At 51.2% G+C, this 144,179-nt stretch overlaps 2 protein-coding genes across 2 annotated transcripts; both read right to left on the reverse strand.

Annotated features, from left to right (window-relative positions):
- Positions 1–2,068: 2,068 nt before the first annotated feature.
- On the reverse strand, positions 2,069–79,825 carry LOC133343620 (histone-lysine N-methyltransferase ASH1L-like). Its single transcript, XM_061553311.1, has 26 exons — positions 79,791–79,825; positions 73,261–77,801; positions 59,504–60,065; positions 53,068–53,352; positions 45,467–45,552; positions 43,756–43,829; positions 40,230–40,275; positions 39,052–39,160; positions 38,156–38,362; positions 37,359–37,505; positions 35,875–35,983; positions 34,348–34,479; positions 32,411–32,508; positions 30,427–30,563; positions 19,880–20,002; positions 14,209–14,263; positions 12,842–12,992; positions 11,223–11,564; positions 9,120–9,206; positions 7,752–7,842; positions 7,173–7,320; positions 6,771–6,943; positions 4,793–4,959; positions 4,504–4,544; positions 3,734–4,047; positions 2,069–2,236 (listed from the first exon to the last, which is right to left on the reverse strand). The coding sequence occupies exons 1-26, from the start codon at positions 79,823–79,825 to the stop codon at positions 2,145–2,147; spliced, it is 8,352 nt and encodes a 2,783-aa protein (XP_061409295.1). The 3' UTR covers positions 2,069–2,144.
- A 20,175-nt stretch (positions 79,826–100,000) lies between these two features.
- Positions 100,001–108,562, reverse strand: LOC133343708 (uncharacterized). Its single transcript, XM_061553458.1, has 2 exons — positions 108,398–108,562; positions 100,001–105,165 (listed from the first exon to the last, which is right to left on the reverse strand). The coding sequence occupies exon 2, from the start codon at positions 105,061–105,063 to the stop codon at positions 104,308–104,310; it is 756 nt and encodes a 251-aa protein (XP_061409442.1). The 5' UTR covers positions 105,064–105,165; positions 108,398–108,562; the 3' UTR covers positions 100,001–104,307.
- Between the last annotated feature and the right edge of the window lie 35,617 nt (positions 108,563–144,179).

Genomic DNA, 144,179 nt, shown 5'->3' on the forward strand with positions numbered 1-144,179 from the left:
TTGTGACCAAGACGAACCTTGTTAGCAAACGGATTATGGTGGCTGTCAGCGGTGCACAAGGTAAAATATATACACTCCACCATGCTTGAATTTGATACTGATTTATAACGAAAATTTATAGAAGACACAAACGTTTCGGGCAGTGGTCATTATCTCAACAATAAATGTGCCCTGTTAGGAGGCAGTGTTAATAATATCAGTATATTATGGCTGAGACCTGAGATTATTTTATGTCAAGTAAAGACACCAAACTTAATTATCCAGAAAAGCCTCACGGAGTCTCAAGGACTCTCTTTAATATCATTAATGCTTGTCTGTCATGTGGCAGAAAACGTGAGCATCTGGAGAAAGCCACGCATACAAGGGGAGTAACACTAAACACTGCCATCTCCGAGCCACCTTGCGGCCAACACAGGCTGGCATTTCCCCTCTAATATTCAGACGGCCTAAATAAACCATCGAGACTCCCTAACATTCAACACTTACGATGACAAACAAACTGCAATCACACATGGTACATTTTATTTGTTTTTATTATTGGCGATGAACATTTTGTAATATTGCTAATGTTTTTTTTTACTCTAACCCTAAATATAAAATTGCCTTCCTTTAATTATTTTATGCGTTTGCTGGACAAGACAATGCTACACTCCAGGAGTGATTGTCTAACATTTATTTGCTCTGCAACAAAAAATATAACTTTTGTTTTAGTTTTTTTTTCCAAACAGGACCGGCTAGTGTTTGACACTGTCGCCCAGACGAGACTAATTACAAAAGAAAAAGGCACAAAATGAAACGTCAAAAAATAAAAAGCAAAGAAAACACAATTAGTGAGTATCTGATACTCTACACACAGCTGTACAGTAAACAGTTTTGCTTCAAGATAGGAAAATAGACAAGAAAACAATCTCTTCTTCGATAATAAAATACGATGTAAAAGAAGCCTTTCTTTAGTTCTGGTACAAAACTGCAAAGTGGGATGAAAAGAGACCCACTGCCTACGTGCGGTCCCACTACCTATGTACAACCATGCACAAACATCATCGGTGGGGGGCAGGGGTGGGGGGCAGGGTGGGGGGCAGGGGGGGGGGTGCCGAGAGGCGGCCGTTCCGTCGCCTGCGACTGAGCTGGCGAGAGGCCGCGAGCCTCGAAGCGAATTTCGAACGAGAGCGCGCGGCTCTAGAAGCCGGCTGCGTCTGCGCTCTTCCCCCCCAAGTTCATCGTTAGTCTTCGCCTGGCGCGCGAACTCCGAATACAATAAATACTGTACTGCTGCGAATACTGCTAAGGAAACACGACGTCGCCGCCACTGGTGCGGAGACGGGGGGTCGGGGGGTGGGCGCACACACGCACGGACGGAAACACGTGACATGACACGCTCTCGATCGGCAGTGCCTGCGATGACGACGACGACGATGGCGACGATAATAACACTTCTCTCTCCGTGCACATCGCGGAGCGACATTCCTCCTCTGGACCGCATCTCTTCGTTCGCATCTTTTTCACTCGTCACGAGAAAAGGTGTAAAGTTTTTTTGTTGAAAGCGACCTTCTAGGAGATCTGCGCAAACCCAGACCGCTCCACGACGACACATCGTCAAGCTGGGATGACCTTCACCATTTCCTGCAGACATCTCGAAGCGCCCGCACATCGATCCGTAGCACGCGTGGCGGGTGCCTTTGGGCGAGTGCCGTTCACCAACGCTGGACGGGGCGCGCGAACCAAGGCATGTTTTGTGAACGCACCACGCACGAACTTTGACCCAACAGTGTGATACGGGCGCAGGCCAGCGCGCGCGTCCCTGAACACTCCGAGGGCCCTCGGCCTTTCTGCTCGAACCAAAGGGTGAGAGCCGCCAACTGCGACCGAGGTGGGACGTCCCTGTCCGTGAGAGCCACGCGTGAGGATGTCCACAGCTGGGCCCATCCCTCCATCGCGAAAGACCATCGGAAGCCGCTTTGCATTTTTCTCCTGCTTCGCCCTCCTCTTTGTTCCGCTGGTTCTGAGCGCGTTGTTGGTGACAATGTTTTCGGCGTGGCACGCCTCGTCCGTGACAAGGCACTGTCTTGGCCGTCTGACCCCCCCCAAACTCCCACCCCCCCCCACTAACCGCTGGGGTGGGGGGGGCCTCTACAAAAAAAATGTCACTTTAGTGCAAATAGCCCGGTGGTGGCCTGGGCGTGCCTTCGGAGCCTCTTCCCCGCGCCCTCTTCCAGCAGGTAGGACACATCCACAGCTGCATCAGACACGAAAGGACATTATTGTTCGTCAGGAATTTGTGCTTCAAACAATACAGTGGTAGTTAACAATAATAATACCGCATGGGTGAATTTTACTCGTAGGCTTTCACGATACATTTTACACTCCGTAATTGGTTAATTTTGGCGTAGATCCAGTGTAATGTACAATGCCAATTTTCGGATTTACCCTCCGGTATACAGCCGAGCCTCCGTTTACGCCTGATGATGCTGGTTGTAATCTCCAGCAAAACGTCGGACAAAATCGTAAACAACTTTGCTCGCTTGTCAAAGCAAAATCAGTTGGCACATTTGCCCACCATGTGGCAACTTGATTTGAGTGGCACTGTAGGGTGACGGGTAGGGTAAAGCTGAAAAATGTCATTGGACTGACACGATTTGACCCAAAAGTAACTAATTATGAATCATAAGGAGGCCAAATGTGAAAGTGCTAATGCAGACTTTGAGGTAATGGTGGTGGTGCTGTTCGTAAACGACGTCCCCCCAGGCTAGCGATGGGAGCTGCACATTCTCAATTGTCATGGCAAGGGGCAAGTTGTCGATTTCCCACAAAGTTGAAATTCAACCGATTATCCTGGCCCCAGACAGGATAATAGGTTGAGGTGGAGTAACAACGATTTAATACATCAAATTATTTTTTGTATATGAAGAAGAATTTCGAATTTGCATGATTAATATCGGTGCTGATTTTTTATTACTTTGGTTTTGTAACACATTTCAAAACTCTTGCCTTCTTTGGGATCCATGCAATGACCCTCGGTCTCCCTGGCAGAGTTTTTGTCTCTGTGGACTCCTAACTGGGCAAAATAGAGCCCGACTAACTTAATGCAACTAATTTATACGTTCATGGCTGCCAATCAATAAATACAATATTCACAATCGTAAAAACGTGTTTTTTACATGGCCCTCGCCACAAAATTCCCCGTGCCAAATGTGGATTGGAAACCCGATGAAATATAGTCATTATGTAATCGCTATAGGCAGCCATCTTTACAGACACTGCACACACATGCGTGCGCACAGACATGTACACGCATGTACACGCATGTCAAAACAAAGACAAAGATCCCCCGTATAGCCTTAACCGACTGTTGGGGGAAGTGCTGTTAGCGAGCACCTATGAAGGCCATCACGGTGCACGAGGTGTGGGTGGCCAGCACCACGCCCGGCCACCTTTGCCTCCCCAGTGGCGATGTTTACACACCGCACCAGGTACTCATTTGAGGCTCAGTCGACCTAGGGGAGGCCCAGGGCTGGTTCAGATAATCGTCACTTTTGTTAGTCGCGAGCGGGAATTGAACTCGGGTCGCCAGGTTCGCAGCGCAGCACGCGAACCGCTACACTACCCCTCCCCACGCGCATGTACACACGCACAGTACCACCCCCACCCCCCCGCTATCCGGCGTTCCCCCGGTGGGCTCGTGAAAATCCGCGAGTCATTATCGATGACGGCCAAACGGTCGCCAGCAATTTACCCGTTTTCCCCGGCAGCTTGGCCAGGAGGTGCAGGAGAACTTCGTCCAGCCTTTGCCTCTGCTCCCTTCGCTTGTCGTCGTCCGGTGGCTGCGCGCCGGGCGTTCGGGTCGCTGTGCTCTCCTCCCTACGTTCCGCTGCGCGCACTGGTGGGGCACGTGGCGGCAGCGGCGGCGGCGGCGGCGTTGCAGCGGCGCCGTCGCTCGCTGGGCTCTCGGGGACAGAGGGCGGCCGCGCCTTGGCCGGGAGGCCTTTGCTCTTCGCGCTCACATCCTGCTTGGCCTTGAGCTTGAGTTTGCCGCTCTTCCAGGAAGATCTTCGTGGGGGTGGGGGGAGGAAGAAATAAAAGTGTCACAAATGCAATGTAATCGGTAGGGGGGGGGAGGGGATTTGTGCAAATAGGTGGCGACCAGGCTGAGACAATCAGCTCGCCCACGCTTGGTTTCATTGGAGATAGCTGCGATCCACATTCGAACCCAGGATCTCAGTGTGGTAGTGGCTCAGTGGTACATGACACATGGAGGTAAACTCAATTTGAAAATGTGTCTTTTGATTGCTGTTGCTAATTAATGCCTGTAGCAATAAACATGTGACAGCTGAAAAGCACTTTTACATTCATCTGCAATGCCTACGAAAATCGTAAATGCTCTGCACGAGTGTTTTTATTCATGCGCGTTGTCAAAAGTGTCAGCACATTCGACGCTCATTCTTGGTTAATCGTGTTAAAGTAGCAAATCTGTGAGCGCAAGAAATATAATTGGCATTATCTCACCTTCCCCCATTCCTCTTGTAGTTTTCTGGAATGTAATGAGGCTGTGTTAGAACAGACAGAGAAGACGGGTGTCATCACTACATTTCCAAACCGTCCGCGCACATTCACCGTGACACGCAAGCGACAGAGCTCAGCGAACAAAATCCGGCGATCGTCTCCACACCCCGACAACCCCCCCCCCAATCGCCACCTCCACCCCCACCCCCTTTCGTTTTTTTTTAGTCGAGCCGTCCGGCGGTTTGGCCACCACCGTCGCGTTAAATCCGCTCGCGCTGCGCTCCGGCCGTACCGAGAAGTCGCGCTTGGGCGTCAGCCTCTTGGCGAAGTGATCAAAGGCGTAGGGCTTGGTGCATGTGGCATAGCGGTTGCGGTGGATCTTGTAGAAGAGATGCGCCGACTTGTCCAGGCGGTAGTCGCAGATGTACACATCCTGCTCCTCGGCGCCTTTTGGCCTCCCTGTACATGCGATTTCCGCGGGACGCATACAAGCACGCGGATGCACACACACACGCACACAGGGACACGGGCACGCATGAGTTAATGCACGCGTGCATGGACAGATGCGTGCATGCACGCACACGGGCACAATGTATGTATGCACGCACACATTCTTCTGTATGCATGCACGCACGCACTCACGCTTCAGCGCAAACTCTCACACGTTCGCACGCACACGCACGCTCGAATACACACGCACGCATGCTCTAAAACACGCACGCACGCATGCCCGTTTAAGGCATGTTTGCACGAACGCGCACGCACGCACATGCACACACACATCATTAATCCCACGCCCGCACGAAACATATTAGTAGACAGATGCATACGTGACCCCGGCAAGCGTGTGCAGTCGACACGGAACAGTGAGGTTACAGCCGTGCCTTCCCTGCAGTTGGGTAGTGGTGGCGGCTGTGCTGCTGCTGCACGTGACTGCCTCTAAGCCAGCACTGGTGGAGGCAGCAGCGAGGGTTGGTGGATCACCGTACGGATCGTGTGAAACTCCCTTCTCGTGAGCTATGTACCCTGTCTCGCCAGGAGAAGGCAGTAGTGCAAGTGGACTAATCGCCATCTGTTTCCATCTGTACATGGATAGAGTGCTGCCTCGCATGCACGGGTTTTCTCCGGGTGCTCCTCCCACTTGTATAATAAACACAACTCATCAATAATTGTCTGGAAACATTTTAAAATAATAGCCCGATGCAGGATCCTCCAAAAAAAAAGAGTCATACGACTCAGTCTTGTTCTCCTGGATAAATAAGATAATTATTTGATTATTATAATTATATTTCTGCAGCACTGATCATGCGGCAGTGCTGCAGCAGGGAAGCGTTTAGTTGGCGACAGCGAGCATGGGCCCGAGTCGGGAGGCAGTGAGAGGGGGGGGCGGCGGTGGGTAGCGTCAGCCATGCCTAAGTGTTTTCACGTTGTCCTGAAGTTGGAGATTCACAATTACCATCGTATTTGCGCTCTGTGTGCGCGCGTGAGCGGGAGAGAACGCTCACGCTGTTTTTGCCACAGAGGACAAAGGAAAAGTAATTTCTTTGGTTGGCAAACTTCCCGGGGCATATATCAGTGTTTTTTGTCACGTCTCATTTCTTGTCATGTACGCCGTGGATCGAACAAAACAACAACCGCTCCAGTTCTCTGCGCGGGTTTCCGCCTCTGGCCTTTTGATAAGTGACTGCACTGCGCTGCCGTGCCAGTCAAGTTTTGAGCTCACAACAGACGCGTCTAATAAGAAATGCCATTTTGAGCATTTTCCCCAGGTACTGATGACATATCGATCTTGATCCTCGGTACTGTGAGCTCTTGGGTCACCTCGCGGCCCAGCAAGTTTCGGGAGGTTCCGCAGATCTCTTTACACGATCCACCGACTAGCCCGAATGCCTCCATTACCAATGGACCGCAGGCACGGAGATGGGCGAACGTTGAACTTTTGGCTGTTCTGAGGCGTCGTTTGAGGTGAGGAGGAGCAAGGGCCTTGAGTTGTTCTGCTCCCTACCTTTGGAACTCTGTCCCAAGTCACGTCGAGAATGCAGCTACCACAGTCGAATATTTTTACTTGAATATAATCAAACGGATTTGTTTGATTATCCTTCAGCCGGATAATAATTTACGTGGCCATTATTGTTCACTAGCGTCAAGCGTCTTCATTGTAAAGCGCGTTCGGATGAATCGCGTCAACAGCGCCACGTAAAAAGCAACGTCCGACGCGCTGGCTTGTACGCGCGTGCGTGCGTATGTGTGTGCGTCACTGCACTGCTCACCCTTGCAGTACGTGTAGAGGTCCATGACCCAGCAGAGCTCCACGACGGCGCGCAGTGGCACCACCTCGTACATGGGCACGCGGAAGAGCTCGTTGCGGTAGAAGCGGCGCGAGGGCGCGTGGTGCGTCTGCTGCGGCCGCAGGTAGTGGTGTCCGAAGGCAAAACGCTCGCCCCTGCGAAATGTTCGCGAGGAAGCCGGGCAAGAAGGTGGGAGGTGGGGGAGGGGTTGGGAAGAGAGAGCGTAAGGGACGTCGCCCTGTTAAGCGTCGTTCTCTCGTGCGTGCGTCCTGGGCAACCCGTGCCACACCCACGCCTGCGATCCTTCACGCAGTCCTCCTCCTGCATCGCCCCACCGCCCCCCACCGCCCCCCACCGCCCCCGCCAGGGGTCCCCCCGACTCACTTGTCGTTCTTCCATAGCTTCTCGATGCGGAAGATGTCGAGCTGGGTGGGCCCCGTGGCAGCCGTGCGGAGGTGGTAGGCCTGGCGGAGCGGCTGCCCCCGTGCGCCCCTCCGCTGCGGCAGCTCCGGCATGAGGTACACGCAGTCACCTGGTGGTGCCGGGGTGGGGGGGGGAATGGTGGGGGGGCATGGGGAGGAGGATGTGAGCACGGGTGAGGGGGGGGCAGCATGTGGGGCGTGGAGGGAGAAGAGGGAATATCTCAAGGGGCAAGACATTAGCGTGGGGAACGCAGAGGTCATGGGTAGGTGCAGGAGGAGTCGAGGAAAAACATTGTAAAATGGGACAAGTCACAAACAAATCCTAAACGCACTCTATTTGTCGAGGAACACCTCCGCTGGCTTCCAACCTCCATTTTACCAGGAGGGTGCAGAGATGAGGCGATGCAATCAGTACAAGTGCATGAGCCAGATGAATCGCAGCATCGTGTGACCGTGGAAGACGGTGACGGCTTGGGGAGGCCTTCATCCAACAGCAGACAGATCATGACCGACGATGGACGGGCAAACGCAGTGCACTCACCCTGCTTCAGGAGCAGGCCGTCACGCAGCAGGCAGATGTAGTACGTGCAGCCGGGCTGCGCCAATTCTGGCTGCGGCATCATGAGCACCTCCTGTAACAACCGCACCTCCGATGAGCACAGTTGGCTACGTACGGTGGTAAAGAAGTCCAGCACATGTACATAAATTCAACAGCGAGGACCAACGCAGCTGCTCCACCAACACTTTCCTCCCACATCGCCCGACGCGTTCGCTACTCCACCTCCGTGCCAGCTACCCACGCAAAAGGGCCACGGCTTCCCCGCATGCGCCAGCATAGGCGGCGAGGTGGCACAGCGGGCGCAGGGAGGCGGTTGACCCCCCACCCCCAACCCCCACATGGCAGACTGGGAGGGGGGAGCCACCCCGAGAGCTTTTGCTCCACATAAAAATGCTGGTGGAGAGGGGGCAGAAGCCAATTGACTTCAATTTAAGAGTAAAATACATGTACTATATTAGTAATGTTTAGTCAAGTAAAATGTAATGTGCCGTAGATGATTTTAATGAAAAACAGTGCCATTGAGTGGAGAGATGCTGCAGCCGAGGGGATGGGTTAAAAAATATAAGATAACAATTTTCCGTAATCCGAGGCCAGGATTCAAACTTACGTCCATGGTGTGTTAAACTAAGCTGCCTTGGTATCCTATCCCCTTGGCTACAGCTCCTCCACACAACGGCCGTTACATTTCCCCTAAGTCCCTGCTACACCACCCCCACCCCATCCACCCGACTGACGGCCCCCCGCCCCCTCCTCGTCACGGAGTCAGTTAACCCCACGTTTGCTGTGTTACCCAACACTCCTGCCCCCGTGGGTCCATCATCTGCATTGCGTAGCATGTTATGCATTATCCATAGGTTATGGGTCACCACATGTTGCCGTGAAATGCTCGGAAACAAAATGAATTGCTCCCTCGTTTTTAATATTTTATGTTAAAGCCGTTAACAATACATCCTTTCCTAGTCCTAGTCGCAGCCGCCGATGGCCGAAGGCGCTGCCTCTGCTCTTGGGCAGTAATGCGACCCCCCCCCAATATCCGAAATGCAACAGAGAAGTTGGGTGCGGATGCTGAAACGACAATGCAGTAAAGTTAAACATTTAATTAAAAAAATAGGACTTGGGGGCCTGGCAAAAATGTTCGACGGCTCTGGATGATAATAAGGAGGTAAACACAGCAACGCGCGATTCCTAGAGCTGAACACGTGCGCACGGCGAGATAGAGCCCAGCCCAAGGCAGCGGCAGTGTATGCGTTAACGTACGTGTGTGTACGTACACAGAATTTATTTCGCGCCGACACGTAGCCAACCGTGCCGGAGGCAACGTGACGGGCAGGGCGACGTCAGGGAACTCACCCTCTCGACGGCGCGCGGGTTGCACTCCTCGCACAGGTAACGTTCGACGTCGGCCGTGATCTGCATGCAGTCGCAGTGCTGCCACACCTGCCGCCACAGACGACACGCGCGGTTACATTTTTACCGAACAACAATAACAACAACGAACAAAAAATAGAGGGATACATGCTGAAAGGAAAGCAGGAAGACTTTAAATAACTCGTTCAATTCCCACCCGCCCCCCCCTCACGTCCAAGACCCCCTCTGTGCCAAGTGTGACCAGGGCGTACACCTCGGTAACTGTGGGACATTTCCCCGAGGTCAACGCGTGGCGCAGCTCCTAGATTCTTCTTCTTCTTTACACCTCGGGTGTTTATTAAAAGAAGCGTTGAGCCAACCCTTGAAAAAAAATCCCCAACAATGAGCTCGGTTAACAAGGACGGGCACGACCTGTAACGTCGGGCAGTATGTTGACTGTTGGAATGTAAGATTCGTCGGAAATGTAACTGAATGAATTCTTTAATTAATAAAATGAAAGATAGGAAATGTATAGGAGGCCGCTTGGCTCCACCGAGTTCCTGCGTTCGAGTCTGGCTATCAGCCACCCGTGGTTAAACGTGGCTCTGAAGCGTCTGTGGTCTCATACCTGTCACCAATTATAGCAACAACAAAAATGGTGTATCACTTAATTTGGCTTATTCCAGCTCTGAGAATGAACAAAAAATTCACTGCCATGCGATGAACAATCTTTGCAGGGCACAAAAAATATGGAATGCCACGAGTGTGGATAATGAGGCCTATTGATGTGTGACCTCGGAGGTCATTCTGTGACTTCATTTTCCAAGGCCATTCTCTGACACAGGGTGATCCACTGCTTGCTTGAAGTGAGAGTTCCAAATAAATATTTCTCATTTCCTATTGTGATACCGAATGTACAATTGCAATATAATTGGGAAATGTGAAAAAAAGTTCCGTTACAAATAAGACCTTGTAAGGGTGGAGAGAATCTTAATACGTGCGTGCACGTGCACGTGTGCTGGACGGTCTAGGAGTAGGGGTGCCACGGTGGTGAGATGTTAACTACCTTGCCTGGTATACAGGAGGTCGTGGGTTCCCGACCCTGACACCTGTATATTTGGAGTTTGCATGTTATCCCCATGGTCGCGTGGATATTTCTCCGGGTCCTCCGGTTTCTCCCCTCCACATTTAGAATCAACATGTGTTTAGAGTATTTGGCTGCTGTAAATTTCCACATGATAAGCGACTTCGTTGAACTATCATTTGTGGCCAGGTCGCTTCTGAAAAAGAGCTATATAGCTCAGTCAGCCTTACCTGGTAAAATAACAAAAAGATTTATAGTTTAAATAGTTTTATAGTTTCTAGTTGAGTTTAAACAGTTTATATATTTGGTGCTTGGCCAGTGAATGAGCCATCGTGTGGAGGCTTCTGGGTGGTGAATGTGGTGGACAGCAGCGATGGTTTGTACAACACGCAATGTGCTTTTCTTTAACAGCGATATTCCAGTTAACATTGTACAGTACTTTCGAAAGTGCTCTCCACGTTATTGAGATGCAAGGACCGTGTCAGTTGTTCATTTAATCACTATTGGTGGCACAACTCACAAAGTGGCAGGCGACTGAGAGCAGACCAAGAAGATTGCACGTTGTAATTAGAATTGATGAGAGAGCAGTAGGGTGATGAGTTCCAGAGTTTAGCCTTACGAGACGTGAAGGAAGAAGAGACAAAGTGCCGTACGCAAATTTACCAAAAATGCAACCCTCTGTTTCCCATCACGCTGGCATTTACGGATCCCGCATAGGGTTGTCGCGGTTGAGCCGCTGTGTGGCTCTCCCCACGCGTTTTTGGGCCGTGCCACTCCACGACGAACAAAACATCAAACACGTTTGCCGAACAATGAGCGGTACGACCCGAGTGCTTCACAGTTGCACGGACGGTAGCGCACAACGCGCGGGGAAAGGCAAGGCGGGGCGACCGACACGGCCGATCGTGACCGTGTTCGAACCGTGTTCACGACCGGGGCCCACTCGCGTGCGCCAGCACCCGTGCAGTTTGGGTTCGTGGGGGTACGGGGGGGGGGGGGGGGGGGCTGGGGGTGTGACGCACCTGGCACTTGTCACACTGGATCATGAGGCCCTCGTCACGCAGAAGGCCGCAGATGCAGCGGATGATGTCGTCGTCCCTGTCGTCGTCCTGTCGCTCACGTCCTGGCGACTCGGCCGCCCCGGGCCCGGCCGTCGACGTCACGTCGGGCGCGCGGGCATCGGCGCGCGTCCTCCTGCCGTCCGCTCGCGGCGGCGGCGGCGTCGGCGTCGGCGGCGGCTCCTGCTCCTCCTCGGCGTCTCCGGCAGACAGGCAAGGCGGCGCCACCGAGTCGCGCGCCCGCTGGTACGCCTTACGCAGGCGGCACAGCTCCCGGCCCAGCGGGGACCGCCGCCCGTGCCACCTCTGCGGTGACGGTGGCGGTGGTTGTGGTAGAGGCAGCGGGTGTGGGGAGAAAAGTGGAGGAGCGGTAGCATAGCGGTTAGCGCTAAGCTGCTCTACGAACCCGGCGACCCGAGTTCAATTCCTGCTCATGGCCAACATCAGTTACGATTATCTGAACCGGTCCTGGGCCTCCCCTTAGTCGATTCAGCCTCAAATAAGTATCTGGTAAGGTGTATCAACATCGCCACTGGGGAGATAAAGGCGCTACACGCTGTGTTGGCCACCCACCCCCTCATAGGTGCTCGCCAACAGCACTTGCCCAAACAGTCTGTTGCAGGCTATACGGGGGATCTTTGTCTTTGGGTAGAAAAAGTTAAGGCTGAATGTCCGGAGAGGATGACCGGGTTGCGCAGGGGTCATCGAACCTGAGTCAGTGAGCTCACATCCTGGGTTTGAATCTGAGTTCAAAGCTGCCCGTGATTACGACTGGGTTCCCAGCTGTGGCTTGGGTTCCAACGACTGCGCATGAAGCACGTGAATGTTAAATACGGCGTTCCCGTTCATTTGGCGATCAAAAATCCATTCATCTGTAGCAGTGCGTGTGGGAGAGCGCATTTCCTCGCATGTAGATACAAATGGGCACTTGAAGCGGAGTCATCACACGGGAGATACCCCAGGTGGTTTTGTGATAACTCCTTCTGTGCGCCGTGCTCAAGCACAGGGTGATTCACTGCTTGGTGAGAGTTCCAAATGGTTTTCTTAGTCTCATGACGATGCCAATAGCTCAAATGTAATACAATTGGGGAGAAAACAAAAAAAACGACTAATTGGAAAGGGAAAAAAAGGCGAGGTCATGTGTCAGGGTCCATGATGGCAATTCTTGGGGTGGCCTGGGTGCTGGGCGGGGTGCCTGTGTCATTTCTATTTGTTTCTCCACGGTCGGCACCTGGCGCTGAGAGATAATGACATGGATATGGATTGACGCGGGTGCTAACTAATCAAGTGGGAATCGATCCCGTGCGAGTCAACCCATCGATCTCTCCCTCTCTTTCAGACAACGTTCAAGGCGAGGTGAAAGCCGGAGGTGGCTGGGTGGCTCAGAGGTCAGAGCGATCTGCCGGCAACCGCTGATAGCCTGCGATCGGAATTCAGGTATCGGCCGCTCGGGTTTTAAACCGGGTTCTCCAGCGCAGCGAGTCGGTGGCCTCAGCCCTCCGGTTCCCCGCTCCCCCCCCTTGTGCCGGCGCTCGCGTCATGTGCGGAAACCGAAGGACGACGGCAACGGCCGAGGCCTCTACCTCGGCGGTCCTGAAGACGAGCGAGATGTCCGAGTCGAAGTCGTCCACGCTACGGTAGCGGCCGGCCTTCACCTTCCGTTCCACGGCCGTCAGCTCCAGCGCGTCCACCGGTGCCGAACCGCCGCACTCGGAGCGCCGGAGGTTCTGGGCCCTGCGGCAGCGGGAGCGAGACGGCGCGTGTTATTCTCTCCGTTTTGTACAAGAAATTGCAAACCAAATAATACTACACCAGTTTAACGCGGAGGGTTTCGTGACCAATATCATCCATAATATGGGTTTTTTGGGTTAGATCGGGTAAATATATCAATGTCTTGTTAAACCCGCCACCATCCGACACAGCCAATTAGTACAGTTTGTCACGCAAACAGAACACGCCAATTCGTTTCAAACGAATTGGCAATAAGAGCACACAAGCGTTGTCATGACATCTACCCCTCTATTTAAGGAATGAAACAGGCGGACTTCTCCACAAATATGGCTGATGAAGCTAGTTGTAATTACTGGCGAAAGTCGTACTCAGATTGTAAATGCTGTGGCTTGGCTCTCCAACACACCGGTGTGCTGTACTAGTCACGAATTGGCATGTTCTCTTTACGTGACAAACCTTACTAATTAGCTGTGTCGAGTAGTGGCAGGTTTAACAGGACATTGATATATTTACCCGATCTAACCCAAAAAACCTGTATTATGGATACTACACCCCCTGCTGTCCGCATTCATCAGGAGGGACTTGCAATGAGATGTTTGGGCCGATTCAATTGGTAAGTGTGTAACATTGTTAAGTTCCATTGTTAAGTGTGCTACCGGGAGAAAGCAGAGGCATAATAAGCACTCCTATCAGGTTTTGTAGTGTTTGTTGTTTTAACTTTCTGACCCGCCCCTCATCGGATTTCTCCAGGAAATATATTCAGATTCCGATTCTAACAAAGCTCCACCACCTCTTAGCCGCCTCGGAAACACATGGGGTTTCGGGAGTCTCACGAATCGGCGTGATCTAGAAAGCCTGTCCTCCAAAGTGCTGGGTCCCAGCCGTGCACCACTACGCCCACCTCTGCTTGGAAGCAGAATACCGGAGGCAGGCGTGCCGCTGAAAGGGCCGACTGCTGAACGAGAGGGGCCGCTCATTGGCGTGGAAGTCCGCGTGGATATTACGTAGCGTAACGAATGCGACATCTCCAGACGGTGGGCATATTTACTTTACGGAAAAAAGAGGCAATCGTCCGCAGCGATGGGAGTCAACAGCATGGACGGCTGGGGGAAGTTAATTCCAGTTGATGGAGGGACAGCAGGGAGAGAAGCCACATCCCACTTAGCAAAATTATCGAGTTATATTGTAATGGAGAGTGGCGTAAGATGGGTTGCCTTACCCTTGTCTGGGCGGGATTGTGAACACGCGGGAGGCTTGTGTTCGACCCTCCGCATCTGTAAACGGTAAAGGCGGAAAGATCAAAACCACGTAGCATACCTCCACCGTACAACACGCCGAATGCTGCCGACAGTACGCTCGCGAGTAAGCCGTGTTAAAGACGCAAGGATTCGTATCCATCGTTAAGCTCGCGGTGCGCGCATCGCTCGCATGTGTAAGGAACAAAGTTTTTTCATTTGTGTACGTTGTAGATAATGGGTTCACGTGACCCTGCCAGCCACGAGAGGCTGCTCAATTTATAGGAAGGTAAATTTTGTGTTTTTTATATTAATACATGAAATCACCACCACAAATCTCAACAATTCGTCAAATCACACCCTGCATTGGCGACCTCTTCACGTCATGGGATATACCAAAGTGCCAAAATGTAAACTCTGCGCCAATGCGGCAAATCAACGACACCGAGTCGATTCTGGAGGGGCCGTGGTGATGAGGGAGCGTGGAGCGATGCTGCGCAGAAACCCCCGACGCTGACGAGGGGTCAAGGAGGCCGGCAGACGGCTGCGATGCGGAGTTGCAAAGCGCGAGGCCGCCAGACATCTGGGCGGTCTGTCACGACTCTCCGTCACATTTCTACATTTTTGTTCTTTTCTGTCTCTTGTCGCGGTGGTGGGTTTTTTTGGAGGGTGGTTGAGGGGGGGGGGGGGGTTTAATCACCACCCTCTGTGTAGCCTTAACAAACTGTTGGGGCAAGTGCTGTTCGTGAGCACCTATGAAGGCCGACACAGCACACGAGAGGGTGGGTGGCCAGCACCACGCACGGCCGCCTTTGCCTCCGCAGTGGCGACATTTACACACTGCACCAGGTACTTGTTTGAGGCTGAATGGACGTGGGGAGGCCCATGACCGGTTCAGATAATCATCGCTGGTGCTGGCCGTGAACGGGAATTCGAACCCGGGTTGTCGGGTTCGTAGCGCGGCGCGCTAACCGCTACACCACCACTCCCCACCTAACCACCACCACCCTGCATCCCCGACCCACTTTTGATTTTTTTGTCTCTCTCTCTCTCGGCCAACAACCGCAGCCGAAACAATGCGCGAACCGATGCTGTTTAGCGCAACTCCCGATCAATGCTGCACACGCACGCACCCCGTGCGGCCCGCAACAGCCCCCCCACCCACCCACCCACCCCTCATCTGCTTCCCATTTGACATTTCCATTAGGGGCAAAGCCGCTCGGCAAATACGTCTCGGTCCCTTGCCAAGGCCTTTCATGGGGCCTGGAAAGAAGGGGAGGGAATACAGGGGGGGGGTGAAATCGAAAAAAACGGGGAGCGAGTTTGGCGGTAGCATGGCGGGGGGGGAGAGGAGAGCGAGGGAGCGACATCGTCTGTGAGGCGAGGTTGCAGCCAAAAAACAGGGTTGCGTTTCTCTTCCCACGTCCCTTATTCTAAAGCGCTACCATGGCAACCTTTTCATTACTCGCTGTCAGCGGATAATGGTCCTGGCAGGGAGGCACCGGGCCGCCAGAATTCGGGATTCCTTTTTGGTTATTTATTTAAAGTATTTATCTCCATACAGTGTAACGCGTGCACGTCTGTCCGTCTGTCTGCCCTCCCTGTGTGGGTGAATTATAATAATAACGGTATTCATGATAATACAATTCACTTGTCAATCCGCTGCTGGATGAAGGCCTTCCAATGCTGTTTCAGTCATCAGGGCTCCAGGACTGGATTTCATGTTAAATCCAGGTCACCCGGTTCAGATTGCAGTGTGCTAACCACTGTGCCACTGCCTCCCCCCCGCCTCCCGTGTTGTATGTGTGTATTTATATAAATAAGAAAACAACATTAATATAATTTATTCATACAGGACATGTTCACTGAGTTTCTCGACTATTTTGTCAGCAGAGTTCTCCGTTGGAAGGTTTGGCAAATTCCTTATTGCTCACGCACGTTTCACATGTGGGAAGAAACCACAGCACCCAGAGGAAACCGAAGCACACGATGGGACAACGTGAAAAGGATCCCCACAGACAGGTTCAACAAACCCTCTTGCTGTACTGCCATCTCCTGGCCAACTCAACAGCCGAGCGGATTTTGGGAATCACATATACACGCGCTCTACCAACTCCTCGTCGCGAAAAGTGCCGGACGCCCAATGCGTGTTGCCGCCACGACCGGCATATCTCGAGCGCATGTGTGCGTGTGTGCCCGGACGCGCAGCTGTTCATGAGCACCACTCTCGGCTCAAAACAATGAGCGGGGCATTGGGCGGATAAAACACGGCGACGGGCTGGCACGGCGGGGAGAGCAGGTCGTGCTCCTGTCAGTCACTCCGGTCTGTTGAGCCACGGCAGCTCGGTCCGTCCCTGTGACCTCGTGCCAGCGAGCCTTCGGTACTCCGCACAGAATCGAAGTGCACTTACTTTGGCACGAGCACTTTGTGACGTCGCTGACATTTAAAGCGGTGAGCAGCAGCTGTCGTGTTGCTCTTGTTGTAGACACTCTGACACACGCGCGCGCGCGTGGTGCCACAGTGGTAGGAGCCCACATCGACTAGGCAAGTAACGATTAAATTCATCGATTGAAAATAAATTCTCATGCCGAACGATACGTGCTCAAAATCGTGCGTTGCGTGGATTGATTTGGATTCTTCCCTACTGCTACCCTTGGTCTAACAGAACAGATGAGACAGAAAAAAGACAAACCCCCCCCACCCAAGACAAAAACAAAACAAATAATAAAGATGGTACCAACGTGGCAAACCAAAAAAACAGAGAGGCTCTTGAATCGAATCGCGACACCAAATCGCGATACTAAACCATCAGGTGCAGGGTGGGCCGAGGGTTAGGAAACCTTACCACAGGCTTAGTATCAAGCGCTGCCTCCGAAAGCCGGGCACCGAGTCCAGCTCGCAATACGTTTACCCACGCGGCGTTGCACCATCCCACGAGTGCCGCCGCTTTGCACGGTGGTTTGCGGTCGCGTTGGTGGGAGAGCGTTTATAAAAGAAAATGTAATTCTCCGTTTGCGGTGGTGTTTCTTCTTCTTCTTGCCTTTGCTCTAATATCCCCGGCTCGGTCACACGCATCAACATCCCACGCAAGCCCTTCGCTGATCCCTCTATCAAATTTCCACGCAATCTCTCACACCCGCGAGAGACAATTTACCAGCAAAGCCACGGCAATTACGGCCTTGATACTTGATGAAATCCCTGGATGATCTGGCCACGAGAGGAATCCAATAAAAGAGGGCTGCCTAAGCCTAATGAACTTACTTAATCCTATTTGCCTATTGTGGGTTGGCGTCGTTAATGAATAGGCACAACCCGCGCGGTGTGGTAACCTGGCCGCGGCTGGGTCACACTTTCCCCGCCCCTGTGCTATTATGTCGCCCTGATCGACATTTCTTTGGTTTCTAACAAAGATTAAAAAGCATTTATGAATTGCCTCTCTCTAACTCTCTGTCCGTCCGTCTGTCTGCCTCACCATCTGTAAATTGGGGTCATCATAGCTCTTGTAAAGATCATCCGATACGAACGAAACGTTGCTATGAAGTCGTGCTGCCACTTCGAGATGAATCCAGCCAAATTGATCCATGAGGGTTAACCCAAAGCGTGGACAAAAAAAATATAGACGAGCGTTAAAATGACCGGGCACGGCATCCCGCTCCTGTGGCCAAGGCGCTGAGCCCTGCTGTCTCATCGCAGCGTGCGGCCATACTGCTCACCGTGCGGCCGATGCGAGCGCTACCGTTATTATTACTACTACTACCACCTCTAATTAAATACTTCCGTGAACAAACACGCTGAGGAAGCGTTATGGAATGCAGGCACGTGCGTGACTCTTTCTTCCCTTTCCCTCGATTTTGTCGGCCCCTGCGTTGGGAGTTCCTTCAAATAAGAAGACCCTTCGGCCGTGAGGCCCCACTGAGAGAGAGAGAGAGCTGTGCTGAACATTGCAGGAAGGAACGACGCACACATTGCCAGGGGAGTCGCTTGAAGCAGTCGCTCTTTCGCCACCGTCATCCGGAGCAACATTAGAGGAGATTTTTCCCAAAAAATGTAATTGGAGGAATAACGACACGAGACGAACATTGACCGTCTCAGATCTGCTGACGGCAACAGCCATTTTAACAACAACAAAATGGTAATAAAACCTACAGGAGTTGACGGGAGGACTTAATATAAAACAGGTCGCAAGAGGGTTACATTGTCAGCAGAGGGCGGTGGAGCAAAAGCCACTGTTATCCTGTACTTAACGCTCCGACGTCCGTGCCTCCCAGCCTTGGCCAACCCGCGGGATGGAGAGGGCCTCCCGTCGCAATGGAAATTCAACGCCGTGCGATCGAGTTCAGAGCCCTGAGCGGCGAGCGCCATGTCGCTCGGTGACCAAACGCACGGGGTGCTCACGTTCCCCGGCGGCGTTGGGGGCGACCGAACACCGCCACCGACCCCGCGGAGGGAGCGGAGAAGGAGGGGAGCGAGATCTTAACTACCTCGCCTGGTATACGGGAAGTCATGGTTTCGATCCCGACCCTGACGCCTGCTGTGTATTTGGAGTTTGCGGTGTCTCTCTCTCTCCCTGTGGCCGCGTGGATTTTTCTCCAGGTCTTCCCGGTTTTTCCCTCCACATTTAGAATCAACATCATGTGTTTAGAGTCATTTGGCAGCGATACAATTTCCACGTGATAAGCCACTTCATTGTCATAGCCAGGTCGCCTCTGACAAAGAGCTCTATAAGCTCGGTGGGCCTTACCTGGTAAAAGAAAAAGAATGATTCTCCTTGCCTCGCCACTCCGCTTGCCGTTTACCCAGGCGATCGATGCCCTTTATTTGACCGAGCGAGAGTTCGCTGACCCACCAGAGACCTTCACAATCTGAGTAGAGTGGAGGCAGCTGTTGTACTGGGTTTTTATTCTCTTTTTGTTGTTGTCATTTTTATTTCTGGGCAATTTTCAGATTTGGGACGTTGGAAAAGTCACCGTCACCACCGCAGTCAGCGGTGTCTCATATTGTTACACACAGTCAGTGTTAAAAGAAAACAAATAAATTAAATCAGGACGTTTCGGAGGCAACACAAGCTTCCGTCTTTTACTTGATACAGCAATTTTGCTGTGACGGTTTCACCTGAAGACGGAAGCTTTTGTTGCCTCCGAAACGTCGTGATTTAATTTATTTGTTTTCTTTTAACCTACGCGACTTTACCGAAAAAACCAAAGAGTATGAATCCTTGCAGTCACAAAAGCTTCAAATCTAGAAACAGTCAGTGACGTCACACATTGTCACACAGTCAGTGACGTCACACATTGTCACACACAGTCAGTGACGTCATACATTGTCACACACAGTCAGTGACGTCACACATTGTCACACACACATTCATGTACTTTTAAATTATAATAATGCTGTGCAGTAGAAGGATGCAATAACGATGATCTCATCACTGTCTCGCATCACATTCTCTCTCATCACTTTATCTCATCACTTGATTTCTCTCTCTCTCGATGCAGTCGCGGAAGAGTTCCAGATGCGATTCGCGGACAGCCAAAATCGTGGAGGGCAAGCTCGTGAAAGAACGAGGGAAAACTGCACCCTGCCGCGAGCATGACGAGGTGGAGCCGTGCACCTGGCTCCCACAGACCGCGTGGCACTGCTGCCGCTCCGCTCACCTGATCGAGACGTCAGGGTGGAGAACATCGCGTTGATCGCTCGCACCACGTCAGGCGCCGGCGTTTCGACTCTGCTGTCCGCCGCTCCCTGCTGGCGCTTCTGTTGGGCGACGGACGCCCGTTCTGCAGACACAAAGACAACGACCCCCCGTTTTAGCCTTCACAGACTGGCCGCTTTTGTCTCACTCATGCTGATGTTTACACACCACAGCAGATACTCAAGCAATCAATAAATAAATAAATTACATTTGATCAGGTAAAGCCCACTGAGCTATGCAGCTCTTTTTTAAAAGTGATCTGGCTACAACTGATAGCTCAACGAAGTCGCTTATCATGTGAAAATTGACAGCAGCCAAATACTCGAAAAGCACGTTTCTAAATGTCGAGGGACAAAACCGGAGGACCCGGACAAAAATCCACATGACCACGGGGAGAACACGCCAACTCTTTATATACAGGCGTCAGGCATCAAACCCATGACCTCGTGCATACGAGGCAAGGGAGATAACATCTAGGGGAGGCCCAGGGCGGGATCAAATTATTGCCACTGATATTGGTCGTGAGTGTGAATTGAACTCGGCTGGCCAGGTTCGTAGTGCAGTGCGCTATCCACTAGACCACCGCTCCCCATACACGCACGCACACGTGCACGCACGCGGGCTGCCAAGACGAAAGTCTGCGGACGAGCGCATGGAGGCCCATGCAAATGCGCGCGCATGCACGCACGTGTGCATCGACTCGCTTCCAACGAGGATGTTGGACTACATCAAGAGATACGATCTGCCTCCGTTTGACTTTATCTAATCACGTGCCACACGTGAACATTGCCATAACTCTGTGCGTGGCATTGCCAAGAACGGACGCCAAGAAGATGTGAAATATGTTTTTGGCAACGCTCTGGCACAGTTCGTTGAATAAGACCGAAAAAAATATGCTCGGAAAAGTTGGCACGCGCGCGCATAATTTCCAAGAACTTAATTCACGGCAATATGCGCTCACAAACAAAGCAACGTCCATTTCTTTGCCCTGCTAAGATTGTTTGGCAAGGCTCGACTTTTTCCACTTGGTGCTGTGTTCGTGGATAGGGGTTTTTTTTTTGGAGTGGGGGGCCGGAATTTGTGTTTGCTCCAATTCTTTTCAAAGTTATATTACGGCACTACAAAGTACATAAAGTATGTATATTGCTTCATAAAATGTTCTAAAATAACAAAAGTTTATTTTTGCAGAGTTGAACAGGGAAGAAATAATTTCACATTTTCTTTAGACGAGTTGAGTTCAATACCGAACGCTCTCTTCGATGTTATGAACACACACACACAGCACTGTAATATACCGTGCGGTCATAACCGTAGTACAAACACACTTATGACCACATGTCAAACTGTGGCTTGACAGCGTTGAACTTGTTAGTTCTGAGCAAGCCACAACACACGCCTCCCTTTGTGCCGGCATTCAGCGCAATTCCAGAGATTTGCGTGGGATGAAAAAGTAAAAAAAAAACTTCTAAACCGCTAGAACACACCACACTAACCGCTCGCACCTAGGGAATGTAAATAAAATCAGGCAACCTCCTCGCGGCTCGCGATCGCCTAGGGGCGGACGCAGGTGGCGAGAGCCCCGCATGCTCGGCGTGGGGGAACGTCACGTACGACATGCGGCGCCGACCGGGCCGCCTTTGATCACCCGGGAGAGAGAGAGAGAGAGGATTCGCGGCGTTTTATCGCAAGCCCTGACATCGGCAACCGAGCCGTCTTGACGTCAAGTTGCCGCGCGAGCGCGTGCGCGCGTGCGTGCGTGTGTGAGAGCGCGGGAACATTTCCCGTAAGTTTTTTTAGATTTAGTTTAAAATATATATATATATTTCGGTTTGACAGTTTTCGACGCGATGACAAGGCGCACAGGGAGCCCGCACGCCGCGATGATGAAACGCTCTCCTCCGAGGACAGCGGGACCACGAGGGGAGTGCAGGCCATGTCACCTGCCCCAGATAAAAATCGGCTCCCCTTATTGTCACGACAACAACAAAAGGCACGACATCTCGACGTGGCACCATGCTGGCCCCGTCTTGTTTAATGTCACCCTCGATGCCGCACATTTTTATACGTTTATTTTCTTTCCTCTGATTCCTCCCCTTCTTCTCGTCCATTTCATTCTTGCAATTACTGTGACGCGCGTGCGCTATTCTCACACGTCAGCACTCTTTTAAAAAAGTAGAGAAAACATCGTCGTCCATCAAGCAAAATACCATCGCCATTCATCACCTCATGTTAGAGAACGGCCTCTGGAAGATGACATCGCAGAACTAATTCCGAGGAGGGCAAGTTACCGGGCCATGATGACCCCTTGACCTTGACTTTTGAAGTCAATTACTTCCTATCCATAATAGGGGTGGGTAGCAGATTTTCACATGACCTGCTGAAGGTGTCCATTGCATAGCAATAAAACTATTTAGTTCTCAAAGCTGGAATATTGAAACTCTAGTGAAAACTTAATGCGCATGAAGGTTATTTTGTGCGTGTGTGTGTGTAGTCATTGGTGATTGTGCTTAGAACCTGATTTTATGCATGGGCAGTTAAAACCTGGAATTTAACCCAAAATCTCAGTAATGATCAGTTCAGTATTTCCCCTCTCTATGAGCCACGTGAGCCACCCGGCGACACTGTGACACGCATTCTTTTGTGACCCCCACTGGTGACAAGCCAAGCCTGGCAAATGTGTTCCCCCTTCACAAAGTCTCTTTGTACTGTCACGCTCCTCTCTCGGCAAGGTATATTTTAAGCCCGGTGCAAAAGCGTACGCCGTTTTTCACTCGGCTCTCTGCGGCCTGGGCCGCATTCTTCAAGTCGTGTTTTTTTAGCTGCCGTAGTTTTTTTTTTTGGGTGGGCCCAAGCAGATCGGCGCACACTTTGACATTTCCCGTGCGTGCATGCGAAGGAGCGGTGGCACAGTGGTTGGCGCCCCTGCGCCACGAACACCAGCGACCCGAGTCCGATTCCCGCTCAGGGCCCAACACCAGTGACGATTATCCGAAGCGGTCCTGGACCACCCCTAGATTGACTCAGCCATAAATGAGTACCTGGTGTGATATATAAACATCAGCACTAGGGAGACGAGTACAGCTGGGCATGGTGCTGGCCACTCACTTTTTTGTGTTCCGTGTAGGCCCTCAGGTGCTCGCAAACAACACTTGCCCTAACAGTATCTTAGACTATATGGGGGAGATTTGCCATTGTATTCCAGTATGTGCACACATTTTCTTTGGGATGAACAAAATACAAAGCAGAGCGGGAGAGATACACAACTGGGAAGGCAAATGTATCCAAGAATGAAAATTCCAATGATAATAAATCTGCCCTCGATTTTTATGTAACGAGCATGTGGCCAAAACATACAAAGGGCTGAAATTTATATCTGCAAGAAAAAGAAAAATGAAGAAACTGCCCGCACAATGCACGCAACAATAAATAACATGAACGCAAAGTTGCACGGGTATTGGACGCATTTCAAGCCGGTGGCTTTAACAGGGATCCGTTGGGAGGAATGAGGGGAGGTGCTCACTTGCTGGATCGGCCTTCTCAGCTTGTCTGGTTTCCTGACCCCTGGCAGACAGCGATGGTAAAGGATGTGCTCGTCTGTGGTGCGTGAACTCCTCAAGTGAACGTTGCCCCGGGAGGTGTTAAGAGAGACGTTAATCCCTGTCACTCGACACTCTGTGGGCAGCTAAGAGCCATCAATGAGCCTCAGCAGTTTAATACAACCTCTGTCCTGTCTGTTGCCGATCACGGGGCATTGATGCTCAACGTTTACATCAACCACCCTAATACAGGGGCTCGCTAACAGCACTTGCCCCAACAGTCTGTTAAGGCTATATGGGGGGGGGGGTTATTTTGTCTGTATACAGGGTGTCCATGAAGTCCTTATCTATTTAATTGAATCAAAGTAATTTAGGGACAAATTATGCAATGATATAATCAGAGGTATATGTATTAATAGGACTTAAGCATTTGGATTTTATATGAGCACCATCAATATCTCTGCACAGTCCAAATCCGTCAGCTGCATTGCGGAACACATTTTGCAGAATTTGTGGAGTTATTTTTGCAAATGCCGCCCTTATACGCTCTCGTAAATCTTGCAGATCTGTAAGTCTCGTTTGATATACCTCTGACTTGATGAGGCCCCATGCGAAGAAATCCCAAGGCGTTAAATCCGGAGATGGAGCCGTCCACGGCCTGTTGCCGCTGCGTCCAATCCAGCGATTTGTAAAACGTTCGTTAAGGTGCTCCCGAGTGATGTTTGCGTATCTCGATTTAAAGCTTTCGTGACTGCAGGGATCCATCTTCTTGGTTCTTTCGGTAAAGTCACGTAGAAGGGAAGCAATAAAATAATAAAAATAAAACATAATAAAATAATTATTATTTTATTTTATTATGTTTTATTTTTATTATTTTATTGCTTCCCTTCTACGTGACTTTACCGAAAGAACCAAGAAGATGTTTGCGTAATGACAAGGAGCCCCGTCTTATTGCAAGTCTCGCTACCATCACGCGTTCTTGCACATTCCTATTCATAGGGTTCTGCAAAGAAATACACAAAGGTACCATTAGTTCAATAAAATAGATCGGGACTTCATGGACACCCTGTGTTTGGGAGACTCCCAAACCTCGCCAGGCTTGCGAGATGGCCAGAAGAGTAGTAAGGACAGCAAGTGGGTGCTTGAATCTGTTTTGTTGACCTTGGAGGGTTATCCTCGTGTGTGTGGGTTTTTCCCTGGGTACTCCGATTTCCTTATACACGCGCAAAACACTCCTTAAAACGCGACTGAGCGAACATCCCAATGACATGACCCTCGCCGGCGCTTGAAAATTGGCAAGGTTTCTGTGGACGAATAAATTACATTCCCATTACGTCTGCATCGATATGCCGAGAAAAGCAATATCCGTGTGAAAATGCCACTAAATTGGAACAGCCACACGTCTCACTAAAAAACACTTTTCAAAGCGGGTGTTTTTTTTTTTATCAACATAACAAAGTTATCCTCCTGAAGGCTGCGAGCGAGGGAAGGAGGTTAATTTTTAAGCCAAGACCGGCCCCGGCCACAAGAGTCGCGGCGCGGGAAAGTGATGGATGACAGACGACAGGATCTGGTGGTGTAAACTTCTCTCCTTTTGACCTAGGCAGTAGCAGTATTTATGACGCATCCAAGCTGGGGACACATTAGCAGGCTGACACTAAATCCTTTAAAGGGGGCCTAGCTGTGGCCTCCGTGACCTGCAAACGGTAGGTTAAGCGCTCCCCGCAAGTTGGACGACGTGGCTTTACATCCGAGATTAACTCGAACAAAAGTTAAGGGCAGAAGCCCACAGAAAAGCCGGACGGGTCTCAAAGGTCCTTCCTTTGCGAGGCCACGTATTTAGTTGGCATCTATCACAGCGTCGTGCAATCGAACAAAGGTGAGAAGTATCCCCTTGTTCGCCGCGGGGAGCGCTCCACGGATGACGTGCACGGTGGCGGCCGCGACACGGTCAATATTGGCCGAGTCAAAACAGTCGTTTGTCAAAGCGGCGTGAGAGGTGACGGCTCAAGCTGCCGCTATCGTGGCGACGCGGGGGGTGCCGCTGGTGGAGTGTGCGCTTGTCGGCTCGCGCCATTCGTCATTTCCCGCCATTAATGGGACGGCACGCTCGCATCGCGCGAGTTTCCCCGTCGCGTGCGCGTTCCCCCGTCGCGTGCGCGTACGGCAAAAGTTGTCCCTGTTGTTCTGCTGTTACCTTGACCAAGCTTGGCAATTGGTGTATTTATGCAATTTGAACGTCTATATTTGATCTATTTCACGTTTTTTTTTTTTAGTGATTTGCTTGCCTTTTCTATACTTTGCACTCCTATCGGTTTTTTGTACCGTTTGTTGTTGCAACTTTCTGACCCGCCATTAATGGATATCTGTGAAAAAGAGCTTCATAGCTCATCGGATTTCTCCAGGATAAATAAAGATCCTGATTCTGTTCCGTGCCAAAAAATCCAAGTGGTGGAGAAGCGATGGTGGTTAATATCGATTGCAAAACAACAAATGCAACTTTTTTAGAATGTTTACCTGAAGGAGAAAATAGATACGAAACTTTAAAAGACGAAGAAATAATCGTTTGTTTATTTCTTCGGCTGTGGTGGTGTACAGGAACAAACTAAAGGACGATAACTCATCACTTTGTCTATAACTTACGACAGAAAACAACATATAGTAGGCTGACATTTCAGGCAAACGCCCTTCTTCAGAGCAGAAAGAAAAAGTGCAGACAGAGTGAGTGACTTGTTAGTTGGATTACTGAGAGCAACTGTAGAGATTTGTTTTGTTTAAATAAGACATGAACAGTTTTCCATGAGCAGCCATTGATACATATATCATTTTAACATTTTAAATCAGCCTACGACTCAATATTACGAGAGGAGAAAAGAATAGCATGTGGATTCAAAACTTTTCACATGTAAATTTCAAATTTCCAATTGCTTCCCGCAGTGAACTTCACGTCAGGGATCGGTAAAGCATCTGGAAAGATGGCGAGTCAAGGCCCAGTGCAAAGCACGATATATATAATGGTAATGAAAATAATTCCCTTCATTAACCCAGGAGAATCTCGCTGAACGTCAAAACGTTTTTTTTCAAGAGCGACCTACTGCATTCGCAGTTTTAGCCGAGAAGATTGATGAGAGTTTGGGATGAGACTGGAGAAGCCAGAGAAACCCAACACAAACGAGGGGATAACATTGAAATCTCTCCACTGCTGTACTGCCATCTCCTTGTCAATTCGTAACCTAAGCCTACAACACCGAGTACTCGGGGTAATTTGGTCTCAGGAAAAGTGGCATGCGTTCCGGAATCAGAATCTTTATTTATACTGGAGGAATCTGATGAGCGATCAAGCTCTTTTTTCAGAGCGGTTACCCGAGCTCAGGCCGTGGGGGGGGGGGGTAGGCAATGAGACCCGTCGGCTGTCCTTGGCACACGACCCACAAACCTCTACCCTCGCGCTCGTAAAGCCGATCGCGCTCCGCTGACCGAGACGCCACCCCCATTGCTCGCCGGAGTTTCGGTAACGACCATCCGGCAACGTCACTCGGCGCGATCATAGGGTGGGGGGGGTGGGGGGCGGCCATGCGGTGCGTTATCGCAACCACCATCGAGTCGTCGTTGAGGCTTGCGATTCCGGTCCCCCAGACCATCGCGCGCCACGTGCGTGCGTGCGTGGCGTGCGCGAGGGCAAGCGAGTGTGTGGGTGCGCGCGCACGTCCGTGTGAAGCGTTATTACGCTACCTCCCGCTGCAGCGTTGGGAATTTAAATGGACGTGTTTGTTCCAGTTTATCTAAAATACAACAGCTGTAACCGATTAAACCCCCCAATACTTTTTTTACAGCAAACAATTCCGTCGTCCCTGTACGACACGATCAGACTTCAGTAAAGCACTTCGGGCAAATGTAATTTAAGCGAATTTACATTTTAATGGGTTTCATGCAATATTCTTGAACCAGGATGACCCTAACATGGCTCATAAGGGCTAAATTATTAAAGGGCGTCGTGCTTCCGGAGAAAGGTCTCGGGAAGTGCAAAGGCAGGGCAACCGCGTGTTGTGTTTTTATGTTAATTCGCCCGCGTGGCTCCTCGCGATTGATTGTCAGGAGGCACTGGCGGCGTCTGCAATGCAAGCGCAACTGGAAACGCGCCGTGTTGCATTATCAATAGCCGCTGGAACGCCGTGAGACCCGAAATTGAATAACAGATAAGTTTTATCCCGGCCGGGTGGCTCCGGGGCTGGAGTGTGCGTCACGTACGTGCTCGGAAGGTCACGTTTTGAAATCCTCGTGGGGAGAAGACTCTACGGTTGCAATGCGACTTAAAAAACTAAATTATTTGTATATTATTATTATTATATTTGTGAGGAGGCCAACAGTGGTCATCCTATGAATGTATTTAGAACGTCTTGCCCACCGTACGTAGCCAACGGTGCTCAACACAGAAAGCAGTTCTCTACGGAGAAGCTTGACCCCATCAAAGGAATGTGGAATCGCAGCAATGGCTGAGCGTCATCATTCACGACGGAGATGTTTCCACTGATGGGCTGCATGAGGGGGAGACGCAGTGAGTTGGGGGCCTGCAGCGACTCACCGATACGCACTTCGAATCCCTGCGCATGAGAATCGATTAACTCCAATTTGTGCAAATTACACACGAATGGTTATTCTCAAAGTTGAACTTAGGCTATAGCTTGGAACAAAACTGGACAATGAGAAAAAAGTGACACGCGCTATAGAGGAGTTGGTACAAATGAGATAAAAATGAGATAAAAAAAGAAAACCGTTACGTCGAAATCATGAAGATTCATCAAATTCATCGCCTACCCTTTTTTGGCCCCTCTCTCCCGATACTTTCCATTCATTGGCTACCACATTCTGATGAGCCCCCCCCCTCTCCTCCCCCCTCAACTCGCTTTTAAGGGATTACATCTTGAATCATTGCCTCACTTGATGCAGCTGATCTGGCTGTGACTGTCCCACCTGATGACGGAGACTTGTGTTGCCTCCGAAACGTCGTGATCTTTATTTTATTTTATTATTTTTATTAATTTTGATGTTTTACCTACGTGACTTTACCGAAAACACCTAAGAATATGATTCCTTGCAGTCACGAAAGCTTCAAGTCTAGAATTAAGATTCATCAAACCGCTGGGGGAGGGGGGGTGAAGCGTAGTGCACACGGTGAGCTTTCCGGCTGTGCATGGGTGTAGCGGGTGTGAGAGACGTGGGTGGGTGTAGTGGGTGTGAGAGGCGTGGGTGGGTGTGGTGGGTGTGAGAGACGTGGGCGGGTGTGGTGGGTGTGAGAGACGTGGGTGGGTGTGGTGGGTGTGAGAGACGTGGGTGGGTGTAGCGGGTGTGAGAGACGTGGGTGGGTGTAGTGGGTGTGAGAGGCGTGGGTGGGTGTGGTGGGTGTGAGAGACGTGGGTGGGTGTGGTGGGTGTGAGAGACGTGGGTGGGTGTGGTGGGTGTGAGAGACGTGGGTGGGTGTGGTGGGGGTGAGAGGTGTGGGTGGGTGTGGTGGGTGTGAGAGGCGTGGGTGGGTGTGGTGGGTGTGAGAGATGTGGGTAGGTGTGTTCAGTGTGAGAGACGTGGGTGGGTGTAGTGGGTGTGAGAAATGTGGGTGGGTGTGGTGGGTGTGAGAGGCGTGGGTGGGTGTGGTGGGTGTGAGAGACGTGGGTGGGTGTGGTGGGTGTGAGAGACGTGGGTGGGTGTGGTGGGTGTGAGAGACGTGGGTGGGTGTGGTGGGTGTGAGTGACGTGGGTGGGTGTGGTGGGTGTGAGAGACGTGGGTGGGTGTGGTGGGTGTGAGTGACGTGGGTGGGTGTGGTGGGTGTGAGAGGCGTGGGTGGGTGTGGTGGGTGTGAGAGGCGTGGGTGGGTGTGGTGGGTGTGAGAGGCGTGGGTGGGTGTGGTGGGTGTGAGAGACGTGGGTGGGTGTGGTGGGTGTGAGAGATGTGGGTGGGTGTGGTGGGTGTGAGAGATGTGGGTAGGTGTGGTCGGTGTGAGAGACGTGGGTGGGTGTGGTGGGTGTGAGAGACGTGGGTGGGTGTGGTGGGTGTGAGAGGCGTGGGTGGGTGTGGTGGGTGTGAGAGACGTGGGTGGGTGTGGTCAGTGTGAGTGACGTGGGTGGGTGTGGTGGGTGTGAGAGGCGTGGGTGGGTGTGGTGGGTGTGAGAGGCGTGGGTGGGTGTGGTGGGTGTGAGAGGCGTGGGTGGGTGTGGTGGGTGTGAGATACGTGGGTGGGTGTGGTGGGTGTGAGAGGCGTGGGTGGGTGTGGTGGGTGTGAGAGACGTGGGTGTAGTGGGTGTGAGAGACGTGGGTGGGTGTGGTGGGTGTGAGAGACGTGGGTGGGTGTAGTGGGTGTGAGAGGCGTGGGTGGGTGTGGTGGGTGTGAGAGACGTGGGTGTAGTGGGTGTGAGAGGCGTGGGTGTGGTGGGTGTGAGAGACGTGGGTGGGTGTGGTGGGTGTGAGAGACGTGGGTGGGTGTAGCGGGTGTGAGAGGCGTGGGTGGGTGTGGTGGGTGTGAGAGACGTGGGTGGGTGTGGTGGGTGTGAGAGGCGTGGGTGGGTGTGGTGGGTGTGAGAGACGTGGGTGTAGTGGGTGTGAGAGACGTGGGTGGGTGTGGTGGGTGTGAGAGACGTGGGTGGGTGTAGTGGGTGTGAGAGGCGTGGGTGGGTGTGGTGGGTGTGAGAGACGTGGGTGTAGTGGGTGTGAGAGACGTGGGTGGGTGTGGTGGGTGTGAGAGACGTGGGTGGGTGTGGTGGGTGTGAGAGACGTGGGTGTAGTGGGTGTGAGAGACGTGGGTGGGTGTGGTGGGTGTGAGAGACGTGGGTGGGTGTGGTGGGTGTGAGAGACGTGGGTGGGTGTGGTGGGTGTGAGAGACGTGGGTGGGTGTGGTGGGTGTGAGAGACGTGGGTGGGTGTGGTCGGTGTGAGTGACCTGGGTGGGTGGAGCAAGGCGGTGTGGGTGAGTGGTCTGCCCTGACCTGTGGCTGCCGGGACGACGTTGCATGTCTTGCCGGAGAGAGCAGTCGCCCGTTTCCTGTTCACCGCCGCCTCCCGCTGCCGCCGCGTTCTCCACCAGCTCCGCAAAAGGAAGAGGCCACGCTTCTGCACGAAGCTCCTGGCACAGCACCAGGGATAGAGACAAACTGCAACCACCACAGCCTTCACCGCTGCCACCAAAGACAAAGATCCCCCGTATAGCCTTCACAGACTTTGTGGAAAGTGCTGTTAGCGAGCACCTACGGAAGCCGCTAAAGTAAATGAGGGGGTGACGACGTTTACACGCTGCACCAGGTACTCATTTTAGGCTGAGTCGACCTAGGGGAGGCCCAGGACCGGTTCAGATATTCGTCACTGGTGTTGGTCGTGAATGGTAATCGAACTCCGGTCGCCGGGTTCATAGCTCAGCGTGCTAAAAGGTACACTACCGCTCTCCACAACCACTATCACTGCCACCACCACTACTATCACCACCACCGCCAACACCACCGCCACAACTGCCACCACCACTGCCACCATCCCCAGCGCAACCAATACCATCACCACCATCATCATTATCACCACCATCACTGCGCTATCTCCACTACCACCTCCATCACTATCACTACAAATAATGCAGTGATCGGTGATAGAGCTCAGACCACCAACTCACGACACCTGAGAACCTGGTTTCAATCATCAGTGGCTGAAATCTGGATTTGAACGCTGGATCTCAGCAATTCCTGTTCATTGCTTCGACCTGGTGTTAGCCCCTGAAGCACCTGGCCACCTCACTGCTGGAGAGCAATAAGATCCTCATCCTGATCCGCGCGACACGGGGAGGCCCTCATCTGGCAGTGGATCAACAAAAGGGCCGCCCGCACAAGTTTACGAACAGCGAAAAAGATAGGGGGCGAGTGAGGGCGTTCATCGGCACAATTATCATCGCCTTCATTCATCCACCACTACCACCACCTTTGTCACCCTCATCTTCACTGGTGTCATTATCTCACTGCATATAGATTTATTTAACAGAGTTGCGTGCTTTTACAACCTCACGATAAGCCACTCGGAATGCGGGCCTCAGTCAGGATGTAGATGTGTGTGAACTAGCGAACTCGCAAACTAGCGAGCGTTTATCTTCTTCAGCGTCTCTGGCGGGTTTATTTATTTAATACATTATGCCACGTATCGGCGTGAGCGCCAAGGACACAGCCCCTGGCGAGCGTGTGGGCTGCTTGTTTTTATATTTGAATTGAGCGTAATAACGTGATCCTGCACGGGTTGGGAGGACGACTCCAGATTAGGCACGAAAAGGCTCGCCTGGTTTTCACTTCGACTTTGACAAATTATCTTAACTTTTTCCGCGGCGTTCGGCTGACAGCCAGAGACGATCTGGCTCTGCGGCTCGAGGCCACAGCGGCCACGGCAACTCTTTGTTTATTTTCTCGTTTCGTTTTGTTGGTCGCCCGACTAACAAAACCCTTCCCCTAGTTACACACTCGGGAATTTTGGCGCCTCGCATTCTTTGTTGTTGTTGAACTTGTAGGCCTCCCCTTGGCTGACGGCCGGTCGAACGGATCTCGATCGTTGGGTGGCGACGGACGTTGCCGTCGAGGCAAATGGCGCGCGCGTGGCCCAAGGTCCCCCTCAGGTCGTGACGCGACGGACGCGTTTAATTGCGAGGAGGCAGACGTTCAAGGAGGTTGGACAAAGCAGGGCAAAGGAGGGAATGATGGGCGATCGTGACAGAAGGAGGGGCCCCCTTTGCCGGCTGGATGCTGTGCGCTCCAATAAAATTGACACGCAATACAATCCCATTACCGATCCCCGGAGGAATGTTACGGAGGGCGTTAATTAAACATGCGCCTGCCATTACACAAAGTGGTAAATTAAATTAGGGAGCTTGAATGACACACCAAGAGGCAGCGGTGAGTGGGCGTGTAACGACGTAGCATCAATGCATCGATCAGACTCGAGCCTTACTTCTCTTTGTCCGAGAGAGGCTTCGCTTGCATCGGCCAAAGATCGGCCACCTGGCTGGAGGCATCTTCGGACGCCTGCCTCTCGGGGCTTGATCGCAGCTGCCCCGGGCATAGATGGTGACAGAACAATTATTCAATTGTTAAACATTACGTAAAAAATCCCCCCCCCAAGTTTAATCTAATTGTGACATTGGCATTATGTACTGACATGTCAGAAATATCAGTTCGGAACTCAGAGTAGTGCATCGCACAATGCTATAGAATGACCAGTGGAAGGCGACATCACGGAACTATTTCTGAAATCTCTTCAAGTGAACAAAAAATATTGGTGACCAAGCTGAGACCAAAAATTCACTACACCTGAGAACCCAGTTCAACCACAGGAGTCTAGAACAGGGTCTTAGCAGTGCCAGCTTGGTTGTATGACTCCAGAGACCCTCGGCTACCCATTTTAAACATAAATGTAAAAAAATGTACACACTTGTAGTGACACCAACGCACGTGGGTATTGCGCGAAGCTTTCAGTGCGACGCAATGCCCTCTCTGGTCTGGATATATCTCTTTTAAAATCGTTCGTCAGTCAGTCATGCCAGGTGCTGGTCGCTTTACCGAAAAGATAAAGACGATAAGATCTCTTTGGTTTTTTTCCCCCACGCCCGATCTGCGGTCGCTTCAATTAGCAACGCACCTGCCGCGGGAGTGCGGCAGCGCGGACAAATCACGTGGCGGACAGCGCTCCTGGACCACGGTCATCGATCGCAATGCTCACTTTCGAGAGGGAGCTGACGAGACTATAGGGGGCAGCCCGATTGCACCCCGAGAGATTTCCTTTACAAAAAATAATACATAAACGTTCGCTTGTCCCCCCACAACAATCACATTTAAATTGTGTTCATCTTCTTGGTTCTTTCGGTAAAGTCACGTAGAAGGGAAGTAATAAAATAATAAAAATAAAACATAATAAAACAATTCTCACGACGTTTCGGCCACAACGCAAGCAGCCGTCCTCAGGTGAAAACCAGGTCCGTCGAGGCGACAGAGTCTGAATGAAACAGCACACGAGCTTGGAGCATATATATAAGCTGGGCGCATTGACAAAGGAATTTGCATATCAAAAGGAATTTAGCATATTTATGGGAAATGCAGGAATGTGATTAGTACTGCATATGCATGTGCATTATGCAGGATTAACAGCATCAAAGGGAGCTGCAGTTACTGCTGCTGCAGCAGTTGCTGCTGCTGCTGCAGTTTCTGCTGCTGCTGCTGCTGCACTTGCTGCTGCTGCTGCACTTGCTGCTGCTGCTGCACTTGCTTCCTTCTACGTGACTTTACCGAAAGAACCAAGAAGATGAATCCCTGCAGTCACGAAAGCTTTAAATCGAAATTTAAATTGTGTTATCAAAGCCATGTTTTTGAGAGACACACTCAGAGGGAGTAAAATGGCCCAGGAAGCTGTTATCGTGGAAAAACTTCTGAAGTCACTTCATTATGATAATATATAATAGGCGACAATTTAGGCAATGTCTCTTCTTGTTAGCACATAAATAAAGAGGCCAACAAGAGATATGGAGTGGATAAGAAAAGTTGGAGACTGCAATTGTTTACACCATGGGGCCTGATGAGAATTAAGCCTTTTCTTTTTCTGATGACCATTTTTGGATAGGCACATGAATGGTTATCTCATAGTAACTATTGAGTTCCAGAAAAACCCTACAATAATAAAAAAGTTAATGAAAGTGTATCAGCAAGGCATTATATATCTTTCAGCAGCATTGGGTCAAACTCTTGAGCGGTTGTGACATGCAGTGTCTCACGGGCAGAGTCGGGCTTGCTCAAACCAATGCTGGTGAATTGCCATTTTAATACCGGGCGGGAGAGCTCAATGGAGACTATACATTAATATATTTATCGTAATTGTTTGGCCATGGCTCCACCCACCAGCTTCTTGAGCCTGTGCTTGGCCTTGCGCTGGTGGGCCCTGCCGTGGCCCAGCCGCCCGGCTTGACATGCCCGCTGGCTCCTCCCGCCGATGACGTTGCGGCAGTTTGGGGAACCGCACAGGCAGGGCCGCTGTGGGGACAAATAACGGGGCCCGGCGTCATTACCGAACGTTATTTTTTAAAGCACAATAATTGTAAAAAAAAAAAATTCTACATTCATATTTCCGATGCACGGTTCACTCCAACAATCACCACACCGGCCAGCGTTTCAGATTTGTGGAGAGTACTATCGCCGCCCGAAACCTTTGCATTGCATGAGGAGTCAGCGTTAAGCGCGATGACATCATCACGGCATTACTCAGCCCTATGTATAGGGAGACGTCACTGCGTCTAAACCATATGCATGGCTTCAGGGACAATGACATCATGTTCAAACGTTGGCTTTAAACATTAATCAATTGTGGAACCCATCTTCCGGAAGAATCTACCCATGGAACGCGAGTCACACTTCTGTTAGATTTCGGTTTGTATTCAACGTTGATTTTTGACGTTTGAGGGCCAAAATGTTGTTACTTGAGGAAGGGCGGCAATCTTTCGTAAATATCCTTGGCAAGAGATGCATTGTTGGTGTTGTGCGTGGTTTCCTTCAACGCGCCGTGTGGGATCTACAGCACGTGATGGACAGCACCTTGTATGTTTTATATATATACACACACAGCTAACAGATAAGAGCAAAATTAATTAATCAATATTATATTCTTGGTTCTTTCGGTAAAGTCATGTAGAAGGGAAATAATAAAATAATAAAAATATATTTTTTATATTTGTATTAGTTTATTATTTCCCTTTTACGTGATATAGTTTAATATTTGTATTATTTTATTATTTCCCTTCAATGTGACTTTACCGAAAGAACCAAGAATATGAATCCCTGCAGTCACGAAAGCTTTAAATTAAAATTTGAATCCATATTAATTAAGTAGAATACATGCGTTGAATAATGCACCTCAACAGCGATTATTTACGACGTGGATACGTTTACCGAGAGTTGTCGGGCCTGTAAGTTACTGAGATTAATACCAATATGAATATACGATTTGGAAATGTTGGCATCTTTAATTTAATCTCCCGTGGGGGGCAGGAGGGGGGTGATACAATTAGTTATCACTTTATGGGAAATAAACAACTGTTTGTTTATTTAGGGGTGAATTCTGGCGCCCGCTGCAGAAATGTGGATTTTTTCCCACTGGTTCGAGGCTGCCAACACAAATGAGCGCCACTCCATGAACGTGGAGACACTTTGGGCCCTGTTCACATCTCGACAAAACGCTCATTTCTTTTCCTTATTTTTTTTTTGGCAACAACGGCAACAAAAAAAATTGGCGTGGCGTCTCCGCTACCCCAAAAAAATGCAGCAAAACGCCAAGCTGACTTATTCTTGGCCATTCCAGTTTTGGCCCGACATGGGGTTTTGACGAACAAATATAAAAAATAAAATACGGGGGGGTTAATTCGAATGCAGCACCTGGCTTTCTGCGGTAAAGGTGTGGAAGTTGTAGTCGTAGGTCAGCTCCGTGCTGATTGGAATGTCCTTGAGTGCGAAGAGCCCAATGCGATAGATTCCATTGACCGACCTGCAGCCGGCACCGTCCCGCATTCGCAACAGCAGCCAGCCGTGCATTATTGCGCACGCCAATGAAGATAAATACAAAGATCCCCCGATAGCCTTCACAGCCTGTTGGGGAAAGTGCTGTTAGCAGGCACCTATGAAGGACCGCACGGCACACGAGGGGTCGGTTGGCCAGCACCACGCCGGCCACCTATGTCCCCCCAGTGGCGATGTTTACACATCGCACCAGGCACCCATTTTGGGCTGAGTCGGCCTAGGGGAGGCCCAGAACCGGTTCAGATAATCGTCATTGGAGTTGGCCGTGAGTGGGAATTGAACCCGGGTCGCCTGGTGCACTACTGCCAATACACGCCTACACACGCACACAAAGGCCTTTAGACTGTTGGGGCAAGTGCAGTTATTGACCACGCATTTAGGCCGGCACGGCACCCAAGGGGAGTGGTGTGGCCGGCACCACTCCCGGCCACCTCTGTCTGATGTTCACGCACGGCGCTAAGAACTCGTTAAAGGCTGAGTCGACCGACAGGAAGCCCAGCACAAGTTCACGATGACTCGGTGCGCGAGAGGGAGGTCCAGGCAGCACCCGGCCACCTTTGTCTCCCCCAGCACTGACATGTACGCACTGTGCACCTTAACGTGCATAAGTGTGGCCTGAGTCGTGTCCACGGGGGGGAGGGGGGTGGGGGGGGCGTGAGTCATTTCAATCAATCAGTCAATTAAGTTGTTAATTTACAGCCGTCGGCAGCCTGCGGTACCATCACTTCATCACACGGCATGGATTACCAACACCAATCGGCAGAAACGAAACCGCGGGGTCATACAGAGGTGACGGCAGATGGAGAGCCACCGCATTGTGGAGCCCCAACAGTGGCAGTGTCATCGACAAAGACGGGTCAATGCCATAAAAATGTGGAATTTCTGCCAAAGGCTCAGGACCACCATGAGGGATGAGCCAGTTGATTTGAGCATGGGTTTGCTGCCTTATTTAGACTTTGCAAAGAACACTGGCGACGTTATGATTCTATGCACACGTATGCGTTCACAATCGCACAGAAGACTAATGTCCTCGATATGTACTTTAAAAGCTAGTGGGGTTAGCGAGCACCTATTAAGACCGGCAGGAGGCACGAGAGAATGGTGTGGCCACCGCCCACACCTATCCACCTTTGCCTCCGTAGTGCTGATGTTTTACACAGCTCACCAGGTACTCATCTAAGGGTGAGGCTCAGCACCGGTTCAAATGTTTGCCACCGTTTTTGGTCGACAGCAGGGCTCGTAGCGCAGTGCGTTAACCATTGCGCCGCCGCTCCCCACACACACACACACGCTCACACGCTCGCGCTGACACACCGACACGCGCGCACACGTGGGACACGCACCACTTCTGCATCTCGCAGTTGGGCTGGCAGCTGTGGTTGATGAAGCGTGCCTCGTTGCCCATGCGGTAGCTGTCGATGACGACGCCGCTGTCGAGCTGCACGCAGTACATGCCGGCCTGCTCGCCGCGCTGCGCCAACATGCGGCTCCTGGGTGCGAAAAACATGAAGACAAACGTCACCCCCCCCGTGTAGCCTTTAACAGACTGTTGGGGCAAGTGCTGTTCGCGAATAGCACCTAAGCAGGCCGGCATGGCACACGAGGGGGCGGGTGGCCAGGACCATGCCCGGCCGCTTTTGTCTCCCCAGTGCTGATGTTTCACACACCGCAGCAGGTATTCATTTAAGGCTGAGTCAACCTCGGAGAAGCCCAGGCACGATTCAAATATTCGCCACTGTTATTGTTCGTGGGCGGGAATTGAACTCGGGTTGTACCGCTGTGTGCTACCCACTGCACTACCGCTCCCTGGGTTCAGACTCAGACACACATGTGCACACGAGACAAATATTACCGATGTAGCCTATATAGGCATGAGGGGGTGTGGTCGTCACCACGCCGACCTTTATCTCCCCAAGGCCTGACGATGTTTACACACCGCAACAGGTCACTCATAATAGGGCCTCGTGTGACCTAGCGAAGGTCCTGGACGAGGTTCACATTTTGAACACCGAAGTTGGCCGCAGCTAGGAATCCAACTCGGGCCGCCGGGGTTCGTAACCCAGGGCGCGAGCCTCTGCGCCAAACACCGCGCTGCGTGTCCCAACTAAAACGTGTGACAGGTGCGCGCGGCGGCCCTCACCGAAAATTGGCTTCGCTAAGCACCTCGCCCAGGTACTCGATGATGAGGTCGTTGGCCTGGAAGTGGTGCGTGGTGCGCACGCCCCAGCCGCGATCCGTCGTGCGGAACCGCTCCAGTCCGGCCGAGCGCTCCTGCCGCTGGAATCGTCGGTTCGTGCAGAGCTCCCCGCATGGGCAGCTCGACTGCACGCACTCTGCGTACACCAGCCTGGATGGAGGAGGAGGGGGGGGGGGGGGGACGGGTGGGGGCAGGGTTGGGGCGGGGGGGAGGCGATGTGTGGATGGGACCGGGGACGTTGCGTGACGTGGCAAGAGCAGAAGAGTGGCCAGATGGCAGCAGAGGGTAGAGTTAGGGACTATAATCGTGATCGGACAACATCATGATTGACGTCACCATCGTTGTCGTCGTCAGTGCTGTCATCATCATCATTATTGTTGCCGTTGTTTGTCGATAATTAGGAAAGAGCACAGTTGTCAGCGACCCAAATAAAATAGCGCAAGTAATTTAAAGTATATTGGACTCACTCATTTTATTTGCATTGTTGCCACAAACAGTGACTTGGGGAGGCGAACTGTTCTGCCAAAGTGAGCTGCTCTGAGTGAAAAAGACCAAAGTCAACTCTTCAACAGCCATCCCCTTGGGTTTGTTTTATTTAGTTTTAATTTTTTTCGATGTGATCTTTACACTGGTCACCTGAGCATAGTTAAGGTCAACGAAACAACAGTGTCGAGTTTACACCAAACGCAGAAGCCGCGAGGCCCGTTTGGGGTCGATTTCCAAAGCCAATGACGCGCGGAGCGTGCTGCTTGCGTGCGGCGTAAATCCGACTGGTCTCCAGCCAACGTGTGTTCTTCTCACAACAGCTGTCAAAGGCGAATTCGTGCTCAGCACCGCACCTGTTAAGGCAGCCCTCCGTGCATGCCGAATCTTCCGTCTCCTCGGGCCTCTTGCAGCTGCAGGAGACCGGTTCGCACCCCGACAAAGGCTTCATGTCCACAAACACATCTGCCACGGGAAACGCCACACGGAGAACATCGATCCCCGCAAACCACGACGGGGATATCCAACCGCAATGGTTCTGTGTTCAAAGCTGTCTGATTCCGGAATATGACGAGCACGCTTCACAGAGAACTGAGATTGATTCGGCTGCATTGGCCTGGAGCCACTTGTGCAAGAAGAAAATAACTCTTGTCTTAGGAAAGGAAAAGACAACCCAAAAACCAAACTGCCTCTTATCTTGTAGACAAGCAACTTCGGTTTTGTGCATTGTACTCCGGGATGAGTTTGAAGTTTTGTCAATAAGCAAAAAAACCCTTTAAATTGACTTTCAGGCACACCGCAGTGAAGCGCTGCAATGACATCACCGCAAGCACGACTGCCGTATGGTTTACTGCAGCGTCACCGAAATCTTGTGTGGGATGGTCCGCGACAGAGCCATTCAACAATTTCGCTCAGGCTGCGTTGATGCGACTTAGATTCCATTCTGCCAGAGGAGAGGCAGGCGAGTGATTGGGAGCACACGCGTGCGTGTGCCTTTCAGCACTGGGAAAAATCTTCCATCAAAGTAAAGTGCCCGATGTAAATAGATTCAATTACCAGATTAAACTGTGTGCCCGTACGGCAAGGCATTTCGAGCGTACAAACAAAAAAGAAAAAAAACTACCTCAATACAACTTTCCACAATGGAAAATGAAAAAAACACAGAAAATAAATTCCCAGTTTGGTACTGGTCAGACTTTGGGGGTTAATTAAAATCGCACTGAAATGTTATGGCATTGCATCAGTTGAGATTGTTTGGCCCCATTTTCAATTTAAACTGCAATTACTTTCGGAAACAATTCACGATTGCCCAAAATAACAGTTGCTTTTCAAAATGTAATGTCACGTCACTAATTGCTTTTTCGCGTTTAGTCTAAGAACACGCCAATGCCCCCCCCCACCACCACCACCACCCTCCTCATCCCATAAACTCCCCCTACCCCCACCGCCGTTCCCCGAAGGCTGTGACAGCCAAACAATCCACCCGTCACTCCTCGGGCGCGCCGTGCGTAGGACCGGGCCCTGCTCCACTCACTCGATCGGATTTTCTTGTAGAGCGGCACGTCGGGCTTTTTCAGCAGCTGCAAATTAAAGACAACAAAGGAAGAGACAGAGATCGCCCCTCGTAGCCTTAACAGCCTGTTGGGGCAAGTGCTGTCAGTATGCATCTATGAAGGACCGCACAGCACACGAGGGTTTGGTTGGCCAGCACCACGCCTGGCCGCCTTTGTCTCCAGAGTGACGATGTTTACACACCGCACCAGATACTCATTTGAGGCTAAGTCGATCTAGGGAAGGCCCAGGACCGGTTCAGATAATCGTCACTGGTGTTGGTGGCGGTGAGCGGGAATCAAACTCGGGTGACTATTAGTAATAGGCTCGTAGGGATTCAGCGCCCCCAGTGAATGCTTTTGATGAGTTGTCACAATTCCATACTTGCAATTTGTTAATATTTTCTCTTTTTTTATCAAAATTTCACCGTATTTTTATGACTTTCTCGTTTTTTTTGTCTCGTTTGTACAGTTTTTAATAGCGCCATTAGCTTCAAATATCCGCGTATCGTTTATTTTGAATTGTAAATAAGCAATTCGTACAGACACGATTCGTCGCGTGGATCGTGAGCGTAGGGATTGATCTTAAGCGACGAATCGAGTTTTTTGTTGTTGTTACGTTCAAATCTGCCGCTGTTAAATCAACACGCCTGAATTCATGCGATTTCAGTTTTGAACAGACGCTGAATAAATGCTTTCTCCATATTACAAAACATCGGCGAATCAGTTTGACAAAAAGTATTGGGCGGAGACGAGCAAACTGAACAACACGGGGTGGAGTGGTGGCACAGTGGTTAGCGCACCTCGCGACTGATCCTGGTGACACGAGTTCGATTCACTTCTGCGATGGGTGACATGCAAGCCGGTCCTGGGCCCCCTCTTTCTTCAACAACTTGCAATTAACCAGCATGGCGAAGTATGGTCAAACAAACCCCATGACCCAACATAACATAGGGTAGAATCTCCACCCAGTGGTATATTGATAAAGGGCTGTAACTTATTACACACTTGTATCATTATTATACAGTGGAACATATATACTGTGTGCATATATTACATGGCATTCTACATTATGAACTGTGTTGCTTCTTCAATATATTTTTCCCAGCCGCCACAGCCCACCTTCATCGTCTCCCGTCTCATTCCATCAAACTCTACCAAAACACGCCGGCCGGCAGAGCCTCACGGATGTCTCGTGGCCGAGGTTGCCGTGGCAAGTCCCGCCACATTCAAGTGAAACCAGAACCTCTTTAAAAAAAAATCCAACAAAATCATTCGGCTGGTCCGACCGCCATGAGACGCCATAAAACCGGGCGCTATTACGGCCGATGCTGAGCATTACATGGCAATTAAGAGGGTGTAATGATTCTCGTGGTGGCAAGACAGAGCCTCGCTCAGCTTGCACCTGCTCGGGCTTAGCGGGAACCGTAAGGTCATCGTCGTTACGGACGATGTTAGCGTGCGCGCGATCTCAAGGATCTCATCCCGCTTGGCGCGAGGGCGCACGTGCGCGTTTGAGATTTACGTCCAAAAAAACAGCCGAGTCAGCGGGCGTTCCCGACGACGCGACACCGCGCGCTGCCACGTCGTCGGATGATCAAGCGCTCGTCAATCATGGGCAGGCGCAGAGCGTGGTGCGTTTTAAACACATATGCATGAAAGGAAAACGTGCAGCACTGCTGGAGGAAGGCCCTCACCAGCGGGAGCAAGACCAACTCTTTCACGCTGACTGACCAGGCGTCTTGCAAGGTGGGGGATACCCACACTTTATCCCACCACATGCTGCCGCCTGCCAATTTACTAAGCTGTGCTGTACCCATTTATACTGCCGGTTGAACCAAGGCGTGGGGGGGGGGGGTATTCATGAACTTCCCCACTTTCAACTGGATTACAAGTCCAATGTGCTAACCATGACATCACGTAACACACACATACACATATAAATCCAAAAGCTATGACCGTATGCTCCGTATTATAACATGCACTTTTCCCCCCTGCGTTTTAAAGCAAAGTTTTAGGAGTGCATCTTGCAATGCGGTAGGCGTGTGTCTGTGTGTGCGCGTGTGCGTGTTTGTGACAACTTTATTGACCCCAGGTACGCATGAGTGTTCCAGTGCACCTTACTCTCCGCAACATATTGTGATCCGGACAGCACGACAAATCATTTATTTGAACGCCGCTAAACAAGAATGTTTATTTCTGCGTACGTTGTTGCGATCAAAAACGCAACTCGCGGAGCATCGCGCGGTGCGTGCGTAGCGTCACATGGACCTCTACTTACACTTACAACCAACACGGTTTCTCCGGCAAAATAGGCAAGTTAGGGGGGGTGGGGGGGGGTTGCAGGGGTTTGGAACGACTTATAAAAAGAAGCGGCGTTGGTTCTGGAAAGCTTCACAGAAGGGCCGGGCCGCGCCGCCAGATGGAAAATGTGAATCACGCGAGAAACTGTCTGCGTCGCGCTGCCAAAAAAACAGCAGGCGAAACAAACGTCGTCTCTACAAGGGCACCGGCGCGGCGTGACGCGACCTCCGCGGAGCCGGCGCAGGGGTCACGCTCCGCAAAGAATTGTCCTGTGGAAATAACTCGTAATCCTAATCATAACATTTCTTTTAAACCGTCTGCCTTTAAATAATTAACCAGGTCACCTGGAATGACACCGCGGGCTAAACGGGCGAGCGATTTACGTTCCGCGCACTGAGCCCCGGCCAAAACATTAGGCGGGAGTTTATTTTTCAAAGCCTTGATATGTTTTTTTGTACGTACAATACACGCACAACGTGCAACCCATCATCAATCCGCTGCTAGACGGAGGCCTCCCCATTGATGACCGGTGTAGAATTGTTTAGAAGGAAACCCAAAAAGGCAGTTCAGATAGCACTCACTACTTCTGCTGTTGGCCTTGGCCAGGATGATGTTAGTGCGTTAACTGTTGGCCACGGCTGTACGTATCTTTATTTCAAGCCAAAATCTTTCAAGCCTGATCCCCGTATTGGAGGATGTTAGCTTGTGTTAAAACTTTTTTGGCAAAAACATCCAGTACTGATTTCACCATCAATAAGTGGGGGGAAAGTCTCCAAAGAGATGCGTTTCAGTCATTTCGCAAATATGCGAGTCTGGAACAAAGTGTCAACCTACGGTGGCTTTGAGCCAGTGGTGAAATTCCACATTCCTATGGCGCGGGCCAGTCTCTCCGTGGAACTGTAACTCTTGACATTTTTAAGGACGCACACGTCAACATGTATTCAGGCAACTCAGTTTAACGGCCGAACACGCTGGACTTGCGGACGGCCAATTGTGTTCCATGCACGAAAATTCAAAACGCGTCTGCGCGTCACGTACGCGCGCTGACCTTCTTTCGCGCCGTACATAGCCAAGCGGAGCCGCGCGCGAATCAAACGGCGTATGCATTTGGTGGCACGAGTGGTGAACGCATCGCCGCCACCCCACGCGCGCGTGGCACGCCGATCCGCGTCTCGCCCTGCCGGGGGGGGGGGGGGGGGGCCTCACCTGATCGTGTTTCCACTGCCAATCGGTGTCGTAGGGGAGCTGGAAGTCGATGCGCTTCTGCCGAAGGTATTTCCCTGCAGGTGGTCGGGGCGACACGAGCACACGCGACGCATTCAAACGTTGCGCTGGGTGCCCACTTATCGGCGCTCGGGCCCCCCAACAGTCTGCACGGCGAGAGGCGAGACTCTTTGTCTCGCTGTAGACATTAAGTACGTTTATGTGTGCCCAGTGGCATCCCGTCCTTCCTGCTGCGAGGGGCAGCTGGGGGGGGGGGGCAAGCTACCTCTCCTCTAGCAATCAACGGGAGGGTGGGGGAGCGACGCTCACACCAATGAGCGGATTTCTGGGTGGTTAAACTACAGCAAGGTGGTTCGGTGAGGAGCACCGGCGGTTTTTTTCATGCTTATATACGTGGGGAATGGTGGTGCTGTGGTTCAACCAACGCACTATGAACCCAGTTACCTGGGTTCGATTCCTGGCCACAGCTCACATCAGTGGCGAGTGGCATCAACCATTGTTATGGGACACCTCTAGGCCAACTCTGCCCTAAATGAGTAACTGGCGTGGTGTGTAAACATCAGCAATGGAGAGATAAAAGGCGGCAGGGCCGAGTGCTGGCCACATACATTCACCTTGTGCATTGTGCCGGCCTTGATAGGTGCTCGCTAAGAGCACTTGCCCCGACAGTCTGTAAAAGGCTATTTGGAGGATCTTGATATATATATTTTTATATATCTATGTGTGTGTAGGTCAACGTGTGTACGTCTTGTAAGGGAGGAAACTTGAGCTGTCCTCCCTGTGCTCGGACATTGAGAGCACTAGGAAAGGTACATTTGACTTACAGCCTGTCACAACTCAATGATGCCTGATTACCACTCAAAGCACATCGTCTAAATGATGTGAGGCTACGTTGTCAACAGAGGGCATTGTTGAACTCTACTTCTACGCTCCCATATCTGTGTTGCACTGACCATGGTGGTGAAGTATGGTCAAATAAGCCAATGACGCACGGGCACACGGAGGCCCTCATCCAGCGGTGGATTGATCATGATCAAGCGGCCGTTCGTGCACAATCACTCAAGCGAGAGTGGCACGGAGCTTATCTTCGGCGGCGACCCCGCACACATGGTGGAGGAAATTCCACATTACTATGACGGGTCCCAAGTCAGCGCCGCAAGACAATAAATCATCCTAATCTCCACACAAAGCGGGTACGGTACTCGTAAGCAAAGCAATAACGAGCGCTCCGCCAACATAAACAAGTCCGTCCGTCCGTACAATGGGTGGTCGGGTGACACCACGGGAACATCGTGTGTGGGTGCGTGCGTGCCTGCGTGCACGTGGTACTCATTTTAGTAACCTCAGAGGGGCGATAGGCTGGGTCGACCCTGCCTGTCTGCCTGCCACCCCCCCTCGCCATCCATATCAAGATTTCATCTCGTCAACCTTCCGATAGCAAAAGCCGTCAGCAGCAGCGAACGCCAAGCGCGCTCTCCCACACTTGGGTCCGTGCGCAGACGTTCCCCCTCTCCCTCTCGCACGCACGCACGCACCGGGAATTCTGCGTTAAAATTAGACACGCGTGTAATGCTTCACGGAATGTGCGGAGGGTCTGAGGGTGAGGAAGGGCGGAGGGTAGTGAGGGGTAGTTGGGGTGCCGTGGGGGGAGGGGGTGATGGAGGAGGTGGGTGGGGGGCGTTCGAAAACGTACCGACGTGGATGGGAGCCGGGAGGAGACCATGGTCGTTGTCGCCGGCTGAGCAATCGGCCGCCCTGTAGCTGCCGGGCTCGCTGGGCCTGCACGCACGGCAACAACAACAACAACAGCCACCACCGTTGACCAACAAGTTACGGTGGCGTCACCACGGCACTTGTGCCAGGCTAAGTGCACTCTGAGGCTATCACGTGAAGTGTCGAAGGCTGGCTGGCAGGAGGCCATGGAACAGACCACCGGGTGCCATGGGTTGACTGACTCCAGGATGAATAAAGATGCTGATTCTGATTCTGACTGGCAGACACGCCAACTGAGCTTCCCATCGCACGCTGAGAGACACGTGTACAGGACACACACAGTATCTGTGATACACGTGGACTTACGGACGGACGTACATATACACCCACATGCGCAGAACGTGTGGAGACAAAATACATTGATAATTGTTTTTTTACCCTTCTATCTGGCAACAAAACTGACACCTTTTTTACAAGGAGTCATGTTTGCATAGACCACAATACCTGCAGTCATAATGCAAACAAAATACATAACTCTGATAATGTGCACTGTCCTTGAAGTTGATTGGTCCACACCCGAGACAGCTTTCCTTAGAGCCTAGTCTCACATGGGTTGGACCAGAAGACGCCAAAAGGCGCAAAAGACATATTGTTATTGTTTTCAGGCTGTTGAGGCAAATGCTGTTAGCGAGCACCTATGAGGCCTGGCATTGCACACGAGGAGGTGGGTGGCTACCACCATGTCCTACCACCTTTGTCTCCCCCACAGCTGATGTTTATGACACGATGCACTGGGTACTCATTTAAGGCTGAGTCGATTTAGGGGAGTTGCAGGAGAAGCTGGGATATGTGCCACAGGTATTGAACTCGATTCGCCGGGTTTGATGTGCATTGCGCGAACCATTACACAAGCGCTCCCAATTATATACACTACTCGTACAACAACAGCAATCTGGCGGTGAGATCATCATGGTGCTTGTGCAAGGCTAGGTGCACCTTGAGGCTAAGTGAACTGTTGAAGGCTAGCTGGCAGGAGATAATGGAACAGACCCAGGTAACATGGGTTGACTCTACTCAGATGCACCAGCTGTGCTTCCTAAAGTGCCAACTTGCTGCTTTTTAGTCGCCCGGCGCTCCACTCGTTGTTGTGAGCATCGCTCATCCACCCCCTGCTGTTGCTGGAGGGTAACTGCTTCGAACTACCCATTAACGTCCTTCGTGAGCCTCTTTCACAGAGGCCGATCTTGACACCGGGAAGTCCAATCAGTTCCACATCCTACTGTACTTCATCAGTCCATCTCTCCTCTGCCCCATGCCATTCCCATTTATCCCCTTCTTTCCATCCAAACAGAAGCTACCTGGGCATGAGGTGGCTGGGTATGCGGTCTACATGACCCAGCCAATGCAGCCTTGCCTGCCAGAGAAGCTCACTGATGGGACTGTGTCCAGATCTTTCAAGGATTTGTGTGCTCCTCACACAATCCAATCTGGTTAACCTGGGACAGATTGTAGACTGGCCAGCCTGAATGTTTCAAATTGATGCAGATGTTCCTTTAAAGGGCTCCAAGTTAGAGAAGGGAGGTCATAACTGTGGCCGAGAAGACCCAGGAGCTTACCCACAAGCACACACACAAGAGACAAAGATCCCCCGTATAGCCTTACAGACTTTTGGGGAAAGTCCTCTTAGCGAGCACCTATGAAGGCCAGAATATGAGGGGGTTGGTGGCTAGCACCACGCCCGGCCGCCTTTGTCTCGAGTGGCAAAGTTTTTACATATCGCACAAAGAACTCATTTGAAGCTGAGTCGACCTAGGGGAGGCCCAGGACCGGTTCAGATCATCGTCACTGGTGTTGGCCGTGAGCGGGAATCGAACCCGGATCGCCGGGTTCATAGCGCAGCGCGCTAAGCGCTACACTACCGCTCCCCAGCACCACACACACACACCACACTGAGTGCCTGTTAGGCAAAGAGCAGAGCAGACTTTCCATGACCCAAACAAAACATTTACATTAAACAGCTGTGACCTTTTGTTTTGCTGTTTCCTTAACCCCCGCATAAAATAATAAGAACTGCATTATTCTGACACACACACACGCTTAAAATGTGTACATCAATAATATATGGGGGCCGCTGAAATTCACAATGGAGAGAACGGGACACGTTAGGAAACTGTTCAGAAGTTGAAACAGCTCGAGGGCCTATCGTCGCTTGCCAACATTTGCGGGACGAACCCAACGCGCGGCCTCCACTCACTTCGCATCTGAGGTTGCGTCATGTAACTTGACAGCTTAACACGCACTCTGCGCACGCACGAACACGCACGAGCACGCACGCACACGCGCGACCGAGCCGACGTTGCAACCACTTCACTAATTAAAGTTAAGATGGTACGGAGAGGCAAAAAAAAACCCACGACATGTCAACCGGTTTGCCTTTGAACTTCCTCGGGTGTGCATTTAAGCACGGGTGGGAGAAGGATCTGGAGGAGCAAACGGGCTGGGGCATTAATTACAGGGTGCCATTCACGTGTCAAAACCAACACTACTTTCTTTTTAGGACTCGCTCACCCACGACCGGGGCACCCTCGGGGAAAAATAAGATGACAGCCATAACTGCTCTGCCGCCACCACCACCGCCTCCGCCACTGCCTCCGCCGCCACGGCCGCAATTTACGGCAATTACGGCGGCAGAGAGCGCTGGCGAAGGGAAGGGGGGGGGCTTCTCCCACATCGTGGGGGGCAAAGGGATGGCCACTGCTGGCACCGCCGCTGCCGTGGCCACCGCCGCACTCTGCCGTGCCACTTTGACTCTCGCAGCAAGAGGTCAAATGTCTTTGAATCCAAAATCATGACTTCAAAAATTGCCTGTAGCTATGACTTTTTTTGTGGGTGTCGGGATGGGGGTGGGGGGCAAAACCCGCTGTGTTTGTGAATCGCCTTCCAAGCGTCATTGCGGTGGCCTTGCCGTGGTGTATTTGACCGCTGTTAAATAATACGAAGGCCTTTCCAACAGCTTTGAGCCTTTCCATTGACGCTTTGGTGTCCCATTCAATGGGACACCAAAATAACCTTTTCTCGTGCTTAATAATTCGTGCATGAGAGGGTACATTTTTGTCTTACTTCATAAACTACTACGGGGGTTCACCAGTGCCTGCCATAGGTGAACATCAGGGCCCTCAAGTTTGAGACGTAATTTTGAGATGTAACGAAAGTTCATATCTCTCTGGCCCAGGGTCTCCGCAGCCCCATCATCCTCCTGGGAGCTGGTAACATGAGCACCACCTGGTGAGGCTGCATCTCGTGATGAGAAGCCAATGGGGGGGGGGGGATTGTTCCATGGATTCGTTTTTCCCCCCCATCCCCACCCCCTCCCCCCACCCACTTGAATGTGGAATTTCCACCCATGGCTCAGCATCGCAAATGGAGATGAGCACACCGACTGTTCATGAGAGCAGGTGTACACCGACTGTTTAGCTTGGACATTCTCTACATAATTAATGTTATATAAATAGTACATTTTGGGGAGGGTGCTGGCGGGAGGGCGGGTGGTGGAGTGCTGCTGGTGTTTGCACCCTTCCTATGAACCCGATGGCCTGAGTTGGAATCCTGCCCGTGGCGAGCGACAGTGGCGAGTGACCTCTGAACCCGTCCAGGCCCTTTCCCGTTCACCAACTGGCACTGACCCGCGCGGCGAGGGGGCACGGCCAAGCGACCCCCACGACTGAGACAGCGCGGAGAGGACTGCATTGGCAAGATGTCAATCGGCAGTGGATTGACCAATAGATTATTTATCTTTACCTATAGCCTTTTGTAAAAAATAAAAATTAGTTTCATTTTGTGACATCTGGGGATGGATAAGCAAGAGTGTATGGAAGCGTCTGCTTATATACAAACAGTGATGATTAACCTACCTAAACAAAAAACAACATAGGTCACCTGTTTAACTGTACAAAATGTTGGGGCAAGTGCTGTTGGAGAGCACCTAATTCGGGCTGGCACGGTGTATGAGGGGGATGTTGCCAGTACCACACCTTGCCACTTTTGTCTCCGCAGTGTTGATGTTTACAAACTGCACCAGTCACGAATATTAAGGCAGAGCCAGTGTAGAGGAGGCCCAGGGTAGGTTGAGGTCTCACCTGTCACTGGTGTTAGCCGTAACTGGGAATCAACTCAGGTGGCCAGGTGTTGAAGGGCAGTGTTTCTAACCACTGGACCAATCTTCCCACATTAACACGAGTATGCAGGCACATACAAAGCTCTCCCATATGGCCTTTAACAGGCTGTGTGTGCAAGTGCTGTTAGTGAGGACCAATGAAGGTTAGTACGGCACACGAGGGGGTGGGTGGCCAGCACCATACCTGGTGGCCTTTGTATCCCTAATACTGATATTGACACACTGCATTTAAGGCTGAGTCGACCGAGGGCCTTACCTGGTACAATAGAAAATAGTTTACAGTTTTAGTTTGTATAGAGGAGGCCCAGGACGCCACTGTTATTGGTTGTGAGCAGGAATTGAATTCGGTTGTCTGGCTTCGTAGCGCCGTGCGCTAAACACTATCTCACTGCTCACATACGCAGGCACACACACATTTACTTGCAGGTAACACGCACAAAGACAAATTTCCCCCGTATAGCCGGAACAGACTGTTGGGGCAAGTGCTGTTAGCGAGCACCTACGAAAGCTGGCATGGCACACGAGGGAGTGCGTGGCCAGCACCAAGCCCAGCCGCCTTTGTCTCCCCAGTGGTGATGTTTACACACCGCACCAGATACTCATTTGAGGCTGAGTCGACCTAGGGGAGGCCCAGGACTGGTTCAGACAACTGTCACTGGTTGTTGCTGGCCGTGAGAGGGAATCGAACTCAGGACGCCAGCTTCGTAGCGCAGCGCACTAACCGCTCCACTACCGCTCCCCACTACGCACGCACACATACACAGGCACGCACCAAAAACGGCGGGATAGAGGAGGCTTCTCCCTCACGCTCCAACACCGCTGACAATTCAATTAGGGATCCCCGCTGTGGCATGTGGACTTGTAGGAGTGCCCCCCCCCCATTCGCAATTGTGCTTTTCACAGAGCGGTCCCCGCTAAAGGAAATTCCTGCGGAGATGGCTTTCAAGAGGCCCGCATAAAAGAGTTGGGGCCCTTTGGCTTGGGGCCACTGGGCCCTCAGCGTCGTCGAGATAAGGTTTCCCAAACAAGGGTCTCATTTGGCTCCGAGCCGGGCGCTGAGCCAAGCCTGTCACTCACAATTCTCTTTTAGTTCTCGCTCACTCTCTCGTGCTCTCGCTGCTCTCTTGCTCTCTCTCTCTTGCCATCATTTTCTCCAGTTTTAATAATAACTCTAAGGTTTGTTTAACGGGGTTCTGGCTGGAAGGCTTAAACAATTAACCGTGAGGAATGTATTTTTTCTTCACCACCGCAGAGATCGTTGTATGGGCTCCGAGAACGGGTACGGGATGTTTTTTTCACTTCACGCGTGCCTCACGCTGTCTGACGGTGGCCTAATCGTGAACGCGCGCTCGGGTTTTTTTTTTTTGCCGAGAGGCAATGACTTTATTCGAGCTATTCGGAAATCGCTCAAGCGATTGTGTTGCCTACACGAGGAACACAGTGGCAGTTTACCGTGACAAGATCCTCCAAAGTTTTCGCAAAGCTTCGGCACCTGCCAAACTCTGATCAAAGTCACGGCAGCCCCAAGCGCGCCTCGTTTCCACGAGTAGAGACGCGTGCGGTGAGCTCACGTGGTCTGCACCCCCTCCTTGTCACTCGATTAATTGTTGAGATTCGTGGAAGTGATTTTTATTCAGGAATAAATGTATTTTTTTTACTGTGGTGAATGTAGCGGTCTCGAGTGGCTGGATGGGTCATGTTAACAAATTGCATACAACGTATACAAATTGAAAGTCATCGACGCTCATGCATGCTATTCGATGGATGCATCGTGTGCTTGAGAAGCAGTATTGATCAATAAATGTCTGCGTTGTTATGCTCCTGTTCAATGTTGTTTTCGACTTCAACGAGCACGCACTGTTCAAGTAAAAAAAAAACGTCGATTAAAAAATTACATTCTGCGGGTAGGAAGCTTTTCAATAACGTTTACATTGTACTTAAAATAATTACGCTCCACAGAATTTGAAAACAACCCTTTGCCGAACGTCAACATGCTGGGTAGCTCATCAAAGGCCAGCACGTTTGAGCGGAGCTGCGTTTTCTGTGTGGCGGCGATGACTGCGACTGCTGCGACGACGACGGGGGAAGAGTGTCAGCAAATCCCACGCTTAAACAAACAACGTTCACGCAACCCCTGCGAGCATGCGCCCCCGCGACTTCCCTGCCTGCCAGCCACCCACGCGCATACCCCCCCCCCCCCCTAAACTGCACGGGTTAACCCACTTGGTTTGAGGAATTCTGGATGCTTCTAGGGGTCGTGTGAGGCCTTGCAGATCCACATTCTTTCCCAGGCGGCCACTTTGCCATCCCGCATCGCATTAGGACAAAGATTCAGGATTTGTGCTTGGCTTCAATTCCTTGTGCATGTCTCCGGTTCGCTCTCTCGCTCTCTCGTGCGCTCGCTCGCTCACGCCCTTTACTTGAGCGACGGCAAAGGCAAATGCGCGCGGTAATTGCGAGGCAATGAAGGGCGAAGCTGTGGACGTGTAGACCCATTAAGTACTGAAGGCTTAATGCCTTCAAATACCTTGGAGGCGGCACGCTGATGAAAGGAAGCGCTGAGCTAATTGTGAGATCAGTCTGAAATGAGGCCCACACCATTACACAAATTCGACAAACCACTTAAAAATCGTTTGATCACGCGACTTGGAGGATTTCTAGAAATTAAATCCCAAATCGAAGATGCGAGGATTCCCCCCACCCCACCTCCTCCTCCTCCTCCTCCGCCGCTGCTTTGATTCACGCCGAGAAAAACTTGAAAGTAACGAGCAGTCAATTAAAATTCTGCGCGATCGCGACATTAGTTAGTGAAATGATTTTAAATGTGCACAATTGGGCATTTGAAGTTTTCTCGTGCAAAATTGCGGTTATCTGCCCGCGTGAACTTTTGTTGTTGCTTAAATGGAAGAGCTTTCCGTGATGCTTCACAGAGTTCCTTTAAATATATGAAGCGAGAATAAAAACGTGTTGCGAAGCAGAAGGGATAATGTGCATTTATAAATATACATGTGAAAATCGCAATCAATGGCGTTGGCGGAGGTGCACAAGCATAAATAAAACAAAAAGACTCACACACATTTGATTAACGCTGCCTCGCAGGCCATCCAATACACGTGAGTACAGTAAAAGTGTGAGTGACGAATGCGGTGAGGTTTTTTGTTTAAATCCGAACATAATTTGTAGGCATGTAACAATGATACCCCACCTCAATCCCTCTACAATTCAACTGTCGCGATTTACGCGGTCAATTGTACGCAAGTTATTTCAAAGCACAAAAAACCCCATCAAAAGCAACAATCGCTTTGAATCTAAGACTCAACAATTTATTAACATCGCGGAGCCTGAAACCGAGCAATCACCCTAACACGGGAAGAAAAACAAGCACCAGACAATCATCTGACACTTACGTATCCTGCTTGTAAACGTCAGAGTAGAGACCCGCGGTTTGGTATCTCTTCTTCGCGAGTCGTGGCCCCCTCCGGCCCTGGCCATCTTCGGCCATGGTTAGGTCCAGCAGAGGCGGGGAGGCCGGGCTGCTGGGCAGCTGCTGCAATGGCTCCTCGCTCGTCTCGAAGCCACCGGCGCCAGCTCCTCGCTCCGCACTCTCTCCATCACCGCCACCACCGCTGCTGCCATCGCCATCCCCGCCGCCGCCAGCCGTCACGTCTATCTGCTTGTCTTTCCCGTCCAAGCTGCTCCGGGAACGAGAGGACGGGGTGGGAGGAGGTGGACATAAGGGACGAGGAAAGTTGTGTGACCGTCACACAGATGTCGTTTGACCATCGGAGGGCTCGGTGGAATGAACTTGATGCCTTTCCAAGCGCGAGTACGAAGGGAAAACTCGGTTGAGTCCTCGCGTGTTCGAATGAGCCTGGGAAAAAAAACAACTAAAATCTAAGGTTTGAATGTATTTTCGTAGGTGTTAATGTTTCCATTGCTTTTGTGTGATCTTTTAGGCTTATAATCAAATTACCACTGGGCATTTAATGACGCACCAAATTCACCAATGAAAATCAATGCATGCATAGAATTGTTGCATTTGAGAATGGATTATTTCTTAATTCGTAGATGCTGTGGTATAAGTGGTTCTCGTAACTACTCGAGACGCTACATTCACCACAATTGCAAAGAAAAGGATTGATTATTATTGAATCTGGATTGCACTCATTGAATCGTGACATTTAATCGAACCAACGGGTGGCGGGCAAATGGAGAATCACTAAACGCCTCATGATATAACGAGGTATTAATGCTTTTCCCCTCACAAATCTTGGGGGTTTAATGTGAAATAATTGTGGGGCAGTGGTGGCACAATCATCCGGGCACTGCAGTGCAGTGGCGGCTCCTGCAAAATCTCTCAGGGGGGGCAAATGTCTGGATGATTGATAAGGATAAGGTCCACCCATGCAATGGATAAATTAACAGCTTAAGCATGTAAAGGCAACTTCACTTCTTTAATATTAATGAAAAATAAAGTGACTCTTACAATACATCTTATTTGTTTCTATACTCACTATTAATACAATCCACTCAAGTTTCTTATATTAAAGATTCCACTAGGTGGTGACAAATTATATTGTTGGATGAAACGTGCTTACGTATGATGACGTAAGCACGTTAGGGCGAGCCCTCCTGGAAGCCATAGAGAATGCATTGCAGCACCCCCCGGTCGAAAAAAAACATCTTTGAATGTAAGTCTATGGGGCCACTCGGGGCGATTCTCAGCCGGAGTGAAATCGCCCAAAAAGAGGCGGTACTCCACAAAACGTGACATGACGCTGATTGGACTATATCCAAAGGCACAGTGACGGCTAGCGTGACTCTGTGGTTGAATGACATTGGTGGTGCGTCGCCCATTCGCCCTAATGAAGAAACCGCCCCTGCTGCAGTGAAACGTATGTATATATGTACGTTTAAATTAGTTCGCAGCGTACGTAGCCAACCGTGCTAATCGGAGGTCAGTGTACACAGTGACTTGGGTTTGATTCTTGGCCAAAGCGAACTAATCATTGCCGAGTGACGTCTGAACAAGTCCTGGATTACCCCCTTCGCCAAACCACATTGATAGACGTGGTGAAGTATGCTCAACGACCCCGTCCCCCCTACCCCTCTATTGCTAACATGGCATGAGGAGGCTTTTATCCAATGGAATTAAAAAGGATTGCCAACAATTTATATATATATAATGTAACACTAAACCTTCTACTCTTACAAACCATACGGGTGAATAAAGTTCTAACAATAAGTAAGAATTATTCACAAATGTAAAGCGATTTCCCGCTACTGTTGCCGTACTTTGCCTGAGGCCACATGGCATGGCAGGTACGCCAACTGGTACCGGCTAAAGATCGGCCAAGAACGAGGAGGGAGAGGCTTGAGCCAAAGACCCGCCATTTGGCAGGGGACTAAAGGAGCACCGTAGCAGCCAGCGGCCAGTAATGGCCACCGAGAATTTCACTCTTCCAACAAAAACTATTTTCAAAAGATGCCACAGCACAAAAGTGGACGGAACCCCTGCGTCAGCAACGTCTACCTCGGCGCGGCCCGAATAAAACGTACGTCTGAAATTTCTCAGCGCTTATTAAACCCGCCAAGAAGCAAATATTGCCCCGTATTTCTTTACAAAAACAAAACATTTGTTCGCATATTTTTTCTTAACGTTTGAACATTCGATACCATTTTGTTTCAAATGCCACACCAAAAGGCCGACTCAAGCCTCCCAGTTGCTGACATGTGGAATAAGCCTCCTTCATACCCACGGTGATTATACTGGCAGCATATCGCACCACCGCGGCTGCCACCAGCTCCCTTGCAAGTGCTGGAAACCTGAAATAAACTGTGCGGTGTCCCACTTAATCCCTTCCCCCCCCGCCCCCCCGATGGGGGAGTAATCCCACATCCTCCGCAAATTTGTGCGCGGATCTGTGTGCGTGCACGTGTCACTCTCCCTCTCTCTTTCTCCCTCCTCGGAAAGCCGCATTGAGTCAGCGAGCCAGAAACAGTGAGCGAGTCTACAGACAGCCACGGCCACCAGTCTCGAACTCCCTCAAGGGACGCCGTGGTGGCGATATGTTAACTCTCTTGCATAGTATTCAGGAGGTCGTGGATTTGATCCCGACCCTGACACCTGTATATTTTGAGTTTGCATGTTCTCCCTGTGGTGGCGTGGATTTCCACATGATAAGCCACTTTGTTGCCCTATCACTTGTGGCCAGGTCGTTTATGTAAAAGAGCTATATGGCTCAGTGGGCCTTATCTGGTAAAAAATAAAAAAAAACTCTGTAAAGACGATTTCCCACTCGGGATTCAATGAATTGTTATGATACAGAGATGTGATCCGCCTCATGAATCGATTTTCTTTCATAAACATAGTGGTAAATCGCAGCACCTCTCGTGAATGCACGGCTCAAGCTAACTAATAGCGCGGAACAAACGCGCTCTTTAACACGCGCAATTCCATTCGCGTATCGTGAGCTACAGCATCAACCCTTCGAGTGCCGTGTGGGATCCACACACCAGGAGGTGGTTTGCTTCGCCACACGCATAGCCTGCGACATTTAACAGTTTCCAAAACAGACTTTGTTTCTTCTTTAGAGGCCACCGCTGGCATCGTGTGATGTGATTTACATGCCATTTTTGTTCAGGAGTTTCCTGCTTATAACTGTCTGTGATTGGATAGAATTCATCACGTAAATCTGCTTTAAATTTGAAAATGTTTTTAATGTCTCATAAATGCATTAATTGACGGAATACATATGAATTATTTTTTTGTTTGTTATATATACCCGATTCATAAGTAGACTACTTTTTTTTGGAATGGCATGTACTTTATTAGCCATATATAAATTTCCAAACCCATCCTATTTGAATGAACGGCATGCATTTTTGAATAAACAATTTTATTTGAAATTCACCAATTGCCCAAAAACTTCTAAACTAAAATCCAACCTAACTAAATTATATAAAATTATAGTTCATAGTTTTTTTTCTCTAAGGTAAATGTCTATGTGGACGCAAATGTAGGATGGATGACAACAGCAAGATTAAACGTGTGTTGTTCGGAAAAAAACGGAAGGAACAGAAAGGAAGACCTCACAGATAATGGCTTGATGATGACATTATGAGAGATTGGTGCTGGAAAAATGTGGCACTACTTGAGGTAAGTGGAAATAAATGGTGGTGGGTTTAACGATGCATTTATATTTACACAATGTAACCCAACAAACCTGTATTATGGATGATATTGGTCGCGGAAGCGTTTGTGTTTAACTAAATGACGAAAGGATGCAGTGGACACCTACGGGGCTATCTGCTCATGGATCGTGATGATGAAATTCCCCGGATCTTACTTTCAAAAGTGGTGTCGTGTCTCGGTAGGCCATCACCTGCTTCGGAACAAGGGGACCATTTACTGTGCTGTGAATTATAATATTGCACGCGGGTGGTGACGATGTGCGTACTGCGCCGTGAACCCCGGCGACCCGAGGTCGATTGCCGACCACGGCTGACATCAGCGGCGAGCGGTGTCTGACCCGGTCCTGGGCAACCCCCCACCCACAGTTCACCAACCCGCACTTACCAGCGTGGGTGAAGTATGGTCACATAAACAACCCCCATGGTTGACGCGGGGTGGGGAGGTCTTCATGCAGCAGTGGATTGACAAGCGGGAGGTAGATGATTCGTTCTATGATCGTCGTCGTTATATTGTGGACGTTCAACATCGATCCATGCATGCGTACGTACGAGTGGAGAAGGACTCGGTGGCTTTGGCATAGTGCGAGGGGTGGTGATACAGGAGGGGCCGGCGTTTGTGCGAGGGAGTGCGCACACTCCCTGCGTAAATCAATCCGCGGGAGTGAGCGATGTGGAGCAATCGCAACCCCTAAAGGTCCAAATCGCTCGTCCTCCCACGCCATTCGTACTGCTCTGGCAACGATCGCAGCTTTCAGCGTTCCACGAGGCTGGTCACGTAACGTGAGCGCAAGTGGCTGCAGCCAAGGCCTCTCCGGAATGGAGTTGAATATAAAAGCCTCTGCCGATTTTTCCATTTGACACGTAACAACGACGAATCAATTCACTGAAGTCGAATCTCGCGTAAATCTAGGTGGAAAACTCATTTCTTCAGAACTGCTTTTTGTGTTTAGTTTGTTGTCCTTCCCCCGCACCTCTGACTAGCACGGTTGGGTACGTGCGGTGCGAAAGAAGTTCAACATAGTATATACATACGTAAATGACGCTATCGTCAAACTGCACGCGAAGGAATCAATGATGTAAGATTTATGCAAATAATACCCAAATGTTACGTTTAATGCCACGGTGCGGGAGGCCTTCATCCAGCAGTGGATTGACGTGGGACTGTGCATTATTATTTCAATTATATTTCAGAGGTTATCTTGATTTAAACCCCCCAAAAACTTGCATTGTCTCCATCCCTCACTTTCCCCCGAGGGCATGAACCGTAGCAAAACGATCGATGCATATTTTATTTATTTATATGATATGTACGCAATTTAAAACGGCAATATTCAAAATTAAATTAAAACCTTAAACGAAACGGACCTTCAAACCGCATTTTAGCGCGCGCATCGATTTGCCCTTCACCACTCAGGCTTTACTGCCACGCAAAACTATTACAGTCATATTTAAGGAGCGATAATGTTGGGGATTGCCGCGGTAAGCGATGCGGGTGGCCGTTTAAGCATTCAAAATCAATATTTATACCCAGGAAACCCTACTCCCTGCGCCGAATCCACACAATGCCTCAGCTGATGACGTTTCAGTGGCGATGCACGCTGGCGACGGTACTGCTCTCGGCGGGCGGCGCCACGCGCAGGCGCCTCGATGGTAAAAGATGCAAAGGTGCAGCCCTGTGACCTCCTTGCTCGCTCCGCTGCTGGAGGAAGGGGCCTATACGCTCCTCCAGAGTATATTTTGCCAGCTCTTCTTCCACGCCGGCCAGACATCCCGGAAGAGGTAGGAATATCCCCATTTTACCCCGCCGCAGGTCGCACGCCGATCGACTTGCCGTTGTGAACCCGTGTGTACCACCTGCTGCCGTGTGGGCCGGAGGCGGCGTCCGAAACTCGGCCCCCAATTTTTCAACTGCCTCGCCAGGAGTTTGGATATAAACGGCAACCCTCCGGATCGCAAAGCCCCGTGTGCTAATGGTTACGTCGCACGGTTATCCCCCTCGTGGCAAGACTCTCCCAAATTAGACGTCACATTAAAAAGCCACCGAGACCGCGATTAAAGTATTGCTTTACGCTGATGAATGCCTGCCTCAGACTGTAAACGTTGTCGGGGTTTATGTTGATTGTGTAACCGCGAATTGGGTGCCCGCGGATTGGGAACCTCCCGCAAGTGGGTGGACGCTGTCGTCAAATAACGAACCCGGTTTCTGTACAAAAAAAAACTAAACGCTGAAAGCTGCACATTTGTACTTGAATTTATTGAATGTTCAGCAATGTAAGCATCCACCTAATCAGACATTTGATGAATCGTCACAATTTTGGATCACGATTCAATTTGAGCATCCATTCGCTTGGTGTCGATTTTACCATTTGCATCGTTTCTCTTTGTTTTTTGTAAGTCACGAACTCGGGGTCAACCATTCGATTACAAACATCGATTCTATGTCGTCTCGTTTTTGCCACCTTCTTCTCAATTTTCCTGTTTCGTTTACGCAGCTGTGCTCTCTCAATGAGCCTAAACGTAACATTGGGACGTAATTTACAAATAGCTGGCATGCACCGTGAGAAATCGACTTCCTCACTCGCACTTCGACCAACTGCAACTCGATTTCAATCGGCAGCGCGTGGGCGTTCCTCCGTCTTGAGTGCTCACCTGCCGTCCGCCTCCGGCTCCTTCCCCCGCGCGGGACACTTCTCCGCGACTTCCTGAGTCCACGGCCCGTGGCTCCCTTTCCTCTTCACGCCCTTCCTGTGCTCGGCGCGCTGCCTCCTGGCGCCGTGCACCACCCACTCGATGGTGTCCGTCACGGCGTCGTCGCAGCGCCCGGCCGCCGCCGCCGCCGCCCCCCCTCGCCCGGCGGCGACGCGCTGGGAGCCCACACAATCCACCGCGGCCGCTGCCGTCGTTGCGGCTGCAGCGGCGGCGGCAGCGGCGTGACGCGTGCGCCCCGTCGCCGGTGGCGACGGCGACAGGCGCTTGCGTGGGCGCCCGGGCCGCCGCTTGACCACGTTGTTGCCGGTGAGCGAGGCCCGTTGCAGCTTCTTGACGCGCAGGATCCTGTTGAGGTGGTCCAGGCTGCGCTTGGTCGACAGGATTTTGGTGAAGTCGCAGTGGCTTCTCTCCGGTCGCTGGGCCCCGCTGCTGGCGCTGCCCAGGTGCCCTCCGCACCGGGCCCTGCCCGAAAAGTCGTCGTTGTCGTCCTGTGCTTCTCGTCCTGCTGACAAACGGAAACAGAGCGAAGGGAACGTCAGGAATGATCAGAGTAAAGATGCACACAGAAGGCGATTTATAGACAGGAGAGGGGGCACGATTGTGACCGCAGTGTTATCTATCAGTCCTCCCATCGTTCCTTGCAATTCACCGTACCGCATGTGCAATGCACACAGACTTTTAATTGGAAGGAAGCTTCGAACCAATGCCCACACAGATCCCGGTTGTGCACATGAGACACTCGCGGTTCGAGCGCCAGACCCGGTGTGATGTCTATCGGGGGGGGGGGGGGGAGATGACACAGCCCTTCATCCCCTCCAGGGTCAACAAAATGAGTGCCACTTCATGGGGTGCCAAAAGTGGTTGTCCTGTGGATTAATCTGCCCCTGCCACGGGAATGTGGAACTTACACCACTGGCTCGAGAGATGAGGAACTCTTTTACGAAGGTGGATGGACACACTGGACTGCAATGGTGGGGGGGGGGGGGGGGGGGGGCATCCATTAGTGGATCGATAAAAGGGCTGTGCATAAACATCGATAGACGCTATGCAGGCTGATATTGATCATTTCAAATAGGATTTGTTATTGTCTGGGTAGACAAAGAAAGATCCCTTCCCCCCGTATAGCCTGAACAGACTTTTGGGGCAAAGGTTGTTAGCGAGCAGCTATGAAGGCTGGCACAGCATGCGAGGAGGTGGGTGGTAAGCATCACGCCCGGCCGTCTTTGTCTCCCCAGTACTGAGGTTTCCACACCACACCTTCTACTCAGTTACGGCTGAGTCGACCTAGAGGAGGCCCAGGACCGGTTCAGATAATCATCACTGGTGTTGGCCGCGAGAGGGAATCGAACTTGGGTCGCCGGGTTCGTAGCGAAGTGTGCTAATCCCTCCACTGCCGCTGCTTAGGTAGACCGCACGCACACACACGGTTACAGAACTTGGCTGAAATCCGTGTCCCGATTTATGAAAGTTACCCCGCGCACGTCACTGCCGTCAAGTTACACGGTGTTCCATACGAATGGAATGCAACAAAAAATAAACAAAATAAGTGCAGGAGGCACGGGAAGGGGGAAACGCCGCGAGCCACGGATTTTTGGCAGCGGCGATGGAAACTGGAGGTGTAATGACGCATCAATTTGTCAATTAAAATCGATTCTTGAACTCTGGATTCATTAATATCCTCGCGTGCGAGAGAATGAACATTTGCAATTTGTATACGCGTGGTAATTTGTACGTGTGCGGTAAGGGGTTCACGTGAACTCTGCAGCCAGTAGCGATCGCTACCTTCTGCAAACGTTTTTTGTTTAAAATTCTCTGGGGTTGGAAGGGGGGGAGAAGTGAATATTTAGTTTTTCATACTGAACATAGTGAACATGCTCCAGGTGGCAGAGCTGATATTTTTCCAGTCTGGGTTTTTCCAGTCAAATATTTTCTCCAGCAATCACAAGCTCGTGCACGCGTTATTTCCTCTCTTGTGTTCACACAAAAGACAGCGTGCACCCTTGCATTGTTGAATTGGCCGCTAAAATCACCTCCCACGGTAGGGATGTTCACAGGGCCACAGTGCCAATTGGCGTCGCTCGCCCCGACGCCACGCTTGTAATGAGGGATTACAATTATTAACTTATTTATTATAATTATTGCTTCCTAAACTTGTGTTGAATCATTGGTAAAATAATATATTATTGAGATTTATTTTAGATTTTAAAAATGGCACTGTCGATGCGATAGATGCACACTGCTAAAACGTTACACGCATCACAATGGAAAAGAAAGTACCACCGCGAATCGTGACCTCGAATCACCGTAATTCATCCATTGCTCGAGGAAGGGAGGTAAATCGTTACATTCATACGTGTACCCCCCCCCCAAAACATTACGAAACGTTCATATTACCGATATCTGACAAATTATTCAACAGCGGCATTACAACATAATTGAAGCCTTGTGCGCGCACATTAAGCACCGCATTTGTCTGCGCCCCACGGACTTGGCACGACAGCCGGTGCCGCTTTCACGCCAAGGGCGACCGCGCCCATTGGTCGCGAAGCGCGAAATATTAAATGGACTCTCGCTCCGGTGGGAATGGTGGCCTAACAGCAGTGGTCGTGTGTCCCACATTTGGCCAGAGGAGGAGGGTGGGCGGTGTGGGTGGACGGTGTGAGGTGGTGTGTGTAGGGCAGTGCCGCATTATCCTAGTAGCAAAAGTAGCTACATATGTAGCTACGGGCCTCGCACTTTCAAGGGCCCCGCACTAAATGCTTTCGAGCTATCAATTCCGATTCAGGAATTCTGCACTTGCTCTATTACTATAGTACTATACTGCCTTCAGCTTTTATGAAAGGTTAGCGATTTGTCGTATTATCTGGCTGTATGGCAAATAAAAAAAATACAATTACTTTACTATGCAAGTTAAAAATGTATGTGTTTTAATATTTGTGTTTTTATTTTATTTAGGGCCCCTTTATAACGTATGCTACAGGCCCCGCACTAGCTTCATCTGGCAGTGGTGTAGGGGGTGGGGATCGGCGACCTGAGTTCGATTCCAGCTCACGGGCCAACACCGGTGATGATTATCTGCACCGGTCCTGGGGCTCATCTTAGGTCGACTCAGCCTCCAATGAGCGCCTGGTGTGGTGTGTAAACACCGCCACTGGGGGGGGAGACAAAGGTAGCCAGCCGTGGTGTTGGCACACCTGTCAACCCCTTATCAGTGGCTACATTATTACACACCAATTCAGACCTTATTGGTCACCCCGTGCCCAGATAAATCTCAACGTTCATCCTACAAAGTCCCATCACAAGGGAGAAACATAAACAGACAAACATTTTATTGCCCGTATTGAAACGTCTGTACGCCGTATGGACCTGAAAAGGAAATTTCCTTGTACAAGAACACGGGTTAAACCGTGTGGGTTAACAGGTATGTGTTGGCCACCCACCCCCTCATGTGCCATGGCGGCCTTCGTAGGTGCTATTCGCTAACAGCACTTGCCCCAACAGTCTGTTAAGGCTATACAGGGAATCTCTGTCTTTAAAGGGTGGGGGCAGAGGTCACACAGGGGTGAGTGATGAGAGTGACACCTGTGGGTAACTTGTTAGAGCCTCCACGGGGCAGAGGCAGGTTGGGACAGAGCATGAGTCAGATCATTAAAAAAATTAATATATAAATATATAATCACGCATGGGGATGTTAAACGCCTTGCTTTCCCAATCAGCTATGGCATTCACACTCAGGCGTAGTAATAAAAGGCTTCGGCGAGCTTGCGCAAAGGACTGGGGAATACGGGGACCGTGTGCGTGCATTCCGGTTCACAGGCACTGACCCCCAGTTCATATCGCAAACGTTACACGGCGTTAATGCCATGCAAGGTTTCGCGGTTGTGCCGTGTGTCTCTCTGTTGCCTTTGCGGGTTGCACCGCCTGCCGTCGGGCACGATGTCCAACGTTTCGCTCCACATGCTGGGAGCTCCTTCAGGAAATTAACTCTAAAAGCTTCCACGCAAGCAGAGCAGAACGTCAGACACCGCGCCCGACATCCCACGGTAGAACCCCATGACACACCAGAGGACCTCGCACAGCACTAGCCCAAGCCGACGGGCCCAAGGCGACGGGCACACCGCTGGCCAGCACTGGTCCAACTGCACAATATTATCCGGGCCGCAGAAGTCGCAAACGGGTTTTGATTCCTTACCCGTACCCGTACCCGGCCGCACCAGGGTCACAAATGGGTACCCGTACCCTACCCGAAATGAGTGACAAACGGTTACTCACCAGTGACTCACGGCCTACCCGTACCCGTACCCGGCCGCACCAGGGTCGCAAACGGGTACCCGTACCCGGCCGGGTACGGGTAGCCGGGTATCGGGTAGGGTACGGGTATCGGGTACCCGATTGCGACCTCTGCTGGGCCGTGAGTTTGTATTGTGCCTTGCATTACTTCCAAGTCTGCCTTACCAAATAATAATGATCGTGTCCTTCAGTTTCCCATGAAAGCCTCGCTGGTCAAGAGGGTCCTGCGGCGGGATGTTTGGCCGATTCCATTCTTGCGTGATTGACAAAGGAGACTCGGTGTCTGATCCCCAGGCACTCGCCTGGTCAGATAAAGGCTAATGACTAACATTAGGTCTGTCGCCCAACAGCAATGGCCTCTCAGCAGGCAGAGGGAATGATATGTATCAGCTGGTCCGGCACGTCTTAGGGTCCCAGAAACACGCTGCTGATGAGGACGACGATGATTTTAGTGGTCCCCGTTGGTGGATAAAAAAAATATATATCCCGAAAAATGTTCGCTGCAGCCACAGCTTCATGCCCAATGCAAATCATAACAAAAGGAACCTGACCCACGACGCACAGAGGCTGCCTTCGTCGCAGACTGCTAAGTGGTCCTCTCCCCCGCTAGAAATGACGGTGTAAGCAATTTTCCCGACCCACCCCCAACAGCTCCCTGCACCCCCCCGCCGCCGACTTCCAAAGCCATCCCACCAGTCTGTGCAAACTAAATAAATGAACGTACGAGCAGCAGCAGCAGCAGGAATAAATGCATGACCAGAGGGCGGAGGCGGCCCGGCGGTTGCCATTTGGGAGCCCCTCGTGCGGGGTAGGAGGGCTGAAGGCCCGGGAGCGGAGCGGCGGGATTTACGGCGCGTGTGCAAATACCGCAGGCGACGACGCCGGGGGCTCGCGGCGTGGCAAAAAAGGGGACGGCGGGAGAGGCCGGTGCCCATGCCAAGTGTGTGAAACGCATCCCGTCGCGAACGCCCGGCCAAAGCTCCGCCAAATCGACGTTGCGGCGTGTTGTGGGGGAGGGACGCGGCGCGGACCGACACGCGCAGCCTGAGACGCTTTGCAACCTCATGCCTTAAATGTTAAGAATGGCCAAGGCGGTGGTGGCGGCGCTAACCGGCACGGCGAAGTATGGTCAAACACCCCCCCAATACCAGACAAGGTATGCGGGGAAGCCTTCATCCAGCAGTGGATTGAGTAATAGCTGCAAATTATTAATAACATTTTTATTCGATTTAATATACAGGACAGCGCCTCTGTGATGCGGTGGGACTGCACATTCCGCATCCAATTATCCGCGGGGTTATCCGCGAATTTAATCCGCACGCGCGGGGCATAAACGCAGGTAATTGCGGAAAATCGCCAGAATATGGTGCAAACATTCAGAGTTTCCATGGACCCCACAGCTTTCTGCGGATAATAGGGGCCACGGGCAATAGGGACATTGTTATGAGGGTTTCTCGTGTGGAGAGTGTGGAAGAGTGCGTACTGCGGATTCAGTTGAGTCCGGTGACCTTTGCTCAACCACGTGAGAGAGTTCACCGCCACGATAAGCCCGTGATTTTTGCGATTGTCGATGGGGCTCTGGTAGTGCATATTGAACCAAGCGAAACAGGGTGCCAATATTCAGTAATAAATAGCAGGAATGCAAACAACAAAAATAAGAGGAATGTGAAAGAGAAGCACATGAATGCATGCCCAAGTTCGAACTCCACTTACCGTGCCTCACATTATTATTAAACACATACACTCCGCCTTATCATCATTCACCAACTATGCTAAATGATATTAGGAAGCCACTAGACATATGCTCTTTTAAAACTACTGTAGATTGAAAACTCATTTCTTTACAACTGCTTTTGTATTCTTGGTTCTTTTGGTGAAAACCACAACAAGAAAATTTGAAAAAAGTGGCGGTTTTTTAAATTTTCTTGCTGTGGGTTTCACACCTGATGATGATTGCTTGTGTTGCAATCAAAACGTCGTGATAATTTGAGTGTTTTATTTTTATTTCTTTTATTATTTCCCTTCTACGTGACTTTACCGAAAGAACCAAGAATATGAATCCCTGCAGTCACGAAAGATTTAAATCGAAATTTAAATGCTTTTTGTGTTTAGTTTTTCGTCCATCCCCTGCACCTCCGATTAGCACGGTTGGCTACGTACGGTTGTGAAAGAAGTTCAATGTACAGCAACATACATGATGGATGAAGACCTCCACACGCGCTGGAAATCTCACAGTCCCCACGAAGCCACAATTAATCTCACTCTGGCGTGGGATCTAACATTATCAATGCAACCTTGGGGGGTGGTCATCCTCTCTCAGACACGTTCCCTCCTTTGGCTGCCACTTCATCACCAGTCTCGTCCATTGGCCGTCATCTCCATCTCGTGACATGCCCGGGCCCAGGTGTGCCGACTTTGCCGAACGGTCAATATACGATGCGTCTAACGTTCCTCTATCAATGTGCCTCTCCCTCTCTGTCTCTCAGTGTAATTCCAAGCATGTATCATCCCTCCCACTCCCCGGTGTTTCTGTGGATACGTATACCATGGAGATGGAGCGTTGAAACCATGTTGTGCACAGGCGCCGAGATGTGTTATTGCATTGCAGGACCATGAGAAATGGCTACGGGTTTGGAGGCCTTCATCCAACAGCGGGTTGACCACTGCTGATAATTATGAAGTGACACGCTATGTGTGTGTTTAATATGGGGGAGCAGTCATGCAGTGGTCAGCGCACTGCGCTACGAACCCAGACACCTGAGTATGCTTCCTGCTCGCAGCATCGGTGACGAATATCTGAACCGGTGCCTGGTGCAGTGTGTAAACATCACCATTGGGGAGACAAAGGCGGCCGGGCGTGGTGGCGGCCACCCACCCTCCTCATGTGCCATGCCGGCTTTCATAGGTGCTCACTACGAGCACTTGTCCCAACAGTCTGCTAAACGCTACAACGGGGGATCATCGTCTTTGTGTTTTAAATGCACACAAGTACTGGGGCATGGTTGTTTTTACCGAGCCATTAGCAAAGACAGTGGGCACAGAGGGCACACTCTCTCAGAGACAGCAACACCTCATCAAGTTTAAATTTAGACCCTGCCAGCAGCTTGCATGCGCCTCCACTCGCCAAATAATCTCATAACGCCGGCATTAAAGATAGAAGCTGGATTCGTTCAGAGTTCATGCGTGCAGCCATCTGTGCGCAGGTTACAAGCAGAGAGACGCCAAATGCCCTCGCGCTCGCCGCACTACCCACGGAGAGACGTGGCGACACAACGGCTCGTCGAAAATAAATCACTTTTTCTGCATACGATACGTGCCACGAGCAGTGCGTTTTAACATCGAACTGTTTGCAACTCATATGTGTCACCCGGCGATGACAGGAGAAGGCAAAGCGAGAGCAGCGGAAACGGGGCCAGGCGTCTCGCTCGGGAACGCCCTCGACGGGGTTTGTCCATCCCGGATAGTCTGCCTCAATGGCTGTCTTCGGACCCGCAGATAAGACACTGATGGAAGACGATCATCCTCGATCATCCTCGATCATCCTCGACGGCGAGGGATCACCGATGATGTGGGTGAATAACACTGACAAAACAAAATGAGCAGCAATACAAATGGGGCAGTAGAAAGGAGTCAAAAGGAATACCCAAATAAATAACACGTGACCAATTGCATGGGACCTCCTTTGCCAGCACCCAAATATGAGAACAGGTTTTCCCCTCTGGTCTTTTGGCGTCCTCGGGTCTAACACCGTTTGAGACTAGGCTCCAAAGAAAGCTGTCTCTGGTGTGGACCAATCAGTTTCAAAGACAATGCATATATTATCAGAGAATGTTTTTTGTTTGCATTCTGACCACAAGCATTGTGGTTAATGCAAACATGATTCCTTGTAAAAGGTTTCAGTTTGGTGTTTTAACATCTTAACACCTGTTTTTGTTGCCAGATAAAAGGGGAAAACCTATTCTCACATGACCAATTGTTAAATAGAACGGTGACAATATCATTGAATCGCTGCGGAGGTGAAACGTCCCAGGTCGAGTCCGCCACCGTTGTTTGATGGCGATCCGGGCAAACAAGTCGTGACATCGGGATGCAAGCTCAGACTCGCGCCCGTCGCTCTCCTTCTCAAGGGCCACGAGACGGCTTCCGTGCACACGCTCCGTCGCGTAACGTAACTTCCAAGGAAATGTCAGAATGTCTAGATCTGAAAAAGGGCCATTGCCTGAAACGTAAGCTCACTACTCTACACTACACTAGAAACGATTTAGCTCTGTACCTCCATATCTGTGCCACCAAATTAATCTGTGGAAATATCCCATGATATGGGCTCCCCCGATTTTTCACATTATCCGGGCTTAGTCACGGACGAGAAGTCACAGAAGCGCCCTTTTTGGAAGCACCGAACTCGTAGGTTATTTTCGTGGTTATCCACAGATGAGAGGAGCGAGCCGGCATTTGCCGCAGACGTATCCTACAACCCGTGCCTACCTGCGAATAGTCGCGTGGATAACAGATGTAAATCTTTGCGGGGGAAAAACGAGGCTCTACCAATAGCACTACCCAACATGAGCACGGACAAGAGAAGTTGAATCGTTTACATATGTCATCATCATCGTCATCATCATCATCAGCAGCATCAATAGTCTATCCACTGCTGGACGAAAGAACCCTCAAGCTGCCTCCTGCTAATTTCAATGCTCCATCTCCATGGTGGACACAAACTCAGGCGCAATTCCCTTCTTTGGCTGTTACTCCGCCGTGACTCCTCCAAGCCAAGCCCGCTCTTCTTTATCGTAAACAAGCAAATATCTTTGAATAGGCGAGTGTGCAGATAATGGTCTACAGTAAGTGCGTTGTAAACAGACGCAGTATGTTCACTCTCTCCATGCATCGCATACGTACGTGCTACATAATATTAGATTATCCTGACTTAAAAGTGCGTGCTGCAGTGTAGTGGCCAGCTACAGGGGCCAGCGGGCATCAGAAGGCAAGAGCGCTGATCTCCAGCCAAGCCGTCGCACGCTCCTGGCAATTTTAATTCCTTTACCGTATGAGTCGATGGAAAATTCCATCTGTGGTTAGCAGTGACAGCACGCACACCGCTCGCTCTCCGAGCTGGGTCACCGACCGACCCAGAGAGGAGGAGGAGAGGGATAAACAACGACCAATCACGCGGCGCCCACAAGCAATCTAGTGGCGGGTCAAATGAGCATGTGCACAAATCATTCGCTCGCCAGTACGCTCGCTCCTTCCCCCATTCACTCACTCGCTCTGTTCTCTTATCCACTCGCTCATTCACTTGCTCCCTATCTCATTAATTTGCTCGCTCATTGGTCTCTTGCTCATGAATTAATTAGTCCATTAATGAATTAATTTGTTCAGTCCTTTGCGCACATGCTTCCTCGTTCGTGAACTCCATCATTCATTCATTCCTGCATGCATTTTTGTGCTCATTCATTTTTTTACTCATTCGTGTTCAATAGTTTGCTCACTCGTTCACTCACTCCCTCATTCATTTGCTCCACTAATTTATTTATAAGTGCCCACTTTCATTCACTCATTTATTAATATCCTACCTCATGCATGCTTTCATTCGCTAACACATTCACCCTTTCATAAGTAAATTAATTTGCTCATTTAATCCTTACATTTGCTCCGACGGTTATTCACTCGTTCATTCATTCCCTCAGTTGCTCACTTTTCTCCATAACTCATTCGCTCCCTCAAATGTATCTCTTCCCCAATCAGTCCTTTTATTTGGCCCACTTCATTCGTCCGTTGGATGCGGTTCTGACGATTGGTCTTCTCTGGGTTGCTTTTGACAGCGGCCAATAGTTCAGTCCCTGAGGGCCCACCGTGCATACATCGGGAGGAGCCACATCAATTCGTCGCAACGTCGGCGCACACTTCTCACAGACAAAATGCAGTTGAATCGTGTTGCCCATTTGTGTCTGACGAAAAATACACTTTTATTTACCCGTGGGGAAAATAAAAAAATATCTCAATGGGTATCGAGAATCATTTGCGGGAGGCTCCCGCCGCGTTTTCCGTGACGTTTGGCCAATTCTGTCGTACGCCAAGCCAACGATGTTTGCAAAGTCACATTTATTTATCCTACAATACCGCCAAATTTTTAGAAAAATGCCTCATTAAAATGCGACATGCTGCTCGCGTTCCTTGAACCTGTGATGATGGTCATTGTTACCGTCATTACCATCACCATGCTCAACAATGCTATCGTCATCATCCTAACCTATTACCATATAAGAGCTCCTTCTCCAGCCAGCACCTGGCTCGAATCAGCTCCCACTGGTTGCTGTCAATTCGACATTCTCCTGCAAGGTCATGTCAAGGTAACTGGAGAATTTCATTTTCAAATCCACATTTACAAAACGCACTGTTTGTTTGCCTGCCCAGTTCTACCTTCATTCTTTTTTGTTGTTGTTGGATACAACCTCTTTGATCTTTACCTGCGTATCGATAGTAAAATGTTCATGCGCAATTGAATTGTGGGACTGTGTGCTATCTTGGTGTGGTGTGGGACTGTTTTTGTTGCTGTTGTTGTGACGCCTAGCCCAAGCTTGCATTTGGCACTGAAATATTGGCAGCAATTTATGTACTTAATTTTTCTATTATCTGTTGTTGTAAATGTTGCTGACCCCGTGCCCCTACCGGGAATCTGTGAAAAAAAGAGCTTCATAGCTCATCGGATTCCTCCTCCAGTCTAAATAAAATATTTTTATTCTGATCTAGTTTGACGTGACCCAAGGGGAACCTCCTCTTGTGTGATCCCCATCGCCGGCGAGCGACGCTGGCTCGGGCGCGCTCCGCCTCGCTCGCCCGACCGCTCTGCTAAGAGCCGTCCGGTCTGCCCTGACCTCTCAGGCTCTCACGGAGTCCATCTGCTCGCCAAGTCGCGACTTGGATGGCGAAAAAATCAAATCTGAAGAAATTCATGGCCGCGAGGGGGGACGGCCAATCGGTTTTCCTTCCCCCCTCACGGACCCTCGAGGTGTCGAGCTTTATTTGCAACAAAGGACGCAGCCAAATGAATAAAAATGCGGGGGTCTTTTTTTTCTTTCCCCAAGTCGCCCTGCGCCGCGACTTTCTTGTTTTCGCAGCTGCCGTCTCGCCGCGTAAATTTATCAGCTGCTTTTTTCAAACTGCTTTTTCAAGCCGCGGCGATCGCTATTCCGCATTCACGAGCTCTGCAGCTGCGAAAGGACTGAACGTGTCTCTTCATAACGCTTAGCAGAAACAGCCGCATGAGAGCACTTGAGCAAAGAAATATCATTTTTTTAAATTGCGTGCATCAGACATTTTTTATAAATGAAAAATAAATAATCGACGCCAATAATAGTAACACCAGAGTGTACCTTTCCATTATTAGACATTTTCCTTCACACGATCCCTCCAATAAACACGTCAGAGACGACAGCGACAGCAGCAGCCTTCTCATCTCTCACTAATAAACGCTGCCTGTCAGGGTGCGGCTTGTTGCACGGACCAACAAAAGGCAAAAAAAAAACCCCGACAGATCCGCTCTAATCTGCAGGAAAATCCCTCTCCTACCTTACAGGGACCTCCCAAGGACATGCACCCCCATAAACGCAGCTGCCAGAGTTTATTAACTGGGTGAGAAAAAACAAATTGGGCGCAGAGCAGATTATTGGCCCTAATCTCTTATCGCTCGCTGCGGTTTTATCGGCGGCGGGGCATGCCCACGTTTTCACTGCGGAGGAACAAACCTCGCCCGACCCATAGAGGTGGTGGCCACAAAACACCGAATGACCGCTACGAGGGCTGCATTGTCATTGTTCAGCCTGCGCCAAGGCCCACGGTACAATGGGGGGGGGGGGGGGGGGTGTCTCGCGAACACAACGTGCGGCTGGTTCCGTGCGAAACAAAAAGAAAAACACAACCCCCACCACCCTCCCCTCCTGGCCTCCGCCAGGCCACATCGTCTTTTGTGCCCCCCCCGCACCCCGATTTCGCCGGGAGTCAATTTGATTCATGAAAGAACGCGTACCCTTGTCGCACCATCAATTCCACTTTGGAAGCGTGTCATAAACCATCGCATCCCGCAGCAATACCGCCGCGGCAGTTTACTCCGCTTGCTCGCGGGGGACCCCGGGGCCCCCACGGCGAATAACAGTGACCACGTGGAGACTTGAAAAAAAAATCTCCCGCGTATTTAATGGGGAGCGACATCAATTTGGCACGCTGCCCGCGGTAAAAAAAAATACGTCACCCCCCCCGCCCCCCACACACCGCCAACCAAATCGGTGTCAATCGGCGAACGGCACCTAACAGGCGCGACACCACCTGTGTCGCTACGGCGGGGTTATCGAGCGACACAGGGGGGTGGTGGGGGGAGGGTCGCGGGTGTCCAGACACCCCCCAAAGTGGTTATACATGGCCACGGGTCACCCTCACTAACCTTTGGACAAATACATGGTAATTTGAAAGTGCATTTTTTCGCTTTTCTTCGACAAACGCCGATCGATTATCTGATTTTGTTACCGAACAGAGGCTCTGCGCACAGTAGCACACGATCGGTGGCAGGTTCAGTACCGGGTCACGGACGCAATCAGTAACCGAACCAACAACCGGGAAGCATTCCCAAGAAGGGCGCCGCCAGCTTTCGAAGCGCGGCTGTGCCCCTGTGGAGGGGACCGGGTTGTTACGGTGGGGCTGGAGTATGGGGAGGACTGAACCATCCAGCGGTTGTCCCTTGAGGCCTAGGTGGCACAGAACATCGCCCGCTCCCACCCCCCGCATGACGGCTCAACACCGGGGGGTTCCTCGGGAGAGCCATTGCCGTCGGGTCTCGGCGTCGGCCGATTTCCCACGCCAGGACAAAAAACCACTCTGCACGGCTGCACGGTCGACGGCCGAGGGCGTGCGTTACCGCTCCGCCGAGCGAGGAGGCGAACTTGATCCACAGTACGGTTCAAGTGTCAGTGGGCAACCGCAGTTGACAGTGACGCCACCAAACCTTAAATCAAAGACGCTGGCAGTAGTACTGGTGTCACTACGCGGAGAGTTTTGAATAATGTAAGAACAACTGACAAAGAGTGGTTTTGTCACTTCAACGAGTGCATGAGGAGGCCCTCATCTCCCGTTTACAGCTTGGAGCTTGAAGACGAGACTTTGCGTCGAACAACTACTGTCGACCTCCCCGCAATGCGGTACTCGTTTCTATCAAACCTGGAGAACGTGAAGCCCATGAGTTGCTCGCTCGAACCACCAAACCACCCGGCTGAATCTGATCAGCACGTCGGACTGAACCAGCAACCTCCGGATTGCAAGCGCAGTGGCGAAAACCACAGCGCCCCCATACAGAAGCTGCTACGAATGTCGAGAAGCATAAACCTAGAGATGGCGTCATGCCGTGTAGTGTCCCTCACCTGTGGTCGCGTCTTGGCCGGGTCGACAGCACCGGCTCCACTGCCTCCAGTCTCTCCTGGGCGATGCTCCCCGGCCCCACGGTGGCACCCGCGCCACGCCGTCCTTTCCGATTACCGCTCTCACCTCCTCCTCCTCTTCCTCCTCCTCCTCTTCTTCCTCCTCTTCCTCCTCTTCCTCCTCATGCTCGTCAACCTCCTCTTCCTCTTCCTGCTCCTCCCGCTCCTCCTGCTCCTCCTGTTGCTCCTCGGCACCGAACCCCAGGCCGGGCGGCTCAGCCCGCGCGCTGCTCTGCAGGGCGCTCGCAAACAGGTTCTCGTATTTGCCATGAGAGTCTCTGCGGCTCACCGTTCCTCCTCCTCCTACACCGGCGGTGGTGGTGGCTGCGTACTTGCGCACACATTCGCCGATGGACGGCGCATCCACCGCACCGCCAAAGAACGACGGGCTCCGCTCAAACGGCCGTCTCAGAAACTCGACATCAGAAGTGCTGCTGCCCTTTCTCCGGCCCAGGACTGCAATTTTATTCTGCTCCAGGGTCCTCCACTGCCAGCTCCCTAAGCCCATCGATAAACGACTGAGCGGATGTTGTTGCTGCTGCTGTAGAGGTTGCGGCGGCTGCTGGTGTAGCTGCCGCTCGCCGAACTCGCCACCGCCCTGGAGTTGTCTCCGCTTCTTCTGCGCCAGCCGCTCGTCACGATGCATCCATTGGAAGGAGACCGCCTGGGCGCCAGCCTTGCCGCCGCAGCAGCGTGGCGACAGGGGCGAGGCTCCGGCTCCCGCCGGCTCCGCCGAGCAACCGCGCTCCTTCTGCTGCTTTCGGCCGCCACCCTCTGCCGTCGCGGCCGCCACTGCCGTTGGCGCCGTTGCCGTCGCTGCCGCGACCACCTGGCAGTGGACGGACGTCGCCGAAGGTGCCCACGAGTGGTGGGCTTGCGAAGGGTACCGCCCGTAGTAGCCAAAGTTGAGGTTGCTGGCGGTGAGGGTGGACGGGGCGTAGCGTAGCCCGAAGGTCGAACGGTACTGCTCGCCCAGGCACCGGTAGCCCGGGGAGAGCTGCGACTGCTCGCCGTACTTCTGTCCCCGGGATGCCGACCGGCCCTTCTTGCTCCTGGCCCTGTGCTCGCCCGCCGAGCGAGGGCCGCCACCGACGCCACCGCCGCCCCCGCTCAGGGCGTCGTGCATGCAGGGCAGCTGTCCGGGTGACCCGCCAAAGTTCAGGCGGAACAAGCTGGGCAGCAGGTCCCTGGCGGCACGCGGGGGGTGCTGCCTGCAGCTCACGCGGCACTCGCCGAGCTTCGAGACGACCTCTTCCAGCTCGGCGGCGAAGTCCGCATCGCGGTGCCTGCCGCGCTTTAGCTGCATCAGCCGCCGCTTGCGCTTGTGCCGCTGCTTGCGGGCGGCCGAGCGGCAACCCGGCCGGCACGACGGCGACGCGATGAGCGCCGGGCCCTCCGAGGACGACGCCACCGACCCACGGTCGAACGAGAAGCGCCGCGGCCCGAGCTGGCAAAGCTTCTCGGCGCGCTCTGATGTGCTGGTGTTGTCCGTGGCGATGCCGCTGTCGCTGGGGCTGGCCTCCTCGCTCGCCGGGGACGGCATCGTTTCGGAGAAGCGCGACGGCGAGCGCGTCGGGTAGGCCGGCTGCGGTGAGAACTTGAGGCCGGCGCTCTGCGCGCCCTGCTTGAGCATCGCCTTGGTGGCGATCGGCCTCCGTTGCACGTGCAGCTGCTGGTGGGCCTGCGGCTGCACCGCGGGACCGCCACGGCCGTATTCCTTGCCGCCCGCGCCGCACGTGCCGGGACTCGAAGATTGCGACATTGACGGCGGCAGCAGCGGCGGCGGGGGTGGCGGTGGAGGTGGGCGGACGGCGGGCGAGAGCAATGGAGGGGGCGGCCCCGACGGCCCGCGCTGAAAGGCAACGGGAAAGCCGAGGCCGTACGAGGCCTGGAACAGGTTGCGGCCAGAGAAGGCGCCGGAGGACGGCTGTGGCGGATCCGCCTTGGGCTTGCGACCCCTCTTCTTGCCCACGTAAATGGTACCGCGCTTGCTCACGTGGATCTGCTGGCACTGCCGGGCGCCGACCGGGGCGGCGATGGGGCACGGTTTCTTGCTGACCTCGCCCAACCTCACCTTCGACTTTCCCCTCTTGGCCTTGCCCGAGCTCGACAGAATCTGATTGAGGATTTTCTTCCTCTTGAGCGTTTTCATTTTGTTAATTTTCGTCAGCACGGTGCGATTGTGCAGCAGCTCGCCGAGCGCCTCGCCCTGGCCACCTCCCGCCTTCTGCCGAGCCACCTTCTTGTGACACCCGTCGGCTGGCGCCGCCTTCAGTTTGAACCCCGCCATCAGCGGGGCGCACGCCATCACCGCCGCCGGAGCGCCCGCGTCGCACACGGACAGCTTCCTGGGCCGGCCGGGGCCCCTCTTGACGGGGACCCTCACCGTGAGGCCCGCCGTGTTGGAGTAGAGGGGGCCGCCGAGGGCCAGGGTGTCGTAGGGCTGCAGGATCACCTCCCGCTCGGGTGCCGCTTTGGATTTGGGCGACGACGGCGGCCAGTCCGACGCGGCGCTCTCGTCCGAGGGGGCCTTCTTTAAGTGCTTCGTTTGCGGGCGGCCCCTCTTTGGCTTGCAGAGTTGGTGGCTGCCGCTGAACGTGCCCTGCAGCAGGTCCTTCACTTTGCTCTTCCCGAAGACGGACCTCGCCGCTTTGTTCTTCATCCCCATGAATAAAGTGCTTCTCCCCACCTTCTGCTTGAATGGCAGCAGCTCATGGCCGACTCGCTTGAGCTTCGGCTTCATTGCCTTGCTCTCGGGCCACGCGTCGTCTTCCTCCTCCTCGTCCTCCTCGTCGTCCTCCTCCTCCTCCTCGTCGTCATCGTCGTCTTCATCGTCGTCGTCGCCGGCTACGGAAGAGGCCGCCGCGGCGGCAGCAGCGGCGGCGGCGCGGTCGAGGGCCGCCGGCTTCCCGTGCGCCGCCACCGCCACCACCGCCGCGGCACCGCCCCGGCACCGCCCGCTGCTCCTGCGGTGCGCGTCCACCTCGTGCACCGGCGTCAGCACGGGTGGCTCCAGCGGGCGGTTGTCGGATGCATCGCGGCCGGCCTCCGTCTCGATCACCGTCAGCTTTGGCGGTTTGCCCTTTTTCCGCTTGGCCACGCAGCCCGAGTCGTGGGGGTCCGGTTCCGAGGCCTCGGCGCTCAGCTGCGTGGCGGAGGCCGACGGCTGGCTCTCCATCGGCGAGCCGCACGCCCACGACGGGGAGGAGCCCACGGCAGGGCTGTTGGCGCTGGGCAGGGAGCCGCTGCACGCCGCGCGGCGCGTGTCCCGGGCCGACTCGGCCTCCCCGCCCAGCATCGACGACACCTGCGACTCGCCCAGCGGCGAGTACGAGCGCGGGCCGTCCACGCGCGCCGCCTTCGAGAAGCCGAACGGCGCGAGGCCGTCCTTCGGCGGCGTGTCGTCCTCCTCGTACGGCATCTCCGCGTACTTCCCGTACGCGAAGCCGGCGGCCGAGGCACCAGTGGCGCCGTCCGGCCCGGGCGCGTCCTCGGAAGCCGCGTCCTCGGCGGGCTCCGCCACCGTCGCGCCGTCGGTGCCGCCGTCGCCGTCGTCCTCATCGGCGTCGTCCAGGCGAGCGGGGCATGCCGCACCTCTGGGAAAATCGTCTGCAGAGCACGGTGCCGGCGGCGGGGGTGGCGGTGCGCACACCGCCGCGAGTTTCGTGGCGAGCCCGTCCTCGCCAATGCCGCCACCCTCCGCCAACGGGCCGTCCATCCCGACCCCGGGCTCGTCCTGCACGTCCCTTTCTGGCTTTTGGAACGCCGCCGCCACCACACGCTCCAAGCTCTTCGACTGCCCCATTTCGGCGCGCAGGTCCTCGATGCTGCGCAGGCTCAGCTCGATCTTGCCGTCGCTGTCGAAGTCGCTGTCCTCCTCGTCCAGCGACTCGGACATCATCTCGCGGTAGGCCCTGCTGTGGAAGCCGTTGTTGATGATGTCCGCGTTCAGCTCCACCGCATCCAGCTTGTCGTCGGCCGACGCGGCGTCGTGCAGCCCCACGAGCGACTCGATGGGATCCATGCCCGGCAGGGTGTCGGCGTCGCCCGCCCGGTACGCCGCCGCGGCGATGTCGGCCAGACCGCCGTCCGCGAGGTACGAGGCCATCATCGCGTCATCCCCGTGGCCCGCGCACGGCGACGCGCCCGGCGACGGGACCCCTTGGGGCGAGGCCCGTGCCCCGAAGCCGGGGAGGAGATCGGCATCGTGGTAGAAGGCACTGCCGGGCTCCTTCCAGCCGAGCGCCGCGGGCTCTGCCACTCCCGAAGCTTCCACGGCGTCTGCGGACTGCGGCGTCACAAGGCACTCGATTTGCGAGATGTGCGTCTCCGATGCGGTGGCGGTAGTGGTGGCGGTGGTGGTCGCGGCCACCGCCGCTGCTGCTGCCGCCGCCGCCTTCGCTTCTGCGAAACCGCGGGGCTCCTCCGAGGCTCTGTGGGAAACGGCTCTCTCCTCCGCTTGTTTTTGCAACTTGATCCTGACTCTATTAACGGACAGGGGGGTGGGTGGTGGGGAGTGTAAAGAGAGGGAGAGAGCAGGAGAGAGGGATACAGCGGGAGGAGAGGGCAAAAAAGAGACGTTAGAGCGAGAGTACGTCTGCATTTCGCTTGTCAGCTACACACTGTGAAACCGCACGGTAAGAACAGCTACTTCGCTCCTTTATTTAAGAGACTCGCAAAGCTTTGTATCCCTGAAAGCTCTTAAAAGACCATCATCTCGGAGCCAAGGTGAATTGCGTCGTGGTTTTTTTCTTCTCCTCCCCGGCCGAATTGCGGCCAAGGGAAACAAAGGGGACTGTTAGATCGTGCCAATGAGACATCGTTAAAATTCCATCCCGCCCTTCGGCGTGGCCGCGAAACCGATCCAAACAGATTTTCACACCAGTGCCGCCCTCATTTTGCAGACGTGTACAACCCGACGCGAGAATCGAGCACCGCGCGACAGGTTTGCTCTTTTGCAAGGCGGGGCTGGGGGCGCGGTGACAACGATTAAATGCCCCTCAACTGCCCCCCCTGCCCCCACCAATGGCAATTCGATACATTTTCTGTGATTCAGGTCTATGATTCCGTTCAAGAAATCGATTGTTTTTTTGTTGTATTATTTTCGACGTTTGTATTGGGGGTTGTTGTTGTTGTTTCATCGGTCTCCCTTGCACGGCCATGCACTGTACGCAGCATCGCCAGAAATGTAACATCCGTGGCGCCGTACGCACGCAGTTTACGCGGGCGGGAAAAACACGGACTGTTGAGAACGTGACCGTAAATACGTATCGCGAGTCCCAATCGATGAACCCCACGTATCGCGAGTCCCAATCGATGAACCCCACGCGTCGTTAAACCCCTTAATAACAATTACATAATCGGCGAACTGCACCGCCTGCCTTCGTGCCCCCCCCCCGCCCATAGGGCGCGTTTACGCTGGGTGCGCAGTGACAGCTGCCTCGCGTTAAAGGTTTCACAAAGTGCCCAGGTGCACCTCTTGGGCCCTAAGTGAACTAAACAGATCGGCTGATTGAGAATATTACGGCGGCGGTTAAACATTCCGAGGGCTTATAATTAGCCTGACGCTCCGAGTTGTGAAATGGCATTTCAGCCAAAAGGTTAATAAGGTCCTTTGAACTATCGTGTGTCGCTCCGCTCCTCGCGAGGCCGAGAGGGCCCCAATAATTTGCGGGCTGAGCGAGGGCGCGCTCTGGCCACGGGGAATGCGGAGCGCAGAGAGCGTGGAGATTACGAAAAAACTACGCAGAATGTTAATGAGGAAACTTAGCCGCTTCCCCTTCAGTAAGCGGCCGGTTAATGAGACGCAGATTTGGCCAGTATCCCGCTAGCTTTGCGCCGCAAGATGCCAGCGGAGTGTGCGGAAAGCCACAAGCTCAACTCTGCCTTAGGGCTGAGCAAAAACAGCCTCCACATGACTTCACGGCAACTTCTTATTTGCGGGGGGGGAGTAAAAAAAAACGCGGGCCTTGTTTTCGTTGCCTGCGAGGTCGACGCTCTGCGTGCCGGCGGGCGCGCGGCGGCGAGCGATGCCCTCCCCTGGACTCTCCGGTTAAATTCGCCGCTGTCAACGAGCTGCGCCCATCGGCGGCACGCGCGGCGTCGCAAAAGCGCGCCAGATATCGCTATTGCTACGATTACGATGGTTCGCCGTACGTTCGTGCGTGCTCTATTTGAACGCGTAGTCATCACGCACTGTATATATATACGTGTGACGACTAACATATCGGCGCAAAGGGGGGGGGGCAGACTCATGAGAGTCCAGGATTCATAGGGTTCAGGGTTACTGTCTGAGGGTCTAAAAGCCTGAGGCACATTAAGGGTCTTTAGTGTTCAATGCCAATGACCGTGTCTCCCGGGGGCATGCTCAAAGAGTCGCAATGCATGTAGGAACCCATGCAGTATCATTTTGTCAGGCTCACACGTATCCACGTTGGTTCTCACAGCATGGCCAACGATGCCACACCGCTCACCCAAACTTCTTCAAGTGTGGGCCGTACGTCACCATGTGACTTGGCGCTCTTCAGCTGTGGAAATGCGCGGCTTGTTTACTTCGAGTCTCATTTTCCCAGAACGAGCCAATTTATTTCTCCTCAGAGGTCCAGCCAATCCTGATCGCCTATATACATACGTACGAATATATATTTTGGAGGTTGACCTGGACTTGACCCATGATCTCAGCGGTGCTGACTCAGTGCTCTAGACCCGGCCATTATGAGCCCCGTGGGAGACGCCCATCCTCATCCCACTCTTGTGTCTTAAACGCGTTTGACGTTCGGGGCACTGTGCGGTTTAATAGACGGCACCGCGGTAATGCGATACAAGACATTCTGATGGAAGGTGCAATCAATAGCCACGGCACGCGTCAACAAATTGACTGCAGTATCATTTGACGTAAATACAGATCGCGTTTTAAACTACATACAACCACATAGGCACTAGGGTTGTAGCTATGCATTGATTAAAGCAAATTCTCATACGATGCAAGCATAGAATCACGTGTGCAAGGATCGATTATCTTCCTTCTATTGGATGTTCTATCTCAGTGCCTCGCAAACTGGTGTACCGCGATCGGCACACTGGTGCGGTGCGGAAAAAGTCCCCGATGTGCTGTGATATTTTCAGAAAGAACATAATTGTTCGCGAGCCGGGACGGGCGAACTCTCCTTGCAGTTCAGTGGCCGATCCAGCTCCCAGCTCCCAGCTCCCCCAGCAGCTCCCAGCTCCCAGCCCCCCCAGCTCCCAGCCCCCCCAGCTCCCAGCCCCCAGCTCCCCCAACTCCCAGCTCCCAGCCCTCCAGCTCCCAGCCCCCCAGCTCCCAGCCCTCAGCTCCCAGCTCCCAGCCCCCCCCCAGCTCCTAGCTCCCAGCTCCCCCAACTCCCCCAGGCCCCAGCTCCCCCAGCTCCCCCAGCCCCCCAGCTCCCCCAGCTCTCCCAGCTGCCAACCCCCAGCTCCCAGCTCCCAGCCCCCAGCTCCCAGCCCCCCAGCTCCCAGCTCCCAGATCCCAGCTCCCAGCTCCCAGCTCCCCCAACTCCCCCAGCTCCCAGCCCCCCAGCTCCCAGCTCCCCCAGCTCCCAGCTCCCCCAACTCCCCCAACTCCCCCAGCCCCCAGCTCCCCCAGCTCCCCCAGCTCCCCCAGCTGCCAACCCCCAGCTCCCAGCTCCCAGCCCCCAGCTCCCAGCCCCCCAGCTCCCAGCTCCCAGATCCCAGCTCCCAGCTCCCCCAACTCCCACAACTCCCCCAACTCCCAGCCACCCCAGCTCCCAGCCCCCCCAGCTCCCAGCCCCCCCAGCTCCCAGCTCCCCCAGGTCCCCCAGCTCCCCCAGGTTCCCCAGGTCCCCCAGCTCCCCCAGGTCCCAGCTCCCAGCCCCCCCAGCTCCCAGCCCCCCCAGCTCCCAGCCCCCCCAACTCCTAGCCCCCCCAGCTCCCAGCCCCCCCAACTCCCAGCCCCCCCAGCTCCCAGCTCCCCCAGGTTCCCCAGCTCCCAGCCCCCCCAGCTCCCAGCTCCCCCAGCTCCCAGCTCCCCCAACTCCCAGCCCCCCCAACTCCCAGCCCCCCCAGCTCCCAGCCCCCCCAGCTCCCAGCCCCCCCAGCTCCCAGCTCCCCCAGGGTCCCCAGGTCCCCCAGCTCCCCCAGGTCCCAGCTCCCCCAGCTCCCAGCTCCCCCAACTCCCAGCACTCCCCAGCTCCCAGCCCCCCCAGCTCCCAGCCCCCCCAGCTCCCAGCCCCCCCAGCTCCCAGCTCCCCCAGGGTCCCCAGGTCCCCCAGGTCCCAGCTCCCCCAGCTCTCCCAGCTCCCCCAACTCCCAGCTCCCCCAGCTCCCCGCCCCCCCAGCTCCCAGTTCCCAGCCCCCCCAGCTCCCAGCTCCCAGTTCCCAGCTCCCAGCCCCCAGCTCCCCGCCCCCCCAGCTCCCCCAGCTCCCAGCGCCCCCAACTCTCACAGCTCCCAGCTCTCCCAGCTCTCAGCTCCCCCAGCCCCCACCTTCCACTCTCCACAGATTGCGGCTAGGCCTCGGCAAGGTAAGGTAATTTACCCTTTTTACTGGGTAAAAGGGTAAAGGTGTCGACATGCCAAGGGGTAGGGTAAAGGTAGTGCGAAGTATTACCCGGTAAATACTGGTGCCTTGTTTACCGCTGGAAGCTCCGTCGGTGCAGTCCGTGACCTCCATTTAATAATTAATATTTTTAAAAACTTTATTAAAAACATGCTTTTATGAAATGTACTCGTAATGGCAGAACTCCACGACTCCAGGAAGTGGCCCCGAAGTTTGCCATTACGTAAGGGACCGTGGTGATTTACAGCCAACGTCAGTTGAGCGTGGACAATTAGAGCTAAGCCGAAACATAACATATAAAAAAGATCGTTTAAAAATATGTATTTTTATTGTGATTTAATATAGTATTGTCACCATTATGACATACGTATACCAAATTTGCAGTCGATACCACATTAGGAAGTGGGTAAAAATTGAGTTACAAGATTTGAGGATACGACAGCGACGACAACAACGACAACAATGACAACAACGACAACAACAATAACGACAACAGACAGTGAGTTCAAAGAAAGCGTGTAAAATTGGAATCATCGAGAGTATTCTATGTGAATAAAGTGCTCTACCTCGCATTTACTATTATAAACCTTGTTCATGTGTAGTAGTACCCCAGTAATTACCCTGTAATCGGGTAATTTGCAAGGGGTAAGGGTAAAAGGTAGGCTCGTTGCTTTTTACCTTTTACCAGAGGTGGGACAAAGTCATTGTTATGCAAGTCCAAGTCGAGTCTCAAGTCATCAAATTCATGACTCGAGTCTGACTCGAGTCCAAGTCACATGACTCGAGTCCACACCTCTGCCTTTTACCTTACCTGCTAAAGGGTAAAAGATAAGGGTAGAGTGATTGTATTGTGGTAAGGTAAAAGGTAGGGTAAAGGTACGCTCGTTGTTTTTACCTTTTAACTTTTACCTTACCTTGCCGAGGCCTAGTTGCGGCGCAGTATGGCAGAGACAGCCATCAAACACCCCAGGCCTCCGGCCCTCTGCCCAACTGCATTTGTTTTTGGTTCGGTGTGCCGCATAGATCGAGCGCGCCCGAAAGTGTGCCATGGAACTAAAAATACTGAGAGGCACCGCTCTATCTGATCACGTCACGCGGCTTCTGACAGCCACCAGAGGTGCTGCAATGCACCATTAAAATTATGATATTAATAAAAAAGGAATTAATTCCTGAATGACCCCCAAAGTGTGACAATGCATTGCATAAATAGGCAGGAGGCAAATCGTTACATAAGAATAAAAATTCTGATTTATTTACAAATCTAATATGCACCATGTGTAGAGATCCCCCCCCCCCACCACCACACACACAGCGAGTTGGAATTCCACTCGCATAGCTCCAAACGAGTAAAAAAAGTAAAAAAAAACACACAGGCTCTGGGCACAGACAGCAAGGGCCTCTCTCTAAACCTCACGACCAATCGGCAGGGCCGCTTCAGAAGTGCCCCACGACTCTTCCCCGGGCGGGCAGCGAAGACCGACGCCACTCCACGCAAAACCAAGACAACCCCCGAGGGGCGGACCACCGTTCCGCGTGCCCCACGCCACAGTTCCCCACGCCGCCCCGACCCCGGCACCTCCCCACACCCGATTAACGAACCCCGGCGGTAAGGACGCGATGGTCAGTGCCATGGTCAGGGGCGTGGCGGTGGCGAGATGTTAACCACCTCGCCTGGAGTACAGGAGGTCGTGGGTTCGATCCCGACCCTGACGCCTGTGTATTTGAGGTTTGCATCTCTCTCTCCCAGTGGTCGTGTGGATTTTTCTCCGGGTCCTCCGGTTTTTCCCTCCACATTTAAAAACAAGTGTGTAGAGTATTTGGCTGCTGTAAATTTCCACGAGAAAAGCCACTTTGTTGAGCTATTATTGGTGGCCATGTCGTTTCTGAAAAAGACCAATATAACTCAGTGGGTCTTACCTGGTAAAATAAAAAAAAAGTTTAGTTTAAAAAAAAATCGTTTAGCTCTCAGTGTCATGGTCATGCCATGGTGAGCGAGTTTTATAAAGCCACTCGGATCATGCCACCTGCACGCTGACCTACTCGAGTGTAACTAAACTCTCTTTGCCACTCAGGAGAAATGCCACTCTAGCCAAAAATGTATTCTCGAGAGACATTTAGGAGTTCGGTTCCATAGAACTGTCAATGGCTCCCTGATAGTCATTTGGATTTAAATTATGTTTTGAAATGTCATCAAAACATTTTCAACTAAGAGAGGGATAATAATTGTTGTTCTGCCTCATGGCAGGGGTTTTGCCTCACGGCAGATGGGGGGTGGGGGGGCGTATGTACACAGGAATTTCCTGTTTTTGATGCTAATTTTGGTCACGTGACCAGGAAGTTGCGATTTAAGATTCCCGCTCAACCACGCGGGCGTCGGCCATTACACACATAATTCAAGATGGCGGCACACATCCCATCCCAGTGAAGCCAGCCGCAGTTGTCCATTGTGGGACTTTAAGAAGCATTGTCTGTAAGTTCGTTTATGTTCTTATAATATTGGCAATGCTGTTATGTTAGAATGACCGTTATAATTATGCAAATGCATTTATAATGCTGTTAAATTGTTATGATAAATACGAGGCCTAGTTAACAACGAAGCCTGCAACTTTCCTTATTGTGAATGTTACTTGTAATTTAATAAGTCGAGTCAAACTTGTACCCAAGTAACTATATTGCAATCCTGAGAGCAAGGATGACGAAATATCTCATCCACAATTTAGTGTTGTGTAATACTGTACATTTGGGGTGCAGTGTGATGAATACATGATGTGCCTTTATGTAACACAGCAGCTTATGCTCTTGTATAGTTATTAAGTGGAAATGTAGGGGCCTGGTCCATCCAGGATCTATTGTTATCTAAGACAATGTTATGATGCTGTGGTGTTCATTCATTGTGTTGGTGTTTCCGGGTATTAACAGATGCTGTATCTGTGCTGTTTTCTTACAAGTTTTAGCTCGTTAAACTCAATAAATGACGTTTGGAGTCGGACGTTCATCCTGGCTCTGAGGGTTTATTGGACGCGAGGTTAACTACTCAGCTAGCGGTGCAACACAGCGCACAGCGAGGCCGAGACAATTATAATGGCCTTTAACGAAACAGCAAAGCCAACAATATAACATTACAAATTATAATGTACTTAAACTACACAGGAAAGCCTCGCAAAGTCTCAAGACTCTTTCAGCAGTATTGGGATGGTTGGCCAAAGCCATTTATGGGGTGTTTGGCTTTGTGTGTGGAGTAAACCCACGCATACAGGGAGATAATGCTCAAGGCTTCGCACGGATAGATTGAAGAATCCATATTTTTACTGCCCTCTATGGGCCACCTCAAGGTCGAAGCACACAAACACCTGGGGTGTTCCCAGGTAGTCTGCTATCCCAGTACTGACCAGGCACAATTTACTAACCAGGCACAACCTACAAACCAGGCGCAATGTACTAACCAGGCAAAATCTATTAACCAGGCACACTCTACTAAGCAGACACAATCTACAAACCTGGTCCTAAACCCTGCGTAGATTGTGAGCTCTGGCAAGATCAGGTGGATCCAGGGTGAATTTTGTCAAAGGTTATTAATACACAGGGAGGTGTCAAACTTCACCTCACGACCTTCCAATCAATGCCAGCCTCTCCCATGCTCACCATCATGGCAGCAGTGGTCAACCTTGCCGTATGTTTAATCTGCCCTCAGACATTGTTGCAGTCCGGAGTTACAGTATTTTAATTGTTTGTACCACAAGATGTTGGTTTAAGTGAAGAAATTATACTAATTATTTTCACATTTCCTCCCCATGTATCCCAAGCTGAACAACCGTTCTCAAATAATAATTATTTGGCATCAAGTAGGTTTAAAAAGAACACAAAAGAACAGTTAAACTGATACACTGGGTGGAGGAGTGGCACAGTGGTTAGCACACTGCGCTAGGAACTCGGCTACCTGAGTTCAATTCCTAGCCACGGTTAACATCAGTGACGATATATAAACTGCTCCTGGGCTCCTTGCTTCACCGACCCGCACTGACCGCCATGGTGAAGTATGGTCAAACAACCCACCATGACCGACGGCTGTGTTGTGGGGAAACCTTTACGCAGCGGTGACTTTCCACGATTCCCTCTCTCCCGCACAAGCACATGAATATGCTCACAAGAAAGAGAGAGAGAGATGGTCACCAATGAGACACCTCCATTCATGAAAGTCGCCCCATTGATGCTCGCACCGCGTTTTGTTGGCAATTATTCGGTTGAGCGTTACGTAGAAGGCATCGGGCCACTCCCGCGTGGTCACAATTACAGCCATATGGGACATCGTTTTACCACCGCTGAGACCGATGCTTACAAAAAAAAACGCCCTTCCTTAGAGCCTCTTCTTGGTCCGCATCTCACATCGCAACGCAGTTTATTTCCGCAGTGCTCACACCTTAGAGCAGAGAGAGAGAATATGGAGCTGCAGAATAGCTTGAGCAACGATGGCTCAGAGTCGCATGCTTGCACGCACACGTTAAACCACAGAAGGAAAAAAAATAATTACAGTATTAGAGAACATTAAATCATTATGTCACAGCAATGGCAATCATTACACACCGACTCCGTCATCTGTCTCTCCGAACAGGTAATTCGCGCTGACTGTAACAAATTGTATCGAATAATGAGCTCTTAAATTAGCTGGGTTCTTCCCATTTCCATAATTTAAAATTTGCCACATTTTTCCACATCGCTGCAAATATCCAGCACTAACAGTTGGTGGCACTACAGTATGTTGGCGAAATAAAAATAAACGTAACGAGCGGCTTCCACGCCTGCCTGCATCGCCGCCAATCGTCGTACCTGTGTGCATATCGCAGCCACCGCACCGTGAGCACGCAAACCCATTAGATAAAACCCAGTTAAACCAACGCCGATAAATGCTTCCTCTTAAACCTCACAACCCTCCACCAACACGCCACCTGGCACGTCGGGGGACTCGCGTTCATGCTACGATTGCGTAGACCAACGCGTTCTAACGGCATCCGATCGTTTTGCCCCAGCGCCAACCATCGGAAACGTAGAACCTCTCCCATTCCTCCACAGGTCCCCTTTCCACTGCCACCGCCGCCAGGCAAGGTGGCAGCAGGGCCCCTGGCGAGGTGGGCCCCGGACCCCAAGCGGGGTGGCTTTAGCGGGGGCCCGCGGAATGAATGAGATTCGTTTCAGCTAAAAGCGCCCCGGCGCATTCTCTTCCCTGGGACGATCGCGCACGCATCCCACGGCGGTCTCCCTTTCACCCCACAAAGAGGCGGCACTTCTTAATTTCCATGCCGCTCCTGGCACCTGTCCAACGCTGCATCTGTCACGGACGGTTCACATCTCCGCACAATGCGGTAGTCGGGCCCCCCTCTCTCTCCCTCCCGACCCCAACTCCTCGCCCCCACCTCTTTTCCCATTATACGTTGCCAATGGGGTCTGTGGCACTGTGGGGGTTTTACAGCCACAGCCGCCGCCGTGCCTACGCCGCGCGGCGCACCAGGCCCCCCCTTTTCCGTGGGCGCAACGCCGCGGCAGCATCGCCCTAAAATGGCCGCGCTAGCGCCGCGGGGAAATGCGGTGGAGAGAGACGGGGGTCCGTAAACCTCGCTTGCCGCCGACCGCAGACGGTGGCGGTCGCTCGTTTCGCTGCAACGTTGGGGGGGGGGGCGGATGGGGGGCGGATTCTCAAAGCTCGGCCCGCGCCAACACCTGGATTCAATGCGGGGAATTAAATGTTTGCGGTCTTTTGGGTGAAAAGCAACGCGTGGAGATGTCCGCCAGACCCGACTATCGAACTTGGACATCGCGCCCGCGATGCAGAGCGGGGCGGCCGCTACCACGCGCACGGACCGCGCCGCCATGCAGGCCGAAAGCGGACGACGTCAAATTTTCGGATTGCCGCTTTAGTCCATTCGTATTTACCTGAAAAGCAAGCCCGCGTCTCCTTTACCCGCCCATCGACTCAAATAAACGAGGACGCCCTCACTCACCGCAAAAAATCAGACGGGAAGCGCTACGGGCGATCGCGAAACGACGGCGGAGATGGCGCAGCGTGGCACGAAGCGGAATGCGTCGCCAGCGCCGGTGCCATCTTTAGCGGAATCCGGCGCGCCCGCGCGCAGTGTGCGCATGACAGATTTCTCCTCCGCAACCGTAAAAGAGAACCGGGGAGGGAATACGGCGCGCAGCTCTGCCCAGCTGGAGTGGTTGGACGGCTGCCATCACCGCCGTGCGTCTGCGCGCGATTCGAGGCAAAATAGTCCCCGATCCCGTAGCTGCGCAGCCCGCCGCCTGCGAACATCAGCGCTGCCCGCTATGACACCAAAAGGGATTTTTCGCCAAAAATAGATATTTCCAGGTCTCCGCCGCTTACGTCGCGAGTGACGCAAACAGAGAAGAGAGACGAAGAGTCGCGTCCTGAAAGACCCGCTCGTGTAAAAAAAAAAAGTTGAAGGACCCTAAAAACGTAAGAGCAGATACCTAGGCGAGCGCTTCCACTGCGGTGGAATGCGTTCATTGGCGTTGAAATCACATGCCTGTCAGCAGGAGAGAGGAGCAGAATGGAGTCGCGGACGGCCCGTCAGCCACTGAAAGCCGCAAACTTGGCAGCGCTCCAGTTCTTTTGTTGCGCTCACCTTCGTAGCCACCCTGGCGACTAAGCGGGCACAGCCAGCGAGGAGGACCGACGAGGCACGGACCGCGAACCGCTACCCCCTTCCGCGGCTCGCGTGGCGGACCGGGACAGGGCGCCGCACGCGGGCTCCGCGCGATGTCGGCGCGAGAGCGAGGGCCCCGGCAAGATGACGTGCGGCGGCCGCCGATCGCCCCGTGGCACCACCTTGTGGTCGCCCGCCGCCTCGCTCGCGCCGCAGCAGCCGGATTTTGCCGGATAAACGAGCGCTACCGCGGCGGGCGGCTTGCCACGTCGGGGTTCGATTTCTAGACGCGGCGCTCGCCCGCCATCCGCCCCGACGGGAACAACGGCGCGGAGGGGAACCTTTTTGCGGCCGATTTCACGCGAATCAAACCGTTCTCTGCAAGTGACGTGTCGCGATCGCGCCCGCACCCGGCACTAGCGGCTGCATTTTTGGTTCGAGCGCCGAGGAAGTGTCCACCAGAGACGTGCACGGAGAAAACCACCGGGTCAATGCCGAGAGATTAACCATCCAGTCCAATTATCGTAAACAACCGGCATAATTCCACATGCCGTCCGTCATGGGCAGCATCTAACAATTTTGCCCTTGTGCAACATTTCCCAGCAGGCGACGGCTCACAATGGCCATGCCGGGGGCTGCTTGTATGGTTTGCAATAGGACAGCGTACACAAGCACAATGCAGGACAATCTAAGGTGGCGAGAGAGGTCCTTACATGATGGTTAACAGGATCCTGATGATGCCATCCTCCTGCGACTCGATGAACTCCCAAGAAGAGGGATCATGACTCGATTCAAGAATCCCAATTTCTTGACTTTACGGTGAAGATAGTGCAACCAATGGCAGCAGGGGCCACGTGAACCAATTACATGCACAGGTATGGCTGTCAGGTGGCCAGAATACGACGGTACACCAATGAATAATTTAATCTATCTCTGTGAAGCTTTTAAAATGTAACCCCCTTGTAAGCGTGGGTTTTCTCCAGATACTCCAGATAATCCTCCCACATGAAGCCGAACTGCCCGAAGAAATTGGTCAAACATCGCAACGTATTGGGACCATTCTGAAAAAAAAGTCTTAGGGCTAAAGTGAGGGCTTCACAGTGACAATTAAGGGCAGCCATGAATACGAATCGGAATAGATTACTACACGCACGACTCAACGCACAAGCTTCGAGCCAAATAATCCATTAAAAAAAAATCATCGACTCGGTGGGATGTCATGTGCCGACCGCGCAGCCGATATCTGCCGCGGACGGTGCAGTGAACTGCGACGCAGAGTGATGCGCAGCCTGCTGAGAAAACTTCTCACGTCATGTTTCCTTCCCGGCGAATTATATTCCCACAATGTTGCCGGAGTAACGGAGAGCAGATGTTCTGCAGCGACGACTGTTTGAGATGAACGGTTGTTTTGGTAACTCGGAAGGGAAGTGATCTGGCACGGTTTAATATCGGCTCACAGAGGTCAATTGCTCGATTGCCGTGCGGATTTATGGCACGCGCGGCAAGAATGTGTTCCGGCAACGCAAGAGACTCAAGTTTCCATTTGAGATCAAATCAGATTTTTTTTTGGCGTGCAGGGATTTCGATTGTCTTTTATGATCATTGATAACTGTGCACCAAAAATGCATATCGACATGAAATGCTTTCACCTTAACCAGTTGCGTATCACTACCAGCAGGATTATTCAGGAGAGAGGCACTCAATCGACAGTTCTGTGCAAGTCAGAAGGAAAGGCAGCAAAGTGGATGTGTAAGAAGGAGCCTTGGATGAAACTCGGAGGCCCGATGAGGCCCCTTCCCTTCTTGTTCACTGCACAGTGATTCGCGTGGGTCTCGTTATTGTAGAGCGATTAAGGGTGGGGGAAAAAAACTGTTTGTGTTCACACGCTGGGAAAACAATTATGACAAAATCGGTCAAAAATTAAACAAAACTAAATCAACATTTGGGCACAGCATGCGTTTAGATGCTGCCTAAAACACCTGAAATTAATTGGCAAAATTATCGTATTCTCCCCATAAATTAAATTACTTCTCTCACTCCATAGCTAGGCGATTTACAACTGATATAAACACAATTCCACGTGCCGATATGCGAGTGTCTTGGTCTTGGTTTGCAGCACTCCGTCTCCCTGCTCAGTTGAGCAGTGAGGTTTCAAGCATATAGCAACAACAATGGCTGTCGCTTGTTTACTCGAGATAACCTCACTGCGCCTGCATCTGGATGTTTGGTGGGTTCCACTCGCGAACGTTAGGCTCCTTGTGAGAGAAACCGGAGGACCCACGGAAGAAATCCACGGAGAAAACCCACCACGCATACCAGGGGATAACAGTCTCAAAAGCAACGGTGGCAAGATATAAACTACCTCACCTGGCATACAGGGGGTCGTGGGTTCGATTCCGATGCTGACACTTGTATATTTGAAGTTTGCATGTTCTCCCTGCGCTCGCATGGATTTTTGTACAGGTCCTCCGGTTCGTCCCTCCACATTTTGAAACATACATTTATAGAGTATGTGGCTGCCATACATTTCCACGTGATAAGCCACTTAGTTGAACTATTATTCGTGGCCAGGTCGCTTCTGAAAAAGAGCTACATAGCTCAGTGGGCCTTACCTGATAAAAAAAAAGCAAGCTCCACAAGGATGGAGTTAAGTATCCACTGATGTATTGCCATCTGATCGCCTCCGAGCTGCCCAACCCTTGAACACCTGGTATTTCTGGGCAGACATCCATCCGAGTACTAACCCGACTTGCGCTGCTTGGCTTCCACGAGCAATTTGACTGACATCTCTAAATCATGCGTTCCTCCATTGGTGGACCTGGGCCAATGGTGAAAATTCTACACTATGGCGGGACCTGGTGGCTTCACCAGGTGAACTCTATTGATAATATATTAATGATCTATCTATCTTAATGAGCTGCCTGTAGGTGAAAAGTCTATGGCACGTGGGATATGACGTCACAGCTCACGCTTGGTCACAGATATCAAGATTATTGTTAAAGTTTCATTTGTATTATTGTTTTATACATGCTATATACAAATGAGCAAGATGTGAGCAGTGACTATGTATATAAACACACAAATACACCGATGCAATAATATTCAGATTAAGACACCTTTAGGATTCTTAAAGTTCAGTGTTAATGCCTGAGGCTCAGAGAGCCAGACTAAAGGGCCTCTGGGATTCTTAAAGTTCAGTGTTAATGCCTGAGGCTCAGAGAGACAGACTAAGGCACCTCTGGGATTAAGGTTCAGTGTTAATTCCAGAGACTTAAGAGACCCAAGCATAGCCGTGAGAAAGCACCCAGTACAATAATTATAATAACAATGCGTGAAAGAGCAAAAAACGTAGCCAGTGGCCGGTGTGTGCGCAGCTCAGGGTTACAGTGCAACGGCTGTGATGGGGCGAGCTGGATGGGGGGGGAGAGCGACCACCTCCCGGATCCCATTGCACAAACATCTGCTGTCGGTTAAGTCACAGTGGGCGGCGGGCGGGCCCTCCGCTGGGAAGCGCGGGGGTCAGGGTCCGCAACGGTGGCCCCATCAGCCTCGGGGGTTAAGCATCGGTGGCCCTCGTGGGCCACCCAACCGCCGGGGCCACCGGGGCCCCGATGACTGCTGCTCTTTCTCCTCCTCCTTTTCAGCACAAGGTTGAAGCTCCGATAGCTCGGAGCTTCGACCGGAGCGGGCGGTGGGGGGGAAGCCTCCGCTTGGCAAGAATTTATTCCCGCTAATGACGTACACGCAGACATCTGCCGTCAACTAAATTAACGCCCGGCCCCTCGCGGGACCGCCGGTTTCATTAGAGGCACGGAGCGAGCTGGCGGACCCCCTCAACTGGTGCCAGCTGGTGCCGCGGTTATTATTACAAGCGAAAGGTTAGCGTGGTTAACAAACCCAACACTGTGTGCGGGCGTGGCGGGCCGCGGCTGGGGCGACGCGGTTAGACGGGCGGGCGGTGGGGGGTGGCATACGGGAGATCTATGGTGGAAAACGCTTGGCCTCCACCCCGTGAGCGGGCGGGCAAAGGTACCGACTGACGTTTTGCGATGGTCGCTTTGCAACGTGAGCTTTGGGACCGGCGCCGGGGTGGCTGCCGCATCTTGAGCGCCGAGCGAACAAAAAAACATGTAAAAGGGGGAAACCATCGATTAATTTATTAATTGGGACGCGCGCGCAACCCACACAATATGTGAACGCATGAACCGGAGTCGTGCCTGCGAATAAGGATTTTGCCTCGGCTCTCTCTCTCTCATCTCACCCGCTTGCGTCCAACGGACGTCTATCGGCCGATTTCTTGTCACGCGGTGCGAAATGGTCAGAGGCAGCGCAACGTCTGAGAAGCGACGCATCGATTGACATGGATTCTTAGGCTCGTGACAGACGCATCGATTGACATGAATTCTTAGGCTCGTGATAGACGCATCGATTCGCTTGTGTTGGGAGTCGATGTTCTTCATTTGGCATGCGATGTATGTCGTATGGGTTCCTGCAGCAACCGCAGCCACTTGTGGCCGCTACATTCCCAAAATAATATTAAAAAGTAATCCACTATTGTACCATATCCTGAAAAAAACATCGAATCGCTACCTCTCGTCTGCACGTCATGGAGACTATTTAATTATACATTTTATAATTTTGGTTTGATTAAAACAACTTGCTTTATTCCACAGGGAAATTAATGAAAGATACTACTTGCAGGGGATGTAATTGTCAACAAAAATTTCTCCTATAGCCACTCGCACATTTACGATGATACGATAAAATATTTGATTGTATCATCTGCTATGCACCATCAATTGCAGACCTTTGTCCATCCACTGCTGGATGAAGGCTTCCCCATGCAGGGGTTGTTTGACAATACTTTAGCACGGCTTGGTGAAGAGAGGACGCAGGACCCGGTTCGGATATCGCCCGTGACTGACGTCAGCTGTAACCGGGAACAGGATCTTGGATCGCTGGGTTCATAGCCCAAAGTGCCATCCGCTGTTGGTGATTCAGCATTAGCAGTAATGCACAAACACAACTCGCAAAATAACAACACTCTGTGTGTGGCCTTAAAGGAAAGCGTATATAACAGGCGATGTCTCGGGCAATGACCCTCCCGCCTAGCACAAAACAGTGGGACACGTGAATGGCAGTAAACGAGAGGAGGCGTCATATATTGTCGTGTCCCAAAGGTAGCGGCTCGGCGCGACAGTGTCGGCACCAAACGCAGATTTTCAACCGTGAAGCGCATTTTTGCTGGTGGCTGAGAAACCTAAAAAATGATCGCGCGTGGGACTCATCCAAACGACTCCCAAACCCGCTGGGCTGTGAGGTGGCCCGAAGATATCAGCATGAGCTACTGGGGGTCAGCAAACCCCTCTGCCCATATTTACGGTCGGTTTCCTCCAGATGTTCCTCCCGCAGGCCAGGCACTCCTTAAAATATGATTGACCAACATCGCAATGCAAACCCCTCCTGAGAAGCATATTGAGTGAAAATAAACGCTATTATAATTGTGTATATTAAAAAGTTGCATCCGTTTTCAATGTAGAGCAGACATTATTATTACTGAGGCTAAAGAGGGCCAGCCTAAGGCACGTTCAGGATTGCTATGGTTCAGTGTTGATGTCTGATGCTCAATACAACCAGACTAAGCCAATTTTACACTATCTTATGGAACAGTTTTAATGTCCAAGGATCACATATATAGTTGTGAGTGACACAGCCGTAGGAATTCACTGGGTTATTATTATTATTATAAATGATGCACTTCAGGCACAAGTGCTCCCAGCTAGACAATGTACACAAAATTAATAAAAAAACTCCTTCCGGGTACTCACCTGGAAAACTTCGAGGTTGGACTTGGCGTCTGACCGATACTTGAGACAATGTTCGCAGGTGCCTTAGACATCAAGATCTGAACGACAGCGAGGCGAGAGCGTGTCGCCGCCTGTCAATGCTGCCCGAACTCTCTGAGACCAAACTCACAGCCACCAGCCGGGCGGGCGGGCGTGCGTGCGGGCATACCTCAGTCGAGTTCTTCTCAATTTCGTTCTTTCTTTGTTTCTATCCTTCCTCTTTTTGGCACTCTTGCCAACGTTCGTCTCGCCCTCCCCCCTGCCCACCGCCATCTCCCCAAGAGACAGATTGGGCTTGGGCTTGGGTTGGGAGAGTGGGGGGGGGGAAGTGGGAGATGGGGAGGGGAGCTCTGCTGGGCTGCATCGCAGCTGCTGTTTGGGTCTCGGTAATCCCGGTGGATTATCCCCTCTCTCGTTTCATCCCACGTAAACAGCGGCGACGCGCAGGAGACACAAAAGACGGGCATCCCAGCCCGACGATCGCAAACGCGCCTTTTCAGATCCCGAGTGGTTTAATCTCCAGTACACAGAGGATTACGCTGCTCTCGTCTCTCTCTCCGTTTATTTCTGGGCATTTGTTGTTTGTTTGTTGTAAATTTGAACAAATAATAAATACGTCCGTGAGTAAATAATTTTTAAAAAGACGTTTTTGTTGTTGTTAGTGAGTTCGTATATTTTAGTTGCGTTTGCGCATGAGATATGCCGTGCCCACGGCGTCCGAGACGACACGGTGCGCCGCGATTGAGAGACTAAACTCGGGATGAAGAACGGATTTCGCGAACATTTTGGAGAGACCGCTGCAAAAAGCAAAAGCGGATTTCAGCCGGGTTCTCAGAGGAAGTATCATGGTGACGGATTGTCCCATTCATTACAATTTCTACATCAATCCAAATATGGGGGGAGGAGAGATGCGGCAACAGAAGGGCCCATGGATTTCCTCGAAAGGGTTCATATTGTATTTGTAATCAACCAACTGTCCGTCTTTAGTAGATGTTACACCGCAACATTCATTGTTGCCCTGCACACATTCAACAATGGTAAACGTGCAGTCGAGCAAACCGTTTTCCTCCTAATTTCAATATTAGACTCAAATGTTTAATTAAGTATTGCAGCCATACCTCTGGTTACGTTCCTGGAAAAATTCCATGTTGGGCAAAACCGTGTTAAAAAAATAATAGACCTTATGGGAAAAATAGAGTTGCGTTCCTGGTTCTGAAATCACCCCCCCCCCCCCCCCCCCCCCCACTATGTTGAACTAATTCCACGTGATTTCTGCCCTTGCTATTGTGATAAAAGATGCGGAGTCGCTCTCAATTTCTCGTGCGTGTGCGCGTGTGTGCTCTTTCAATTTTACCTCGACACAAAACCCGCGTCTCCATTACTCTTCCTGCACCGCAGCACCCAGCCCTCACCCATGACACTGAATTCCCAGCCCGGCGCTCGCCCCTAACACTGTCACTTGAACGTTAATGATTCGCCATCTAGGTGTCCATACGACTGACATCCTCAACAACTGGACGGCTAGATGTGTACGACAGCGTGTGAACATTTGCGTTGTGCCCTTGTGCGTGTTGAGTGTGTTACATTATCACACCAAAAAAACACGCACAAAAAACATACGCAAGAACTACATCGTTCTCACAGTCGATTCGTTCACACCTTCCAACGGATGCAGCACTCTCACCGCACTAATTATCGACGTGGAGATGAGAATCTTAGCAGCATCAAACCGCGTAGAACGAAAATATCACTCCTGTGTTCCAGATAACAGACCTCAGGTAAACCGTGTATCGCCGAAAAGCGAGGTCAATAAAGCAGCGTTGGGCGAGGTTTTCCTGTATTTTCTGGGAAGAGGAAGTCATCCTGCTATGCCGGGCAAAGTTCTGTCGCTGGGATGATCGACTAAGCGGCAGAGCAGAGACCACGCGATGGTTTATCTTTGACCAGCAAGAGATGTAGAAATTAAGACACATACATGCCTAATTTCCATGATCACTTGGACCTGGTCTCTGCCAGCCCAGAGATAGCCGAACAGTGACCCAAGAACAACATAATACAACGTGGATTTATACAGCAACGAAATTCGACATCTCAGGACGCTGGGAAGAAAACAGTGGGCATATTTACGTTATTTGGAATATAGAGAGGTAGAGGCGGTCAGACATAGGCAGAGGGGAAACAAGGAAGGCCTGGAGCCTGGACTTGACCAGTCGACAACACGGACGTCTGTTGGGAAGGGAGTTCCAGGCTATGCGGGCAGCAGAGGAGAATGAGCGACCTCCCAATGAGTGAAGGTTAAATGGGGGCTTTGACAGAAAGCCTTGGTTGGTGGAGCAGAGAGTGCGTAGAGGGGAGTAGAGTGAGACGAGAGGGGAGAGGTGGGCAGGAGCGAGTGTGATCTTGAGATTGATCCGGGATTGGAGAGGAGAGATTGCAGCATTTGGGGAGATGTGGTCTCATTTATGGGTGTGGATGAGGAGTCTGGCTGTGGAATGTTTGGTCATCTTGAGTTTGGAGATGAGGGATCGTGAGGAGGCCCATAGAGCGAGCAGTAGAATTTGGGAGCCCCATGTTGCCACTTCAATATCAAAATTAAGTGGATATTTCAACGTTATATGGCCTCCCTACTTCTGCAGACAAGGCACATGGTTGGGGAGAAATGATTAGGAGTGTATACTCTTGACCAATTTTAAAATAATTTAGTTTAGGATAATATATATTAGAATAAAATGTCAGAATTGTCTTGCCATGTATAGTAGTCTAAATGGCATCACGGTCAGACAATTACACCAAGCGAGCGCACATCACAGAACATGGTCTTAGTTTCTGCGTTGACCCTGTAAGGTCAAGACTGATTCTGAGTTAAGCCCAGCTCTAATCAGGCAGCACGCTTATAAAAGGGTCCCCGTTCAGTGGCTAGGTTCCGGAAACATGGGGACGCAGATTCTAACAAAGCCTGTGCCTATTCCAGCACGGAGCCAGCCCCATTCCTGGCGGTCATGAAAACAGGGCAAGAGGCTTCTCAGTAGCATTCTGGGATCGCATGACCTCTATACAGGTCAACAATCATCGCCCCCAAAACACCTCCACCTGTCCTGATCCAATCAGAGACCCTGACACGACCCAGCGTGGCAACACACATGTTACCCGTCAACAACCGAGATCAAAAGTGTTTTTTACAGAATCGTTTACAATGCAAGTAAAGCCAGTTAAGTTTGACAGCCAGGGTCAAGGAAATAAGCAATGTCCACTAGAGTAGCCTTGATGGCTTACAGTTGTCGTTGCATAAATGCAGAATTCCCCCCTGATACGAATTACAAATCTGGGAGACGCAATGCCGTACGTAGAGTTCAGGCAGGGCATGGCCCCTCCATTCATGGTCTGTCATGAATGTCACCCATTTAGTCTCCCATTATGGGCCCTTGTGGCATCAATCTTTAGGACCCTCTGGCGCTAGCTGCCCATGGGACCAATATGTTTTCTGCATGGCTCCCCATTCTCTCTCTGAGGCTGGAGTGACAGACTGTGGCCTCACTCCTCCAATGACCACGAGGCGGAGAAGAGGGACGCGAGCACGGCGTCCGTCCGTTACGCCGCAGCGGCCCCGATTGGCTCTTAGGGGGTAAAAAAAAATGCAAGCTGGGTGCAGGGAAACAAAGGCTGCGTCTGCCTTATTTTTGTGGAGCCGCAGAAACACACGAGCACGCTGGAAAACTTGCCCGCACAGCATCACTCTCTCCAGTTTAATTATTTGTATATATATATTTTAAGGTGACTTCAATTACAACGTGCGAAAAAATGTCACTCTTGAAGGAAAATTACAACGGCCTTGTGACGCAAATTAATTACGCACGCAATTAATTATATTTATAGCCTCCGATGACGACAACCTCGTGTGTCCTGATTTTCTTTCGCTGCGACGCTAAAAGCCACGAGGGGGAAGCGTTGTTTCCCCGCCTGCTCCCCCCCCCCCGACATACTCCCCACGCCCCCCCTGTCATGCACGGTAAAACATTTGGCCGCCACGGAACGACAAACGCGGCGAGGCAACGACGGCGTCGGGAACTCCGCGCGGGGTCGCGGCGGCCCCGCGGAGGCGCCCCTCGCCCACGGCGAGCACCGCAATCGGAGTTTACTCAATTTAATCAATTTGAGCCGCCACTCCCCCGCCGTCCCAAGCAGACGGTCACCGCGGCGGAGAAAAGCGTCCCGCGGTTTCGCGCGTCTCAATCGCCAATATGTCACGCGTACCAGGTGGGCCCTAATGGCCCAATGTTTCTGCATCGTGGCCAAGTTCCGGGATACCGGGGCAAACGCGACCACAAAGGACGACGATGGGCTTCGCCGCGAGCGGCAAGCAGTGAAAGTTCAGCGGGCGGCCAGCGATAGATCCCCCCCACCTCATCCCACCCACCCAGCCCCCCCACAAAAAAATAAACAAAAAGCTTTGCTCGCTACGAGTACATTTCCCGTTTGGCCATTCGCAAGACTCTTCGGTGGCAACAATAACCAAGGGGAACTAATTTTTTTTTTTATAAAAACTGTGACAGCTGTCTCGATTCCACGGGCCCGATGTGAATGCCGTCCAGCAGCGTTGTGGGTTTATCGCGCGGAGCTGCCTGGGTCGGGCTCCCCCGATGTGGAACGGATTTCCGATAACTCACGGCGCCTCGCTAATTCGAGGCACACCGTCGCACGCCGCACCGTGTGCTGTACAGACGTTGAGCACACATCGATCTGGTCTGCGCGCATCATCCCAAGTCATTGGCACTCGTGGTATATCCAAAGTCATTGGCCCATCTCTCAGGGTTTTGCAGTGCGACGATCCGCTGCAAGCACCTGTGCACACGAGCCGACGTCGGCGTTTGGATCATCCTGAGCTTGGAAACGGGTGATGTGAGGAGGCCGTAGAGCAAGCCGTCCAGTCTTGGGACCCCCAATGTCTCCACTGCCAAAATGCCAGTTCGTTGCTCCATATCTTGCAAGGGGGGCTTTCTCTAAAAAGGCACGTTCCCTCCTTTTGGCTGCCACCACATAATTAGTCTCAACCACTGGTGTCCTGCCCAAGCCCATCTCTCCTTGCTTCATCCGGTACGCACATTTTCAGCTCGTTTGTTGCCGTTTTTTATTTTATTTTGTGAGCGTCCACGTTTCTGATCCGTGTCAGATCAGGGAATATACGCCGACTAAAATTGGTCCGTGCACAACCGTCCCCCGATATTATCATCGGTGATCAAATTATTTCTGTTTTTTCATCTCGTCATCTCCGCTAATTCTAATTACGCCTATTATTGTGAAACAACAACAGCAACGGTAAAATAAATAAAAATACGGCAAGTGCGCTAGTTGCCCACGTTCATTTACGCACCCAGGGGAAATTTACACACCAGCGCTCACACACACACAGAGCCCTATTTCCCAGGCTTAGAGCCGAGGGCTGCAGTAAAATAGTTAAATATCTCGCATCTAATTGGTCTCCTGTGGACTTGGCTCCTTGTTCCCGTTCGTGGCCCCGTATCTCAGCATCACGTAGAGTCGAGAGAGATCCAGAGAGAGAGAGAGAAACAAGGAGGGCAGTACGTTTATTTCTTTATTTATTCATTCCTTTGCCCCCCCATCACACAAGCAACTCTGGGGCAAACAAACGCAATAGAAACATCACACAGCCACTGCCAGAGGCGCCCTCGGCTCAGTGGGATCATTACCATATCAAAGGCTGTGCTGTTGCTGCCTGTGACTCACTCTCTTCCAAACAGCTTCATCATGCAGAGCCACTGCCGGTTAGCTCAAGAAATAAATAAATAGCGTAATTATTTTTATACTTTAGTTTTACGTGTAAGTATGTATGTTATATATTCACACATCCTTCCCTCTTCCTCTGCATATCTCTCTGTCTCGCATAATAATTTGGATTGTGTTGTCACTCCGCCGCTTAAGTGAAGGCCTCCCCGTGTCCTGTCGGTCATGGGTGGGGGATGTGAACGGATTTTGTCAAATTGGTCAAGTGCAGGTTGGTGAAAACGCGGGTAACCACAATGGACGGTTCAGAAGTCATTTGTGCCACTGACGATATAGCCGTGGTCGGGAATCAAACGCAGTTTGCTGGGTTCATAGCGCCGTTAATGTGACAGCGAAGTCCAACCCCCCCCCCATCCCACCGTCGGGTCTTTTAGCCTGAACGTTCAGTCTATTAGCCTGAAAGTTGCTCCTGAAAAAAGCACAGGCGACAGAGCCACGGCGAGCGCGAAACACAGAGCAACGGCGAAGACGATAACGCAGGGACCCACCGCTGTTGCACGCGTGCACGGGGCCCAACCGTGCGCAACCGGGCGGCCACCGTCCACCGTGCTCACCCGGGCGGCCTAACGGCATCTTGGGAGGGGGCCGCGGCGAGAAGAGCGAGGGGGACACCCCGCGTGGCGACCCCTTTGAACCTGTCGCACGGGCGGCCAGGACGCACAGCCTCGCCTCGCCGGGGCCCCGACTAAGAAGCGCTAAGTGCGACGCAGGGCTATACAAACACGGACTCAATTTGTTGTCACTACCGCAAATAGTGTAAAACACACACACACACACAAGGTTAAACACTGGGCAGCACCGGACATTGGTTAAGCCAACATTACATCGTCACCTGGAGAGCCCCCCCCCCTGAGGCGATTGCGTTATTTTCGAAAGTGTGGGGTCAGAGGGGGGGGGCAAATCACCACCGGCTCCTGCGTTAAGTAAGCGCTGAAAACCGGATTGCGAGGGTGCGCGCTCGGAGGGAGCGAGACTGGCCATTCCTAGACGGCTCTGCGCCACGAGACCGCCACCCTGCCGCTCCGCGCCGTCTCGTGAGTGCAACTGCAGCTGGCCAGATAATGTGAACAACACGCTTTCACACAAGAAGGTTTGTTCCACCCCCCACAACCCCCCCCCCTTTTTTTTCTTAAGAAGCCACCATCGCCTGCAGACGTAACATCACCAGCAGCCAGACGCATTCGAGCAATGACCGGGTTGCCCATGAACAGAAAGCGAGAGGAGGCAATTTGAATGGAAATGTCTTCGTTTTTAGGTCGACGAACATGAGCCGTTCTCCGAAAAGGAAAGATTTCTCCGTAGTGGCCACTGTCGACAAAGGGCACTACCATTCACTTGCTGTGTTTACGGGAGGAACCCCCCCGATTTATAACTGCCTGCGATCGGAAGAAAACCCATCACGTCTGGGCTTACCTCCACTTGCGAATCATTCACTTGAGTGCGAATAGGAACCTATTTTGACCGAATATCAAAAAATTAATGATGTTCACGTTTTACCGTGTTCGTTAGTGGGATGCGTTTTTTTTGTTTTCTTCGCCTGGGGGTGATTTGTTACACGTCTTCTGTCAACACGAGTCCGGTCCCAAGACTGCTCGGCTCCGTTAGATCTATTTTCAGCTCTGGCAGTGAGCACCGGTGAAAAATAAATCCATCACCACTCTTTGAGGGCATTAACGAGGTTATGGGTCTCATTTGTTGAGGCTGGGCTTTCCCAACAGGACGCGTAATTTTTTTGTACTACGCGTCTAAAATGATTAGCCAAAACTGGGAGTAAAAACACCAGCCGCACACCCATAATAACCAGCAGAATTCAGTGGATTGCCTCTCATCGGCAGTCAAAAGTGCATTCATATCAATATATTATGTATTTCACATCATTTGCCGTAATCCTGCCTAATCCCTCCCTTCAAATATCCTGCTCAGCCATTTAATTGCAACCTTAAGCCAGGCCATATGTGGGACTTGGAAATCTTAATAAAAGCCCTCATGAAACTGATACTATCACCATAACCGCACCAAGGGGAAAAAAAGTGCACGGTTATTTTTTCTTATCATTGATTTTTGTGAGTTCGTTTAAAAAAACGATTAAAAAAATTACAAAAATATCTAAGTAGTTTCCCCACTCAATTGAGTCTGGCATGTCACTCGTCTCCTTTTTCACTTCCCTAAGGCAGTGATGAAAAAAAACAATGACATTCTTATGGCAGAGTTGAGTATTTCCATGGGACAACCACTGTTAAATTGTAACCGCAAAGTTAGTACTTGTTTTTTTCGACCCTGGCGGGATGATGAGTCAATCCCAACCAGGATTTGCATTCGTAACCTTATTATTAGAGGCCACGCACTCTTCCACCGACCCGCCCAGTTGGATAACACAGTACAATATTTCCTTTGTGGCATTCATGAACAACGACAATTGTATTTTTAAAAAAATTACTTCCATTATTTGAAGGTCTCCTTACACCGTGTCAAATCGTGAAGATTTGACCTTACTTCACCACGATGGTCAGTCAGTACCATTTGGTCAAAAGGGGGCCTGTAGAGCTCGCTATAGATATCGCCCACCACTGATGTGAGCCAAGGACAGGAATAAAACTCAGGTCACCCCGGGTTCGCAGCGCACTGCGTGAAACTACTCCACCGCCGCTCCGACCCCCCCCAATCAGGGTAAAATTTCTGGAATGTTCAAAACGTAGACCGCACTGAACGGTGACGGTAACCGCATGTATCGTTAACGGAAGAAATGTAAACAGCTCATGGTTCACGCGCGTTCTCTCCACCCCCTACCGTGGGGGTTCACAGCGTTTGAAAGGACCCCAGTTTCTGATTTTCCAACAAAAATAAACACGGCGGCTGGGCCGCGATCGTCAGCGTTCCCGACTTCGCTCTCTGCACAACAGCCACGATGCGTCAGTGTCAACATCAGCGGCATGGCTATGCAGCGTGTGTGCGGTGCAAATGCAAAGAGCCCCACGGGCTGAGAGGCCCAGGCGCCGGTCTATGATGAGGTCGGGGGTTGTGGGATATTGGACAGGGGGCCCCATTTCAATCCATGCACCAGGGCCCATGCCAAAAACACTACGCCAAGGGCTGAAGGGGCACAGGCAACGGGCTATGATGAGCGGACGGGAGCATATTGGACTGGGGGCCTCAATTCAATCCATGCACCATGCACACCAGGGCTCATGCCAACCACGCTACGCTGTTGGTGAACATCATCCCTCGGGTTTGGTTGGGGGAATTATTTCAGCTTAAACCGCCCACCACCACCACTACCACTGCTGCCACCTCAGCCACGTGTCAACATGTTAGAAGTGTCACTTCAGCCCTGCAATGTGGTTTCGGGTTGTGTCTTTGGGAGCAATGTTTCCCTGCACGTGCTCGGAGCTCCTTTATAACATCAATTAATGGGCTTTCCATTCAGTACCTAAAAAAATCCTTCAGCACGTGGTGCAAAACGTCGGACATCATGTACAAGCGGTACAACCCGACAGCAAATCCGAGAGCTGTACATCGGTGCGACTGCGAGAGATCTACACAGGAGGGTAACTTTTTTTTTACTTCTGACGCTCAGCACTAATGCTAACAGCTTCGTGCCAACAAAAACCAGGCACCATCTCATGACCACAAAAATAATCCTTCTCACCTCATGAACCCTGAGAGGGGTGATGACTTTTCTTAGTGCCCTATAGGCGAGAGCAAGTGGTTAATATGAAATGCCCACAGCCGACTCCCACTGACAGCCCTTAGTCGGTGATGGTGGAATGCCCTGAGCCAGAGGTGAGAATTTCCACATACCTCTGTCTGAAAGCAGTCTATCAATACCTAAGGACTACTACCGACTTCCCACTCAAAACAAATGTTCACGGCATTAATCTCACGGGATGTTTTAGAAACTTCTAAACTCGCTTCCCATTCCGTGTTTTGTTTTTGTTTAAGCATTTACAGTTGGGACAACGCACGTCCGGGTCACACGATCAGTACCTCCAGATGCAACGCAGCGTTCCTGCTAAGGGTTAACTTGACACGATCAAACGTGACGGGGTGGCTGAGCACCAAGCTTAATGATGCATTCAGGTCGCTCATTCAATACCGTTTTAAGCAATGTAATTTACAAAGGTTTGCCCCGTCCATCAGGACGGCCTGCCACCCAGCCTGTAACACAATAACATGCACAGCGCCGCACAGGTGTGCGTGTACCGGCGGCCAGGCACAACGCACTGAATTCCAAGAGTGAAACTCACGACAGAAGCCCCGTGTGCGCAGCTCTTTACCGCTCTGCTGGACGAGCCGGAGCAGCTGACGGAGCCAGACGAGGCGCAGCAGGAGGCGCTGGTCGATGACGATGGCGCTGATGATGATGGCGGCGACGACGACGAAGATAATGATGATGTCTTCCCCGTGCTCGCCCGTGGAGGGTTCGTGGGCTTGATGGTGATGGTAATGCCACGGCGCCTCGCCTGCTGGCCCGACAGCTGCCCCTGCTGCTGCCGCTGCCCCTGCTGCTGCTGCCCCTGGATCTTCGCCGTGCTCTGGATCTTTAGCTTCAATCCCCCGTCGGCGAAGTTGGTCTCCTTAATGGAGAACTCCCTGGAGCGCGCGCGCACGGGGTGCGTCTCAGCCGCTCCTCCCTGCCCTGCGCGCGCGAGAGCCCCACGCGCAAGGGCATGGCCGTGGGCAAGGGCTCTGGCACGGTTGCAGCGCTCCCGCACGCGCCTGTCTGCTCCGCGCGCGACGCCGCCGGCGGCGGATTCCGCCGACGATGCGCACTCTGCTCGAACTCGCTGAACCTGGGCGTGATGGATCTGGGTCTTGGTCGTCGCTGTGTTCGTCACGGTGTCTCCGTCCTCCCCTAGCGAGGCCGGCGAGGAGCCCGGACCCCTCTCCATGGGGTCGGAGCGGCGGTGGACCCAGGGGTCCCGGAGGAACGGGAGCCTGGGAGCCTCAGCGCCGCATGGGGACGAAGCATTGGACAACGTGGCTCGGGTCGGCTGCGGCGTCGCCCACGTGGCGTATCGGGGGAGCGATGGACACACGGGGACACACAGGCAGACGCACACGTGTTCACACACACATGTCCATACGTACACGCAACACACACGCGGGAAAAGTGCTGTTAGCGAGCTACTATGAAGGCCGGCATGGCACACGAGGGGGAGGGTGGCCAGCACCACGCCCGACCGCCTTTGTCTCCCCAGTGGCGATGTTTACACAACGGACCGGGTACTCATTTGAGGCTGAGTCGACCTAGGGGAGGAGGCCCAGGACCAGTTCAGAAGATCGTCCCTGGTGTTGGCCGTGAAGGGGAATCGAACTCGGGTGGTGCACCGCGCTAACCGCTCCCCACGTGCGCGCCCACACACACACGGGCACACGTGTGTGTACACATACACGTGTGTGTACACACACAGCACAACACAGTGACACACCCACGCACACAACTAAGCACGTACCCAACCACATGCACAACGACACACGTGCAGGCCCCACGCACACACACGTGCACATCCAAGCAGCACCAACGCACACCACCTAACCAGGCACCGAAGCACACACATGTGCACTCAAGGACGCACGCAAACACTGCCCCCCCTCCCCCCTGCTATAATTACAGAGGCACACTGCCTGCTGCTAGACCCAAGTGCTGTTCGTGAGCATCTTGTCAAGGCCAGCACGGTGCACGAGCGGGTGGTGTAGGCAGAGCTACGCCCGGCCACCTTTGTCTACCGCTCCTCCCACTGCCAGTGTGTACACGTCGCGCTGGGCACTCGGCGGCAGCTCAGGATCGGTTCGGACAACCACCACCGATTTTATCCGTGGCCTGGAATTGAATAACTTCGGTCGACCGGGCTCCATCCGTAGCTCAGCGCGCCAGGCAACTCGCGCACGTGCGCGCAAGGACGGAGCGCCCAGTGCGTGCACACGTCAGCGATGCTGGTGGCAGGGCATAAAAAAAAACAACCCCCATCATCACCGCCTCCTCCATTAGCGACAACTTCGTGGTTACCCTGGGCGTATCATTCCCTGGCAGGTGAGTCCCATGAGATGGTGCTGGTGGTGGTGATGATGGTGGTGCTGGTGTGATGGTGGTGGTGGTGTGATGGTGCTGGTGTGATGGTGGTATGATGGTACTGGTGTGATGGTGGTGATGATGGTGATGCCACTTGCCCCAGAGTCGCATTACAAAAGGCCACCACTGCAGCTATCGCGCCGGGGGCGAATGTGTTTTGGAGTCGCTTTTTCCCCCTCTTCTCTCTGTAAGCGACACCCCCTCACCCAGCCCCTCCTCTCCATGGATTCCCAAAAAGCGCACGCAAATCGCGCCCGATGATTGGTAAACGGCGCGTTGCAGACACCACACAACAGCGACGTTGTGACCGTCACTTGAATGCCGGAGCCTCGGCATGGCGTGGTCGGCCAAGACTCGGGGACTTTTGGACCTGACTTCAGTGGGCGCTGAAGACGAGGATCGCAGTACCGTTGGCACATGGTCCTGGCACAACCGACTTGTCTGCACTGCCCCCATCTGGCAACGTCGAGTCGCAGCAGCCTACAGCAGGGGTCCCCAACCCCCGGGACGCGGACCGGTACCGGTCCGTGGCCTGTTAGGACCCGGGCCGCACAGCAGCAGGAGGTGAGCGGTGAGTCCCCACGTGGCCCGCCCCAATCATTTTATTGACCACTTCCGTGCGCGCCTCTTTCCCGCACTGCGCACTTGACTCGGTCACAGTGTTGGTAAGCCCACAAGCTGCTAACCCCTAGCCAACATGAGCTACAAAACAAACGTCGCTGGAGAGCTTCTTTGAAAAAGGGGAAAGACCCAATGATGACCCCCCCCCCCCCGCTCCGGTCCGTGAAAAAATTGTCTTCCACGAAACCGGTCCCTGGTGCCAAAAAGGTTGGGGACCGCTGTGCCTACAGCACCTGCATTTATGAACGGCGGTCCACCCATCGTGAGACGTTCACCCCAGGCTCAAAAAAAAAACCCAGGCAGCTTCTGAGATCGCACGAGATCGGATGATTTGGTCTGCACTCACGGGGCATGTACAAGCCCTGCGTGAAACCCACATACTTTGCCACGCCGGTCAGCGTGGGTTGGTGAAGTGGACCAACATCAGTTCGGATGTAACGCGCCACCGATGCCGTGGCCAGGAATCATCGACATCTTCAGCCTGGATTCATGGTAGAGTCATTGCATTGTGGTCTAACCACAATGCCCCCCCCCCCCCCCCCAGCCGCAGCTGTCCACACAGTCCATCTTAATTTGAAATAAATCAGCACTGGTGGCGGTCACGCGTCGCTGTTTACCAATCACCGGGTGCGTGCAGCGTGTAACGAACGATGCTGATGGATAAAGGTGGACAGGAGGGCACGCCGAGACAACAGCGTGTCTCGGGTGAGCGTTTAATACGAACGTATCAAAACAAACACGCGCACCGTAATCCAACCCGTGCGAGTGTAAGTGTTGTGGTCTGTAAACCATCCGTTCTCGACGATTACCGGTAACCGATATCGGGGCTTTGTTCGCTCTCTGTCGGCTTTAGCGTCACACTCCGCGGGAGGCGAATTACTCGGTTAACTGACGATGGGCGCAAGGTTGGTGAGCGAGAGATCAGCGCCGAGACTTTGTGAAACTTTAAGCGGAGCCTTGCCCTGCGAGTTAAGCCAATCGACACAAATAATGAAAAAAAATATTTTTTTGTTGGTTTTCTCCAAAAAAAAACCGGAATTACTCTCCACACTCTCGAGGGGGGGCGGGGGGCTCTAATCTAGAGCCCCCTCTACTGGGAACCTTCCGCCAGCAGTGTCGTGAGCGAGCAATTGCAGGGTCCGCGCCTTTACACCTACAGTATCTATCTACACACAAGCACGGATTGATTCGACTACGCACATGTACAGGCTTTGTCAATCCACTGCTGGATGAGGGCCTCCCCAGGGCCGGGGAAGGTGGTCTATCCACAGTTCACCACGCTGACCATTGCGTGTTTTCGCGAAGGGGAGCATACAGAGTCTGAGCAAAGTACGGTACAACGAGGCATTCTACTCTGCTGCCCCCTACCGACGGCACAGGTACGCGCGCCGGATTTCATCTCTCCGAGCCCTTCTTCCACGGGAGCATTTCGTTGTACAACTCCATGACCAAAGGAAGGGTCCCATGATCCATTACCATCAGTCGCTCACTCGGTTACGCGTGTTCCTGCTCGAGCGAGGCGGACTTCTCACCTTAACAGCAGGGTCAGCGGCAGGCGATGCAAAGGCGTCTCGGCTAGGAGCCCCCGGAAGATTGAGGAGTCCAAACAGCTCCTGAAGACGGCTCCACAGCGGGCCGGGCGAGACGCGTTCCCCGGGCCAGTCCAAAGTAGACGCGGATGCAAAGCCGCCGCTATCGCTTCCTTCCAAGCCAGTCGTGTTTCAACGAAGCTCCAGCCAGCCACCGCCAGGCACCGCCACCTACCGCCGCCACTTGAGTGCCACCGGCGGCAAAGCCACCGTGGACGAATCCGGGGCTTAACGCTCGTATCACCACCAAGGCCAACACCACCACCACCGCCAGCAGCAGCAGCAGCAGCACTCCTAAACCACCGCTACTAACCACCACGGACGCAACCCAAACGTTGGAGCTCTGGGCAACCACCACCGTGAAGGACCACCAGCCTCCACCTCCCCGCAGCCACGGGAGAGCGCAAAGAAACGATTTTTTTTTTAAATGATCACAAACGCTGGGTCATCTTCTCGCCCACGGGTCTAACTCCACCGACGGAGACGATAAATCCGCGAACCGGCGTCACAGAACCTCAGGCGCGAGCGTTGCCACCTCGCCGAGACGTCCGCGGCCGAGTTCCATCCCGGGTCGCCGCCGGGTTTACAGCGCAGAAGCAGCAGCAGCTCTCGGTGGGGAAAAACGATTCTTACGAAGCCGCGCCTGCCGCTCGCACGCCGTCAAGAGTTCCAGACAAGTGGGAAGAGCCGCGGCAGCGGAAGAGACAACCGCGGCTTCCCCTGGAAATGAATGACAAGAGGAGAAAGAGGGAGGGAGGGGGGGAAAAGGCAGCCTCTGAACCAGCGTCCAACTCCTCTTCCCTCCTCTCCCGTGCGCGCTTTCGCCGGCTACTCGCCTCCCCCAAATCCCGGCGCTTGAAAGGGCCCACTCCACGAGAAGACGTCAATGGCTGTGGGAGCCAATGACATTGTGTGTTCAGACGCACAGTCCCCTCCCCGTGCAACACACGCGCGCGCGCGCGCACTGACACGCGCACGCACACACACGCACTGACACTTAGGCGCACAGCAAGCACAGCAAACGCACGCGCACGCACGCACCACACATGGGGACACGCACATACAAGACACACGTCTGTACTCAGACACATCCATGAACGTAACGGACAAATACAAAGGTCGCCCGTATAGCCTTGAGCAGACTTTTGGGGCAAAGTGCTGTTTGCGAGCACCTAATGAAGGCCGGGACGGCGCACGAGGGGTTGACGTGGCCAGCAACTATGCCCGGCCGCCTTTGTCTCCCCAGCGGCGATGTTTACACACCTCACCAGATACTCATTTGAGGCTGAGTCGACCTAGGGGAGGCCCAGGACCGGTTCAGATAATTGTCACTGGTGTTGGCCGTGAGCGGGAATCGAACTCGAATCTCCTTGTTCGTGTCGCAGCGCGCAAACCGCCGAGCCACCGCTCCCCACAGACACACACAAAACACGAAGACAAAGACACACAGAGACAAAGAGCCCCGGTTTTTGTCTTAGTGCTGCTCGCAGAGGTAAGTGCTGTCAGCGAGCACGTACACACACACACAGAACCACCCAACCCCCTACAAACACCCACCCACACACGAAACACACGCGCGGACAGAAACACGCACACACTCCCCTCCCTCCCTCCCTCACCACCCACTCTTCCAACATCTAGGGGCCCCCTCTCCACGCTGCACCTCTCTCCCCCACAGTCCCCCAACCCCGCCCGCTTTCTCCTCCTGCTGCCTTAAAGCTCAATTATTGACCTATCGGTAGCGCTAAGGCTTACGGGGGTGGGGGGGGCATGAGCGAGGTGGGATGTTGAGAATGGTCGCCTCGACTTGGGAAAATATATTATTTAAAAAAAGACATACAGACGTGGTGGGTGGGGTGGCTTAGGGTGGGTGGATGGGTGAGTAGGTGGGTGGCAGGGTGCGGAGCGGTTGGGGGATGGGTGGATGTGCGGTTGTGGCGTGGATGGGGGTGGTGGTGGTGGTGGGGGGAGAATTGCCGAAGCGAATGGGGAGCCCTCTGTGAATGAATGAGGTCGGGAGGTGGGGTGGAAGACGTTGGGGGGGGGGGCATAGAGACGGGGGATTCGGAGCGGCGGTGTCTGAGCCAGTCGCTTTAATTTTGACAGAAAAGAGCGAGGAGGAGGAATGAGGAGGTGGTGGGACAACGCTGCAAACCGAAACAATATGACAAAATTAACAGATTCAAAATGACATCTTCTCTGTACAGACGATAATTACACACGGGTGAATGATTACTTGGAAACATAAAATCTGAAATGGGGTTTTAAAATATATAACATATATAACTGAGTTTACGCTTATGAAAAGATTATGAAAAAATAAATGTCTTGGCCCCTAAACATTACAACAATGGATGTTGATTGGTGTCACTTGTGGAATTATCCATATGCAAAATCTAGCTCCGAGGGAGTATTAACGGCTTTCTCGGGGAACATTTTGGATAACCCCCCCCCCCCACACCATATTTACCAGTTACGCTGCCCTAGGATAGAATAAAATTACGTGGTGGGCTGACGTTTCAGGCAATTGCCCCTACCGAGCAGAAGAGGGCTGCCTTTACGGCTTAGAGATCACACGTTACACCCTTGGGGCCCTGAGAAAGCTGGGAAATAGAAAGGAAATCGAGTTGCGAGTGTTTCACTTATTCAAGAAAACCTTGGCGAGCATCGGGTTCAGACTCCCTCCAAAACCGCCTTTGGAATTGGACACTTTACAAAATTTTCGTTTTGGCTTTAAACTCATCACTTATCCTAACCTGCTTCAATTTTAACATCAACACAAGCCCTAACCACAACCCTGATCCTTCATGTGCAGCACTTCCAACAGAGTCCCGTAATTTCATTTTGGGGGTGGTGGAGGGGGTGGGTTATATTTGTTGGGTAGTCACGGTTTCGTCTTTCAGCTGAGAGGCTATCTCTGGGTCCTGTTGGACCCGCCGGCCATGCTGCAGCCTCGACAGGCGATCGGCAGCATCTCTTGGTGCAGCCGGAGAAGGGGAACGCTTTAAATAACGCGTGGGTCGGTGGGGTCGCACTTGAGTTTACGAGTTGGGTGACAGCTGCTTCGGCAGGACCACGTTTAACACAATGGACCCATGTTCCCCGAGACTTTGAGAACCAGCAACTGGCTCCAGGCCTACCAAGCTCTGTGTGGGGCCCTCTGCACGCACATCCCTCCCCTGTGCAGCAGCTGCAATTTTTTCTTTATTCTCGTTTAGAGAGAGACTCAAAGGCGGTAGAGGGATAGAGAAAGATGTTGGATCAGGTCCGAGTCCCGTTTACTAAAAAAATTCAGACACTCAGCCAGTCGTACAGCAAGGAAGATCATGACAACATTCCCATGGAATGTGAATTAGTTATGAGCATCGTTTGATATCTCGTACACGCTTGAAATAAAACACATTGTAGAACTGTACTTAAGAATACAAATTTAGAGGTGGCTGGGTGGTTTAGAGGTCTGATTGCTGAGAGTGAAGAGATTCTGGGTTCGAATCCAGGTTTCATCCGCCCACGATGTATCTCTGCCCACGATGTATCTCTGCCCACGATGTATCTCTGCCCACGATGTATCTCTGCCCACGATGTATCTCTGCCCACGATGTATCTCTGCCCACGATGTATCTCTGCCCACGATGTATCTCTGCCCACGATGTATCTCTGCCCACGATGTATCTCTGCCCATGATGTATCTCTGCCCACGTTGTATCTCTGCCCATGATGTATCTCTGCCCACGATGTATCTCGGTTCCCCAGGTAAGTTGCATGATTGGCCAAGCCTAGTCTCCAATGATTGCACGAAAATCTATAATATTCATTTGTTTTTATCTTAATTTGGCTTACAGTATTCTGCTTCTGAGACTGTTTATTGACATGTTGCAAACACGTTAATTAGGGCGTAAAAAATGTTAACCCTTAGCAATGACTAAAGAGGTACAGTATATTTAAGTGACTCCAGGAATAGTTCTGCGACTCCATTTTCCAGGGTCATTTTCTGACACAGGGTGGTGCACTACTGGCTGCGCCACTCCGCACAGAGATGTCTTCGTCTCGTGACATGATTCTCATAGCTCAACTGGAATATAATTTGGTGGGGGAAATAAATTAAACGACATCTGACGGAGGGGCAAGAGGTCATCACGGCTGAAGCCATCGATGTCACCAACATCTCGACGTCGCCGCTTCCAGCTTCCACGTCCTTCGGTGTTTACAGCGGCACACACCAACCTCCCCGGAGACGCAGCAACGGCCGCCGCACTCAAGCACCAAACCATCGATACGGACAGCCACCCAGGGGCACGAACAGTCACTCGCTTCCATTTAACTGCAACAGTAAAGCCGCGTGTATAAATAAATGCGCGCTCATAACTTGGTGGGGGGGGGGGGGGGCGATCGGTCGATCGATCGTTCGTTCGTTCGGTCGCGCCTTTTCAGAGGACCGAGCCCCGGGAGACGCGAAGCGTCGTGCACGGAGCTCGGCGCCAAGTGAACACGGCTGACGGGTTACCACCTCCGGCGCTCGGCAGCTGGAGCGAGGGTGCTGACGGTGGAGGTCGGAGATCTTGGACACCCCATCGGCAAAGTCGCGCTCAGGGTCTCGTGTACGGGGCACGGACTAGCGAATGGTTCCCCGTGGTTATTGGTTGAAGAGGCGCAGTGACCCGTCCTTTGCTAATGCTATCATTAATGACCGTTGCCACGCTATATGTAGTACAGGCGCTGGCAACCTCAATTTAATGTGCGGTTATTCTCTTTTTGTTTCACCGGGTGTGCTATTGTTCGTGGACGTCTTAGAGCCGCATCAAAAACATGCTGTGGGTGTTCTAGAGAGGTAGCACGCTCATAGTGACTGCGCCCCTCGTATTGAGTGGCGATACAAGAGATGGTCGATGATTTCAGCCGATAGAATGGTCGATGGAAGGACTTGAGGATCGGTAGAGTATAGAGGACCCTGGCAGCTCAGGTTTTGTTTCATGTGTTGCTGAGGCGGAGTGATTGGAGCCACTCCGCCCCATGGCTACAACACGAACTGGGCTGTGATGTCCCTAAAGCGACACATTCTGAAAATTATAGGCGTGGGCCCCACTCTGCGCTCGGCTCGCTCCCCGTAGAGAGCGTTTATTGCAGCGTCGAGGGATAAGAAAGTATCTTGGCTAAAACGGATATCAACCGCCTCGAAGCGTGTACACGGACGGCATTGTTGCGATCGTTTTAGCTCTCTGTTAACATGCACGATTTAAAATTCATGACAAAAATTAAAGCCGCGTAATTTTTGTAACTTTACATTTTGTGTGAAAATTTATGAAATGAAAAAAAAACACACAAACACAGCGCGTACCTTCGCGCTTTCTCTCCGGCAGATCGTTTTGGAAAAAGTAAAAAAAAAATACGAGAACATCAAGTAAACATTTTTTTGCAATATGAGCCGCTGAACAAAAGGTGTTAATTTAAAAAAAATCCCACACATCAGCGAGCTGCCACCTGTGCAAGCGGCATTTAATTCCGTGAGCTTCGACTGCGTGCAGACAAGATTTATATATAACAAAAAAAAACTCCCCACGCATTTAATGGAAACCAAATGCAGAGAGAAAAAAATGTCACGCCGCTGTGAGCTTACCACACACTTTGTCCCTGTAGATATTTTCACCCTGTCTTTTGTCAGCCTCCTTGAGCATATTTGAAAGCGATTGTGCCCGTGGTCGGTATGGATTTCAGACAAAACGTGAGGTCGTGACCCCCACGTTTCGTGACCTCTCTTGAAACGAACACCCCAGCGAGTGCTTAGGGTTTCGTTTCGCTGGCGGGTACGCGCGGGTTGGCTCCGGCCAGCGCGTGTTTACATTGAGAGATTATATATTGCTATCTTGTGAAGTGTCTCATCTATATTTTATATATATGTGTGTTCTCTGTTTTTATAGCACGCGATCAATGTGGATCCTAATGATGCCCAACCGGGCAAAACATTGACTTCTGTATTTTACAGTCTGCTCTGCGGGGTTTATACTGATATATATAACTAAATGTTTATACGGTTACATTCTCTTTGGGGCGGGGTGGCACAGTGCTCTTCACCCGTACTGACCTGAGTTCAATTCACAGCCGCAAATGTAACACTGGCAGCAAGTGATATCTGAACCAGTCTCGGCCTCCCTTCGTTCAGCAACCGACACTGATAAGTGTGATGAAGGATGGTCAACAAAACCCCATAACCATCACGGGGTGGGAAGACCTTCATCCAGAAGTGGATTGACAAAGTACTGTAAATTGTTATCATGAGTATTATAGACGACAATGTTTTCACGTTCTGTATACACACTGGGACAAGCTGGTTCCTGTCCCGGGAATGTGGAATTTCCACCACTGCCTGCCTTGCACAGCATCACGAATGGAGATGAGCACTGTTCAATGTTATTTTTGTTGTTGCAGCTATACAATTTACATTACTGTATATTTCATGTTTTACTGAGTATTTTTTTTTAGTATTACACTGCACACGTAATACATGTGGACAATTGTAACTCGGTGTGGAATGACATTGTCTGGGGCGCCACGGTGGCGAGATGTTAACTACCTCGCCTAGCATACAGGAGGTCATGGTTTCGATCGAGACCCTGACGCTTGTATATTTTGAATTTGCGTGTCTCTCTCCCCGTGGTCGCGTGGAATTTTTTCTCCGCGTCTTCCGGGTTTTCCCTGCACATTTAGAGTGTTTGGCTGCAATACATTCCACATGACAAGCCACATCGTTGAGCTATCATTCGTGGCCAGGTCGCATTCTGAAAAAGAGCTACATAGCTCAGTGGGCCTTACCTGGTAAAATAAAAATAGTTAATAGCTAGTTTTGGCCGACTCATAACCCCACAACTTACAACAACACGCGGCCAACCGAGAACAAACCAGGTTCTACACCTGCTTAGCCTCCGAGATCCGACGAGGCAAGGTGCGTTGAGGGTGGCCGGGTCGTCGGCGGGATAAGCGGGGTCGCTTCGCTATCTCGCAAATTCAACTTTGCTCTCGCCCACACGGCGGTCGTGTGCTTAGCGGTGGCACTCACGACCTTGATAATCATTAACGAACATCATCCTGGGGAATGAGAGGGTGAGTCAAGGCAAAGGCGGGGGGACATCGCGCTGGAAGCAAACACGTGGAACGGCGCTGCGCGCGCTGATGAATTCATTTCTTCGGAATCGGCCGAGAGGCGTAGTAATTGTAGATAAAACGTGATTAATTAACAAATAAAAAAAGGCATTTGGGTCAATCAGGGAAATCCCTTCACAAGTTCCTGGTTAGGTTGATTAACGGCAGTCGAGATGTCGAGTACGGATGGTTGTCGTACGTGCATGATGAAGCCAGCCAAACACATCAAATGGAGGCACTGCATTGGTCAGCGGTGCACAAGCACAAGCCAACAATTCTTAACCGCATTCCTCATGAACGCTGCCTTGTAACAGACAAGGCAGAATTGCAACAGCATGCTGGCGTTGCAGGCTATTCCGTTCTTCGGCTCTAAAGAAGACACGATTGCCATCAGGCAGCGTTCATGACGAACGTTAAAGACTTTCTCTCGGCACGGTGGTCGCCTTCCACCGGCATGTACAAGCATGTACGTTGAACTTTTTTCGCACCGTACGTAGCCAACCGTGCTAATCGGAGGTGCTCAACGAAGGAGTGGTTATAGACATTGCCAAACACGTTCCGAATTTACACAAAGCAACAGACCGAGCCCTCGGCGAGGCTTTCATTTCTTAAAGATTGTCAATAGCGCCATCGAATATCTTACAGGTGCGACGATAGCACACGAGCTGATCGGGGTATCATACGGACGGCGATTCAACGAATTCTTGTGAATCGGGGTAACGATGCGATAAAATAATCGATTCTTTCTTTTTTTCTTTCATTGAAGTAGATGGTATCGCCTCTAGTGGCTGCAGGGGTCACATTAACCCGTTACATAACAGCATAAACAAATTAAAAAAAGTGGATTCCTCCGCATGCACGAACCGACGTTGATATGAGCATCGATGCATCGATCTAACCCCGGTCTCTACCCGGTAAAATATGCCAACGTTGAGTGACCGTTGGCCCGACGTTTGCCCAACGGTTCCGTGTTTGCTGGGGTAACCGCCACGTGCACGCCGACTGCAGTATCCACGACGCGAGCTGAATACGAGACGCCTCGGCACCATCGCCAAGTGGCAGGCGCGAGAAGAGTCAAGAATGCGGCACGGCGGGTTAGGGGTCCGCCTGGCGCGATGTCGCTGCGATTTCAACACACACACACAGAGACAGAGGCCGTTTCTGATCGAGGTGCCCCCCAACACATTCGGTGAACCGAACCGTAGCGTCACGTGCACGAGAAACGTCCTTTAATGTTTCAAAAAAAAACCCACTCGTGCGGCAAACCCCTGCGAAGGTGAATGCCTGTCAAGTCCAGGCTATTCAACGGCTCGGCAGCTTTGTCCCTAAACCATACCGACCACACCCCGGGCTTTATAGTAACACAGTAACGCTCGTACTGTAAAGCCAACTGATGTGGCCGGGTGGCTCAGAGGGCAGGGAGCTGAGCTGGCACCTCTGGCGAAGGTCTGGGTTTGAATCCACGTTTCCACCACCACCCGTGATGAAGCCGGCTTCTCACGTGCGGCGAGTTGATGTGCTCAGCCTGGCCACCCAATGAACTGAATTCAAAACAAAACAAAGTCCGCACCTGTCATGTGAAATTTGGCTTTTCACTGAATTTTTGGCTGAATTCCAGCTCTGAGAATTCAAATTATTGGGTTGAGTTCTTTGCAACGAACAATCTTACAGCAGATTTGTGTGTGGGGAAGTGCCTCCCACCCCCCCCCCCCCCCACGTACTGTGGAAATGTTAAAAAGGCCACTGCAAGAATTTTTCTGGAGAGATCCTGAGAAATATCGCTGCGATACTCCCAATTTGTCAAAACACTTCCCTTTCTGCTTCTTCCCTTGCACTACTCGACCTTGGAATCACCTCCCATCAGCTCTATTCCTGAGCTCTCATACGCTTGCTCAATTCAAGGCACGTGTGAACTCATGTTACAACTTTGATTGTGCTGTAACCCTTTCCCTAACCTACAGTTTGTATCGCTTTTATTTCACATTTCATATTCATGTCAGATTTTTTTACACGTTTTTGATTATCTGACCCTACATGCGATGCTCGCCAGAACCTTGTATCACTGTGCGCTGCATTGTGTTGCTCTATGACCCCAGGTCTCCTTTGAAAAACGAGACATTTAGTCTTGCTGGGCTCTCACCGGGTAGTGAATACAGGACTATTTATATCTCTGTCTGCGTCAACAAGTATCAGGCTATGTAATTAAGCAGCTGACGATGAAATAAAATCCATATTATTTTCAGACAGCTTGCGAATAAATCAAATGAAGCAGACAAAATGAAGCGGAGTCGTCTCAAGCAGAATTTATCTTTTCAATTTTGCTTTGTCTTGTTCTGTGTATTGTCCGTATATGGGCAGTTGTGGTGCGTGCCTGCAGAGGTGAGAGTTGGTGGGTCGCACAGATGTTGCGAAACTCCCTTCCCGTGGGCATCAATGTGCCATATCCTGGCCTTCCAGGAGAAGGAGGTAGAGCAAATGTGGACTCCACCTGTTCCACCTGTGCGGAATATAGCGTTGCTCCCTCGCACACGTGGCTTTTCTCCATGCGTTCCAGTTTTCCTCTCACGTGCGTGAACACTCATGAACTGTCCGATAACACCTTAATACCCACAGAGGACTGATGAGATTGAGCAGTAATTTGGGACCAGCTTACCGGCTGGTAGCGGCTACCTCGGCTGTGGTTCCTCGCTCATCTGATGAGTCGTTCGTCCTCTCCCTTTGAGAGTGAGCGAATGCTGTGTGGCGCGTTACAAGTCGTCGTCGTTGTCATTATTATTGTTGTTACCGTAGGAGGAGATCAGTCGCGTTTCAGGTGATTCCGTTATAAGCTACCCCTCACCCTAACCCTGCTCCCATCTGGCAATTACACGCAGCAAGGCAAACGGAACCGACTTGCGAAGATTGTCGTTGAACGGGCGCGTGAGGAATCCTGCAAGTCAGCTAAATTGTAACCACTTTAAAAAAAGATTTTTTTTTTTAAAAAGAAGACTAAAATGCTCTTGTTCGTTCCCCCCCCCCCCCCCACTGAGGTGAAGGGATCACGTTTCAGTCAGATCGTACTTTTGAAAAGCCAAACGCTAAGAGACGTATTGCCAACCTGGAGATGCTGGTATATCAATCAGCGATGCGGCATGTCGGAGGTGCTTCTTTGTTGTTGTTGCTGTTTTTGTTTTAAAGCCTGCAATACAAATCAAAGCACAGGTAATTAATCCCGTGGCACGAGCGCCGAGCAGGCTACACGGCGGTCGTGCAGTCCCATTGAGCTCAATCCGGACCACCCCGTTCCCAACTCCCTTTGACGTTGTCCACTGAATTTGATATTACGTCTCTTTCATTTATGTCGCTAATGTGATCAAAACAAATACCTTTCTGCAGCAGGCAATGCATCCGATAGGCCGTCTAACATCGCGGAGATGGGGTGACGAAAGTCAACTCGTGTGGGTGCGCGAGGTGGATTTTTTGCATCGCAAGGACCGTGAGAGATTTCGACCATGATTGTTGGGGCGTTCATCCAACACTGTATTGATCGTGGCCGATGATGATGATGATTCTGTTCTTGTGTAAGATGGCAATAATGTTCAGGATTCAAATATCTGCTGGCCATGACATGAGGGCTTTAAGAGACAGAGTTCGTGTTCTTCCTTCATTAAAGGAGCGATTATCTGCACGTGTGTTTTATTTATACATTGTGCGCAGGCTGAAGCTAATAATAATAATGCCATTTATTTACCCATTAAAGCCTCCCTGAGCCTCAAGACTTCTCCAGAGGAGCCTGCATTGGGATTGTTCGCCAATTTTATTTTATTTAATGTGCCTCCATGTGTGAAGAGACCAGAGTCATCGGAGAGAAACTGACACGTACACCGGGGAAACATTGAGCGCTCTGCACAGATAGATTCAAGAATCCATTGCTGTACGGCCATTTCCTGGCTACCTCATGACCTAAATGGTGTTCGCAGGCAGTCTCGCATCCAAGTACTAACCAGGCTGCATAGCTTCTGAGATCTGACAGGATCGTGCACATTGAGGCTGATGTGGTCATGGGCAGTGATCAGCAGTTTCAAACAAAATCTTTTTCACACCCAAAGCAATTTTTTTTGGCCGATTTCTTTTCCGCACGAGTTCACTGCGGCGACTGTCATGCGCAGAACCGTTCATCGAGGCAGCAAAAGCACATTCTGTTATTTTATTATCTTTTCACGAGCAGCCAATATTTTTTCCTCCCCTCTTGGTAATTAAACTCTGCACTAATTACACGTAAACTTATAAATTATGCACCATAGTAATTTTTAAAATTCATTTGTATGAAATATTTAACAACACGCGGTGCATTTGTCGATCGTTGTCATCATCATCATCGGCTCGTGGCACCTGTAGGGCACATGAGACCAGTGCCAGGGGACGATGCTGTTGACGACTTTTCCATTTTCGTGAAATTCACGACTCATGTTCCTCAGATGTACGTGAATAAGTAATATTTAAAAAGACTTTTTTAACAACACGCTTTAATGAAATGTATCGTACGAGGAATGGCAGAACTCCACGACTCCAGGAAGTGGCCCCGAGGCTTGCCACAACGTAAGGGGCCGTGGTGATTTACAGCCATCGTCAGTTGAGTGTGGACAATTAGACCCAAGCCGAAACATAACATATAAAAATGGATGGTAATTTTTATATATATATATAGAATATAGTGTCGTCATCAGTATGACATAAGTATACCAAGTTTGCAGTCGATACCACATTGGGAAGTGGGTTAAATTGAGTTACAAGATTTGAGGATGCGACAAAAACAGAGTTCATAAAAAGCGTGTAAAAAGATCGTTTACATTTTTTATTTTTTATGATAGAATGTGGTATTGTCATCAGTATGACATAAGTATACCAAGTTTGCAGTCGATACCACATTGGGAAGTGGGTTAAAATTGAGTTACAAGATTTGAGGATACGACAACGACGACAACAACAGACAGAGTGAGTCAAATACAAGCGTGTAACAATAATAATAAAAAGGGGGCAAATTGACCTCAGAATCAAAATCTGTATTTTTCGTGGATAAATCCGATGAGCTTTGAAGCTCGTTTTCACACATGTCCAGTAGGGGCACGGGGTCACAAAGTTACAACAACAAACGATAAAAAAAAAACCAGATAAGAGTGCACAGCATTCGGAAAGGTAAGCAAATTACTCAAAAAGAAACATGTAAAATAGATTAAATATATAAGTTCAAATTGCATAAGTACAGTCTGTTCTCCTACAACACCGCGTGTTGTTTTCATAACGCGAATTGGAAAAAGCGCGATGAATGTATTCGGGAACACATGTTTGTTATAAAGCGCATGTGAACTGGATATAACGCGCCTGAGCGAACAGAACTATGTCGCGCGAGTAGCAATACGCGGTTGTACGGCTGCCTCGGTGTGGCATCGCACAAGGCAGTGGGATGCTGCTGGATGCTTCTCGATGCTACCCACGCGCCCCAGTCTTTGTTCAGCCTGTGTACGCATATGACCGGTTATCGCGGACTATGCTTTACTCTCTATTATATATATTTTTTCTACAACGTGATTATACCCATAACGCGGTGTTCATCAGGAACGCAACTACCGCGTTATAAAACAACAGACTGTACACCAATTCTCAAGCTTGGGCAAGGCAGCATCTAGAACGAGACCGATCTCACCAGATCTCGGGAGGTAATCATGATTGAGTGCAGTTGTTAGTACTCTACTTGTGTGTGAGACAGCATGAGAATGCCAGTTATTTGCTGCGTTGGCAGTGGTGCTCAGACACGGTCAACAAACACATCCGTCAGCAACGCTTCGGCGTTAAAATAAGTAAGTAATCGGCGAGGTTTGATGCAATGACCCTTCTTCATAGCACATCAAATATACAACGGTTTATGTGTTATGAAGATAATGGCCATTGCCAAAAAATATCGCCGATTATTTATATTTTTTCTTCGATGGCCACAGTGTTATTGACGAATGTCAATCTAGATTTGAAGTTTTCGTGACTGCAGGGATCCATACTCTGTGGTTCAGGTGGGACAACCACAGCTGTCTTCTTGGTTCTTTCGGTAAAGTCACGTAGAAGGGACTTTACCGAAAGAACCAAGAAGATGAATCCCTGCAGTCACGAAAGCTTTAAATCGAAATTTAACCACAGCTGTGTTGCGCCCGAAACGTCGTGATTTAATTTATTTTATTTTTAATACCTACGTGACTTTACCGAAAGAACCAAAGAGTATTGACGAAAGTGTTTGAGAATATCAGGTGTTGGGCACGTAAGCTTGCAAGGTGGCCAAGATATGGTGGTGGAACAGTGGAGTGAATCCGTCTGTATGAAACGCCTCCTATGTGTGGGTTTTCTCTGGGTATTCTGGTTTCATATCACACAAAGCCGAACGTCACCAGAATTGATCAAATTTCCCAATGCAGGATCCTCCGTAAATAAAAAAATATAGAGTCTTTAGACTCAGTGTGGTTTCCTGGATAAAAGGCATCAGCATTCGTGTTACGATTTAATTGCATTGTCCACACCAATCCTATTCTGCACCGAACACCGGTGAATGAAACTCGCAATTTCAGGAGGAACACAAGTGAAAGTGTTTGAATCGAAATCTCTCGCATCTCAACGAGCGGGGAACACGGCCGCCACGCAATTATTAAGCAGGTGCAGGGCGCAACATCGCGCACGCGCGAGCACCGAAGCGTACGGGAAAGCAGGAGGTGAAACGTCGATCCTTGAACAGAGCGAGATGGCGCTCACGACGACGTCGACGAGGAGGAGGAGGATGTGGAGGATGAGGATGCAGCTGGGACGAGGCGTGGTGGTCATCCCCGGTGGACGTCGCGTTCCTCGCGTTTCACTCAGCGTCGTCAAATTTGTCTCGCAGCTGTCCGCAGACCCCGCCCGTCTGTCCCTGAGCGCCACGATGCACCGGGGGCAACTTAGGGCAATCGTCGGCGGCGGTCATTACCGGCAACGGGTGTCGCCCGCATCGTTTCCTTTCGTAGGAGAATTCGGTTGCCCCAAATTTAGACAAATCTGACCGTTGCTCCCCGCGTTATGATGGCAACTGCAGCGATAGCTTCTTCCTCCAATCAGAGCACGGGCATAGGTCACGTGACTACCCGAGGCCGCGTGCTCTACAGACCGATCATTGTTCATCAACCAGACTTTGCAAAACATTTCTGACGAGTCAGGCGTTGGAGTAGCACCTGGAGGTCGGTGACCAAGAATCAAACATACATCTGGATGGGAGCATACTGTGAGAACATAGCTGGGAGATCGAATGTTGACCGAGATGATGGAGGTGATGGTTAGGTTGTGGTGGCCATCAGTGATATTGACCATGATGACCTCTTGACCTTGGCCACGATGCACAAACGCTTGCATTATTGTCACGCACGCTCATGATCCACATCATTCACACGCATGAAGCTGGGATCTGGTGGCATTTGAAAGGGCAGTATTTCTACTATTTGGTGGAAATAACTGCCGTTTCCAGATATTTTTGGTATAAGATTTCATTTAAAAAAGCTGTCTTTCCGCCAACACACACAGCAAATTCACGGTGTCCAAACACATAACATTGTCCCTCGCCTGTAAAATGTAATGTTAAAATTATATCTGTGCGAAGTAAAAAAAAAGTAAAAAAAAACACAGAGACCACAACAGCAGCCTTTCAACCATGCGACTGGAATATAATTAATAAAAACTAAAATATTCCGAATATCTTTTTTCTTTCAAATTCCAGCAAACATATCACAAGAAGTTACGCGACCTGTCTCACTTTCATTCCAAAGCCTTTACACTCGAGCACGGCAGCACAGGGCAACCGGGGAATATAATCGTTGGTGAGATGTTAACTACCTCGCTTGGTATAGCAGGAGGTCGTGAGTTCAATCCCGACCTTGACGCCTGTATATTTGGAGTTTGCGTGTTCTCCCCGTAGGTCGCGTGGATTTTTTCTCCGGGTTCTCCGGGTTGTTTCCTCCACATTTAGAATCAGCATCGCGCGTTTCAAAGCATTCGACTGTAATACATTTCAACGAGAAGAGCCACTTCGTGGAGCTATCATTCGTGAAAGCCATGTCGCTTATAAAAAAAAAACAGCTACGTATCTCAGTGGGCCTTACCTGGTAAAATAAAAGCTGAATAAAAAATATACCGAGGTGGGGGGCGGGCAGCCACGTACACGGCGTGTAGGGACATTGTGTTGATGCAGAAGCCAGTTGAGATGATGCATTTTTCCTGTCTGGAGGCCTCACCCTCCTGGGAGCTGTCATTTTCATGCAGCCGCCGTGGTTTGGGTAAACACGCGCACACACACGCGCGCGCGGGGTATGGCCACGGGACATCTGGCAGAGGGGGGCCTTCTCGAAGCGATCGCCGGCAGTAGATAAGGAAGGCAATTGTGGATGGACGCTGCTTTAGTAAAATGTCTTACGGTTACGGAGGCGAGGGGTGGGGTGCGGGGTGAGCACAGCAGCGGTTGAGGGCCCGTGCGTCTGCGGCAGTTGCGAGCTCCCATTATCTCGTAAAACAAATAAGAGTCGCCACTTAACGCTCGTTTCACTCGTCGCAGCTGCGCGGGGGACCGCCAGGCAAGCACGCTCCGAAACAAACAAACAAACAACAAAAACCGCCCCTCGTCTCAAATATGAATAGATGGACTGCCGACAAAGACGCGACGGCTGGTTCAGACGAATGTATAATTCCGCCTAAATACGAACGTCGAACGCATCCGGCAGGTCACGTCGACCGGGGAGATGGAGCGACGAAATCCGCGCGCGTGCTGCGTCGATTATTATTGCGTCGCAGGAGCGTCAGGGATGGTGACAGGTTGGGGAGGCCTTCATCCAGCAGTGGATTGCTCATAGTCGATGACGATGACGAAATGCTTTGCACTGTCTTCTTGGTTCTTTCGGTAAAGTCACGTAGAATGGAAATAATAAAATAATAAAAATAAAACATAATAAAATAAATTCTCACGACGTTCCGGCCACAACGCAAGCAGCCGTCCTCAGGTGGAGAACAGGTCTGTCGAGAAGACAGAGTCTGACTCTATGTTTTATTTGTATTATTTTATTATTTCCATTCTACGTGACTTTACCGAAAGAACCAAGATGATGAATCCCTGCAGTCACGAAAGCTTTAAATCCAAATTTGCTTTGCACTGGAAAAGGTGTAATTTGACCAGCAATTTGGAATTAAGACCTCAACTGAATTATTATCTAAGGCTCATTATCATCCTCAGCCATGATATAACACTGCTGGATAAAGGCCTCCCCAAACCACCGTCATCTTCAGCGGTCCTGAAACACGGCAATCCACACAGCAATTGTTCCATCTCCACAGCGGCGGGAAAAACCTTCTCGGGCTCCTTCACAGTACTCTCGTGCAGTGCCAGGTTTTGCCATTTGCAGGCAGTCATCATTTCAGGTTTGTAATAAATATATTAATATTTATCACGGTGTCAGACCTCAGCTATTAGTGCCACGTGATTAAGCCGTATCATAACAGCCAAGCAGTGCTGTCAAATCGCATCGCTCGTCAAGATAAATAAATAAAACATCACCACGCCGGCAGCCTTCAGTTGTGAAAATGTCACGGCGCTTCTTCAGGCTGAGGTGGGGCCGTTTGTGTGTGGCCTCTTTGATCAGAAATCAACAGGGCGTGTAAATGATGTGAACACCATCGCCAAAGTGTCTAATTCCTTAGAGCCAGCCAAAACTTCACTTACAATCTATATATATGTTTTCTATTTTGTGCTACCGTCAAATTTTTATTTAATTCCCACCACACAAGAAGAAGGGGGAAAAAAAACTTTGAATAAACAATGATAATAATAATATATTACATTTATAAAGTACCCTCAGGAGCAGCGATTAACTTGGCAAGAAAGCACAAAGTGAAGATTTTTTTTGAAAATATTATTTCACACTTGCACACAACACAACGCGCAGAGCGCCTTGAGTGCAACTTTCTAATTATCCCGAATTTCCGCGACTCATACAAAACAGGGTCAGAGCCTTCACCGCGAAGCCGCTGCTGGTGTCACCTTAATGAGCACAGCGTGCGGACACGGGCGCGCGCGCACGAGCATCGCGTGTGATGTCCAAGAAGAGGCTGTCAATACAAGAAGGGGGTGCGATCCGAAATGGAAAGGAAAGGTCAAACGCATTAAATAGTTCTGCCTGCCTCTCATCTCATTACCACTGGAGCTTCCTGCCCCATCCAATAGAAGTTAATTGCTGTGTGTTTTTTTGCTCTTCCACACAACTCCACGCGAGACGAAAAATAATAATAATCAGAGCCAAACATACAAAAAAAACGAGCGTGCGAGTCTCCGGCAGAGAATTCCGTCAACGCCGCGCCAAAAGTGCATTTGACATTAAGGCCTGGTATTCCTGGCGCAGTGGGCGGGAGTACGCCGGATAATATTATACAGGATGGGATATTGAAATGATTTACTGGAATGTTATATTTGCCTTTTTTTACGCGTTAATGTATAGGGCAACAACAAAACTAATTCCCTGGTCCTCTGATCCGCCCACCGCTTGGCTCCGAGGCTCGGGATGTGGATTCCACCGTAATTGCAACTGACGCAAGTGCTTTTCCAGGAAAAGCGTGGCGCGTGCACGGACGAGGGGGTGGGGGGGTGGGGGCGAGCGGCGAGCCATTCAGGTCAAGAAAACAGCCAAACTTACAGAACCTTCGCGGTCACGCACCTGCAAGGAATATTTCGCTCGAAGATGAATGTGATTACGCTGCAAGCGGCGATGCGTTTTCGCCAAGTTCCAGTGTTTTTTTTTATTTTGGAACAGAACGCCCTCGGAGGGAGGACAAAAAAAAAGGGAGAGAACATTTTCGTGCTCATTATCCAGCGCGGAAAACAAAAAAAAAACTCACACCGAAGCCTAAATCCGACACGACATGCAGCGGCAGCAGCGGCAGCGAACCGGTGCTGCTATTGCCGCTGCTAATAACGATTATGGCTTTTACGATTCGCCCGCCAACCCCACCGTCCCCGGAGATTCGATTAATTTCCACAATTTAAGGCCACGGTTAATGTACACATTTTTTTCGTCTCATTTAAATTGCTCTGATTTGTATGTTCTCATTGTTTTTCCCGTCTCGCTTTGTGCCGCGATGTTCCATTTTCCTGAACGTTGCATTCACGCCCCATTTTGCCCGTAGGTTTGCGTGACATAAATAGACACAACCTCTATTCTTAAGCAGGAGATCTGATGCATATATCGTGAGAGTTAAATTATCAATGCATGTATCGTGAGAGTTAAATTATCAATATTAATCGACGAATCTGTGCATTATAACCTTGTTTGTTACATGCAACATGCCAGCAACCCAGTGACCTATTTAGTGGGCCACAACCTGTGCAGCAGCAGTAACAGCAGCACCAGCAGCAGTAGCAACAGCAACAACAGCAGCAGCAAAAGCAGCAGTACTAGAAGCAACAGTAGCAACAACAACAGCAGCAAGCAGCTGTATCATCAGCAACAACAGTAACAGCAGCAACAGCAGCAGTACTAGAAACAACAGTAGCAACAACAGCAGCAACAACAGCAGCAGCTGTATCATCAGCAACAACTACCGCAGCAGCAGCATCAGTAAGTTCAGTTGTGCCGTGTGATGGATGGCGCGCTGACCCATAGGATGTGTGCGCGGCATCGCATAGCCGCGAGCACACAGCACCGTACCACCCCACGTGCAAATCACAACCCCGGGCACAATAGCTGCTGCTGCTGCTGCTGCCGCTGCCGCTGCTGGTTCATATTTTAATCACGTATGTGCAATATTGCACACATCGCGCATTAGTGCAAATGTTAAAAACCCTCCTGCTTCACCGCAAACTCCATTGCTAGGCATGTTCTCTCCGGGCACATTGACGAGACGTGTGCATTGTAGTATTTTACATTCATAATAATAGTGCGTAATAATAGTGTGTTTTGTTTATCTCGGAATTTCTTTCTTACTCAATGAGTTTCAAATTACTTTTTTCATTTGAATGTTTGGCCAATTCCATGAATAAGTTGTTCTGCATATAGAAAGGTAAAACTAAACTCAGCAATGGTTTTTACTTTACCAGGTAATACCCACGGAGCTATGTAGCTCTTTTTTAAAAGCGATCTGGCCACAAATTAAAGCTCAGCGAAGTGGCTTTCCATGTGGAAATATATAGCAGCCAAATACTCTAAACGCATGTTTCTAAATGTGGAGGGAAACACTGGAGCACCTGGAGAAAAATCCACGCGACCACGGGGAGATCATGCAAACTCGAAATATATAGGCGTCAGGGTCTGGATTGAACCCACGACCTCCTGCATACCAGGCGAGGTAGTCAATATCTCGCCACCTTGGCACCCCAACACCAATGGAGACTAGGCTCTAAGAAAAGCTGTCTCGGGTGTGGACCAATCAACTTCAAGGACAGTGCATATCATTATCATTATCAGAGTTGCTTCTTTTTGTTTGCATTTTGACTGCTTGTTATTGCAAACATGATGCCTTGTATAAAGGTGTCAGTTTTTGTACCAGTTGAAAGGGTAAAAACCTACTACTAACCCCACTTGTGTTAGGGGTGATATCGCTCAGCGGTCGGCACAATCCGTTGCTTTCACTGCCCCTTCCAGGCCACCTCGCAGCTCAGCGAGCCCCGAGCCTGCAACACATGGGCGATCTCGGGTTGTCAAAGCACTCGACAGGCTAAATTGCGCTTAGCTTCCACGATCGGGCACGGTCGGCAACAGTCAAGCTGAATTGGTCCTTGTTGACCAAGTTATTGGAGGAATGCGTTTTGTCAGTACTGTATTGTGAGACTCGTCCAATCAGAATAAATTGCAAAGGAGTTGGCAAAAGTCACAGGCTGAGTGGTCACAGGCATGTAGATCATTAACCAGCCAGCCGGGAGGCAGTGTGGTTTAAACCCTTGACTCACAATCGGAAGAGTTAGAAGTTCAAATCGCGATTGGTGGTTGACTCAGCCTGACTCAGCCCATCGTCAGTTCAGGGTCATTTAAATGAGTGCCACTTTTGTGGAGGGTTTAATGTTGGTTTGTTACATGGACAGACTGTCCCCCGCCAGAGGAATGTGGATGAGTGCCGCTCCCCGCTCACGCGACCAAGATGGCGGGTTTTTTTTACTTAAAGAAGTAAAGTCAGTGGCGGAGTATCCTGGTAGCAAGAGTAGCTACAAATGCTACGGGCCCCGCAATTTCAAGGGCCCCGCGCTAAATGCTTTCAAGCTATCAATAGCGGTTCAGTGATTCTGCACTTGCTCTATTACTATAGTACAATACTGCCTTCAAATTTTATGAACGACTGGGTGTTTAAGGTTAGCGATTTGTCGTATTATCTGGCTGTATCGCAAATGAAAAAAATTGAGTTACTTCATTCAAGTTAAACATTTGTGTTTTAATATGTTTTTTTTTATTAATTTAAGGCCCTTTATAACATATACTACAGGCCCAGCACTAGCTTCATCCGGCACTGAGCGAAGTCCATGTCAAATTTTAAATAATCCACATTTGTGAAATGTTAGCCCGGTGGACACGCAGAGTTTAACAAAGTAATGTTATGTGCAATGTTCAAGACAGTGATTATTATTGTTTGAAAACCACTCATTCCAGATTTAAGCGTCACTGCTAAATTAAATTTGCCTGTTTACTCCGCAGAACAAAGTACTTTCTGTGTGTTTGTTATCATCATCGGTGTCTCCGGTACTGCTGCTGCGCAGTCTTGTCACTGAGAAGATGCTGGCTCCGATGTGACCACAAATTCCACGGGAGATCGAAGAGTCGTCTGGCTTTGTAGGGCAGAAACCACAAGAAATGATTGTTGATGACTAAACCCTCTCGTCTTGTAATCTTGGATGCAGTAAAATAGCCTCTTGTCCGCATTGATATTGGTGGGGGATGTTATAGGGGGACGCTCTTACTGGCGCAAAAAATCATTCCCGATATCCGCACACGCGATCTGTGGATGATCGCGGATATTCGGATAAATAAATTATTGCTTGCAGGCCACTCTGCTTAATTCGTGAAAAAACACAAATAAGGGTGCATGTAGGGTTTCTCCGAGCCCACTTTAAAAATAAATAAAAACACAGATAGGATGAACGTGGTGCTTCCAAAAGACCATTTCCGGGTGGCTTATGCACAAATAAACACAATGAAACTAACAATTTTTCCACCACTTGGCAATCAACTCCTCTTATCCGTGAAAAAATGCGGTTAACATCAAATGCAGGAATAACATATTTTCGGCTCAATTGGAGCTGCGGAAAAATACGGAGTCACGCAATCACGGGTTTACAGAGCTATGGATGAGAGGAGTTGCACTGTTATCGGCTTTCTGCAATGGCATTCGCACGAGATGTGGAAATGGCATTGATGAATCCAAGAACAAACATAATCTGAAATTAGCAGGCGAGAGGCCGAGCACGTACGCCGCGCGCGTGCGATCGTGTCAATCATCTAAGCACGCTGCGGGGTCATCAATCCTCCAGGGCCCGCGCAGGTTCAGTTCTATTCAGCGAAATCAGCTCATTTGCAAGTGTGTGTTCTGTGCGCCATCACAGACCAGCCGAGTAACAGAGATAACATATCCTTTATTATATATATAAAACTTAAACCGTGGCTCTGACGAACAATGCCTAAGTCTTGCCAACGATGTCACGAGACGTAGAATGATCATTATGCTGTGCCATCATCTCCATGCGCGTGCCTCTTTAGAGACGTTTTTGTGTGTGTTGAGTTTGTTGTCCTTTCTCCGCACCTTCGATTAGCACGGTTGGCTACGTATGGTGCGAAAGAGGTTGTTTTTGGCCAGTGCATTAAATTGACGGGAGGGGGGGGGGCGGGGTTCCCTGCCCAATTTCCGCTACCCGGCCACTCTCGGTCCGTGGGCCCTTGCGATGCTAACACGCAGGTTTTCGAGGTTGTGCTGAAGGAGGCTCCCAGCAATGGGATAAAAACGTCGGACATCACGCCTAACAACCCGAACGCACGTATGAGAGACCTCTCCGATTCCTCCGTCTTTACCGCAGCGTGCGTGCGTGCGGGTGGCAGCAGAGGAGGCCCTCGCAGCTCGCGGCCACATTAATCCAGCACGAAGCCAACGGGAGAAGGAGAGAGAGAGATGCACGGAGTAGAGAAGCAAGCGAATCGATATGGGGGGAGGTGGTGGCGGTCGGAGGCAGGGGGGGCGATGGCGTACTGCGCGGGGACAAACGCGGTGGGGGCGTGTGGGCTGGGGGGAGTTGAGGGCGAGGGGGACGGGAAAGGGAGCTGGCTGGTCGGCGTGGGAGATGACGGGAGGAGTAGCTGTGGAAGGGTTTGCGTTGGTGGATGAGCGCGGGGCTGCATGGGGAGAAGGAGAAATAGAACGGGGTGGGGGGGGGCAGCAGGAATTTAATGAGGCTTGGAGAGCAGCCAGCAGTGGCTGAGTCATACGCTCCCTCCCAACCCGGTTCCGCTCCTTTGATTGTGCAGGAAAATGTTGCTTGTGGGTCGACAGCCAGCGGAGATATGAAACCCAAACACATCCTCCCACTCCGGCCCTCTCGCCTCGGGGATCTACATGCAAATTACGCTGCACACAAACGGCCACGGTGTTGGGGTTTTTTCCACCTCTCCTCCTCCTCCTCGCTCTCTCTCTCTCTGCTTCTTCAAATCTGTCTGTAACACGCGCCATGATCTATTCAACTGAGAATGTAATTGCGGTTCGGGGTAAGCCTCGATTTTTTTTTTTGCGGACGCTTATATGGCCACGTTACATTTTAAATCTTAATTCGGTAAATGCCGCATTCCTCTGTGCGTGCGTCGCTCCGCTGCTACCGTCAATGCGCACCTTTGTCCGTGTTGCAACCGGCGCCGCCGCATTTTAAATATTTGGACAATATTGATTTGTTTACTCCGATTGGGTTCTTTTTTATTTCTTACGTGACCATATAATCCCGTATACGCAACGAGGAGCGCTGGCATTTTTTTCCGCTGCGTGTCCATGCCGAGCAAATGTGCGTGCGCCATGCACGAATTCCACACTCCTCCTCCCTCTGCCTGGCTGCCTCGTAGCTGCGACATCGCGCGAGCGACGCAAAATGAAAAGACAAAATCCGTCATTTCACGGGGCTTTTGCGCAGGCATTAAGCGCCCTTCTTTGCACGTTTCTTGAATACATTATATTTTGACAAATAAACAATTGCAATGGATTTAATTGTTCAACATTGAATTTGTTGGTCGGGGGCATTTTTCAGTTTTAAACACATTTCCGTTAATGTGATGTTTCTAACCCCCCACCCCATCCCCGCACGCAAAAAAAACGAAAATACCGGTTTCGGAAATTTGTTTGCAAGAGATGCGGGTGCCATTCGGGGGAGGCTCAGTCGAGCGTGACGCACGCTGAATGGGTAATGAGAGCTCCCAGCGCATGAATGTCAAAGAGTAACCTGAAAAGAATACCAGTTCCTGGGCTCAACACGAGTGAACCGGACTCTGGTGGCGAGCTGTCCACAGCCTTTCTCTCCCCCTGGCCAGCGCTGGTTTTTTTTTCCCTTCCTAACTGTCCAATAGGTGACGACTGATTCGCTTATGCGACCGAGCCGCTCGATTCCTGTCCTCCCTTCGCTCAGCGTCCAATGTGCTCGTGAGGCTTAAGGCGATCCAAAGCCAAGAGTCAATGTGTCTCCCCGCTCAAACGAACGACCGACGTGGGTACAAGCCCCCCTCTCCATTGGTGGCACTGAGTTGCTGTTGGAAATTCCACATTCCTATAGCAGCATGAGGTCCCCCCCCCCCCCCATTACACAACCCGTTTATGACTTCCCACAAAGCGGTGCACATTTTTATTGATAGCAGAGAGGCAGAAATGGGAGGCTGATTTGACCCCGAACCAAGACTTGAACTCATGCCCTCTTCTACTCGTCAGTCAAGTGCTCGGGCCGCTAAGCCATCTGGCCGAATTAGGGGCCGTCCATAAATGACGTCACGCGATTTTGGACGATTTTTGAACCCCCCCCCCCTTCGTCACACGGCGTCACAAAAAGGCAGACCCCCCCTCAAATATGACGTCACAAAGCTCTGCCCCCCAAACCCCCCCCAAAAATAAAACATGCTTCAAATCGCTTTAAACTATTATCATTGTAGTGCGTATTTAATGTGCCGCTGCACTCTGATGTTGTAGGAGAAAACATTTATTAAAACGTATATTTAATTAAGTAGAACGTGTTGTCTATATGTATTTAAAGTTGCGCATTATGATGTGACGTCACATTTCTCAAACCCCCCTCCCCCCTCGTCACACATAGTCACAAATGTCTGACCCCCCCCCCCAGGTGCGTGACGTCATTTATGGACGGCCCCTTATAACGTTTAGCCTGAAAACTAAATCCCGTGGCTGTTGTTGTAAAAACAAAAACATCCGTACTCGAATTGTAAATGTTGTGGGTTTACTCTCCATTGCACCGGTGTGCTGAACGAGCAACGAATTGCCACGTTTTGTTTACGTGGAATACCTTACTAATTGGCTGTGTCGAGTGGTGGCGGGTTTAACGACACATTTTATATTTACGCGATCTAATCCAAAACACATCGAGTATGGATAATAAATGTCTCTGCTTTCCTCACCAACCCCGGCCTCAACAGAACACAGCTAGCTAGCTATATGCTAACGTATCGCGCAATGGCTTTTCTTCAGTAGAGAGAGAGATTTTTGGTATAAAGTGGCGTGGATGATGAAAGTGGTGAGATGTAATGTATTTATTATTGCTCCTCGTGCACTGTTGGCAACACAGTCGCTTAATGTTCCTTCGTTTGAGTCGAATTAAAGGAGATGATTTAACCTTTGAGCCAACACAAGCCTCGGTGTGATATGGAATGGGATTTTAATTGCCTGTTTTGCTAAACGCTTGACGTAATTTAAGATGTTTTGTTTCTTCCTATCTGTGTTATTATTTAAACTCTGTACAACGTTGATTAGCCCTTATTATCGCACGTTGCTTTGCTTTGTTTGGTGACCTACGTCTCGCTTAAAAAATAAATAACCTTCACTCTCGATGCGCTCACGTTCGGTTTAAATGAAGATTGAGATTGATTCGAATTTCACACCGTGTGTCTCACACGCACTCGTGTCAGCATCGCACTGTCATGCTGTAGGTATTATTTGACACACTTGCTCAGTCTGTACTGCACGCAACCCACATTGGTTCGAGCAGACTAATACCCTGATCCAATAGGGTATCATCAATGATTATATTCATAATCATCATGATCATCAACCACGATCCATACACTGCTGGATGAAGACCTTCCCAAGCCGCCCACGATCTCTCATGCTCCTGCTATGTAGCGATCCATCTGGCGCCTGCGAACGAAATCATTTAATCGCTCCATCTCCGCTGTGGGCGTCCCCTGGGGCGCGTTCTCTCCTTTGGTTGCCACTCCGATGTTTCAGTCTCGACCACTGGCCATCGTCCCCTTGTAGAGAACGTGTCCTGGACCAAGCGCGAGTTACCGATTAATTATATTAATTCACGACAAAGGATGGCAATGGTGGAGACATTCCGCCCACGCAACCAGCGCCACGAGAAATGAGATTGCACGTTTAGTTTGGCGCGCGCTAATGACATCCGCGGCACATCGCCGTGGCCGCAGCCCCCACTCCTGGGGGAAGAGTTTAGGCGCGAGGTACCGGCGCGTTTAGCTTGCAGGTTAAAATTCCCTGCGCCCAGAACCGTGATGCAGAAGTTGGCAATTTGACAGCTGAATTTGAATAAACTCCGTTCGTCACGTGTTCGTATTTATGTTAAGCAGTCAGTAGAATGCACACACACACACACACTCGCAAGGCTGCGCAAAGTTCCCCCAGGTAGTCTCATAGAACTGTCGCGGTAAGAGTTTTTCAACGAGCCCCTATCAAGCCTTGCAGGTGGTTTGGTCAACACCATGCCACCCCATCGATCCATTGATTGCAACCGCACATCGAAATATTTGTCAACATTTATTTTATGATTGTAATCAACAGCAGGCTTTGCCTGCTTTATACTAGCTGTAGGTAACACGTTTAATGTGGCCTTTGACCATATCACCATGAATGCTCTCATACCTTGGCAAATTGTCGTGGCTAAGCAGTCATGAGCTTGGCTAGTGCTAGATAGTAGTTGGATATGAGGCCATATGGGAAAGCCAGATGCTGTAGGTTTGGTCTTCGAGGCTTGCCAGGAGAAGGCAGCACCGCAGTGGATTCTTGATTCTATTTGTAAGGAGATTTGGAAGTTCACCGCTCGTATGCGTGTTTTTCTTTCTCCCAGATTCGTCAGTTTCTTTCCACAACACTCATAAATTAATCTGGCCGAACTTTCCTATTTAAGACTCTTCGGAACAAAAGCATATTGAGACTCAGTGAAACAAAACTGGACAAGATATATATTTTGAAATAACATTATTCAATGGGGGAAGCAACAGTGGTGGAGCTGGCCCCCCCAAAAAACCGAGCAACACAATAGAGCCCCAAGTGGCTCGAGGGGCACCCGATTTCTGGAAGAAAAAAACATGGGTACTTAAATTGCTTCAATTAAAACCACAACCAATATAACAAACTAATTAACACGAAAGCCAATTCCAGCAATCTGTATCTCGCTTGCACCTCTCTTTCCTCACTTCCCTGCATCTCAGCGATTGTCTAAACACTTCTCTCATCGCGCCAAATCTCTATCTCTTGTCTACATCTCTTCTGTCAACTCACTGGGATATTATACATCCAATAGGTGAGCTGGCAGAGGATAGGGGGGGGGGGCTGGTGGGGATGGGGGACGAATATATATATATATATTTCTGTTTAGGGCCCCCAACGGACCACCACCGGCAGTGGGAATCAGTGAAATCGCTGACACGCAAAGAGGGCCCCACGCCTGCACTCGTGACTCATGCCTCTGCCCTGGGCCCCGCAGAGGCCGCGAGCAAAGATCTCCGTTCTCCCCTCTCCCCTCTTTCTCCCCCCTGTTTACAAAGCGGCGCGCGCTGTTCCGCACTCACGCGGTGCGCGCGCACGCGTCGATTCAGCCGACTCTAAATTGATGTCCCAATTCCACGAAACCAAAACAAACGCACCTCGAGCTGCTCTGCACCACCGTAACAAACAATTTGCTGGCATGTGAAATCACAGGAATTATTTATCGTGGGACGTTTGGACATCAGAGTAAAGGGGTGGGGGTGGAGGAGCGGCGGCGGCTCATTGATTAGGCGACTTTGCTACCACACACATGAACCTGGCCCTCCGCAGTTTGATTCCCTGCCACGGATACCATCAGTGGCAAGCGGTAACCGAACCGGTCCTGGGTACCCCCTCTTCACCAACCCGTACTGGCCGGCATGGTGCAGTATGGTCAAACTACGCGTTATGCGGAGGGGGCTCCATCCAGCAGTGAATTGTTTACATGAAGGTAAATTGTTTGTATATATGTTAACCTTCTTTCGCACCGTACGTAGCCAACCGTGCTAATCAGAGATGCGGGGGAAGGACAACAAACTAAACACAGAAAGCAGTTGTAAGGAAATTAGTTATCAATCTAGATTATTTAAAAGTGCATAGCTCCATTGGCTTCCTAATATCGGAAGGAAGAGCGTTCCAGACGGCCCCAGAAGCCCATCTGAAAGCCAGCGATGCGGTGACCGTCTCCATCATTCAAACTGTTAAGAAAAGCAAATGGACTTGGGCAGGAGCCGTCGCAGGAAGAGACGATGGTCAACAGTGGTGTCGGAGTGCCAGCCAAGGGATGGAACTAATCCAAAATCCGTCCACTGAGGAGATGGAGCAATGGTATCAGCTCGAGTGTGGGTGTCAGGTGGAGTCTTACATCGTGAGGGATGGCGATGGCTTGGCGAGGCCTTCATATAGCAGTGGATTGATCATGGCAGGTATACAGGAGGCCGTGAGCTCGATCCAGGTCCTGACGCCCGTATGTTTGGAGTTTGCGCCACTCTCTCCCCGTGGTCGTGTGGATCTTTATCTGCTGGGGGGTTATCCACGTGACAAGCCACTTCGTTGAGCTATCATTTGTGGCCAGGTCGCTTCTGAAAAAGCGCTACATAGCTCAGTGGGCCTTACCTGGTAAAATAAAATAATAGTTTAGTTCACGTTTAATTGTGTAGCCCCCTACTCGTTTTACTCCTCAAAGTTCCTCTCCGAAGGTGAACATCGGCGTTCATGTCGGTGTTAAAACTATTTATATTTTACCAGGTGAGGCCCACTGAGCTATGTAGCGCTTTTTCAGAAGCGACCTGGCAACAAATGATAGCTCAACGAAGTGGCTTATCATGTAGACATGCATAGCAGCTAAGTCGTAGTCTGTTCTTCTATAACGCGTGTTTTAATGACGCGAATTGGATATAACGCGATGAATCTGAATTGGAATTGGATATAACAGAACTACGTCGCGCGAGTAGGAATGCGCAGTTGTGCGGCTGCATCGGCGTAGCATCACGCGAGGCATTGGGATGCTGCTGGATGCTTCTAGATGCTACTCACGGCGCCTCAGTCTTTGTTCGGCCTACATACACATCTCACGTGTGATCGCGGACTGTGCTTTAACCTATTAAATATTATTTATTATAACGCGATTTTTACCATAACGCGGTGTTCTTCAAGAACGCAACAACTACCGCGTTATTGGAGAACACACTCTACTCCAAACGCACATTTCTTAATCTGGAGGGGAAAACCGGGGAGAACTCGGAGCAAATTCCACGGGACCATGGGGAGAACAACATGCAAAATCCAAACAGCGCCTTGACCAGGGCGCTGTACAGTGAACTAACTATGGTACTAGACGGTTGGCGAGATGAAACGAGATGAGTGGATGGGATGAATGTAAAATCGAGGAGTCAGGGCCGGGATCGAACCCACGACCTTCTGTATACCAGGCGAGGTGGTTAACATCTCCTAGCCACCGTGGCGTTCCCACGTTCCTGCCTATCCCGGGGATTCAACTCGTACCGTGAGGTCGACGCTAACGCGAGAGAAGCCTTGACGCCCAGCCCTGGTTTAACCGCAAAGCTGCTGGAATCTGCGGCATGTGGTCTGGGGTGCAAGAGAATGGTGTGGTGGTGGTGGGTGTGGTGGTGGTGGGTGTGGTGGTGGTGGTGGGTGTGGTGGTGTGTGTGGTGGTGGTGGGTGTGGTGGTGGGTGTGGTGGTGTGTGTGGTGGTGGGTGTGGTAGTGGTGTGTGTGGTGGTGGTGTGTGTGGTGGTGGGAGTGGTGATGGTGGGTGTGGTGGTGGCGGTAGGTGTGGTGGTGGGGGGAGTGGTGGTGGTGGGAGTGGTGGTGGGTGTGGTGGTGTGTGTGGTGGTGGGTGGTGGGTGTGGTGGTGATCGTGGGTGGTGGTGTGGTGGTGGTGGTGGGGCAGAGGGGAAGAGAGGGGAGGAGGGGAGATCCACCACCACCGCTATGGGAATAGAGAAGGTTAGGTGGGGAAGGGATGCTCGGAGTGGGTGATGGGCAGAATGAAAGTGCGGACAGGGTTTCTGTGGAAGCGGGAAGCCGGCTTGCCACGAGTCATGACTCACCGCCGCCGCAGAGACTGCCGCAAATTAAATCCAAAGTGTTATGTATCTCCAGCCTCAATTACCCTTTTGTTACCCAAAAAAAAAACACGGCGAGGTCTTTAAAATGCCCGCCGTGTACAAGCTCGAGTGAGTGATTTCGCACGTGTCTTGTCGTACACAGATGCTCTGTGTGTATGGATACGAAGAGAGACAGATCTTTTGAATATTTGTTTTTAAAATACTTTCTGAATTTAACATCCTCGGGCAGCAATAAAAAAAGTGTTGATGTCTCTGTTTATATAGAGTCGATATCTCACAGAGGTTAACATTTTTTTTTGTTGCCAAACAGAAAGTAAAGGACTAATATTTGACTCAGTTGCCTCAAGATAAATGTCTGAAAATGTACATACAGTATTTTGAATATGTACAAAAAGGATATTCATACAACACAAAGATAAAGATCCCCCATATAGCGTTTAACAGACTGTTGGGTCAAGTGCTGTTAGCGAGCAGCTCTTAAGGCCGGCATGGCAAATACACCCACACGTACAACTGTGTGGCGCTCACATGTGTGCATCAATTGTTGTTGGTGGAATAATCATGAATTACAAACAAATAATCCAACCATATCTGGAGGATTTGAAAGGTGTTGAATCGAAAAATGACATCGCATATTAAAATAAAAAAAACCTGAACTTCTGATTTTGAGCCACTTCCAAAATTAGAGGGAGCTAAAAATGTGTTAACATATATTTTTGGCTTCAAGACATAAACATTTGCATCTGGAGGTCTGGATGGGACACTGAATACAAATAAGACATCAGAATTTTTTACGAATATATAAATATGGAAACTAACATGTTCAAGTAGTACATTTTCAAGAGAGGGTTCCAATAAAGCCAATAAAAACGCAGGCAATGTTCACGATACCACTAACTCGGAGTAAATACATCCGGCTAAGCAGTCCGGGTGGTTAAATCGGGTTGAATGACTCACAATCGGAGGGAGGTAAGTTCAAACCTCAGTCGGGGGTCAACTCAGCCGTGCAACCCACAGGGACTGATAAAAAAACAAAGGAACTCATCAGTGGTTTGTTCTAATAGATGGAGCTCTTCCTGGAAGAGGATTGTGGAATTTCCTCCACTGGTTCAAGGGTTGTTTAATAGTGCACGGTGAGTGCCACCCCGCGGCTCATTCGTACAGACAGGCACTTGGGCACTTTGATCACGTGGTGTCCAGGCACACTGCGTTCACACGCACGCACGCAATAAAGTCGCCATCGTGGTCACGGCTCTTCGTCGTTATCATCTACATTTTCGGTAGCGGCTGCGAGGCCCCTTCGTCTGCGCGAGGTTTTCTCTCGTGATGATGTGACGCCACCTGGGACCAATTTGTCACGGCCACTGCACATCGTGAGAGCCGGCAGACTCAAGGAAATGTCAGAACTGACAAAGGAGGCATGCTTCTTAAACACATAAGGGCTCTGCTTAGAAACCCGCATCGCAATAATTGCTAAAAAAAAATGACAGCAGCAACAACAATGCAAAAAAAAATCACCACCCAGTCTTGCTCGCACATGATGAGGGAAGAGAAAAAAACAACCCATCCAATATTCCCCTTTGATGGTAGTAGGGGTGGGATGACCCCCCCCTCCTCCGCCGATTCGACAAACTGTTGTGAATTAAGGTCACGATGCGTTTCAATAATCGATTACTGTTATCTTTTGACATTGCTGTATGAATGTTAACAAGAATTATACGTATTACATGGAGTATAGGCGCTATCATTACAGAACAGGGTTATCACGGCAGGGATATGTTTCATGGATGTTTTTATATTATTTTACCAGGTACGGCCCACTGAGCCCTATGTATCTCTTTTGCAGAAGCGACTTGGCCACCATGATAACTCAACGGAGTGGCTCATCGTGTGGACATTTATAGCAGCCAAATACTCTCAACGCATGTTTTTAAATGTGGAGGGAAAAACCGGAGGACCCGGAGAAAAATCCACACGAACGCGAGAGAGAAGATGCAAACTCCAAATATAGAGCAGCAGGCGTCGGTCGGAAATCGATGCCACGGCCTCCTGCATACCAGGCGAGGTAGTTAACATCTCGCCACCGTTGCGCCCAAAGAGTATGAGCCGCCCGCTAAACGTATCGTCTGCCAGGAGGGGGGAAATGTTCTTACGTGGTTTTTACCCAATTAGGTAAGTGATTTTACAGGTAAATTTGTCAAGTTTGGTAACTCTAAGTGACTGCAAGGACGAGCTGAACCCATTACTAGTGGTCTAGCGACACCTCGATTGATTAACATCGATTATAGTAAGCACAGGATGTGTGCACGCAATCACTTTTTTAAGATGTTACGTATTTTGCCTCTATATGTATGCATGGCATGTAATATGTTCACGTGATCTCTGCAATACACGAGGGGCCGCTAAACTCAGCACAACGTTGAAAAAAAAAATCAGTTCTTGAATTGACTCACACCCATTGTTGTGACAATTAATCGGACCCATTACATACAACATATGCGACTTGTAAAAAAAGAAACCAGTTATTACAGAGTGCACGCTTCGTTGCGTGAATCGTCATCTTTGAAGACTTTTGACAACAATTGATTTGTCGTTATAGCCTGAGTAATGGTTTCAGGTTACCCGTCCCGCCACATGTGACACGACCATTAACCGCGAAGCGAAATAAAAACTAACGAGGGATGATGTCCGGGAAAAAATGGTTAACCAACACCTACATATATTAGGGTAACCCATGCCGTCTTCGTTTTCAAACTTCACAGTTCACATTTTGATTGTAACATCTCACCACAGGTGACCACACAATTAACTAAATAATTAACCACATAATTCGTTGATTTTAACTTTATAGAATTAACTAAATTCGTACTTCCGATTAGCACCGTTGGCTATGTACGGTGCGAAAGAAGTTCAACATACATGCAAATAAATTCACTTTTCTCATTCTACCGACAAAAGCCAACTTTCCTGAATGTGAGATGGTGTGGGCTATCAAATTACTTCGAGGACACACCGCTGTGCTCTCCTCAAATCAAATCGCGACCCTCAATCACGATACATTAATCCCCAGATAGTTACAAAACTTGGCCGGAAAACGGAGCTGATGCTACGAGGTGCAGCAGGAGGGTGCGGGAGGGGGGGTCACGTGAGGTTGGTAAAGGGAGTGCCCTCCCAACTGCGTGGGCCGCTTTTGAACAAAAAAAACAGACATTTTTTTTTTACAGAAGAGAAAAAGAAAGAGAGAGAGAAAGAGCGAGAGAGCGGCCAGTGCACTGCACAGTCCGTTAAACAAAGTGACATTCAACCCGGGTACCACGTGGAAGACGTGCACAGCCTCAGAAGGGAACCCTCGTCGAATATATTATTTATGTCCAAAGGGGCTGAGACACGGGAGCACCATCGCACAGTAACAAACCGTGCAAATTACATGTTCTGGCTTAATTGACATTTACAGCCCATAACGAATGCCATAATTGCAGAGCGGTAAATGTCATGTTTTAAATTTTAATTCTCTCACTGAATAATTAAACCTATTAGGATAGGGCTCAGTGGAGAATGGATGCCACAAACAAACGGATGTACAATAACAGTGCCGTCGCAGTTTAGGGAGGGGGGGGGGGGGCGAAACTACTGTTTTGGTATCGTGCTGTAATTTAATGGAGTTGTAAGGGCGTGATGCATGCAAATGTTTAGCTACATGAAAATTAAAACTTCAAACTCGGCTCGTTCACAAGTGAACACTACTTCACAGTGGCCAAATCGGCCGAGATGAGCTCACATCACGTCGCCCAGATATTTGGAAGCTTAAGCAGGGGTCAGGCCTGGTTAAGGTCTTCGATGCGTGACCACCAGGGCTTGCCGGGTGTTGTAGAGATGTAGCGGGCGACGTTGGAAGTACAGTCATAGATTCGCGCATCTGGCTATGTTGACCTTTGCGTGTCACTCCCTACATATGCGTGGGTTTTCTCCGGGGTTTTCTCTGGTTTCCCCCTTAGACTAAGCCGCTCACGTATAGCATTGGATGGACACCCCGACGCGGCACGATACTCCTGGAAGAGCACTGAAACGCTGTGAAGTTCATGGGTAAACTATCTGAGTTATTACCGCTACTTTAATGAACTAAACTAAAATATTCGTTTTTTTTTTTATTTTACCAGGTAAGGCCAACTGATCTATGCCATCGATCATCATCCACGCTGTGCTCTGCTGAAAACGTAGACAATCCGCCGCGTCGCTTCCTCGTAGTCGCTTGACATTCGCTAAATAAAAATGTTTTTCCAAAATTGCCACACAATAGGCTCCTCGCTGTACACACTGCACCGGGCACCACGCACGCCACGAATGACTTTGAAAGCCACTGCGGGTGGCGCTGGGTTGGCCGCATGAACGGGCGGCTTTTCAGAAAAGATGTCGAGAGGAAAAAAAGTGAAGAAGAATCGCCCCGCAGAGTAAAAACCATTAGGGCTACCGAAATTGTTTTGTAAAAAAAAAAATACGTCGGCGCGCCCGACAAATATTGCCATCCCAACGGTTACCGCGGCCATAGAATTCATAAGAAAAGCGATTTTTTTTTTAATACAGTGCGGTATGAGCCTTAGAATCTCTCGGTGTCCAAATATAAAAGACCTTGATTCATCCCCAGTGATTGTTGTGTGGAGAAAATGAAAGCGTGAGTGGCTTCAGTGCGATCCGGGGAGATTGACGCTGTCTCAACAATTGAGCCTCGTCCACTTCGCCCATTTGTTCATTGACCCAGAAAATGGAGTGGCTGCCACTACAGCCAACAGCCAACTCCACACAGCCTCCTCCTCCTCTGCCGCCCACCACCACCTCCTCTCCCCTCCCCACCGTCTCCTTCTCAGCTTTCTCGCTCCCTCTCTCCCTACCCCCTTCCTGCATCGCCTCCCCCCCACCAGCACTTCCAGCTCACCCCACCCCCCCATGTCCCCAGTGTGTCCCTCTCTGCCTCTCTTTTCCAGCCAGGCCTTGAGTCTAGCAGACAGACAAGTGTCTGGGAATGTCACAAGCCCCCTGCTCGTGCTGCTGGGAATGGGGTGAGCAGGTGTTGCCTGCCTGCCTGCGTCCTTGCATGTTTTTTTTGGAGGAAGGGCGGGTGGGATGTGGGGGGTGCAGAGCGGTGGTGTAGTGATTAGCACGCCAACCTAGGGACCTGGGTTCGAACCCCGGCCACAGCAAACATCAGTGGCAGGCCTATCTGTACAACTGGATTGCAGCATCGCAGCACCGTTGTCTGCGACAGAGTGAAAGAAGCCTTTACATGGCAGTGGCTAAAGCAATGGATGACGATAACGACGATGCGTGACTGTGATTGACAATGACGACCATGCGATGATTATATGATCACACGTGGTGTGCATTTGCTGGCCGCGTTTTGTGTGTTCAATTCTGTACATGTGAGTGTGCGAGCGTACATCTCTGCACGCGAGCGCATATGTGCGTGCGGGCGTGTGTGCGTGAGTGTGTGCGCGCGCGTGTGTGCGCGCGTGTGTGTGTGCATGCGGATGAGAAGATGGGGGGTGGTGAGGGAGCTTGGGGCTGGTATGGGGGAGGGCAGGGGAATGGGGGGGGGGGGTCTCATCTTTGCTCTCCCCCCTGCGTGTTTTATTGCCTCCCATCTTTATCCCCGGGGGCCTGAGAACCAGGATCCCCAGCCCCGCTCGTACGGCCCGTCCTATCCTCCAGGCGGGGGTCACAGGTCACGGAAGTCAAAGGCAGATGCAGGGGTCAACTAGGGAGGAGCCCCCACCGAGGGAGCCACCACGCAGGCCTGGCTCATTTCCACAACACAGAGCCGTAAATACTGCCACACGACCCACCGCGCCTCGAAAACCAGCGCCGGCTAAAACGAGGCGTCCGTCTTTCGTCAATTCCACGAGTGGCAAAAGAACAATTAATAATTGCCTGCCTGAATGTGTGAACAATTGAGATGTCTTCTCGGTATACGTGCGGTGAACGTGCATCATG

The sequence above is a fragment of the Lethenteron reissneri genome, chromosome 18, assembly GCF_015708825.2.
Source record: "Lethenteron reissneri isolate LAM-NWPU_2019-01 chromosome 18, ASM1570882v1, whole genome shotgun sequence".
In the NCBI taxonomy this organism is placed as follows: domain Eukaryota; kingdom Metazoa; phylum Chordata; class Hyperoartia; order Petromyzontiformes; family Petromyzontidae; genus Lethenteron; species Lethenteron reissneri.

What these genes read in the sequence shown, in the direction of transcription:
- LOC133343620 (XM_061553311.1), bottom strand. Translation starts at nt 79,825, where the DNA reads ATGGTGACGTACGGCCCACACTTGAAGAAGTTTGG. An exon ending in ACGGAGGGCTGCCTTAACAG is followed by an intron (nt 38,363 to 39,051) that starts GTGCGGTGCTGA and finishes TCCTCCATCCAG; the next exon opens with GCTGGTGTACGCAGAGTGCG. An exon ending in AGCACAGGCTCAAGAAGCTG is followed by an intron (nt 32,509 to 34,347) that starts GTGGGTGGAGCC and finishes TGCCCGGGGCAG; the next exon opens with CTGCGATCAAGCCCCGAGAG.
- LOC133343708 (XM_061553458.1), bottom strand. Translation starts at nt 105,063, where the DNA reads ATGGAGAGGGGTCCGGGCTCCTCGCCGGCCTCGCTAGGGGAGGACGGA.